Source organism: Rattus norvegicus, chromosome 1 (assembly GCF_036323735.1).
Source record: "Rattus norvegicus strain BN/NHsdMcwi chromosome 1, GRCr8, whole genome shotgun sequence".
NCBI classification, from domain to species: domain Eukaryota; kingdom Metazoa; phylum Chordata; class Mammalia; order Rodentia; family Muridae; genus Rattus; species Rattus norvegicus.
Window position 1 is genome coordinate 124601979 of NC_086019.1, and position 144179 is coordinate 124746157.

Genomic DNA, 144179 nt, shown 5'->3' on the forward strand with positions numbered 1-144179 from the left:
AATGATGTGCATTCGAACATCTGCAGGATTTTGATTTCCAGCTCATGTGCAGTGTCTAATTTCAGTATCAATCACAGTTCCCCAAAAAGGACAGATTGACCCTTGTCTCCTTATTTCTTTACTCATGAAATCCAATCACCTTGCCTGTTTACAACACATTGTAAATCAATTATTTATGAAAATCATGCAGTGAAAATGGTCACTCTTTGTACTGTTTTGATAAAATGGCCACAAACTCATTTTAACTTTACTTGACTTTTTACTTGAAATTTGAAGTTTTTTAACAGTAAAAAGTATTTTATTGAGGTTCATCCTTGCAAAATGTAATTTTATGATTTGAAACAAAACAGACACCTCAATGCTTATCTATAGGTTACAGATTAAAATTGAAGATAATCGTAAACTTTACATATTAATGTAATGATGCTTCAAAATGCATGCACTTGTGTATTTGTGTCTGTTTATGTGTTGGTATGTGTGTATATGTGTTCATATATCCACAAAAAATTTGAGCATAAATATAATTAATGATACAATTATATCTGAAATTTAAAGAGAATACCATAAAATATTTTTATGCTAGTCAGCACCATCTACAGGATTAGTAAATTCATTTTCTAGACTAGATGAATAATTGAATGTTTGGAAATCAAAATACTGCAGTTTGGCATTTATTTTCTTGGGCCCTGGGTGTTCTTTTGTTTCTCATATTAATCTTTTTTGATGTCAACCTCATGTCATCCCTCAGTTTCTCCTGGCAATTTTTACAGTACAAGAGGCTGCATTTCAGAAGCCAGATATTACTTCCTATGTTTCGGTATGCCCTTCTAATTGTCCTTAATTTCTTCTCAGAGAAACACACCAGCAGGTGTTACAGGAGGTAGCAGTGACTGTTCTATTTAATTTGTGATTGGAGTGGGAGGAGTCTAATAGTTTTTTTTTTTTTTATTAACTTGAGTATTTCTTATATACATTTCGAGTGTTATTCCCTTTCCCGAGTCTAATAGTTATTCATCCCGGAGAATAGGAAAGGAACCCTTAAAGGATATATTTCTGGGTTCTAGTCGGGCCTGTGAAAAAACAAATAGATATCTTCTATTGAGTTCTTTCAGAATTACATCACAGGCTTTTTTTTCCATTCCAAATTTCTCCAAGAATGTCTCTTTATTGGAATTGATAATCTTTTCATTATAAATCTTTTATATTGATAATACTAGAAAAATGAAGAGATATTGAGTTTTAGAGTATTTCTCCCCAGGCGTACCAGGGCATAGTACATCAAATATGTTTGGGAACAATGTTATATGGATTTTACAAATAGAAATTTCTTTGTCTGTGCCAGTACAGATAAATGAAAAATACCTCTAAATACTGTTAGTGAAACAAATTTTCAAGTGGTGGAATATTTGCACATTCAGTGTTGGATATGTATTGGTTTTGTTTTATTTTTTGGAAAAGACCATTTTATCTGTTAAGAGTGATACAGCGATGTACACCTTATACGACAGACATATCTAAGGCTAACCTTGACACTAATAAATCTTCCGTCACCCATTAGCTACTATTACTATTGATTAAAAACTACTTAATTCCTCTCCGTAATATTTACAGGTCCTATTTGTTCAAACCATGAACTTTTAAACCAAGGTCTATGAAATATAATGTAAGAGGGAGGGTAGATATTAATCACCAGTTCATGTTTAAAAAGTGAGTCGCTTATTGAACAAAATCATTGCATGTATTTCAAAACCATATTCACCTTTATCGAATTTTCCTAGATGTCTTATATAAACTTTGTCCCTCTTTAAAAATTCCTATAGTACTATGAGCACAATTAGCACAGAATTAACATTCTTTCACCTTTTTTCTTAGAAAACATTACTGAGCACAAATCTTGCTTCAGTTTCTCTGCTTCCACAAATTTCAGACTGGACATTTCTTTCCCCATGTTCCATAAAATAAAGGGCCAGTCGCTGAGAGATTATTTTTTGCTATGGTAAAAGTTTTCCATAATTCCAGAAATTAGAGTGTTTAATTGTATTCTGATTATATTTACCTCTCCATATTAACCATAATCAAGATTGATATCTACATTGATATTCCTTTATGTGTGTAAACTTGAGTATCAATGAGTATTTACCTTGTCTAGGTCATTCACTCCCCTACTAATATACAACATCTCAATAGTAGAGTACTAAGATTCAAGAATTGGGAAACAAAGCTGAGATTTTTATCATTTATCAAATTTGATCTGTGTTGTATTTTTGTTTTTCTTGAATAAAAAAATCAGAAAAAAACCTAAGTTTATCCTTCCTCTGTAATTACTGTGCTGTACTCAACTATCCCACAATTACTAACATAGAAAGAAGTACTATCCCCTGGCTTTCTACTTATCCAGAAAATGATCTCCTAGTACATACAGCAGGAGCCATAGTGACTCTGTAGATTATCAGTGATACTTCTATATTAATATATATGATGCCCTGGACTGATGGTAAACATCGCTCAATAAGAAAAGGCAGTGAATACTACAAGAAAAAAAAAAATAAAACTGTCTTGGGACTTTTCCTAGAGATGACCAGTGTCTCACATTATTGGCAGGTATCACAACCCAACACACTTAGCATTAACATAAACTCACTCTCAAAAGAATAGAGACAAAGAACAATATAAAAATGTCCTTGCCAAATCACCTCCACATTCAACATTTCTTCAGCTGCATGACACATTTCCTACCTCAAGGACAATATCAATTCTCTTCTCACACTCATTATCAAGTTTGTCATTCCCTACCAGTTACTGTAAGTGCTCCTAAAATTCCACTTTCTTTGTGTGAAATATAAATAGTGTCTAAATTCACGTTATAGCACCTGCAGGCAAGAATGTGGAGAAAGAGGAACACTCCTCTATAGGGAGTGGGATTATACACTGGTACAACCACTCTGCAAATCAATCTGCCTGTACTGCAGAAAATAAGAAATAGCTCAAACTGAAGACCCAGTTGTAGTACTTCTATGCATATACCCCAAAAAAGAGTCCATCATCCAAAAAGGAAACAAGCTCCACTCTGTCCATAGCAGTCTATTATTAAGGAGAAGCTTGAAGCAACCTAGATGTCTCTCAGCCAAAGAATGGATCCAGAAAATGTGGCTCATTTATGCAATAAAATAATATTCAGCTATTAAAAACAAGGACATGATGCATTTTTGGCAAATAGGTGGGGCTAAAAATTATCAATCTGAGAGAAGTAATCCAGACCCAAAATTACAGGCATGGTTTGCAATCCCTGGTAAATGTATATTACCCAAAATGTCAGAATACCCATGATAAAACCCACCGACCAGAAGATGTTTAACAAGAATTAAGACCCAAGCAACTATTCTTCAATGTCACTCAGAAGCAGGGAAATAATCATGGATGCCAGAGGAAGGGAGGGACTTGACTGGGAGAATGTAGAGGAGGGGAAAGGGACAGGATTGGGTAGGGGTTGGGGAGACAGGAGAAGGAATGGAAATATTCAGCTGGCAATGTTGGGAATTGGGAGAACCTCTAGTATGCCCCAGAGACCTGGGATGTGAAAGGCTTCCAGGACTCAGGACAATGCCCAACAGTGGGAAAAACAGAAACTGAAGAAACAACGTCCAGTGGACAGAGGCCCCAATAGAGGGATGGAGTCATTAACCTATCTTCAACATTTTTGAGCAAGAATTGTTTCTTATAAAAAAAAATAAGGAAAAAAAATGGAGCAAAGACTGAAGAAAGAGCCATCCAGTGACTGACCCAACTGGGGATTTATTCCATTGGCAGACAACAAACCCTGACACTATTAATGATGCTATGTTGTGCTCGCAGACAGGAGCCTAGCATGACTATCCTCTGTTAGGATGCACCAACAACATACTGAGTCAGACGCAGATATTTATAGTTAAGCATAGGACTGAGATTGGGGACCCTTATGGAAGAGTTAGGGGAAGGCTTGAAGGAAGTGAAGGGGATGACAACGCCATAGAAATAACAACAGCGTAAACTAAGCTGGAATTCTGGGAGCTCCCAGAGACTAAACTACCAACCAAAGAACATACATGGGCTGGCCCATGCCCCCCCCCAGCACTTATGTAGCAGAGGACTGCCTTGTCTGGCCACAGTTGAAGGGGATTCACCTAATCCTGTAGAGATTTGATGCCCCAGGGAAGGGGATGCCTGGAGGGGCACCTTCTTAGAGGCAAATGGATATGAGAATGAAGTAAAGAACTCTAAAAGGAGATGTAGGGGCAACAGTTTAAGTGTAAATAAATATAAATAGTATTTTTAAAAGAAAATGAATTGGCTATTAACATCTGCTACTCTTATTATATTTCTGTACAGAATCATCAGATGAAGTATTTGAGTTTTGATAAAGTAGTCCCTCAAACGATATAGTCACAGAGAGGGTAAAAATTCAAATAGGATACTTCTTCTAAAGTCATACTGGGATGGTGTATATAAATTTGGGATAGATGTAATAAACGCAAGAATCATGTGGAATGAAGAATCCATGGCATATGTGCATATCTGTAAGGATACTGCTTAGCCTTATGATACTATGATTTCTTAATGCATGAGAAGCCCAAGTTATAAAAACATGACAAGATTTTTTTTTTTTTTTGTTGAAATCAATGAAAAGACCCGAGGATCCTGGCCCGCAGCAGCTCTCTGCTCCCAAACCCCGTGGGGGAGAGACCTCACCGCCTGATCAGGTGGGCACTCCTGAGGCTGCAGAGCGGAGGAGACCACCAACACTGCCCACCCATGCCCACATCCCTGGCCCAAGAGGCAACTGTATAAGGCCTCTGGGTTCCCGTAGGGGAGGGCTCAGGAGCGGCAGGACCCCTGCGCCGAGACACCGCCGGAACCTGAAGGAAACAGACCGGATAAACAGTTCTCTGCACCCAAATCCCGTGGGAGGGAGAGCTAAACCTTCAGAGAGGCGGACACGCCTGGGAAACCAGAAGAGACTGCACTCTGTCCACATCCAGACGCCAGAGGAAAACACCAAACGCCATCTGGAACCCTGGTGCACAGAGGCTCCCAGAAAGAGCGGCGCAGATCTTCCAGGTTGCTGCCACCTCGGAGAGGACTTAGGCAGTACCCCACGAGCAAACTTGAGCCTTGGAACCGCAGGTAGGACCAACTTTTCCCCTGCAAGAAACCTGCCTGGTGAACTCAGGACACACAGAGGCAAAATTCCTCTAGGACCGGGCACTTCCTGTGTTTACCTGGAAGTCCCACACGCCCATAGAGAGGAGACACAAAAATCCCTGAAAGAATTCCAGGAAGACACAATCAAACAGTTGAAGGAATTAAAAATGGAAATAGAAGCAATCAAGAAAGAACACATGGAAACAACCCTGGACATAGAAAATCAAAAGAAGAGACAAGGAGCTGTAGATACAAGCTTCACCAACAGAATACAAGAGATGGAAGAGAGAATCTCGGGAGCAGAAGATTCCATAGAAATCATTGACTCACCTGTCAAAGACAATGTAAAGCGGAAAAAGCTACTGGTCCAAAACATACAGGAAATCCAGGACTCAATGAGAAGATCAAACCTAAGGATAATAGGTATAGAAGAGAGTGAAGACTCCCAGCTCAAAGGACCAGTAAATATCTTCAACAAAATCATAGAAGAAAACTTCCCTAACCTAAAAAAAGAGATACCCATAGGCATACAAGAAGCCTACAGAACTCCAAATAGATTGGACCAGAAAAGAAACACCTCCCGTCACATAATTGTCAAAACACCAAACGCACAAAATAAAGAAAGAATATTAAAAGCAGTAAGGGAAAAAGGTCAAGTAACATATAAAGGCAGACCTATCAGAATCACACCAGACTTTTCACCAGAAACTATGAAGGCCAGAAGATCCTGGACAGATGTCATACAGACCCTAAGAGAACACAAATGCCAGCCCAGGTTACTGTATCCTGCAAAACTCTCAATTAACATAGATGGAGAAACCAAGATATTCCATGCCAACCCAAATTTACACAATATCTTTCTACAAATCCAGCACTACAAAGGATAATAAAGGGTAAAGCCCAACATAAGGAGGCAAGCTATACCCTAGAAGAAGCAAGAAACTAATCGTCTTGTCAACAAAACAAAGAGAATGAAAGCACACAAACATAACCTCACATCCAAATATGAATATAACAGGAAGCAATAATCACTATTCCTTAATATCTCTCAACATCAATGGCCTCAACTCCCCAATAAAAAGACATAGATTAACAAACTGGATACGCAATGAGGACCCTGCATTCTGCTGCCTACAGGAAACACATCTCAGAGACAAAGACAGACACTACCTCAGAGTGAAAGGCTGGAAAACAACTTTCCAAGCAAATGGTCAGAAGAAGCAAGCTGGAGTAGCCATTCTAATATCAAATAAAATCAATTTTCAATTAAAAGTCATCAAAAAAGATAAGGAAGGACACTTCATATTCATCAAAGGAAAAATCAACCAAGATGAACTCTCAATCCTCATCTTCGGTTGGTTTATATACAAGTGTGCAATTTCTAGGCTTGAAAGTAAAATGATGCTATCTGGTGCTGGATAGAGGAGCCTTATTTTTATTATGGCAGCTTGCTATTTTTGTAACATGGTGATTTCGTTGAACACAATAAAGTACAGTAGTAACTGATCTCCCCCTCTTCCTGGATGAGTGAGGAGATGATTAAATGTTGATGTCAGCATCCATGAGCATATTCAGATGAGCTTCTGCTTCTGTTGAAAAGGATGCTGTGTTTGATTGTGGTCTGAAGCTTTGAAGCACTACTTGGCATCTCCTTCCTTGGAGGTCTCACTGTTTAAACATAACAGATTTGATAGCTTGTTGGTAAGGTGAGGTCCAGCTTGTCTCCACTAGGTCATCTTCATGTGAATCCGGTGGTTATATGGTTTTGTTCTAGGGATATTTCATTTTTTTAATAACGGTTTTAGCTGACATTCATGGAGAGAATGAATCCTTAGAACTGTGCCACTAGTGAAAGGAAATCCTGTCTAGAGTGTGTTTCTTTACAAAGCTGTGTCACACCATCCTTTGGGCCCTCTGCTGGAAAAGTAGAATCAAGTCTCAAATAATGCCTTTTAAATTGTATCCTCTAGTATTATAGATGTAGGACAGTACTGTATCATACCTCTGTGGATGTAAAATAGCTTGTACCTGCTTTATGATACGTAGTAGTGACCGTGCTTTATCAGAGCTGTTTTTAATGATGTTGCTCAGAATGTTTTCTTTCCAGATGATGATTGAGAAGCTAATTTAAAAAAAAATGGTGCCAGGTACCACAAGAGTAACAGAACTGTGCTGTTTTCTCGGGTTTTGTTTTTTTTTTACTTTTTTTTTTTAATGGAGTATGCTGGATGTCTCTACAGTTTTGTTCAGATGACTGCAGAACCTGGAAAAGCTGTTGCTGCTGTTGATGCATAACACTGCTATTATTGGTCTTTTTATATAAATATAAATATATATACAGATATATAATTTGAATTTTTTGAAACTTTACCTGTGCTGTCAACTTTGGAAAAAAGTATCCCCGTTTACTGTGTTGAGTTGGCACTGTACAGAAATTAACAGCCATATTGGTCTAGAAATGTTGAACTTAAGTTTTTTCCATTTGTACAGGGGTAACACACTGTATTAAATATGTAAGGTATTATATACGTGGGTTGATTACAAAAACTAATAAAGTATTCTCTAAATTAAAAAAAAACATGACAAGAGATATTCTCACCAATGGTATCATGGGTAAAAACACACTGTGTGAAAAAGGAAGAAAGTGAGGTTAGACACTAGGTCTCATTCATTAACTTGGTGTAGCAAGAATTTAGGAGAAACCCAAGAACTCAGAACTAAGCAGTCTGATTTCAGTTCTCAGTAAATTAACCCATTCCTGTTCTTTTCCCCCTGTAGACTGCGTGACTAGACCTAGATCTATTCATTTCTCTGTTGAATTTCTTGGACGCCTTAAAAATTATTTCTGATTCTTATGCCAATAACATTTAAAAAAACGTAATATTTTCTTGCCTGTGTAAGATGAACTATGAAAACATATACAATATGTTTTCATTTTGATGCTTTTTTCCTCAAACTTATAATTTGTAAGCAAGCAAATAATGGATGGTTCAATCAATAATTTATATCATATACCTATATTGCCTTGATGAATAAGTGCTCGGCTTTTCGCTGCACTCACTTGGAAAATGTATCTTCAATAGCAGGGATGATTTGAAATCAAAGAGGCAGCACGGAGAAAAAAGAGTATTCCATCTCAGAGTTTTTAAAAATGGGAAAAAAGAGAAAATAGTCTGAGACAAGCCATCTCAGGGATAACTCCATCCTCTTGGCAGGGTGAAACTGAGTCCATGGAACCAACTTTCACTTGATGTGTCTTGTTTGTCTGTTAATCATAAATTACACGTGAATATAATGCAAGAAGATGTCTGTTATCTAAACTAAGGTAGGTAATTTGTAAAGGCATTAACTATACTACTGTAATTACCTATGTGAAACTAGATCACTCCTTTGCTCCCATACTATTTTGATTTATGTTCAAAATGTTTAAGCCTGATCCAAGGCTCTGATTCGAAGTTCTGAAACCTGAAAACCTAGGTGATACCCACTCCCCTGCATTTAATTCATCACTCCACCATTGTGTCAATAAGAATGGACAATATTACAACCCAACTTGTTTTGCGTTCTTGTCTTTAAAAAGGCTGTGTAATTTCTCTTCAGGGTCACAGTTCACCTTCTGATTCTGTTCTGTTTCTCTACTTTATAGCAGTGGCCTGAGTAACTCATCTTAAATATGTATTAAAATGAACTTTCAAAGATATAGTTAGCTCCCTCCAGAGTCTATGCTGTTGTTCCCGAGGGACAGGTTTTGTTGCCAAACTGAAATAGAGATATTGCTTTGTGGGACTCTTGTGTCTGCTGGGGTTATTCTGATATTTTGGTCCCCAACATGTGGAGTGGTTGATATTGCTATAGAGAGAAAGTTAGTATTAATGTTCAATGAAGGTGTAGCTTTTCCAACAGCCCACTCAGGCTATCAGATTCTCTTTATTTTTGGTCATTACTGGTAGCACGTATCTACCACTTAGTCCTGAGCTATTGCAAATTCACTGAGCTTTGGAATTTTGGTCAAATTAGTATTAGAGTCACAAGCCTGGAAAAACTGGTAAGTCTCCACTAGCCAAAGTAAATTTATGTTCCCTCAATACTGACTGAATACTGAAGAGAAAAGCCAGGGTTTCATGTGTGCAGTAGAGCAGTCTACCACTGAGCCAAATAGTCACTACAGGTATTTTTCTTAACATATTGTTGTCTTATTCCCTAGTATCAGGTGAGCCTAGTAACATTGGCAAGGCTAGGAGAGGTATTTTCCTTTATTATGGGACAGACAAAGACTACAACACAGAAGGATCACATGTATAGACAAGCAATCTAGAAAACACAGCTATTACCGGCCAAACAGGCAAGCTGATTAGAACCTGATTTTAACCCCTGCTCCATACATCTTATATGATGCTACACAGGATAGCAAGTCAGAGATATCCAACAATGAAGCAGAATATCACTTCTCTCTTAACCTTTACAGAGGTGGAATACAGAGGTAGAAACTCACAAGGGGTTTCACTGTATTAGTCATGGTGCTATCTCTCTGCTCACTCAGAAAAAGTCCTCATGGCCGTCATGATTGCATGACAGTCATAACCACATCCATGTCTTTCTGCATAATTGTCACTAAGGAGTAGTAACATGAATATAAATTCTCTAATATTATTGATATGAATTGCTACATATAGTAACTCATGGGGTGTTGGTTAATTAGATATTTGCTGAGGTCATTTCTTGGGAAGTCCAGATTATTAATCTTGGAGAAATCAAAATTAACAAGTCTTTTTGAGTGTTAGTAAAAGATAAAATTGCTATGAATCCTTAAATCTGCTGAGTGACCATTGGTGAGATGTTTCAATACTTACTTTGGCCCACCCATATTCAATAATATCCCTGTTCAGAAACTTCCTGATAGACCTTCTCTTAATTCTGCCCAGAAATATCTTCCAGGAAAAGCAATACTCAGTATCAGAATGTTAACATCAGAACATTTGACAATTTCAAGGTCTCTACCTACTCCAAATACATCAAAGTGATTCAGGCACTGAACCCATGGCCTTTTAACACAGTGTTCAGCTCACAACAGAAATTAGATTCAACCTTTGACTTGTTCTGGTTAACCTTGTCTCTCATACATATTAAAAATGGGCATAGTGATTTCTTTATTGAAAGCTATTATATAACAAAAGCCTTTGAGTAAGGCTGTGCTGAATAATAAAGATATTGCTCCTTCTTATTTTTTTCTTTTTTATTTCTATTTTTCTTATATCCATCTCTATATCTACCTCCATAGCAACATAGAGTAAACTTTACCAAAATTGGCTATCAATGTATCACTCTGTGAGTCAAGTAAATATCTTCCTCTGATACTTCTATGTGTGTAATACTTGCAGATTTTTTCTATTATATCTCAGTTGACCGTCAGGTAAAATCCTCAATTCTTTCCTTCTCAAGTGGTCCATGGGAATGGTAATATGGAGAGGATGAAACTGCATAGGACATACAAACATCCAAATAATGTATAATATATGAAACTGAAAAAGTTTGTGATTGCAAGGAACTACTTTAAACAAACGGTATAACTGCATAAACGTACCAGAAGTATCATAGTGATGTGATTGGTGAGAGGAGAGTGGTCATGAAGAGATAATGGTCACACAGTGGAGATTCACTGCAAAGATTGACAAGAATATCTGGTAGATAATTTTGTTTTGAGGGAAATAAAAAATACTAATTTGATACCACAGGCAATTGTGTAATACTTTGACATCATAGAAAGAAATGGACACCTGGAAAAGCAAGAACAAACTCTACTATTATCTGGAAAACATCACGACAATATAATCCCTACTGTACTACACGAGTGGAACTCTGAACCTCTAAGATCTTAAAGGCAGTGAGATGATATAATATATATCTAATATTATGTATCTTTTCCAAGAAGGCTTTGAAAGACAGGTAAGGTAGTGGTCTTGAAATGTTAAAGGTTGGTCTCTCAGGCTACATAGTGGGCCCAGTAAGAACTATCCTTCTGAGAGCAGTTCTTCATAGCTGGTCCTCCAACGGAATGTAGGAACAGAACATACCCAGTATCTTATCAAAGACTGACTAGCAAAGTTTATAATCCTCCTTGCAGGTGATGAAGGACTCCAAGAGTGAAAAAAAGTTGAAAATTTTAAAGGAGAAAAGGTAGCTTCACTGGGAGAAACATATGATCTGGATAAGAAACAGGAGCCAGTAAGTCAGAGCAGGAGAGGAGGAATCTCAGGAAGTCCCTGCTTATGCTACATCTCCACTGTCTGAGTCTCCTGCAGGAGCAGTCTTCCTCTCTGGAGCAGGTTATAGTCAGGCTTTGGCCAGATCAGGTACCAGAAAATTAGTGGACTCTAGCCAGAAGCCTAACAGGAAAAAAAGCCCTGCAGCCAGAGGGTGGGGGTGAATTTATTACTCCCTTTGCTTCTGTTTACAGGAGTGTGTACATGCAAATACAGAATGGATTAAGAACCAATCAGGAGAGAGATTTGAAGTGTGAGAATACAAAGCAGAGCCTGCAGTAACCTTGGAGATCTCCATTAGAGCTGCTGATTCATTTATCTCTGCCTCCTCCCTCTGTGTTGCTGCAGAAGCAAGGAAAGTGAAAAAGGAAGTCAGGAAAACAAAACAAAACAAAAAAGCATAATTTACCCCAAGCTCTTGCTCCAATTAACAATACACAATACTGGCTAATGATGATGGGGGCTTATAATGCCAGGAGGTACTTAGGAATATAGTGTGCCTAACTAGAAAAAAAAGAAAACCTCTGTTTCCTTTTGAACTGTTTTGATTATGACTCTAGGGTATGAAGTGTAGCTGGCTGCTATCGCTGTGATTGTACATTAGGTTTGAATGCAGTTGTCTTTCTTTCATTTTTTCCTTCTTAGATGCAGATAACAGTCAAAATTTTTTATTTGATATTGATATATGAAATTGTATATTGAAAAAGCACTCCATTTCCCTACACTATATTTCATTTCCAATCACAGCTATTCCTACTGCATCAGAAGTTAATATGTGTACTGTCTCTTTAATAAATCTGAGTTCATTTAAGGCACTTGCCTGTAAATGGATATGGCACCATCTACTGGGAAATTTGTAGTCTCTCAAGTAAGGATCCCTGAGAAAAATCTGACTGTTTTCCTCCATCATCTTATTAAATAACAAAAGGCAGACATACCAGTGGGGACTCGTGATTTCTGCATCTAGCATACTGGGATTTTGCCTGGCTGTGCATAATAGAGGAATTATGCATACAGTCTCAGATGATGGAAATTCATGCTTGCTACTGATTATACATATTCACCATATACTGATACAATGTCAGTGTGCATTATTTTTAGATAATATTTAACCAAGAAATGGATTTTGCCAAACAATCTAACATAGCTGGTCCTCAAAACTCAAAGATTTTTGTGTCTCTAGCTCATGATATGTAATTACATGCTACTATGTTTTATGCTTGTTTTTAATATGAATATTCTAGAAATAAATCTCATGTGTCTGCTGCACCATTGGACACGAACACCTGCTGGCCGATGTGGGACTCAGGACTTCTACCACTTGAGTTCCTGCTGAGCTAGTGCACATGCAGACTCCTGCATTAGCCACTGCCCTCTGTGTTTCACCACGTGTTACCTGCTCTTGCCACCTGCATCACTTAGAAAAGCCCTCATCAACCACTCAGTCCCTCTTCTCCTGCTACCAGACTGTAGCTACAATTCCTGCACAAAAACCAGCACTTTGGTAAATGTATTACAGTTGACATAGAGAACCCAAAATTTCCAAAATAGGCATTGGCCAGCCCTTCTGGGGAAAAGGAAAACCCCTTAGCTAAAATACAAGATAGGACTTCAATCATTGGGTGGAGATTCCCCTGAAAGTGGTTCCTTGCTTCCCTCCTACTCCAGACTTTCACAGAGGATCATAAAATACCAGGCCTGGGTAGGAATGGTTTCTGGTGGGTTTGGGACCTATCGTTTATGGCCTATAGGAGTCTAAGTGATGACTCAGATGCCTGGCCTCAAGTAGTGCTACTGTTACCACCAGTAAATCCTCCTGGGAGGCCAGTCAGGATTACTCAGTAACTTTCCCTAGTGAGCTATTCATTGTCTTTGAACATCCCTTCAACATTTTGTTTTCTAGAGAATTTCAAAACTCTAAAACTAATGCCTCTCCTGAGGACATCAAAATACTAGAATGATCTAAAATTCATTAGGTAATGGTTCATATTGCTGCATAATAGCATGCTAATTCCTCAATTTTAGGGGATCTTCACAATTACTGCTAGCAGTCTGGTAAATGAAAGGTTCCTTATGCCGAAACATTCATATACATTTGGTCTAACCCCTCCTTGATTTTCACTTACTGTGGCATCCCTCTGAGTTAACCTGTGCCCCGGGTACTTAGCTGGTCAGTCCAGCAGGCCTCCCCATCACTGTGATACCCTGCATGCAACTTCCTGCCAAGGAAAGCACCTTCTTCAAGCACGGGCTGGTGAGTGGTGACTAACTTGACCTCTATGTGCTTTCTTTATCTGAGAGCTTGACTTTCCAGGATGTACATATGATCTCAGGGGAGTGTTCTTGAGCTTTGAGCTACCTGTGCTGACCCTGGGAATGGATTCTTTCACTGACTCTCATTATAACACCTTTTCTCTTTTGTGAGATTATTCCTCCATTTTTTAAGACAATTTCTCTCTGAAGAAAATGCCAGGCTGGGCCTGGATAAACTGCTTTCTGGCTCAAGAGTACCAGCTCTGAGTGTAGCCCCAGCACTATCATGGGAAATTAATAATACTAGTCTTATTCACAGGTCTACTGATCTTTGTTTCCCCGTGAAAAGCAGATGTGGCCCCATCCTTTGTGTCTGGCAGGGACTTTGTCTGTGAGACCTCCTTCCCCACACATGTGCAACCCCTACACTTTGCACACTTGCTTCTGTGCTCTGTCTGCTACAGACCCTGGTTCACAGCAGTAGGATAAGCAAGTCTGATCCTGTCCCTTGCATCTGATAAGGATTCTTCTTGCTAATACCTTTGTTCAAGCGAGCTCTCTGTCTGTCAAGGAAGTTGCTCCTGTGCTTAATCTGCCACAGCCTCAAGAAAAACAGCTTTCACATTGTCTTTTCCAGCATGATCACACCACCACCCAATTGGATCTGAGGTAGTACCTGCCCATGATCCCCAAAGGAATTATACTTCTATAGGCAGATTCATATCATTTCTCCTGTACAGTCTTTAAAGTACAGTCTTAAAACCAGTGTATTTTTAAAAACTGCAAGAGGTCATCTAAGAAAAACACTAAAACCCATCCCAATTTTTAGAATGACTTATAAAGGCTTTATTACAATACACTTATTTGGACCCTGACAACTCAGAAGGTAAGCAACTTCTGATAACCTTTCTCCTCCCAGAGCTACCCCAACAAAAAGACAAACTTAAAAAAGCTAGAGTGGAGGCTTCTAACTCTACAGAAGTTTTTATGTTGGCCTTTTGGGTGTACCATGGGAGAGATAAAAAGGGTTGCACACTAATACCATATGCTGGAAAATCTGTCTGAACAGCCTCAACTATTGCTGTGGGACTCCTGCTCTTCTAAGACTAAGAGAACACAAGGCTTCCGATACAAATATGGTCAACAAAGTAACTGGGCAAAGGTTTTCCCTAACTTCTGCAAGCCAAGGGGCTACGTTTTAGGTGCCATCAAGATGGACATTGAGCTGTCAATTACCCTCAGGTTGTGAAGGACACGGGGACATCATATGCAAATAACCCTCCAGTGGATCTCCTAGGCTTGGCTATGGACAACAGAAGGGGCCTGAGTTCCCTGGACCTGACCACTGCCATCAACATCAAGGAGCCCTGGGTAAGTATCATGGTATGTGGGCAGCCTAACTCCTTCCTTTTGGACACAGGGGCCATTTACTTTTTCCTAATGGAGTTTTGTAGATCCATGTCTCTCTCATGTTCCCCTATTGTCAGGGTAGGAGGCAACCTTACCTTCCTCACCAAACCCCACTTGTTAGTTTCATTTTCAGGAATGTACCTCTCAACTGTTTTGTAGCGCCAACATGCCCTGTCTCCTAATTGGGAAGGGATCTTCTAGCTAAGTTGGGAGTCTTTATTACCTTTGTTCCACACATTTGCCTAAACCCAAGCTTGTCAGAAGCTCTTCTGCTCCTTAAAGTCAGCTAACCTACTAACATCAACAAGTTGCTTGCTTTACCAGATTCTCAAGTAGACCCCCAAATCTCGGGCAATCCAGAACCCTTTGTTGCTAAACAGTCTTTCCAAACAGGACTTGGAAACAGCTTTCTCTGTCTTTTTTTCATGACTGTTTTAAGACATCCAGGACGTGTTCTGTAGGACAAATTGTTCCTTCTTCTCCACAGAAAGCTTATCTTAAAGACTATTTATGTTGTTAACTTATATTATCTCTTTTGTAAAGTTATAAGCTACAGGAAACCCACTCAGACCTACCTCTCACATACCAAATGAGTACATCTGACTCACATTCCCATTTATCACCTATTCCAAAGGGTGGGATTCCTCTGGGTTTCAACTGTACATGTATGAAAAAAATTCTTTTCTTCCAAACACACTTAATTTTATCCTTCACCTATAATAAATATATATGTGTGTTCCAGCATCTCGTTAAGTCCAGGTGTTTACTACACCCAGGATATCTCCAGAGAAGCCACCTTCAAAAGTTCCAATCTCCTCTCATAGACACAAACACCCCTATTAGTCCTGTTCCTTCTGATCTAACCTCAGATCATTCCACAGATGCTTGCCAACAAGGAAACAGCCAACTCTTAAGATTGGACAAACATCCCATAGCCATGTTTCTATCAGGAAATAGAGATCACAACTACCCTATTCCTGCTCCACCACTGTCTTTCTAATTTTTCGTTTTAAAAAAACAAAACAGGGGAATGTTGGTATTCTTTCTAAGGTCCATCCCCACTGCTACCTGGCAACAGCCATGTATGCTCCACTCCAGAGTTGCCTGGCAACAGCCAGCTGTCCCAGGCTATAAATGGGGTGGCATGACCCCTCCTCTTCCTCTTGGTCTTGATCTATCCTACTCTTGCTCTTGCTTTTCTGTGCTCATGTGCCCCTCTTTGTCCCTGTTCTTTATCTCCCCATCTCCCCCCTCCCTCTACATTCTCTTACTTGTCCCCTCTTTAATTCTCCTTGTCTCATCAAACATCTACACATGGAACCATGTTGTTTTGGTGTGTTCTGTATGGACATGGGCCAAGATTTTCACTCCCAGCACACATTGCTGTCCATGTTATGGGACAATATATTATTCTTCTTTCCTAGTTCTGATTCTGTCATTTGTACTCCACAGTTTAACTTATTTCTAAATACTGGATGGAAATTTTATGTAACAGGCAAGTGACTGTGCTGTTTCCCTTTGATCCCCACACATATGATGGTACAAGAGTAGCACACTGTGTTCTCCTGTATATTCCATCTCAGACTTATTCAAAATCCTCACATTTTTAATTGTATTTTCCTACAAATTCTATTTAAGTATATTTTATAATTTTATGGTCTTTAAGACTGATTGCTATATCACTCATACTGTAACCTTTATACTCCAGACCACCATGGTATATTAAAATAAACATTACCAAAAAAAGTACTTCAAAATTTCAGAGCAAACTTCATATTTTTACCTATGTTATCAAGTTTTAAAATTTCTCAAATCTGAGTTCTTGCAAGAGTATTAGTGGCTTAGTGCTCAAAGAAAATATCAATTTTTCATTAGATCTTTGGTGAGTAATGCAGACCTATATTATGGCCAGGAAGAAAATTGTTTTTCCCCATGCAGCAAATCTAGCTATTACACATGGCTTTTAATATGAGAATTCTTTAAATAAACTCTTCTACTGCTAATTTTCCAGATACAGCATAATATTAAATATGTTTTAAATATCTAGCCTTATACTCACAAACAAGCCTTGTTATCTACCTTAGCAAAATCTTCAGTTTGAATCACATAAATACCATTACAGTATTGCATAACTTGTAGAGTTTCAAGGACCAACTGATAGTGCTGTTTGTAAACCGATTCATGAATTCAGAAAACTCACGATTATTTCAAGAATGTGACAGCAGTTCAGAAAAAGCATACATAGATTATAAGACCAGAGTAAAAAGATATCTGATATGAAAAAAGGGTTTCTATATACTAAAAGAAAGCTACAAAATAGATACTAGCAGAAAAAGTACAGAATACCCATGATACAATACATATAACTCAAAAAAGTTTAACAGCTGAAGAACCCAAGTGAAGATGCCTCAATTCTACATGAGAGGTAGAATAAAGAAATCCCAGGACAGGGAGGGAGGGATATTGGTGGGAAAGAGGAAAGGGAGGGGAATAGGGGAACATGATCAGGTACTGGGTGGGAAGAACAGGACTGAAGTCCTGAATTCCACTAGAAAGAATAGAAACAGGCAACCTCAGAAGGTTGGGGTGTGGTCCTAGAATTCCAAACATCTGTGAGGTGATAGACTCTAAGGACTCAAAGCGAGTCACCTTAGGTAAAATATCCTACAGTTGGGAAACAGAACTAGTAGAGCCCACCTCCAGTAGAAATACTGGGCCTCATGGGAAGGATGGGATTGCCATCCTACAGTTAAAACCGTGACCCAGAATTGTTCCTCTCTGAAAACACTTCAGGAAAAAAATGGAGAACAGCTTTAGGAAAAGGGGGTCCAGGAACAGGCCCAAATTAGGACTCAGGTCAAAGAGAGGCATCAAGGCCTGAAATTATATCTGAGGATATGATATGCTCACAAAAATGAGCCTATCATGACAGCCCTCCCAAAGACACAACAAGCAGCTCAAAGAGTCAAAAGCAAATGTTTAGACCCAACAAATGGACAGAAGCTGCTGAAGCCTGTGGTTAAATTAGGGAAAAGCTGGAAGAAGCTGATTTTTTAAGATCAATTTCTGATAAATCAGTTTTCTAAAACTTATGGAAACATTGCTCAAGGGCTCACATTTAGCTGAAAATCTAATGCCAAATGATATATGCTAAAAGAGAGTGAATTCTTCTTTTCCAAGGATATGATATCTGATAGGCTATTCATTGCCAATAAATCTGCATTATACATAGCAGTGATCACCACATATTTTACACAGCTTAAAGTTGTTTTAGGTACAATTATATCTTTAAGAAACATAGTCATTGGGTTGGGAATTTGGCTCAGTGGCAGAGCGTTTGCCAAGGAAGCACAAGGCCCTGGCTTCGGTCCCCAGCTCCGAAAAAAAGAACCAAAAAAAAAAAAAAAAAGAAACATAGTCATTAAGAAGTGGAAATTTTTTGCTAATAGGTGGAAAAGAAATATAATGGGCAGATGTTAGGAGAAGGAAAGGAGGGAATAAAGTGCACAGTATTCCTGTATAAAACTCAAACATAAATCAAAGAAGCACCTCCTCTCTCTCTGTCTCTGTCTCTCTATCTCTCTGTCTCTGTCTCTGTCTCTCTCTCTGTCTCTCTCTCTGTCTCTCCCTGTCTCTCTGTCTCTGTCTCTGTCCCTGTCTCCGTCTCTCTCTCTCTCTCCGTGTGTGTGTGTGTGTGTATGTGTGTGTGTGTGTGTGTGTGTGTGTGTGTAAATTAATGGAAATGCCCTATATTTGGAAAGATATAGTTACACAAATATGTGTCATATAACATGAAGTGAAATCTCCAGTGAAAGCAACTAATTGTTTTGATGAATTGTTGACCAAATGGGTTTCATCATTTGCCAACCAAGCATCACCCAGCACTGTCAAAACTACGGTTAATTCTCCACATTGTAAGGCTCTATTGTATAAGATACTACTATCTTTATCACGGAAAAGAAGAAATATATACAGTACTAGATTTGAAGCTTCACTGCTACTGACTCCATTTAATATGGATGAAAGGTAAGCTGTATGTTACTAGAGGAGAAAACAAATCAATATCACCTACAAAGTCTTCAATATGCACTAGTAAGAAGTATTCAAGATACATTGTTGCCATACTTACTTGTTATCAGAGAAATCTGTTGATCAAGTAGACCCTGACACCAGACAAAAGAACTGGGAAGGTTGAAGTAGATTAAAAAAACTCAAGGAACCATATAATTGAGAATGGCAAGTTTTGTAATCAGCACCTGGCCAAGCCTTACCTATTCTGGAACATATAAACATGACTATTAATGAGATGATCATGATATCTGATAATATAGCAAAAAAAACCTAGAATTCTACATTCTAAATAGGAATCTAGATAGACCACAAATGATCATTCAATGAACTTCCCTTCCTGGGCCTCCACTCCTGTAAAATGTTTTTAATCCCCAATTCACCCTAAGTAAGGCATATGTATTCACACTTGCCATAAATAAGGCAGATTGGATGAGCAAGACTATCTCCTTCATCAAGGATGACTGGGGAGGAGTGGGGGTGAGAGGGTGTGGGGAGGCCTGTCCTCAGAAACAGCCACACCTAATTCTCCCTGAGAAGACTGTATCTCTTTCAGCCCATCTTTATTCACTCGCTGGGAACCAGACACAATTCGGCCCTGACCTAGAGTCAGCAATCTCCTTACTGCCTGCTTATGGGATGAGAGATACCTTGACCACAGTTCTCAACTCCTTTGTTCCCCAGCAGCGTTTGGGTGCACAGGATTTTGAGAATCAGAGCACCACTCCCTGAACAATCTGTTTCTCTCCCATGGAGAAACAGGCTGGGACCCCCTATCTTGGACTTTGTTCTACCTTGTCTGAGTCGCATGGCTGCACTCTGGCATACCAGCAGAGAGGCAGACATGCAGTCTGACTTAATTTACTACTTTTGATTCTTAAAAATGCAATACATGCAATCCATTTTCCCCTCTCTCCATCACTGTTAGGACTACTCCCTCTATCTGCTACCGAGAAAGGAGTTGGCTTCCATTTCCATGAGATAGAAGCTATACCTCACAGTGCAAATATGGACAAGAGCCTGAGTCTAATAGGTAAAATACCTAGGTAAAAACAAAACAGAACAAAACAAAAACAAAAAAAAATCAAAACGTCTTATTCTGATAAAAAGTAAAACTTAATAATCCTAATTACATATTATTTTATCCATAAATCAGTGCATAACTTGAACCTCATCAGAGGTATTCTGCTTGCACTAGATGGGAAATAGGGAAAGAGATGTTCCGGTGGACTGTGTGTAGAAAATGAGAGTCTGTAAAGCACTAGGTCCTAAGTGTGATATAATCATCCAACCTTTCCATTAAACCTCATATATCTATATTACAAAGGAGGTAGAAAGATTTTAAAGGGCCTGAAGTGGTCAATATGTCCAATGACAAATATTTATCAAATATAACTTCCTTTCAGTATAGGTACTCACAGAGTCTGTGGCAACAAACATGAGATCTAAAGAAAGTGGTTCAAAATAGACAGAAATACCAGCACTGAGGAGGGAAATTAGATAAATTTGTCATCCCTAAGAAGAAGTTATATACAGTTGATATCTGCCGAATGTCACTGGATATAACAACCACACACAAATCAGTACATATTTGCAGAGACAAAAGTCCATACATTTTCTTTCATGTTTTGTGTATATGTGTGAGTGGTTAGAACTTTATTTTATTTTGGAGTTCATAAAAACGGATTTATTGTTAAGTAAAGTAGTTGCTGTTGTGGTGGTGGTAGTGGTGGTGGTGGTAGGACTTTTCCTCCTTCTCTCTTTCTTTATTTCCTTTTTTCTTTATCTCTTTTCTTCTTTCTTTTTTTTTTAACTGTTCAGGGAAGGTATACTGACAGCGAGTGGTAGAAAGGGACTTTGCGGAAAAGTGGAAGTATTATCGTGACTTAGGCTGAAAAAGGAAAAAAAAAAAGATCTGATGACAATATACATTTGAAATATGAGATAAAACTATTTACATAGAGTGATTTTACATTATGATAAAGCAAATATTACCTTTATATGTAGTATTAGTTCAATTTTAACATATATAAAGAGTCCATGGAGTGAACTACATGAATACAAGGAATGACAAATCTACAACATCGTCTCCTATTTTAGTGAAAATAGGTCCTTCTATCATACAATTCCTCTAAACCATGTTCTCCTCCCTCCACTCCTGTTAGCTCCATGTGCCAATTCCCTTCTCCTCCAGTTTCAATACCCGTCAATTTCCTGTTCAGAAAGGGGCAGGCCACCAAAGACCAAAGACCAACATGATACATGATCATCTCAAAGTACAAAGGAAAAATCTCTAAGAATTTAACCATTTTTGTTTGAGAAAAATTATTCAAGTATTTTTCTAAAACAATGAATTTCCATAATGTTAAGTGGAAATATTGCATATATGGTTTTTAAATGATTCCCCATGCTTGTAATAAAAAATTTAAAGGGTATCTGTTGTTGGTTTGAATGTTTGTTTGTTTGTTTGTTTGTTTTTCTTTTCTTTGTACATTGTCCTAGCAGGCATCCTCTGGGCATTCATTAAAGAAAGTGAATAAGTGGAATTTTTATTTCTTTTTATTTTATACATAGTGTCAATTTACTTTTCAATTAATTGTATCATATATATATTGAAAAAACTACAATGTAGAGATGGTGGGCAAATGTGTGAATACCTTTCTGCTTTGTTTGAAATGTGTGAAGCCACTTCTAATCTGAACTATTGAGGTATGGATACAGACATTTGATCTGGATCTTGAGGTAGGAAGACATATGTCTTTAATTCAGATATGGAAGTAGGAAGTTACAAACCATTACTCTGGATCTAGAGTTGAGAAGAGATGCCCTTAATCTAAATCATGCATTCTGCTGGAAGCTTATGTGGTAACACAGAAGAAGGAAGCACTTTGCCTACTTGGAATCACTTGATCATGGCTTGAATATGCTTTACTCAGGGAGTGGTACGATTTAGAGCTGTGGCCTTGTTGGGATAAGTGTGACACTGTGAGCACAGGCTTTAAGACCTGATCCTATCTCCCTGGAAGTCAGATTCTGCTAGCAGTATTCATATGACAATGTAGAACTCTCAGATCCTCCTTCAACCATGAGTGCCTGGACACTGCCAATCTCCCACCATGAAGATGATGGACTGAACCTCTGAACCTGTCAGCCAGCCCCAATTAAATGTTTTCCTTTCAAGAATTCCCTTGGTCATGGCATCTGTTCACAGCAGTAAAACACTAACTAAGACAGGTTACTAGGACATCCAGTCCTTAACTCTCATTAGATCCTGTTTGGGAATACAGCATATACAGAAGAACAGTTGACACACACAGACTTATGGTACTGAGCAATCACTAGATAACTGAACTTTCCATTCACAGTCAGCCTTTTTTGGATTAATAGGAATTAGTAGCAGTTTATAAGAAATTCCAATAAATTCCATTTATCCACACACATAAACACAAACATATATTTGTGTATATACACCCATACACATACATAATATGCATATTCACATGCACAGACACACACATATACATATACGTACTATGCATATATACATATATATTAGATATTAATATGTAAATTCAGGAAATATATTGGAAAGGATAATATCTGCAAGGCAAACATTTGATGTATAATCTAACTCATCCAGCCTTTCTAAATGTAACCTTAAAAATAAACATGATAAAGTTTAATATACCATGAGGGTAATACTTCTGTATACTGTATGGATTCATCTATACTTGCTCGCTCAATGCTGTCCTAAGTGTTTCTCCCATTTCCACTATTGTTTCTTGACTTAAATATTAGAAAATGCACAAGTGTCTGTGCTATTCCTCTGTCATCTCTAAACTTGTAGTGGAATAGTACATTCATAGAAGTGTCTTGCTGAAGGACAGATACATGGCTGCATCATATCTTATAAACACTCCCATTCTCACTTTCTGATAGCTTTATTAGAAAATGGATGGTCTATAGCAAATGTAGGAAGAAGGTATGACATCCAGGCAGAAAGGGGGGATGGAGGGAGGCATAGGAGATTAGCCTGAGATGCAGAAGTCAGATGTGGCAGGCAAAGAAAATATAAATGGGTTGACTTATAGGCTACACCAGTAAGAAACCTAGTTTAAGACCTAGGCAGTAATTCATAAATAAATAAGCATGTCATTATTCTGGAAATGAGGTAGATATAGAAATGTTGGTTACATGCAACACTTTTTCTATTTTGTTTATATTGATATCGAACTAGCACCAGGATTTGTCATACATTTTCTCATAATTTTGAGCATGTATGTCCTACTAACTCCTACTTGTTGCAGACATATTCTCATTCTTTTTCTCATCTACTTATGGTTCATTTCTGACATTCTACCTAACCATGCTTTATTGTGAAGTATCTAATGTAAGAACTCATTCAGGTTGTATGGTATAGTAAGCCTCATAAGAATTTTTAAGAGGTTAATGGAATCATGTACTTCTTATAGAGTTTAACATACATATACACAGAGTAGAATTAACTTGTTCCTTTATATTACCTAGATCCTTTCCTTCACCTGTGTAGAACACCCTTCCAATTATCATCTTCATATTCATAATCGGGGGTTGAATTGTTTGTTTGTTTGTTTGTTTGTTTGATTGTTTTATGTGCTAACCAATAGCTACCTAACTTCCTATGTTAGTGGCCTTTTCTTTTGCCATTTTAAAGGTATAAAACTTACTCTCAACATTTCCTTTTGTATACTTTTTAACTAGCTATAGAAATATATCTGCCTGGGAGTAACACAGAGTAAATAGCTGCAATAAGGGCTTAGTACAGTCCCTATAATATTTCATATTTACAAGTTAATTAATGATGATAGATTGAGCTACAGCTATGACTGAAATTTAAAAGCAAAATATGCACATGTCACACTAATGCATAAAGGTCACATAAGTTACCTACTGTGGATATTGTCAATAATGGAAGTATAGTTCTGAAAATTGTCTGTTGAATTTGTACTAAAATACAAGGATGGTTTTCTGAATTTTTTAAAATTAACTTTGGACTTTAATGCCATTAAAATAGCAATGTATTCCTGCATGTATTTCCAGCTATATTGACACCATTATAAACAAAGGAAATATGTTCTACATGCCAGCTTGATCACTAATATTTACATCACCACAGTTCTGTGGTCCCTAGAACGTAGGCTATTCATGAATGCTAGGAATAACGTGTGTGGAATGTATCCAGTGATTTGACATCATCCAAACAACGGTACTAGCTCTGTAGATAGTAGTGGTCCACACAGTGAAAACTCATGGATTTAAAACTTTCTCTGTTAACATAGTTCCTGGCCATGTACTGCCCAACAGACAGCACTGACTGCAAACAGAACCTATATGATTACAGTGACAGGTCCACATAATTGCTGTTTCCTTTTATCATCAAGTTTATGTAAGCCAATCCTTTAGTTACTCTGTGGTTAGTTCTTTCAGTTCTTTCTCTATAAATGGGGTTGGTTGATGTCTGTGTCCTTATTTCTTTCCTCATTAAAGGATCTCTTCATACACCAATGGATTCTAAATCATTATATTCATTAATTTATGACATCCATAGTATCTAAATGTTTATACACCATAGTGTTACTGATATATGATATGAGCATGATTACATGTTAAGCTACTAAGTATTATTTTTTCAGGAAAATCATCTAGCTTTTCATCAAAGAAATATACTTTTCACACAGGATTAATATTGAAAAATATAGCAGAAGGATTTATAATATGGTACAAAGAGTTTATGCCTGAGTCTATATTAAAATAGTTACTTGTAGCATAATTCTTTTTAAAAGTCAATTAAAATCTGATACCTTAATACATGTGTGTGAATTTGTGCCTCTATCACTGTGCATGTGTTTGTTTTAATATGTATACAATGTATTTTGTATATATGTATGATTAGAGTTGAAATTCTCAAAGCATGTCAAAGATTCTGCAGTTTTATCTGATATTAAAAGCACATAGTACGACCTCTTATACTAGATATGCTCACCTACAGGATCACTGAGTTTATTCCCTGCCATGAACAAAAATTGAACATATGCTCATGTGAAGACTGAAATTCAGAGATTATTTCTGGGGCCATGTATCCTTCTGTTCCCCTTATTATTAGAGTTTTGATGCCAGCCTCAAGCCTAGTATTTTCTCCTTGCAAACCATTTTAGTGACATCTTCAGAAGTCAGATATTATTTGCCTCATTTAACTGTGTGGCCTTCTATTTGTCTTAATTTCTTCTCAGAGACCCAAAAATAAACAGAATACCCAGGATAAAATCAGAGAACTCAAGAAAGTTAACAAGCAGAAGGGCCCAAGTGAGAATGCTTCAATCCCACTTGAGAGGGAGAAGTAAGCAATCATGGGGTGCTGAGGGAGGAAATGATCTGGGAAGGAGAGGGGAGGAGCAGGGTAAAAGGGGAACATGACCAGGTAGTGGCAGGGATCAGGACAGAAGCACTGAAGACCAGCAGAATTAATGGAGACAGGCAACCTCGGGATGTAGGAGGTGGGAGACTCTGTAGAGTGTACTAGAGTCTGGGGAGGTGAAAGGCTCTCAGGAATCAAAGAGTGGGACATTAGAAGTAATGCCCAACAATGGGGAGAGGGAATTTGTAGAAAATCTACCTACAGTAGAAAGACAGAGCATCAAGTAGAGGGGTGGTGTTGCCATTCCACAGTCAAAAACGTTGACCCATAATTCTTCCTGTCTAAACAAACTACAGATACAAACATGGAGAAGAGACCAAAGGAAAGAAGACCCACTGACTGGCCTATCTTGGGATCCATCTCAAGGGGAGGGTCCAAGTCCTTATTCTATAACTATGCTTAGAGACAGGTGACAAGCATGGTTGTCCTCCAAGAGGCTGAGCAAGCAGCTGATTGAGACAGAAGCAATACTAGGATACTAAAGTGGACCCAAAAATCTAAGGGTCCCTTAAACCCTATAGAATATTTCAAGTACTCAAGGAAGGGTAAAAGCACAAGTTATGTCCTACACAAGGAAGAACATGCCATTTCATTTTGAACACACAAATGTCTACCTCCAAACCATACATATATATTATTATATTGACTAAAACGTTATATTTATGTCTTAGAATAAACATGGTAAACATGCATATATATTATATATATGTATGAAAAGATGAAAGAAATTTTAAAAACAAGCAAGAATGGAATAAGGAAGATATGGAGGGAGAAAAGAATATGTGAAATATAATTTTATTTATTCTAAAATATAAACACAATGTGTACAATATGTATGATATGCATACATACATGAATTTTGTTCTCCAATTAAATGGAGATGAAGTAGTGTCCAGCAACCACATAACATTCTAACAACATACTGAGAGAATTCCAACAATGTCCTTTCTAGGGAACTGTTAAGTTTATTAGATTAACTTACAAAGCTTTGGTGATTGTCTGCTTACACCTGTGTTTCAGTTCTGACCCAAAATATACGACAAAATGTTTGTACTATGTAAGAATGATGGCTTTTTCAGGGATCCACTGATAGCATCACAATCAGGACTTCTTGCCCACATTCAGTCACAGTAGATTTCAGTACAAAAAGTTGTAGGAGCATATGTTACTCAATTAAGTACCCTATCCTTCCTGATATTTGAAGAGGGAATGTAAAAAGTCCAAATACAATCAAAGGTATTTATTTGTGATGTTTCATGGGGAAGATTGCCTGAAAATGTCAAAAATTTTGCTTGGAGACTGGAACTATACAAAACATTTGAGAGCACTTCCATTTTTTCCAGCACGTTTTTTCCCTCAAGAGCCGGATGTAGATCACTCCTGAGAGACACAGCCAGAATACAGCAAATACAGAGGCGAATACCAGCAGCATACCACTGAACTGAGAATAGAACCCCCGTTGAAGGAATCAGAGAAAGAACTGGAAGAGCTTGAAGGGGCTCGAGACCCCATATGTACAACAATGCCAAGCAACCAGAGCTTCCAGGGACTAAGCCAATAACTAAAGACTATACATGGACTGACCCTGGACTCTGACCTCATAGGTAGCAATGAATATCCTAGTAAGAGCACCAGTGGAAGGGGAAGCCCTGGGTCCTGCTAAGACTGAACCCCCAGTGAACTAGACTATGGGGGAGGGCGGCAATGGGGGGAGGGTTGGGAGGGGAACACCCATAAGGAAGGAGAGGTGGGAGGGGGATGTTTGCCCGGATACCGGGAAAGGGAATAACACTCGAAATGTATATAAGAAATACTCAAGTTAATAAAAAAAAAAAGAACTGAAAAAAAAAAGAGTAGGATGGTCTCACATGTCTGTTTGACAATTCTTAAGTTCCAGCAGGTTGAGGAACTCTACAGAATTTTTCGATTAATTTTCTCTGTAGAAGAGGACTATTGAGGTGTCTTGAGAATTATTTCCTCCTAAGAATTACAAGTGAGAGAAATGATGAAAATTAAGAAATGGACACCTAGTATAGTAATAACCTGTGATACCAATCATATTTTTAATGGAAACATTTTACCTAGTGCTTCATTTAAATAATCAATGGCTATTGGTTCTTTAGAGGTTGCCATGGCTTCCCCTGCCTCAAATATATGTTTATGTTACCCATATTACATGTGACTTTTTCCTTCCTGGAATTGTCATTGAATCCAACAGGAACTTTGAATTTATGTATATAATGCATGCCATTATTAAACTAGGTACTACATCTTGATTCTCAAATTTATTAATAAACATGCAAAATCCACAACTGAGCATGGTCTTCAGGTAAACTTCTCTAAAGTATCATTAATGCTACTATGGAGGAGTTAGGTTATATAAAGTAGATTTTTTGTTCCAGTACTGTTTAATTACCCAAATACCATATCCAATCAACCTTCTTACCAATAGGAACTTTTCATTTTCTTCTAAAAAGCAACAAACAAATATGAAAAATCTCCTGTTGTATATGTGAGCACAGGTAAATTGGATGTCTTAGGGAAAGTTTTAAATAGACAGTTGTAGAAGTACCTCATATACGGGGTATATGTTCATGTCACCCTGTCTGGTTCTGAGCCTCATCACCTTACCATCTCATTGGCAAATGTCATTCTAGCAAAGTCCCTAATTTGTGTTATAACACCCATTTGAAAGTCTAAGCCTCACTTTCAAAGTGCATACCTTATATAATTTGCTATTTTATACATAGTGGAGCATGTGTCTTTGTTGCATGTTGGAGCATCTTTTGGGTATATGCCCAAAAGAGGTATAGCTGGGTCCTCAAGTAGTGCAATGTCCAATTTTCTGAAGAACCTCAAGACTGATTTCCAGAATGGTTGTTACAGTCTGCAATCCCACCAACAACGGAGGAGTGTTCCTCTTTCTACACATCCTCTTCAGTATCTGCTGTCACCGGATTTTTTGATTTTAGCCATTCCGTCTGGTGTGAGGTGGAATCTCAGGGTTGTTTCAATTTGCATTTCCCTTATAACTAAAGATGTTGAACATTTCTTTAGGTGCTTCTCAGCCGTATGGCATTCTTCAGCTGTGAATTAAAAGATGGCTTTAAAATTACCGTACATGTATATGGAATTGATCCTGGAAATTGTAAGTGTTCTTAGTTGCTGAGCCACATCTCCAACAATTGTCTTTGTCTGTTTGTTTGTTTCATCTTTTACTTCTATTTATTTTTAATTTTTTAATTAAAAGTATTTATGAATTTATTTACTTACATCTTACAGTATTTCCTACATCCTAAATTTTCCCAGTCCGGTTCATCCCCTTACAGAGTCCATCCCCCATTCAACAGATGAGAAACACAGAGGGCCAGTGAAATAAGTGGCAATCTATAGCAGCCAGGATGATGGTTTGTGGATAATCTCTAGGAAGTCCAAGAGACCTGGGATGGGTAAAGCTCCCAGGAGTTAATGCAGTGACCTTACACAAAATGCCCAATAGTGGGGATATGAAACCTGAAGTGGCAACCTTTTATAACCAGGCAGGAACTCCAGTAGAGAGGTAAGGACACTAACCCATCCATAAATGATTGGACACAAAGGTTTTTTCTGTCTAAAAGAAATGCAGAGACAAAAATGGAACAAAGACTGAGGGAATGTTGAACCAATAACCAGCCCAACTTCAAACACATGGCATGGGTAAACACTAATCCCTAACCTTATCAGTGATATCCTGTTAAGCTTACAGAACAGAGTCTAGCATAACTATCCTCTGAGAGGCTGTACCTAGCAGCTGACTTAACCAGATGCAAATACTCACAGACAAACATTTAAATGGTCCAGAAACCTTTATGGTAGAGTTGGGGGAAGGATTGAAAGCCCTGTAAAGGAAGAGAACACAGGAGGAAGAACAATATAGTCATCTAACCTGTTTCCCTAGAAGTGAAAAGTTTTTATAGTAGATTAAAACTCTGTTTTAAGATCAGTCAGTTTCTTTTTTTTTTCTTTCATCTTTATTAACTTGAGTATTTCTTATTTACATTTCAATTATTATTCCCTTTCCAGGTTTCCAAGCCAACATCCCTCTAACCCCTCCTGCTCCCCTTCTCTATGGGTGTTCCCTTCCCTATCCTCCCCAAATTACCAAACTCCACCCCAAAGTCATGTTCACAGGGGGTTCAGTATTTTCAGGACCAAGGGCTTCCCCTTCCACTGTTGCTCTTACTAGGCTATTCGTTGCTACCTATGCAGTTGGAGCCCAGGGTCAGTCAATGTATAGTCTTTGGGTAGTGTCTTAGTCCCTGGAAGCTCTGGTTGGTTGGCATTGTTGTTGATATGGGGTCTTGAGCCCCTTCAAGCTCTTTCAGTCCTTTCTCTGAATCCTTCAATGGGGGGTCCCATTTTCAGTTCAGTGGTTTGCTGCTGGCATTTGCCTATGTATTTGCCATATTCTGCCTGTGTCTTTCAGGAGAGATCTACATCCAGTTCCTGTCAGCCTGCCCTTATTTGCTTCATCCTTCTTATCTAGTTTGGTGGATATATATATATGGGCCACATGTGGTGTGTGGGGCAGGTTCTGAATGAGTGTTCCTTCTGCCTCTGTTCTAAATTTTGCCTCCCTATTCCCTCTCAAGTGTATTATTTTTCCCCTTTTAAGAAAGAATGAAGCATTCACATTTTGGTCATCCTTCTTGAGTTTCATGTGTTCTGTGCATTTAGTGTAATTCGAGCATTTGGGCTAATATCCACTTATCAATGAGTGCATACCATATGTGTTTTTCTGTGATTGGGTTACCTCACACATGATGATATTTTCCAGTTCCCTCCATTTGCCTATGAATTTCATAAAGTCATTTTTGTTAGCTGAGTAATATTCCATTGTGTAGATGTAGGACATTTTCTGTTTCCATTCCTCTGTTGAAGGGCATCTGTGTTCTTTCCAGCTTCAAGCTATTATAAATAAGGCTGCTATGAACATAGTGGAGCACGTGCCTTTTTTATATGTTGGGGCATCTTTTGGGTATATGCCCAAGATAGGTATAGCTGGTTCCTCAGTTAGTTCAATGTTCAATTTTCTGAGGAACCTCCAGACTGATTTCCAGAATGGTTGTACTAGTCTATAATCCCACCAACAATGGAGGAGTGTTTCTCTTTCTCCACATCCTCGCCAGCATTTGCTGTCACCTGAGTTTTTTATTTTAGCCATTCTCTGTGGTGTGAGGTGAAATCTCTGGGTTCTTTTGATTTGCATTTCTCTTATGACTAAAGATGTTGAACATTTCTTTAGGTGTTTCTCAGTCATTCGGCATTCCTCAGCTGTGAATTCTTTGTTTAGCTCTGAACCCCATTTTTGATAGGGTTATTTATCTCCCTTCAGTCTAACCTCTTGAGTTCATCAATCAGTTTCTTAGGCAACCTTTTTTTCAAACATTTCTATTTTGGAAGGTGTAACTGTTTTCAGACACAATTTTCCTATTATCTCCCTTTTTACAGTAACCCTTCTTCTATATTACAGAAATGATACAGACACAAAAAGAAGATTTTTCAAAAACTATAGTACAGGTCAAAACCAAGAATTCTCAATTAGAAAACATCAAAATTTGATAAACATTTAAAGAAATGTTTAATACACTTTGAATCAGGTAAAGCAAAAGAAAACTTGTTTGTGGTTTCATTTTCCATGTTGAGAATGGCTAAGAACAACAAAACATGTGAAAACACATGCTACCTGTGATGTAGAGTAAGAAAATTTCTCATATACTGTTTGTGGGAATGCAAACTTGCATTGCTACTATGAAAACCAGTGTGGCAGTTCATCAGGAAGAAGACAAAACTCAGTCTTTATGCTCCAGGTTAAACCAGCTTAGCAAGAAACCCAAATTGTGATTCATCCCACCACATAGACAACTTGATCAACTATGTCCATTGTTTCTCTCTTCCAAAGAGACATAAATTAGAGGCAATCAAGATGATCCTCATTTGAAAATTGATAAATTCAGTACACTAACACAACTGCATATTACTCAGCCATTAAAACCAATAGAATCATAAAATTTGCAGGCAAAGTTATTGATCTGGGAAAATATTCTAATACAGGTAACTCAGACTCTGACAAAAATATGGTATGCAACTTCTAATATGTGATTCTTAGATTGCAGTCCATGTTAACCAAGCCACAATCAAGAGAACCATTGAGGATTAATGCTTTTTGTAACCATCATCAAAGAAGTTTCCAGCTGCCACAGATAAGAATAAATAAAGAGACCCACTGGCAGACAAGACACAAAAAGCAAAAGACAGAAACACTAAGGTCTAAATAGGATGTGTCCATTAAAATCTACTGCGAAAGCCCAGAGTAAAGGAAGCTCCAAGAATCACAGAGATGGGGGTTGGGGATTTAGCTCAGTGGTAGAGTGCTTGCCTAGCAAGCGCAAGGCCCTGGTTTCGGTCCCCAGCTCGAAAAAAAGAAAAAAGAAAAAAAAGAATCACAGAGATGGAGATGGAGGACACTCTGAAATCAGAATCAACAAGAGCAACGTTCATAGGAACTCACAGACCCACTGAAGTCACATGAACTGGGCTTGTTCCTGCATGCACTAGGTTCTCTGTGCTTATATTTTGACTTACTCTAGGTATCCCCATAGCCACATATCAAGTTTGTGCAAGATTATGTGCATCCTCTCCCACTGACCCAGTCAAGGCAGTCCTCAGATTCATATATATGCGGATGGGAGTGGGGATAGGGGTAGGGGATAGGCTGCTCATTGGCCATTTAGTCTCTGCTCCATATTTTTCTGTACATTTCTTTTAGAAAGGAACAATTTTGCGTCCAAGTTTTATAGGTAGGTTGGTGTCCCCATACTTCCAATGGAGGCAGCCTCTGGTTGCTGGAGGGGATTCCTTCAGTTTCCCTGTCCCCATTTTGACTACAGCTGTGCACATCAACCCTGATATTTCATCCCACACCAATCAGAATGGCAAAGGTAAAAATTACAAACAACAATACAAGCATGTAGAAAAAGAGCAACACCCTTCTACTGCTGGTGCAGCCTCAAACTTGTACAACCATTATGGAAATCAATCTGGCAGTTTATCAGAAAATTGGGAAATGTGCTCCCTGAAGACCTAGCTATACTACTTCTGAGCATATACCCAAAAGATGTTCCACTATTACACAAGGGTGTATGATCCACTATGTTCATTGCAGCTTTATTACTAATACCTGAAAATAAAAGCGATCCAAACACCCACCAACTGAAAAATGGATACAGAAGATACTGTTCATTTGCACTATGGTGTACCATTCACATGTTAAAAGCAAGGGAATCATTAATTTTGCTGGCAATTTGATTGAACTGAAAAATATCATCCTGCATGAGGTAACCCAGACCCAAAGGGAGAAGCATTGTGTGTATTCAGTGATAATTAGATATTAGCCAAAAGTACAGAATATCCATAATACACCTCACAATACCAAAAGAGGTAAAGAAGAGGGAAAGTCGAAGTAAGGATTCTTAAATTGTAATTAGAAGGGGAATAAAATTGTCTTGGGTGTCATAAAGAATTAGGACGCTGGGTTGGAGAAGAGAGTAGAAGGGGTCTAGAAGGCAGGGTAAGCTGTGTGGAGGGACAGGAGTGTGGCTCAAAGCACAAGGAGAATGATGGAAATATGCACCTGCTAGTGTTGGTGATGGACGGTTGAGAATGTTTAGGAATTCACAGAGACCTGGGATATGGGAGGTCCCCAGAGTCACATTGATTTTTTGATTTGATCCATTTGTCCTAGTACCTTAATTCCATGAAACACATAGCAATTCCAAGTTATGTGTCATGAGAATTGGATTTGTGTCTTCCCTGCACAAAGCTATTAGGAAACAGTCTTTGAATAAGGCAATGTATAATAATAAAGATGATCTTTCTCCCCTCCCTGTTTTCCTCTATTATCTGTTCCTATCTATCTCATTTTGATCTCAATGTCCACACATATCTCAACACAGCTAGAATTTTGTCACATTTTTCTTGAAACATATCATTCTTTTAGGTATGCAAACTTCTTCCTCTGATGATTCTCAGTGATTTAATACCTGTATGACTGCTTGTGCTTTCTTTCTTTCTTTCTTTCTTTCTTTCTTTCTTTCTTTCTTTCTTTCTTTTTTTGACTCTATGGAATCTATTCTTATTATCACTTCTGACCCTAAGTTGTTTGGCTCTCAGATTTACACAAAAAGGGAAACTTCAAAAGAATATAACTTCATAGGACATGGAAGTCTTCCAGATAATAAGTGATATATACAATTGAGGAAGGATTTGTGCTGCTGCTTCAGTCTCTCTGAGCACATATTATCCCTGCTTGCATGATTCAGTGGGCCTCCCTGGGTCTTCTCCAGGTCCTCAGTGTATATATTATGGTTGTTAGTCTGTTTTTGTGGGATTCCTGAGCATGACCAGGTGTGTCTCTTACTCTTTTGGCTGATCTTGGAAATCATTTCCTCCTATTTGATTGTCGTGTTTAGCATATACCTGAAGGCATTTTTCTTTTGTTTTTTCATGATATATCTTGTTTGTTGTGCTTGGCTGTTGTCTTTGTAGGTTTTCTCTTTTTTGAAGTGAAATGAAAAGGTGGTGGATGAGTGGGAAAAGGTGGAGCTGTGAGTAGAGAAAGAAGATAAATCTATTATCAGGTTTATTATGTGAAAGAATTTATTTTCAATTAAGAATGGCAAGAAAACATTTTGTGGTTAAAAGGAGCAACTCAGACAGTACATCTGTATAAAAAGATATGACATGACATAGAGAAGTGAGTGGTAGGAACAAAATGATGAAGAATAAGAGGGTCAGGCAGTATAGGAAACGTTGTCAAAGCATGTTACAAAAATGTAGTGGCGGAAAGAAACAGACCGGATAAACAGTTCTCTGCACCCAAATCCCGTGGGAGGGAGAGCTAAACCTTCAGAGAGGCAGACAAGCCTGGGAAACCAGAAGAGACTGCTCCCTGCACACACATCTCGGACGCCAGAGGAAAAAGCCAAAGACCATCTGGAACCCTGGTGCACTGAAGCTCCCGGAAGGGGCGGCACAGGTCTCCCTGGTTGCTGCCGCTGCAGAGAGCCCCTGGGCAGCACCCCACGAGCGAACCTGAGCCTCGGGACCACAGGTAAGACCAAATTTTCTGCTGCAAGAAAGCTGCCTGGTGAGCTTGGGACACGGAAGCAGAATTTCTCTAGGAGGCACGGTCTGTGTTTACCGGAAGTCCCACACCCGCGGATCCCGGCCCGCAGCAGCTCTCTGCTCCCAGACCCGGTGAGAGAGAGACCCAACCGCCTGGTCAGGTGGGCACTCCTGAGGCTGCAGAGCGGAAGAGACCACCAACACTGCTCACCCCTGCCCACATCCCTGGCCCAAGAGGAAACTGTATAAGGCCTCTGGGCTCCCGTGGGGGAGGGCCCAGGAGCGGCAGGACTTCTGCGCCTGAGACACCGCCGGAACCTGAAAGAAACAGACCGGATAAACAGTTCTCTGCACCCAAATCCCGTGGGAGGGAGAGCTAAACCTTCAGAGAGGCAGACAAGCCTGGGAAACCAGAAGAGACTGCTCCCTGCACACACATCTCGGACACCAGAGGAAAAAGCCAAAGACCATCTGGAACCCTGGTGCACTGAAGCTCCTGGAAGGGGCGGCACAGGTCTTCCTGGTTGCTGCCGCTGCAGAGAGCCCCTGGGCAGCACCCCACGAGCGAACCTGAGCCTCGGGACCACAGGTAAGACCAAATTTTCTGCTGCAAGAAAGCTGCCTGGTGAACTCAAGACACAGGCCCACAGGAACAGCTGAAGACCTGTAGAGAGGAAAAACTACACGCCCGAAAGCAGAACACACTGTCCCCATAACTGACTGAAAGAGAGGAAAACAGGTCTACAGCACTCCTGACACACAGGCTTATAGGTCAGTCTAGCCACTGTCAGAAATAGCAGAACAAAGTAACACTAGAGATAATCTGATGGCGAGAGGCAAGCGCAGGAACCCAAGCAACAGAAACCAAGACTGCATGCCATCATCGGAGCCCAATTCTCCCACCAAAACAAACATGGAATATCCAAACACACCAGAAAAGCAAGATCTAGTTTCAAAATCATATTTGATCATGATGCTGGAGGACTTCAAGAAAGACATGAACACACTTAGGGAAACACAGGAAATCATTAATAAACAAGTAGAGGCCTACAGAGAGGAATGGCAAAAATCCCTGAAAGAATTCCAGGAAAACACAATCAAACAGATGAAGGAATTAAAAATGGAAATAGAAGCAATCAAGAAAGAACACATGGAAACAACCCTGGATATAGAAAACCAAAAGAAGAGACAAGGAGCTGTAGATACAAGCTTCACCAACAGAATACAAGAGATGGAAGAGAGAATCTCAGGAGCAGAAGATTCCATAGAAATCATTGACTCAACTGTCAAAGATAATGTAAAGCGGAAAAAGCTATTGGTCCAAAACATACAGGAAATCCAGGACTCAATGAGAAGATCAAACCTAAGGATAATAGGTATAGAAGAGAGTGAAGACTCCCAGCTCAAAGGACCAGTAAATATCTTCAACAAAATCATAGAAGAAAACTTCCCTAACCTAAAAAAAGAGATACCCATAGGCATACAAGAAGCCTACATAACTCCAAATAGGTTGGACCAGAAAAGAAACACCTCCCGTCACATAATTGTCAAAACACCAAATGCACAAAATAAAGAAAGAATATTAAAAGCAGTAAGGGAAAAAGGTCAAGTAACATATAAAGGGAGACCCATCAGAATCACACCAGACTTCTCGCCAGAAACTATGAAGGCCAGAAGATCCTGGACTGATGTCATACAGACCCTAAGAGAACACAAATGCCAGCCCAGGTTACTGTATCCAGCAAAACTCTCAATTAACATTGATGGAGAAACCAAGATATTCCATGACAAAACCAAATTTACACAATATCTTTCTACAAATCCAGCACTACAAAGGATAATAAATGGTAAAGCCCAACATAAGGAGGCAAGCTATACCCTAGAAGAAGCAAGAAACTAATCGTCTTGGCAACAAAACAAAGAGAATGAAAGCACACAAACATAACCTCACATCCAAATATGAATATAAAGGGAAACAATAATCACTATTCCTTAATATCTCTCAATATCAATGGCCTCAACTCCCAAATAAAAAGACATAGATTAACAAACTGGATACGCCACGAGGACCCTGCATTCTGCTGCCTACAGGAAACACACCTCAGAGACAAAGACAGACACTACCTCAGAGTGAAAGGCTGGAAAACAACTTTCCAGGCAAATGGTCAGAAGAAGCAAGCTGGAGTAGCCATTCTAATATCAAATAAAATCAATTTCCAACTAAAAGTCATCAAAAAAGATAAGGAAGGACACTTCATATTCATCAAAGGAAAAATCCACCAAGATGAACTCTCAATCCTAAATATCTATGCCCCAAATACAAGGGCACCTACATACGTAAAAGAAACCTTACTAAAGCTCAAAACACACATTGCACCTCACACAATAATAGTGGGAGATTTCAACACCCCACTCTCATCAATGGACAGATCATGGAAACAGAAATTAAACAGTGATGTCGACAGACTAAGAGAAGTCATGAGCCAAATGGACTTAACGGATATTTATAGAACATTCTATCCTAAAGCAAAAGGATATACCTTCTTCTCAGCTCCTCATGGTACTTTCTCCAAAATTGACCATATAATTGGTCAAAAAACGGGCCTCAACAGGTACAGAAAGATAGAAATAATCCCATGCGTGCTATCGGACCACCACGGCCTAAAACTGGTCTTCAATAACAATAAGGGAAGAATGCCCACATATACGTGGAAATTGAACAATGCTCTACTCAATGATAACCTGGTCAAGGAAGAAATAAAGAAAGAAATTAAAAACTTTTTAGAATTTAATGAAAATGAAGATACAACATACTCAAATTTATGGGACACAATGAAAGCTGTGCTAAGAGGAAAACTCATAGCGCTGAGTGCCTGCAGAAAGAAACAGGAAAGAGCATATGTCAGCAGCTTGACAGCACACCTAAAAGCTCTAGAACAAAAAGAAGCAAATACACCCAGGAGGAGTAGAAGGCAGGAAATAATCAAACTCAGAGCTGAAATCAACCAAGTAGAAACAAAAAGGACCATAGAAAGAATCAACAGAACCAAAAGTTGGTTCTTTGAGAAAATCAACAAGATAGATAAACCCTTAGCCAGACTAATGAGAGGACACAGAGAGTGAGTCCAAATTAACAAAATGAGAAATGAAAAGGGAGACATAACTACAGATTCAGAGGAAATTCAAAAAATCATCAGATCTTACTATAAAAACCTATATTCAACAAAATTTGAAAATCTTCAGGAAATGGACAATTTCCTAGACAGATACCAGGTATCAAAGTTAAATCAGGAACAGATAAACCAGTTAAACAACCCCATAACTCCTAAGGAAATAGAAGCAGTCATTAAAGGTCTCCCAACCAAAAAGAGCCCAGGTCCAGATGGGTTTAGTGCAGAATTCTATCAAACCTTCATAGAAGACCTCATACCAATATTATCCAAACTATTCCACAAAATTGAAACAGATGGAGCCCTACCGAATTCCTTCTACGAATCTACAATTACTCTTATACCTAAACCACACAAAGACACAACAAAGAAAGAGAACTTCAGACCAATTTCCCTTATGAATATCGACGCAAAAATACTCAATAAAATTCTGGCAAACCGAATTCAAGAGCACATCAAAACAATCATCCACCATGATCAAGTAGGCTTCATCCCAGGCATGCAGGGATGGTTTAATATACGGAAAACCATCAACGTGATCCATTATATAAACAAACTGAAAGAACAGAACCACATGATCATTTCATTAGATGCTGAGAAAGCATTTGACAAAATTCAACACCCCTTCATGATAAAAGTCCTGGAAAGAATAGGAATTCAAGGCCCATACCTAAACATAGTAAAAGCCATATACAGCAAACCAGTTGCTAACATTAAACTAAATGGAGAGAAACTTGAAGCACTCCCACTAAAATCAGGGACTAGACAAGGCTGCCCACTCTCTCCCTACTTATTCAATATAGTTCTTGAAGTTCTAGCCAGAGCAATCAGACAACAAAAGGAGATCAAAGGGATACAGATCGGAAAAGAAGAGGTCAAAATATCACTATTTGCAGATGATATGATAGTATATTTAAGTGATCCCAAAAGTTCCACCAGAGAACTACTAAAGCTGATAAACAACTTCAGCAAAGTGGCTGGGTATAAAATTAACTCAAATAAATCAGTTGCCTTCCTCTATACAAAAGAGAAACAAGCCGAGAAAGAAATTAGGGAAACGACACCCTTCATAATAGACCCAAATAATATAAAGTACCTCGGTGTGACTTTAACCAAGCAAGTAAAAGATCTGTACAATAAGAACTTCAAGACACTGAAGAAAGAAATTGAAGAAGACCTCAGAAGATGGAAAGATCTCCCATGCTCATGGATTGGCAGGATTAATATAGTAAAAATGGCCATTTTACCAAAAGCAATCTACAGATTCAATGCAATCCCCATCAAAATACCAATCCAATTCTTCAAAGAGTTAGACAGAACAATTTGCAAATTCATCTGGAATAACAAAAAACCCAGGATAGCTAAAGCTATCCTCAACAATAAAAGGACTTCAGGGGGAATCACTATCCCTGAACTCAAGCAGTATTACAGAGCAATAGTGATAAAAACTGCATGGTATTGGTACAGAGACAGACAGATAGACCAATGGAATAGAATTGAAGACCCAGAAATGAACCCACACACCTATGGTCACTTGATTTTTGACAAAGGAGCCAAAACCATCCAATGGAAAAAAGATAGCATTTTCAGCAAATGGTGCTGGTTCAACTGGAGGGCAACATGTAGAAGAATGCAGATCGATCCATGCTTATCACCCTGTACAAAGCTTAAGTCGAAGTGGATCAAGGACCTCCACATCAAACCAGACACACTCAAACTAATAGAAGAAAAACTAGGGAAGCATCTGGAACACATGGGCACTGGAAAAAATTTCCTGAACAAAACACCAATGGCTTATGCTCTAAGATCAAGAATTGACAAATGGGATCTCATAAAACTGCAAAGCTTCTGTAAGGCAAAGGACACTGTGGTTAGGACAAAACGGCAACCAACAGATTGGGAAAAGATCTTTACCAACCCTACAACAGATAGAGGCCTTATATCCAAAATATACAAAGAACTCAAGAAGTTAGACCGCAGGGAAACAAATAACCCTATTAAAAAATGGGGTTCAGAGCTAAACAAAGAATTCACAGCTGAGGAATGCGGAATGGCTGAGAAACACCTAAAGAAATGTTCAACATCTTTAGTCATAAGGGAAATGCAAATCAAAACAACCCTGAGATTTCACCTCACACCAGTGCGATTGGCTAAGATCAAAAACTCAGGTGACAGCAGATGCTGGCGAGGATGTGGAGAAAGAGGAACACTCCTCCATTGTTGGTGGGATTGCAGACTGGTAAAACCATTCTGGAAATCAGTCTGGAGGTTCCTCAGAAAATTGGACATTGAACTGCCTGAGGATCCAGCTATACCTCTCTTGGGCATATACCCAAAAGATGCCTCAACATATAAAAGAGACACGTGCTCCACTATGTTCATCGCAGCCTTATTTATAATAGCCAGAAAATGGAAAGAACCCAGATGCCCTTCAACAGAGGAATGGATACAGAAAATGTGGTACATCTACACAATGGAATACTACTCAGCTATCAAAAACAACGAGTTTATGAAATTCGTAGGCAAATGGTTGGAACTGGAAAATATCATCCTGAGTGAACTAACCCAATCACAGAAAGACATACATGGTATGCACTCATTGATAAGTGGCTATTAGCCCAAATGCTTGAATTATCCTAGATCCCTAGAACAAACGAAACTCAAGACGGATGATCAAAATGTGAATGCTTCACTCCTTCTTTAAATGAGGAAAAAGAATACCCTTGGCAGGGAAGGGAGAGGCAAAGATTAAAACAGAGACTGAAGGAACACCCATTCAGAGCCTGTCCCACATTTGGCCCATACATATACAGCCACCCAATTGGACTAGATGGATGAAGCAAAGAAGTGCAGACCGACAGGAGCCGGATGTAGATCGCTCCTGAGACACACAGCCAGAATACAGCAAATACAGAGGAGAATGCCAGCAGCAAACCACTGAACTGAGAATAGGTCCCCTATTGAAGGAATCAGAGAAAGAACTGGAAGAGCTTGAAGGGGCTCGAGACCCCAAAAGTACAACAATGCCAAGCAACCAGAGCTTCCAGGGACTAAGCCACTACCTAAAGACTATACATGGACTGACCCTGGACTCTGACCCCATAGGTAGCAATGAATATCCTAGTAAGAGCACCAGTGGAAGGGGAAGCCCTGGGTCCTGCTAAGACTGAACCCCCAGTGAACTAGTCTATGGGGGGAGGGCGGCAATGGTGGGAGGGTTGGGAGGGGAACACCCCTAAGGAAGGGGAGGGGGGAGGGGGATGTTTGCCCGGAAACCGGGAAAGGGAATAACACTCGAAATGTATATAAGAAATACTCAAGTTAATAAAAAAAAATGTAGTGGCTAAATTTCTTGCAATAGTGAGATAAAATATTAGTCCAACACTACAGTTAAACAATTAGTGTTCCAAGACTCTCATCACTCGCCTGACCTCATAGACTGGAACTGCCATGCATGGAAGATAGAACACACCATATGAACTATTATTTCCCAAGGCAAGACGACTATACAATATGGATTGGAAAGTTAGCATTTGAAACCCTTGATGGCAGTACTATGATAACAAGGAAGACAGTCAATTTTAGACTTCATTGATACAGATTCCCAAATCAAATTATATTCCTTGTATCTAAATCTACAAGATGTATAGGATCTAAAACTGAGGCAGGGCTGAAGATTTTAAATCAGAAGCAGTATTTTAGAAGCAGGAAAATATTACTTGCACAGGAAATACGAGGGATCTCAGAGAAGGAGTGTAGGGGATACCTACAAGTACCTGCCCATGCTGGGATTTCATTAGCTTTGTTTCCTGCAGGATTCAAGAGCAGTCCTTCTCTGGAGCATCTCATACTCAGGCTTTGGCTAGATCCACTTGAGAGCTGGACTCTAGTCAGGAGACTGGTTATTAAAATACTGGCTTCAGAGACCTTTATTAGCTCGGGTTGCCTCTGATTTGACATTTATGTGCATTCCAATAGGGAATGGACAAAGAATCATTCAAAAACAGCAATCTCGCACTTAGACATTAAAAACAAAAGTCGGTGGTAAGTTTGGAGATCTCTGAGGGAGCTATTGATACATATGTCACTCCATCAACCCCATGTATTGCAGGAAAGGCAGAAGAAAGTTTGAAAGGGGAAGACAGAAGGAAATGTAATTTACTCTAGACATAGATATCAACTGATAGTAAACAAAGCCGGCCAGTGGTGCCTCGGGGCTCACCAGCATCTACACGTTTGACACTAGATCCTGGCTACATAGAAAAATGCCTTCATTTCTGCATGCACTTATGACTGTGACTCTGGGCTTCAAAATTAAGCAATCTGCTATTTTGCTGTTATCTGTCTGTGACATGGTTCTTTAGTGCTATTTATAGATGCCTGAATTATAGTACATAATAATAATGTCTACTAGACTATTGTAACTTTGATTTAACATAGAAATGTTACCTTTAAACTCTGGTCCAAATACACAAAATTAATATAGGGTATGTAATAGGGTAATAATAATAAATAATTTAAGAAATATTTATTTTAGAAAATAAATATTTAATACATTTGTACATTTTAAATAATTCTGTCCATGCATATTTATTATTTTATGGGTTGTTGGACACATGTTTCCATGCCAATGACATTCATTTTTGTTTCAAGATACAACTAATAGTCAGGTACAATTAATCATAATACATAAAATATTTTCTTCAATATTAATATATTAATAGTTTGGAAACATTCAGAAAATTCTGCACTAGAATTCCTTCCCCTATCACTAGTATCACTATATAATTTGAAGACAGTAATTTTCCTCTGTTTTAATAACACCTGAGTTCACTTAAGGCACTTGCATGTACATGTATATGGAGTGATCTCCTGGAAGATGGGGCAGCTCCTAAGTCAAGCCTTCATGAAAAATACCAGACTATCCACTTTCATCAGCTCAATAAATACAATAGCTATTCTGATAAGTATTGTTCTTTATGAATCCTGCCTATAGGCATATGAGGATTTTGGATTTCTGTATATAATACTGCATTATGCATGCAATTCTAGCTTTGGAGAATATATGAGTGCAGATGTGCTTAAATACTTACATTGGTATGGTGCAGATGTATACTACAACTAGTAAATTTGATATATTTATTCTTCCACGACTGGAATTTGCCAGTCAAGCCAAGCTGTCCAGTAAAACTCAGACATCCTTCTGTCACCACTCCTCCTCATAAACTGGGATTGCAGACTACTACTTGTATGCCGTATTCTAATACCTTATGCTTTTTTCCATTTTCCCTTCTACCTCCACACCCTAAAATAATTCTACACTAGTGCATCGAGCCTTGATAGGACCAATGGCCTCTCCTCCACTGATACCTGTCAAGACCATCCTCTGTTACGTGTGGGTTTGGAGCAATAGGTGAATACATGTGTACTCTTGGAATGCTGGTCCCAAATTGTAGATGAGATCTTCCCATGTTCTCAGGCCAATCCAATAGAAACTGTCAGAAACTGACCCATCCAAAAACTGTATTTAAGAGTTGTGTTCAGAGTTAAAGCTGTGCAGGCATTACTCTATCAGCTGAGAGCTGTAACACTGCTGCTTAGGGAAGAGATCTGCTTTCCTGAAACTACTCTCACCATCTAGTCAGTCTCTTCCTGGTTCAACCCGGCAGAGCAACCAAAGAGGCAGCAGCGGAAAGGAGGACCAGCAGCAGGATCTGCAAAAGCTATTTCCCCTCCCTGCCTGAGTTCTCTCCCAGTCACCTGAACCCACACATCTAGCTGGCTGAGAGATTGCTGCGAAGAGCCCCTCGGTGCCATCTCAATTTTTTTTTTTTGAAATTCCCTCTCCTGGCCAATATTGGTAGCTGTTCCCATTGATATCTTGCTTCATGAACCCTGTGGGTCTTTACCCACAAGTAAGTTGCAAAACATTCCCCTCTTCAATCTATCCTTCCCCTTTTACCTCATAGGGTCCTCTTTAAGATCACTTAATACCAGATGTAGATTTCTCCTGAGAGACACAGCCAGAATACAGCAAATACAGAGGCGAATGCCAGCAGCAAACCACTGAACTGAGAATAGGACCCCCGTTGAAGGAATCAGAGAAAGAACTGGAAGAGCTTGAAGGGGCTCGAGACCCCATATGAACAACAATGCCAAGCAACCAGAGATTCCAGGGACTAAGCCACTACCTAAAGACTATACATGGACTGACCCTGGACTCTGACCCCATAGGTAGCAATGAATATCCTAGTAAGAGCACCAGTGGAAGGGGAAGCCCTGGGTCCTGCTAAGACTGAACCCCCAGTGAACGTGATTGTTGGGGGGAGGGCGGCAATGGGGGGAGGATGGGGAGGGGAACACCCATAAAGAAGGGGAGGGGGAGGGATTAGGGGGATGTTTGCCTGGAAACCGGGAAAGGGAATAACACTCGAAATGTAAATAAGAAATACTCAAGTTAATAAAAAAATAAATAAAATAAAAATCATTTTCAACAACAACAACAACAACAACAACAACAAAAGATCACTTAATACATGTTCCTGTATCATCCCTGTCACCACACCAATGTCTTCATATCCTTCCCCATCCATCATTTTCTGGTGCATTAATATAAGCACTTCCTACATTAAAATAATTTTTGAAGGTTTCTGTACTTCTGTAAAGTGTTTAATCAGTATGAGGCAGAAAACCTCCCTCATGTGGAGATTACCAAAAGGAAAGGGGTCTTCATTTGCTGTTCAGAGGACTGGGTCTCTCCATCATGCTTGGTGCCAGGTAAGCCTCTGAAGCAGTCCTGTTCCAACCACACCATGTGGCCAGTGACTTCCAGTGCAAGGTAGAGCAAGCCATGGCTTCCTTTATAGTCTCCAGGCATGCCAGGTACAGACCATCTCCAGAGATTGGATGGTTCTACAAAATCAGAGATTTACTTACTGCTGATGAATTTGCATTGTATTGGGGAAGGAATGCTTTCTGACAATGAATATAGGCTGATGATACAAATCATATGGATTCCCAAAGATATCCAGTGAGATATCTGAATAACCCAGGTGCCCACCACCCCTACCCTATAGTACACAAACTCTCTGGTAGATTCAATTCTTCCCCTTCTTGGCCACACACTGGCATGGGAGCCCTACAGTAGCTCCTCATGCCCTGCTTCACACAATTTCCAAAATGGAAGATAAGTAGCATTACAAATATCATTACCAATCAGCTTCTGGTTCAACACCAAACTGTTTGCACGATAAGGGATAATGATTATGATGACATTTCTTTTTTACAAAAAAAAAAAAAGGAATATCTGGGACCAGAAATCCATGAGACAGGGAGATCTATTCTAGAGCAAGAGTGTGGTTGAGATGTATCCAAACACTGAAAATATCCTCATGAGACTGGCAGGAGTTCAGACTGCTTCCTCCTTGCTCTGGCCCTGAATTTACCAGAACACATAAGACTTGCAACCCTCACTTGTACCACCCTTGAGGTAGTTTCATATCTTGGTGGCCAAATTATGGGTTAAACTTCTGCTTTCCCTATAAGGCTGTCTATAAAGCACCTAAAATTCTTCTTCATGCATATAAAGCATTCTTAGCATTTTGGCCTCTGTTAATGGTGTACACTCACCCTAAAAGCACCTACCCACACCCCAAGGCTTATATGTACTTTAGGCACTATTAATAAAGAGAAGTGTTTAACTGAAACCACTTCTAAAATGGCTATTTCTCCCTCACTCACAATGACTTTCTCCTATCTAACCCAACTGCCCAGCTAAGGTTCCCTCCTTCCAGTCCAGTGCCTTGATATGGCAGGGGCCAGAAGGAGATCTGGGCTTGGAAAAATATTTTGATATGAAAGTGACAGGAAATGAAATCTCCTGCTACTAAAATAAAATTTTAGATGCAGGTCCAATCAGAGTTAAAAGTAATCCACACAGGAAAATTTAGTATTTATACAAAAGGAGTTCATTCTTCTATAGAAGTGAATACAGCCTATTTCTTTCCAAAGGAAAGTTAAAGTTGATAGAGTTACAACTGTAGGATTACAGGCAATTGCCTTCCTTACTATCAGAAAAAAAAAAAAAAAATATATATATATATATATATATATATATATATATATAGTGTGTGTGTGTGTGTGTGTGTGAGAGAGAGAGAGAGAGAGAGAGAGAGAGAGAGAGAGAGAGAGAGAGAGAGAGAGAGAGAGAGTATAAAACTGTGCACTGGGAATTTAATTCTGTGCAAAAATCTCGGTCATAGTAATGCATGATTGTAAACATCATGAGACTGAGTACACAAATCTCAAAGGCATATTGTTAAGTAGAGAAGTCATTCTACTTAACACAACATTACATGTACATTGTACTGAGTGTTATTTATTGGTTACTAGACAATTTCCTATGGGAAGTTATTTTTTGTGTTACTTCATGGTTTGACATTAGGTGTGTGCAAAGTGAGCTGTGTGATAGGGGTAGGGGATCTCATGACCAGGTCTCATGTCTCAGGTTACTGACAGGAGTAAGGAATGCTTGCTCCTTGTTTTGGGCCTTTATGCCATGGTACACATAACCATGGAACCCTCATTTCCACCATGCTTTTGGTAGTCACATAGAGTCATGGCCAAAATACAGGTTTAATTGTTAAAAACCATCTCAATTGAGATTTATTTCTCTCTCCTGGCACCCTAGACAACCTAGGTCTTGTAAAACCATTTGCCACCTGGACAAGCATAAGTACTTTTATTCCAGCCTGGCTTGAAATTGTGCCTGAATACTGCAGTGTTACAAGCTCTCCTTCATGGGGGAAATCAGCACTGTATAGACCTGGGTGAGTGAGTAGGGTTTTTTGTTTGTTTGTTTGTTTGTTTGCTTGCTTGTTTGTTTGTTTTTTTGAGATTTTGTTTGTACATTATTGACTGGGGCTGAGGTACTAGCCATGCTTTATTGATATGAAGAGAAACTCTGGATACTTAAATAGGTAATTTGACCATGAGGCTATGTGTCAAGCAGGGCAAAGGTAGGGAGTCACATGGATATGTGCACTATGGCATGCAGACCCACAATAGGGATTGAACAATCCTTACTCCTTTCAGTCTTGAGATGAGATTTTGGGGGTTTGGACAATTCTCAAATTCATTCTTGTTTTTGGCCTACTCCCCTGGTCACAATGCTCACTTTACCACACAATTAGATTTTATTTTATTTTATTTTTTGACTTTTGTTTGTTTATTTGTCTGTTTTCTTGCCCATCTCCACAGTAAATTAACATAAGGGACATAGCATTATTCTTGGAGAAGCAGTCAAGGCAACACGTTTATAGTTTAGGAACAGAGGGGGTCAGAACATCTTTATTAGGCAAGGGTGGAAACACCCAGCCACCTATTTAGTCACAGCTTACCCCAAATCCAGAGGTGACCCACAAAGCATCATGGGTCAGCTTCCTGATGTGTGCTGTGCCTTGCCTTGTTTTCAAAGCACCAAAGTTCAATTCGAAGGGCCTCTTCAGGGACCACTGGGTCAGAGGCCTCTGGGAAGAAATGTGCCTGCAGTTAGGCAATGTGATGTGAGAGGAAGTCCAGTTACCTGGAGGGGAGTGAGTCTGTTCCTTGGAGCATGGTGAAGTTTTAGTGTTTTGTCTAAGTGGTTCAGGACTTTTTGATCTGGGAAAACCTTGGATGCTTGTGAGGAGGGACTGGGCGCTGTTTTTGCTCAAGGGACACTCATTATCTATTTAGGGATGGTGCTAAAAGGTGACCAGATTTCAGAACACTGTGACAGCATACACACCTACACACAGAGATACACAGACACAGACACAGACACACATACACACACACACACACACACACACACACACATATAGAGGGGGAGAGAGAGCCTGTAGACAGGAATCAATGATCTATTTCCAGTTTAAAAAAGTACAAAAAAATTAAAAATTCCTTCTGTTCTGACCAGGTCAATCAGGAAGTGTAAAGGTCGCTTCTATGATCATCTTGGGGTCCCCAAACCCTAAACTTTAGAACACAAACTGAAAACTGTCCCAGGTGGGAGGCAGTTTTCCCCTACCCTGTAAACAAGAGCAGCATTCTGTGTACTCACAAATCCTTCCAGGTAATCCACATACCCCATACTGAAAAGGAACCTGATATATTAGGGACAATGTTCACTCTAGAAATGTTGCCTTGGAAGATTGTCGGCTAAAATACCTGAGTACACAGAGGCCAAGAAGTGCTTAAATCCTCTTGCCTAGCGGTTGACCCAGTAAAACTTCCCTTTCCTAGTAAATGTATTTTTAAAAAGTGTTAGGGATTTCACACTGACAAAACAACAAAACAGAAACAAAACCCACAATTCACCTGTACTTAGCTGATACCTATCAAAACGCAGAATATATATATATATATATATATATATATATATATATATATATATATATATATTATTAACTTGAGTATTTCTTATATACATTTCAAGTGTTATTCCCTTTCCCGGTTTGGGTTAGCTCACTCAGGATGATATTTTCCAGTTCCAACCATTTGCCTACGAATTTCATAAACTCGTTGTTTTTGATAGCTGAGTAATATTCCATTGTGTAGATGTACCACATTTTCTGTATCCATTCCTCTGCTGAAGGGCATCTGGGTTCTTTCCATTTTCTGGCTATTATAAATAAGGCTGCGATGAACATAGTGGAGCACGTGTCTCTTTTATATGTTGAGGCATCTTTTGGGTATATGCCCAAGAGTGGTATAGCTGGATCCTCAGGCAGTTCAATGTCCAATTTTCTGAGGAACCTCCAGACTGATTTCCAGAATGGTTTTACCAGTCTGCAATCCCACCAACAATGGAGGAGTGTTCCTCTTTCTCCACATCCTCGCCAGCATCTGCTGTCACCTGAGTTTTTGATCTTAGCCATTCTCACTGGTGTGAGGTGAAATCTCAGGGTTGTTTTGATTTGCATTTCCCTTATGACTAAAGATGTTGAACATTTCTTTAGGTGTTTCTCAGCCATTCGGCATTCCTCAGCTGTGAATTCTTTGTTTATCTCTGAACCCAATTTTTTTTTTTTTTTTTGCAATCAGCAAGAGGATTTGGTTTATTGTCGGGATACACAGGCACAGGCACCTGCGGGCGCTTCAGTCACTCGGGGGACTGGCACGCCCCACGGAACCAAGGATGGGCTTTTTATAGGATTCTGGGGAGCAGAAGCAAGCATACAGAAGCAGATGTATGGTTACAGGGATATAATTGGTGGATTCTAATGTGGCAAGGGTTCAGCCCGGGGGCAAGTTTCCTAGCTACCTTCCTGAAACATAACGGCTGACTTGGCCCCCCAAGGGTTCAGCCCGGGGGCAAGTGTAGGGCATTGGCTCCCTCTCATGGAGTGGGCTTCAAGTTAAACTAGACATTGCCTGGCCACTCCCAAAACTTCTGCACCACCATTGCCCCAACACATCTTTCGGGCAGTACAGATTAGAGGTTGAGGGTTTTATGGCTGGGTTGGTGTCTAGGTTTCTCTTTTTGTAATTCTCTTTCTTGAGTCAAAGAGGCTATAAAATGGAGATGAAGGCTCCATGCTGGCACCTCTATGTTTAAATGAGCTGTGTGGATATTGTCCTTGACAGTGGTGCCCCAGTATCAGTTTTTAGAGAGCCACCTTCTGTTCTAGTATCAGCCTGGGTTGTGTAGGGATTTCTATTGGATTCCACCCACCTCCCAGGCAAGAATTCAACCCAAGGGACCCAGTCCTACCACTAGAAGCTTTGTCTGGCCACAAAACATGGCCAGTTAAGACTTCATATGCTCCATTACTGTGAGTCCTCTCTAGGTCATCTTCAGAGATCCCAGGAAGTTTCCACTGTACTAGGTCAGCTCCCATGCTCCCCAATTCTAGCTTTCTCTCCCCCCACTTTCTCCCAATCCCTCTATCTTATCCTCTATCCTCACTTTTTTTTTTATTAACTTGAGTATTTCTTATATATATTTCGAGTGTTATTCCCTTTCCCGGTTTCCGGGCAAACATCCCCCTCCCCCCTCCCCTTCCTTATGGGTGTTCCCCTTCCAACCCTCCCCCCATTGCCGCCCTCCCCCCATAGACTAGTTCACTGGGGGTTCAATCTTAGCAGGACCCAGGGCTTCCCCTTCCACTGGTGCTCTTACTAGGATATTCATTGCTACCTATGGGGTCAGAGTCCAGGGTCAGTCCATGTATAGTCTTTAGGTAGTGGCTTAGTCCCTGGAAGCTCTGGTTGCTTGGCATTGTTGTACTTTTGGGGTCTCGAGCCCCTTCAAGCTCTTCCAGTTCTTTCTCTGATTCCTTCAATAGGGGACCTATTCTCAGTTCAGTGGTTTGCTGCTGGCATTCGCCTCTATATTTGCTGTATTCTGGCTGTGTCTCTCAGGAGCGATCTACATCCAGCTCCTGTCAGTCTGCACTTCTTTGCTTTATCCATCTTGTCTAATTGGGTGGCTGTATATGTATGGGCCACATGTGGGGCAGGCTCTGAATGGGTGTTCCTTCAGTCTCTGTTTTAATCTTTGCCTCTCCCTTCCCTGCCAAGGGAATTCTTTTTCCTCATTTAAAGAAGGAGTGAAGCATTCACATTTTGATCATCCGTCTTGAGTTTCGTTTTTTCTAGGGATCTAGAGTAATTCAAGCATTTGGGCTAATAGCCACTTATCAATGAGTGCATACCATGTATGTCTTTCTGTGATTGGGTTAGCTCACTCAGGATGATATTTTCCAGTTCCAACCATTTGCCTACGAATTTCATAAACTCGTTGTTTTTGATAGCTGAGTAGTATTCCATTGTGTAGATGTACCACATTTTCTGTATCCATTCCTCTGTTGAAGGGCATCTGGGTTCTTTCCATTTTCTGGCTATTATAAATAAGGCTGCGATGAACATAGTGGAGCACGTGTCTCTTTTATATGTTGAGGCATCTTTTGGGTATATGCCCAAGAGAGGTATAGCTGGATCCTCAGGCAGTTCAATGTCCAATTTTCTGAGGAACCTCCAGACTGATTTCCAGAATGGTTTTACCAGTCTGCAATCCCACCAACAATGGAGGAGTGTTCCTCTTTCTCCACATCCTCGCCAGCATCTGCTGTCACCTGAGTTTTTGATCTTAGCCAATCGCACTGGTGTGAGGTGAAATCTCAGGGTTGTTTTGATTTGCATTTCCCTTATGACTAAAGATGTTGAACATTTCTTTAGGTGTTTCTCAGCCATTCGGCATTCCTCAGCTGTGAATTCTTTGTTTAGCTCTGAACCCCATTTTTTAATAGGGTTATTTGTTTCCCTGCGGTCTAACTTCTTGAGTTCTTTGTATATTTTGGATATAAGGCCTCTATCTGTTGTAGGATTGGTAAAGATCTTTTCCCAATCTGTTGGTTGCCGTTTTGTCCTAACCACAGTGTCCTTTGCCTTACAGAAGCTTTGCAGTTTTATGAGATCCCATTTGTCGATTCTTGATCTTAGAGCTGAACCCAATTTTTTAATAGGGTTATTTGTTTCCCTGCGGTCTAACTTCTTGAGTTCTTTGTATATTTTGGATATAAGGCCTCTATCTGTTGTAGGATTGGTAAAGATCTTTTCCCAATCTGTTGGTTGCCGTTTTGTCCTAACCACAGTGTCCTTTGCCTTACAGAAGCTTTGCAGTTTTATGAGATCCCATTTGTCAATTCTTGATCTTAGAGCATAAGCCATTGGTGTTTTGTTCAGGAAATTTTTTCCAGTGCCCATGTGTTCCAGATGCTTCCCTAGTTTTTCTTCTATTAGTTTGAGTGTGTCTGGTTTGATGTGGAGGTCCTTGATCCACTTGGACTTAAGCTTTGTACAGGGTGATAAGGATGGATCGATCTGCATTCTTCTACATGTTGCCCTCCAGTTGAACCAGCACCATTTGCTGAAAACGCAGAATATATTAAGTAATGTCTTCAAAAGCTTTTTGTCAAATATCCTGGGGTTCCTTCTTTTAAAATGGCCCTGCTCCCAAGTAGACCTCCGCACACTCCACTTGCACTATGAATAAGAGTTGAAAGCATTCACTCACATTTTAAAGGCAAAACAAATCATTGATTAGTGTATTTCTTAAATTTTCTCTGATCTTTCACACACACACACACACACTCACACACACACACACACACACACACACACACACACACACACCTTATCTACTCCATCTTTGGAAATGAATGCCACTGTTTATATGCAGATACACAAAACCCATCCTGTCCCTCAGAAGATTTTAAATGTAAGGACTATAGAGCTTATAATAATAACAGCCTTTATTTCATAAAATATTTTTTCTGTGTGGCTATAAATGAAGACTGCAACAACCACACAAAACTGACTAATGAAAAACAGAATGCTAAGAAGGAAATACTGTTCAGTCAATAGAGATCCTTATAAAAGTGTATCAAGAATATCTGGTGGGCAAATTTCCATCAGTGGAAGTGTTGAATACTACCGTGAAACCATACAAAGAAAATTGGTTTCCAACTATTTCAATCTCTGCCCTATTTCATAGAAAGAAATGGGCAGACATGAAAGGACAAACATCAATCAGAACTCTTATTTGCTGAAGTGCAATAATAGTTTAAACATTGCTGTAGAAACCAGATTGAAAAGTTAAAAGTCTGTCCCTTGAAGACAGCAGGATGAGTTTTACAAACAATATTGTCGCAGTTTTATACTTAAACCACAAAGGGTTTTAGGTGACAGAGAATCTACAAATGATAAATGCCCAGGCTCTCAGAGAATATCATCTGGCTATGTGGGAACTACCTCTGCAAGAGCAGCCCTACACAGTGAATCCCTAAAGGAAGTGCAAGGAACAGCACATATCTATGGTCTCTGTCCTAAACTGATGCAAAACTGCAACACATTCAATGAAGAGGATACAAGACTGTACGATTGTGATATGGATGACTGATATTGAAACAAAAGCAGTGGCTTCAGAAGCTGGAGCTTCTATACAAAAAGCAGGAGCCTGTGACTCAGCAGGAGTGTGGGGGATATCAGTAAAACCCTGCATATGCTGGGTTTTCACTGGCTCTGACACTTACAGGGTTTAGGAGCAGTCTTCCTTTGTTTTTACAGCTTACAGTCAGGCTTTGGCTAGATCAGGTACCAGTTGGTACCTGGAATCTAGCCAGGAGCCTGACTGGTAAAAACCCTGGCTGCAGAGATTTTTATTACCTCTGCTTGCCTCTAATTGGAGGAGTGCGTACATTCAAATGGAGAGTGGATTAAGAACCAATGAAGAGAGAGATCTCAAACCTAGCCATGAAACGCAAAAGCCTGCAGTAACCTTGGTGATGTGCACCAGAGCTGCTGATTCATCTATCTCCCCCTCCCCCCTGTGTGTTGCTGCAGAAGCAGGGAAAGTGGAAGAGGAAGACAGGAGAGAAATGTAATTTACACAGATCTTTTTCTACAATTAATAATAGACAAGACCAGACAGCAGAGTCAGAGTGCTGATCACATATCTAGCAGCTTGGGGAAAGAGCCTGAATACTTAAATGAAAGCCTCCATTTCTGTATGCATCTTTCTGATTGTGAGTCTGTGATGCCAAGTATAGCATGATGCTAACTCTTTATGATCTGCCTGTTTCACATTCTCCAATGCTGTGATAATATGTTTGAAACGTAACACTGTATAATATGCTTATGTCTATTAAAGTACCCTACAGAAAGCGGCTTGAATGGTAAAAGGAAATGATTTTTCTAGCCCTGTTTCAAATATGGCAAATCATAGAGAATCTTGCAGAGTCATAATGATAAAAATAATTTAAGAGGTATTTACTTTAGAAAAGCATATATATATATATATATATATATATATATATATATATGCTAGCAAGTAGAAATCATTTTTTTGCTTTCCAGGTACAATTGATATTCACAAAGATTGTGTTTAATATTAATATATAAAATTGTGTACCTGGAAAATTCCCTGCCATTCCCTACATAAGGATTCTTTCCAAATGACCACAATCATTATTCAATTCAAATTACATATATGTTCTCTCTCTTTAATAATAAATTAATTCATTTAAGGCATCTGAATGTACTTGAGTATGGGACCATCTAGTGGAAAATGGGAGCATCTCACAGTAAGCATACCTGAGAAACTCTGAGTCTTTAGCCCTACTAAGACTTTGGCTGGCTTGATATAATTCAAAATGTATATGCAATTGCAAATCTGGGTAAGTCATGGGGGCTGCTGTGCTTAAATATACATCAAATATGATAAAGATGTAGATTACAAATGGACTTTTCAAAATGGATTTGCCAAAGAACATAGCATGGGCAGTAAAACTCAAAGATTTTTCTATAACTACCCTCCTTCTTATCCTTGAATTGCATGCTAATGCCAATGTGAATAGTGTTTAATATCTTATTCTAGGAGCAAATTACAGGTGCTCACATATCAAGCAAGCATGCTATTGGCTGAGCCATCTACCTGGCTGTGCAGTTAGATATTATAATCTCTCTTGTTCTTTCTCATGTATTTATGAGAATATAACATATATTCTCTCATATATATTAATTCAAAACCACTCTGCTGGTTATTCTGTAAAACCATCTACTATTTTTCCTCTCTTGCTTTGATGTCTTCTGTATTGTACCCATATTAAGTTTAGCTTTTCTAAATATACCTAAATTGTTACCCATGTGAATTTCCTCCAGGATTCCACATGTATACTGGAAGAGGAGAAACATAGAGGATTCTCCTATGCTGGATTTCATCTCACATGCTAATCAAATTTCTCAACACTGTCCCTTATGCTTTCCAATAAGTTTCACTTAATAATTCCTTAGGGGTGTTAAGCCTTAGAAGCAGTCCCTAGGTCATTCAGATTTGTATTGTTTCTATTACTCATCGATGTGTTATATAAATATAAACATTACAGTTATAATATTTAACGAACTATAGAAATGATCCCTGAAAGTATAGTCTTCAGTTATAATATTTAAAAACTCCACCCTTCCACCCTTTTCAAACTATATTCTTTCCCAAATCAAATTATTATTTGATTTAAACAAAACAAATTATTATGTTGTTCATGGCTTGGTATCAATAAAGCAATGCTTAGGCTGCTTATGGTATCTTTGCTGAGAATTTCAGAATTATACAGTGATTAATGTTTGAATTTATAACTAATACTGTAAATCTAACCAGCCACCAGTACTCTAGATATGGATCTACCTGTGTGGGACTGTAAAAGGTACCCTGGTTCCCGATTGAGAAGGTTTGAGACCCTGGTGATACTGAAGAGATGGTTGGCACTTCCCCTAACTCCCAGGAAACCAGGCCAGTCACTAGTTGCAGTCCTCCATAGATTTGTAGCCATCAGTCACATAAAGGCAACACCCCAAGCCCCTCCACAGGTAAAGGACATGACCACACCACGGGTCATATAGGCTCAAGACAGATCTCCATTATAAAGGCCTGAAGGCTTAGCCAATCACCTTTCCTTCCCAGAAACTACTCCATGCAAAAGGTATTTAAAGGTGGTATTTATGCCCACTCTGAGAAGTGGGGTACAGTTTTACTCATCTACTTTCCACTATGGCAATAAACACTTAAAAACCACGGACTGTCTCTTTTCATTAGGACCCTCTATGGGGAGCCACAGAGAAGGACTTCACCTAAATAGTCTAGTCTTTCTGTGCTCCCAGCAGCAGCAGCAGCAGCAGCAGCAGCAGCAGCAGCAGCAGCAGCAGCAGCAGCAGCAGCAGCAGCAGCAGCAGCTACCAAGCTCAAGCCCAGCGCTGCCCAAACAGACAATGCTTCCCCACCCCTGGAATGGTGTCCCACAGCTTTCCACAGGCCATTACCACCAAGTGGTGGCATGAGGTAAGCGTAGCCAAGCTTCCTGAGTCCTAGTTTGTGAGTGGTTGAGCCCTGTGGTGGAGCAGATGCAGGACCACAATAATCCTACATGCCAATTTCCTGAAACAGTATCATTTCTAACTCTGTTCTCCATATCTATCCTTATACCCAAAGACAAGTTTACATCTTACCCTCAGCAGTAATCTTCATTTTGCCACAGACAGAGACCAATAGAGAAATCTGCAAATGACCAAAATGCAAAAATAACTGGTAATGGTGTGTTCAACCCCTATTGAACACTCTTAAAAACAAAAACAAGAAGAAAATGCCATTGAGGCAAGATTCAGGTAACTTTCAAGAAGTATAGCAGAACAAATATAAGATTCAGAGTAACAGGACTTTTTCTGTAAGGAAAATGTTTTCTATGCAGAATAGAGAAACTGTAAATCCTATATATCAAGCATACCTAAAGATTAGCATAATACAACCACAAGTTAACATGATAATTCAAGTGGGTAAATCCCACATGTCCCATACTCCATTGAAAACCATCAGGGAATTACCTGATGATCAGCAAGGCAGAATCAGGATTCTCCTTGTATAATCACCATGATAGGGTATTTGATACTAAGAAGTTAGCCTAAACACAGATACATGTGTTAGACTCCTAATATACACAACAGTGATTAGTTATATACATATATGTGGACATAAATAAGAAAATGGCTGAGGGAAGATATAGAAGAAGGAAGCATAGAAAGAACACAAATGTAGAGCTCATCTATCACTTTATCAAATAAACTAAAGAAGCTTACATATGTGAAAGGAATTAAAATGGAGTCATCATATATTTGGAAAGACACTGTCCCAGATAGAAGGATAATGCCATCAAGTAAAATCTCCCCATTTAAGGAATGGGTTAAATCTCTTTCAGCAATTGATAAAAGAAGTGGTGTGGTGTGTGTGTGTGTGTGTGTGTGTGTGTGTGTGTGTGTGTGTGTTCGCAATTGTGCATGTGTGCATGTGTTTCTTCAACCAGAGTTGCATTTTTTGGGCATTGATCATCTATGTAAATTTCTGAATTATTGAGAGGAGAAATCAGTTTAATTTCCTCTACTAACTTTATTCATAAAGCAGAGACTTATTTGTCTTTCTCTACTGTAAATCTAGATTTTAGTTCTGACAATATTATGCCTAAGCAATTAATATTTCAAACCAGAATATTTAAAGTACTTGGATTGTTAGCAGAAAGAAATGGTGCAATATTAATAATTAATTCAAACATACATAGCAGCCAATTATTTAAAATAAGGGAAACCTGTTACATTTCATATGTAAGAATGCAGATGTATATGTACTTGTTCAGGAGTGCATGTGTGTAACCTGTGTACAAAGGCATTGTAGTACAGGAGGTCAATTTCATATAGAATCCTCATCCAAGTACCAACTAATATTTGGAGACAGAGCCCTTTATTTATCTCAAAGTTTAGCAGTGTTTAAAGATTATGTGTTTCATACTGATTATGACAGACAATATTTATATGTAAAATGAGGGGGTGTGAACTCATATCCTTCTGCTCAACTGCATGTATTATAGAGTATGTGAGTAAGTATTGAACAATTATATATAATGTAAAATAATTTAATATAAGGTAAATTTTAAATATTATTAATATTTGAAGAAGGGCAGAAGTATTAATGGTCAACAATACAGGTTAATTTTTAATAATACAATATTTTGATTCTGAGCACCTATATAGAAATTTGAAATGTGGATGCCTTCAGGGCAAGGGATCCTACAACCTTTTCTGTCCACTAAAAGGCCCAAAATAGATATTAAAATATCCATTAAAGCAAAGCACTCACATAAATAAAATTAAAATAAAAATTTAAAAAAGAATAAAAAATAAACTTCTTCCCAATATATAGTTGAAACAAAGAGGAGAAATTTTTAAAAACAGGCATTGGTTACAAGAGTCACAAACACTCTTGTGACATTAAATTAAAAAGTTAATTTGTTGCAAAACACATAGAAAATTATAACAAATGTTATTATCCAAATGGAGGGAAAGCAGCTTTTTCAGAAATCCACAATTTATTTACAATAGAACTATCGGCCATTTAGGTAGAGAAGCAAATTACTCAAAAAAATAAATGGCTTCAGAGAAAAATTCTAATGAGAATTTTATCTTCATCGTATCAGTTTTCTATATTAAAGACCAAAACAGAGGTGTATTTCTTATACATCTTCATTTTTGTACCAATGTTATTTTTGTCTGTTGGGTAATGAAATATATGAAAATATATTGTTCATATATTTAAAAATAAAATAAAATCCTGTTAAACTCTAAAGAAAGTTTATCATTCATTCAATTCACACAAAATAAATGACTACATGGATTTCTATACAAATGATACTCCACATGGTAACTCAAACAAGAAAGACATGGTGACTCAAACAACAAAGAAGTGAATGTCAGGTTTTTGTCTCTGTGGACATATCTCATGAGAGTATGAAGCAGAAGAACCATAAGACTGTAATAATTGAAGACTTCCTGAGAAATCAGAGTGAAGATTGGAAGATTCTAAATATAAAGATCAAATGGGTAAACCACAGAGAAAGTATTTTCATCAGTGGCATCAGCGAAATCAAAGTCAGCAGTAACCATCCTCACTAACATCTATAAATGGACAGCAGGATAACAGTCAGAATGAAGGCTTGACTATTGATCTGAACAGTTTTAGGAAATCAAGGCAGCCATCTTTTTGCAGGTAATTGTCCCCATGATATCATGGAGGGGAACATGCAGAAGCCTTGTCAGATACATGGGAAATCAGATGAAGGCTACTTCTTGCTAAGCACATTTCTTCCGCTTAGGTATTGGAGCCCATGCTCCAGTTAGATTATAAAGAGAGACTTCCAAAAACGTTAGCTATAGAAAAACAGGAATTGCTAATGCTATTCTGTCATATTAACAGAACAGTGCCCAACCACGTTTATTATCAGAGATGCTTCCTCCAGCAGTGGATCAAAGCAGCCACATGGACCCAGGGCCGAACATTAGATGGAGCTTAAGGAACTCTGCAGAAGTGGATGGTGTGGAAATCTAAAGGATAGAGTAAACAGGAGAACATAGCCCACAGAATCAACTAGGCAGTCCTCATAGGGGCTCAGGGAGACTGAAACAACAACCATGGAGCCTGCATGACTCTGCACCAGGTAATCTACATACGGGTTGTGGCTGCTTAGCTTGGTGTTTTTGTTGGACTTCTACCAGTGGGATTGTTGGTGTTTCTGACACTATTCCTCCATCTGGTTTGTCACTTCCAGGCTTCACAACATTCCAAATATGAGGGTCTATGCCTAGTTTTAATACATATTGTTATTTAGGGTTCAATTACTATCACTGGAAGGCCTACTCTTTTCTGAAGGGAAATGGAGGAACCATAGATCTGAGGCAGAGTGGACTTGGAGGGGGAGTGGGTATGGGGAGAATGGGAAGGCTTCAGTCTGGATGCATTGTATAGAAGAAAAATAAAGAAAAATAAAATAAAATGATTCGGTTCGCACAATAAATAGTGAAACATGAGAGGTATTTCCACGTCAGCCAAAATGATAAAATTGTCATCTCCATCCATTTTGCATGAAATTTCAGAAGGAAATCAACTTGAAACCAGAGGATGGCTTCTGACTTTCTTGAAAACCCTTTGCAATAACCCCTAGGTTGCCACGCTCTATTTGAAAGTACTTAGATTATTGACTTGGAAAGGGAGCAAATAGGGACATAAGGGCAATAGGTTTAAAAGGAAAGAAAGTGTACCAACTACAGAGATGTATGAGGATGTGTGTGGAAAACTGAAGAGGCAAAGCAGAGAACAGAATAAATGGGGAGGATAACACTGTGAACAATAGTAAGTATACAGATGATGAAATGTTAGAAGTTAAGAATAAAAGAACCCTTTCAGTTCAATAAAAGTGATGGCTTTGGAGGTAAAAATTACTAAAAGTGCCATTAAACTAGATGTTGTGTTAGTGAGTTGCACTGGAAGAACTCCACAATTCTTGGCAAAATCCAGGAAAATATGTAGTTAATAAATCACTAGTTTTTTTTCTATTTGTTGTTTCAGTCAGGTTGTGTAGTATTTGAATTTTCTGTTTACTTTTATGCAGATTTTATCATTGGTATATGAGACTATTTTAAGAAAACAAACATCAAAACAAACAAATATCAGAAACAACAATAAAATTGCCAGCAATTTCACAAGGAGTAAGAGCAGCTGCTCAGATTTGTATACCCTGGCTTACTGTGCATGAGTATAGGAGATGAAAAAAAAATCCGTGGTGACAACAATAAGAAATATTGTGGTATTAGCTGAAAGAATTCAAAAACACCTTCCCTGATGCTAGAGAAAAAGAAATACAGATGGGTCAAATAGCTAAGGAAGGTCCCATAGGCATAAATAATAGGGCACATTTCCCCTTTATCTTATGTCAACACATGTTCCAGCTGCTACAATACCTGCCACTATGGTACCAGATGGAATCTGGGCATTGATCTCCCCAGTCCTCCGCAACCAAATGTTTTGGACAAGATCCTACAATGGAAGGAATTGGAGCAATGGATATAATTGCTACATTCAATCATATACCTTTTGGACCTGAAATTCTTCCACATAAACACCATCTATAATAAGTAAAGCTGCAGTGTTTAATTTTGTGCAGTCCTTAATGAAGGGCTCTTTGTAGACTAGCCAGTATTCTACAGTTAAAAACTGCTATGGATTCTTCCCAATAGGCCTTTGCTGCTCTAATGCTGTAGGGGTCATGCTTGGAAGAAGAGAACAAGGAAAGTTTGGTATTAACAAATCAATGTCTATAGCATATGACTTTATCAATATGCCTGGTGCATTCCTGAAGTGTGTTGATGATAGCCAGCAGAACCATTGCAAAGGGACTTAAAGCTCCATTAATATTGACCACCTCCTTTCTTCCTTCCTTTCTTCCTTCCTTTCTTTCTTTCCCTCAGCCATGTAGATACAGGCATTTATACCATAAAACATAAACATCCTTCAATGTCTTTTCCCAATTCCTCTATTTACTCCCAGATGACAATTCAGACAAATGTTCCTAGAGGTTATAGGATATTTACTGCTTTATCTCATATATAACCCCTCTGTGTCCTAAAAAACATTTTCTCTTAGAAGATTTCATTCCACTGGATTTCTCAAAAATTTTATGTTGGAATGATAAGGTGTAGGAGGATGGAGAGATAGAAAACAGAGACCACTGAGATTGGGGAACATATTGGTGATAAGGTAGAATCTGCAATGGAAACTACCAAGAATCTACAAGGTTAACTCTAACTTCCAGTAATGAGGATAAGGTATCTGAACCAGCCATTTTCTCTAACTAGTTGAGGCTTTGAGTGGAAATATTGGAGCACCATTCCAGCCACATATCTTGTGAACATCATGCTGACAAGATGTTCTGAAATAAATGTAAAACACAATTTATAGCAGTGTTCAACAAATGACAAGGTCAACTCGAGGCCATTATCATGAGAAAGGGACTACCCCTGACAATGCATGGAGGGACAGAAACCAGATGCTGTATAGCCCAAAGTCCAAGGATAGAGACAACACAATTGCCCCAAAATATCAATAAAATAATTCAGAATGATATACTTGTAGATTGGAGCCTACCATAATCATCATCAGAGAGGAATCATCTAGCAACTGATTGAAGAAGCCAGACATTAGCTGGAGTATGGGGAATTCTGAGGAAGAGTGAAAGAAAAGATTGTAGAGACAAGAGGAGTCAAGAACACCAAAGGAAATCCAAAGAAGCAATTAACCTGGACTCATATGGACGCACAGAGACTGAACTAACAATCACAAAGGCTGTAAGGCTGCATATATCTGACTTAGTTTCTCTCTCTCTCTCTCTCTCTCTCTCTCTCTCTCTCTCTCTCTCGCTCTCTCTCTCTCTTTCTCTTTATATGTATATATATACATATATATATATATATATATATGTTATAGTTATATAGCTTACTCTTGGTATTCCTGTGGGAGTAATAACTGTGGGAGCCGGAGCTGTTTCTGACTCTTTCTATTATTCTTCATACTGGGATATCACAACTAGCATTAATAAGAGAGAAGATGTCTCTTCTTTGGGAAATTAATATTCTATGATTGGTTGATATCTCTGAAAGATCTAACCTTTTCTGAAGAGAAATGTAGGAGAACTAAATCTTGGAGGGGAGATAAGATAGGGTGGGGGAATGGAAGGAGAAAGGGGAGGGAAAACATGATAACTAATGTTATATATGAGAGAAGAATAAATAATTAATAAAAAACCTTGTGTTAATTTGACCCCCTTGTTTTTTATAGGTAAGGACTTCTTTTTTTTATTTTTCGGAGCTGGGGACCGAACCCAGGGCCTTCCGCTTGCTAGGCAAGTGCTCTACCACTGAGCTAAATCCCCAAGCCCTAGGTAAGGACTTCTTAAGAGTACGTGACCATTTGTGTCTAGAATGTTGCTATTCACAGATTTTCTTGATAAGCCTAGTACAATCTACTGTGTATTAAAATACAAACAACTGTTATCTTTGATTATCTTGTAGTTAAAATGTACATTTTTATTGTTGCACTATGTTCAATTTGTTCTTGGTACACTCAATTTTAATTTTTTTCTGTGAAATAGAATAGTAATACAGCATCACCATCTTAAGATAAATTTTAAGCCTTAAACAACATAAAAAAAGATTTATCAACTAGGTCTGGAGTTCTTTCTTTCTGTGTACTTTTAATTCAAGAAACAATGAACAGTTTATTTGGACCACATAGTATGTAGAAGACAGGTCAAATATTAAAAAGATCCAAAAATGGTGAGCCAATTAATAGGGTCAATGCAGAACTATGAGTGTTCTGACACAAATGCAGCTATATTACCCAAAAGACCAAAAACAATGTTGCAGAGAGGTCCTAAAAGCTGAAGTCCTTCAGTTATCTAAACAGTGTGAAGGCAATTCCAATAGTAATTTTGATTCTTTCTTTTTAATCTTTTGTTTTAACACTCCAGATTTATACCCCTCCCAGACCACCCTCTCACTGTTCTACATCCCATACCTCCTTTCCCTGTCTCCATGAGGATGTCTCCACACCCCACACCCCACACCCCACCTCCCACCAGACCCCCTCACTCCCTGGGTCTTCCAGTCTCTTGAGGGTTAGAGGCATCTTCTCTGACTGAGTCCACACCCAATAGTGCTCTGCTGTATATGTGTTGGAGGCCTCATACTGACTTGTGTTTGCTGCTGGGTTGAGGCCCAGCATCTGAGAGATCTTGGGGTTCCAAGTTAGAGGAGACTGTGGGTCCTCCTACAGGGTTTTTCTATTCCTTAGCTTCTTCCAGCTTTTCGCCAATTCAACCACAGGGTCATTAGCTTCTGTCCATTTGTTGGGTGAAAATATCTATATCTGACGCTTTCAGAGGGCAGTCATGATAGGACCTTTGTGTGATTACTTAATAGCCTCAGATGTAGTATCAGGCCTTGGGTCCTCCCCTTAAGCTAGATCCCACTTTGAGCCTGTCGCTGGACTTATTTCATGTAAATATTGCACTATGTAACTTCTCTTGACTGCTATTTTACTATTAAACCTAGAAGATCCACATGAACTAGAAATTTACAACTTAATTCTCCCTATTAAAGATGCATTCAGGGACTACAGGAGATAGCCCACATAGAGGGATTATATCAGGTTAGTCTGAGTTTATTTATCCAAGTCCCACACCAAAAGCAATCAAACTCAACAATAAGACCGTTTTACTGAATCCTAGAAAGGAGCTAACAAATGGAACAGGACAATGGGCCTCTGGACAAATACTACTAGGGAAGTAACCCTCTCTTCACTATGAATTAACAAATGACAATGTTAAGGCCTCCACAATCATCTGTTTTTGTCCTTGTTGTCCTTTTAAAGTTTATTATAAACTCTCCTAATGACTTAGTAAGTATCACTTATGCCTACTCAATGAAAAAGCTCCCAAGGATTCTATAATACTCCCTAAACATTGCTTGTTTTGCGAACAAATTTATTAACCATGTATTGTTCAAGTACATATTGATATCTCTTAGAAGATTCTCCAAGTATGCAAACCACACAAAGATTAGAATTATGCTATCTATGTAGTAAACTGAAAAACCTTATATAGAGGATGGGCAAAGCAAATAGGCAAATCCCTGAGCCACCATCATATAATTAACACTGTGATTGTCAATATGATGTACTTGAGGCATTTTGAAAGTACACTGTTAGGTGTACTGAGGAAATGTCAGAAAATTTATAGATAATAAGCTCCTATCATCATTTATAAGACAGATCTACTAGAGGATGAGTAGATTTGATCTATAAGCATCGACAGTCTCTTCCCTACATCAATGTTGATTAAAATACAATGAATATAATGCACTAACTTGGTTAGTTATAAGAAAAATCAAAAAAGTATATTCATCATCCCTGAGCCATTATACTTCTCTCCTGTAGAGCTCTTCAGTGTAGCTTTCCATTTTCCCACCTAAGAGTGAATTATTATACCTGGATCCTATTGTCCTTCTACTCCTTATACCAGCTTTACATCATAGGGACCATTCACTTCTGCCTACATCTGGCAAGGTCTATATAGTTTATATTACTAGGGTTGCAGAATGATTGTTATTCTAAGGTAGACTGTGTCTTTACAATGCAATACATCATGCCATGGTTTGTTATACCCAGATATCCCTTGGAAGTACTACTATTTTCTCCACCAATTAAATACCCCTCAAGTACTATGGATGGACCTCTTCAAATGAAAGACTTATATGTCTTTATATAGACATTACACAAACAAACCTTGAGCCCACAGTCTCATGGATGTGCAGTATAAAATAATTTGGAAGGTATATATTAATGAGTTGGTCATGTTGACAAAATTGGCTATTGGTAAACAAATAGCAATGAATAGTTGTTCACCCAATGGTTAGAGTTTTATTCCTTAGCCTTTCTTTATCATGGATAAAATTTCCTGAATATATTTTTGATCCGTAGAGCCTCCTGCAATATCATTAGAAGAAAATTTGGCTTTCGTTCATTTATCATTGCCACATTGATTTTCTACCTTATGTTCACTCTTTACTTGCTGGTCATAATCTATTATTTATTTATAATATAAAATACAATGAAAAGTCTAAATAAAGCATAAAGTTATGGCTGAATCAATTTCTTTAATAATTTTCCACTGTAGAATGTAATATTAATATCAGTGATCTAGGTATCATACACCGTTTTTTCTCAATCTAGTTCTTTCAAGTGTGTCTGTCCCATGTCTTTTGTTTTCTAGCCTGTGACCTCCAAGCACCAATGTCATGCCTAAGTTTCTCTAATGGATGATATGAAACAGTTCATCAGGAATATATTCCTCTTGAATTTCCTCAATGTATACAACATTTGTCTCCAATTGCGTCAAGTTATATAATGAAATATGTTTATACAGCTCAGTTTACATGCTTCCACAGCTTTCAAACTAGGCATTCTTTTACAAGTTTCCAACAGACAAAGGAGAAAATGTGTAAAAGAGTCTTTGTTTTATTAAAGTGTTTACTTTCTAGCAAATTAAGTGTTTTAATATCATTGATTATAACTGTTTCTGGAATCTGAACAAAATTAAAGCTACTATAGGCATGGAGACTCTGATTTTCCAGTTCTATGTGTCACAGTGGATGTAAGTTATCTACTTTTCTATGTCTCTCTCTTAATCATTGATGCATGACTTTTCAATGGAATCCATATTGGGGGAACAAAAGTGCCCTCTTTATTATTGATCTAATATGAAATCTCTTATAGTTTTTTTACCAGGAGATTAAAAAAAATCATCAAATATCTACATTACACCTCTTTTATCCTATTCCTCAACATATCTGTTCAAATACTAAAGATTTCAGTTGAATATTCCTTGTTCCACAATTTATAACTTATGCCAGCAGTCTCTTTCACCAGGGATGTGAGCTTACCCAGGCACAGGTTGCTTACTTAGTACACATAGCAGGAGGCCAGATGCTTCTTTCTCTACACAATACTTTTTCAATATCATTTTATTCTCAAAGCAGAGGGCAAACAGTTACCCATGAATCATAATATCTACTATATAGCACATGAATAAAGATTGCTGCCCTGTGAATTACACTAGAGGAATTATCTAGGAGAGTGGCCTCCCATTATTTACTCATTACCATAGCAATATACTAGCCATGCTATAACCACTAAACCCACCAAACTGAATGGGAAGAAATAAGCATGCAGAAGTTCTCTACAAACTCTATTCCCTCAACCATGCCTCAGGTGTCCCTCTTATTTTATACCTCAAGAAGAGTATCTATTCTTATTCAAACTCATACTTAGTTTTTCATTAGGTCCAATCTACCTCACATGCTACTAAAATCCTATCCTTTAATGAGAATTGTAAATAATGTCTAATATTTTCCTAGTGTACCAAGGGTGAAAAAAATGCACAATACTACTTACATTTGCTCTTAGGAGCAACTGGGGTTCTTAGCCTTATTTGCAAAGTATAGTAGAAGAAAGTACTTTTCAAGCAAGGAGGATGGATTTCTCATTGATATATATCATTCTCTAACTAGTTTTCCCTGGCATTATACCCTAAGGAGCCAATGCACTTTTAGTGAAAATTTTGGCATGAGATTTGAGGTGGAGAGGCTGAATAGACAGGGAAGGATCTCTTATAATGATTATTTTTCTATATGTGAATGGAAATAGTCATCAAGGTAGTTTTTAAACAAGCTTGCACAGCTCAACTCTCCAAGCATCAGTTGTAAGGCTTAACATCTTAGTTCTGTGTAAGACAGAAGCTTGCAGAAATCGCAGAGAAACAACTCAATAATCAGACAAAGCTAAGAGCCTGGGTAAAGGCTCCGTCACAGGTTTGAACTTGGTGTTCATCACATTCCTGTCTGCTCCCCAGAGAGCCGTTTGAAAGACTTGAGGAGTAAGCGGGCCTACATCTTTTCACTGAGTGTGGGAGCAGACAATAGAATCTACTTCCATGCCGTTCACGTGCCTTTAAATTAACATGGTAGAGTTTCATAGGAACGGTAGGTCACAGCTATCTGACTCTGTTCAGTTTTGAAAGAATTGCGCCTCCCTTCCTTATTATGTTTTACTATGCTAAGGTGTGAAATCACCTCAGATAGAAAAGTTGTGTGAAGAAGAGGACAGGAATGAAGCTAGATACTACACATCTCTTATAAAAAGGGCAGCAAAAATTTAGAAGGGGAACTACCCCAAGTATTCAGCACAGAGAAGGCTGCTTTCAGATATCCAGTGGTAAAGTTGTTCTTCTTGTACTCCTGGCAGTGAACGACGGAGTTCATCTACCCAAGAACCACCCATCGGTTGCTTGTAGTAGATCCTCTGAAAAAGCTTCTTTTATCAAATTCTAGTACACTTAAATAATTCTTAATAAGTCCAGGACGGTATATATACCCAGCAATCCAAAAATCACCTGAAGTAAGTTTAACCTTTGATATCGTTTTCTCTAATTCATAAGATGTAAGCAAGAAAGTAAGGGATGAGTCAATAATTTACCATATGTACCTATATTATTTATATAATAGAGAGCTCAGCTTACTTCTATACACGCAAGTAGAAAGGAAAAGAAAACATTAAATTCCATGTGCATGATACAGCAGAAACAAAAGCATCATGGATAAAATTCCATCTCATACAGATTTTAAAGGTGGTAGCCTAATCAGTCTTGTTAGGCAAGAAGAGTAAGTTGTAAGACCCACTGGGACACTTACTTGTCCAATTTTACACCAAAGCTACCATAGCCTGTTTGCTTTTAGTTGTTACATGCAGCTACTTACCTAGCACCTGGGTCTGAAAATGTTGCAAATTAGCAGGGACTTTGAAGTTTTAGCCATTTTAGAGTTAGACTCATTAAACTGGGGAAACAGTTACGTTTACTTTAGAGAAAGGAAACTTATTTTCCTCTTATGCTGACTATTATAGAGTTTCAGGGAAAACCCATTGTTTCATGTATGTAGGCAACCTTTCTTTGTACAGGATATTTGATTGCACTGTGAACAGGGAGATTGTGTTATTTAGTGAAAAAAGCCGTTTTATTCCTTAGCACACATCTATATTCCCTCAGATTGGAATACAGACTTGCCCTTAGTAACATACTTATTCCCATATAATCAAGTTAATATCATCATATCTCCATGGGTAGGTCTTCCTGTGACTTACTCTATTCCAGATTATTTTTCATCTCCCAGATGTCTCACTTTCTATTTCCTCCCTAAGCTATAGGACACATGCTTTTTAATTGACAGATGATGCTTCCACATAATAAACAATATATTCCCACTACAATAAGTAAAATATGAGCATATGTTTTTATTTAAAAATCAGTGGCCCTAGAGAAATTTAGATTTTCTCACAATTTCTTTTAATGGGACTTTATTTCTTTGTGAGGAAAAGACTGAATGTTCTTTTCATAAATCTAACAGTTTTATCAGACCATACAAGTCATTGTTACTGGCAACAAGTAAACTGGGGATGGTGAAAAGACTTCCCAGTGTGTTTAAGATACCTGTTTCAAGATCAGCAATTTGCTAAGCACTCTTTTTTCAGACTGCTTTTCTTTGAAAGCACATTTTCATACATACCTTTCCCACCACCCCCATTACATAGTGAACATTCATCTATATTACAGAAAAGAATCAAATCCAGAGACCTGACCAAAAAGGGGGCACAGATGTAAACTCACTGTTCTCAAAACAGGAATATCAAAAGCTTACAGACACTTAAAGAAATATTCAACAAACTTAGCCATCAGGGAAATGAAGATGAAAAATCAATTACTATTTCATCTTATACCAGTAAGAATGGTTTTGAACAACAAAAAAGAGAGAGCTAATACTGAAAATGATATAGAATAAGAGGAATTCTCAAGCATTGCTTATGGCAATGCAACCTCATAGATCCACTGTGAAAATTCTGAGTTACCTCACTCAGGACGATATTTTCTATTTCCCTTCTTTTGCCTAAGAGTTTCATGATGTCATTGATTTTAATAACTGAGTCATACTAAAATAGTAAATAGGAAATAGTAGTTATAAAAATGTATCTTTTTGTCTGTATCCATTCTCCTTTTTAAGGTCATCTGGGTTCTTTCCAGCTTCTGGCTATTATAAATAAGGCTGCTATGAACATAGTGGATCACGTGTCTTTGTTATATGTTGGGGCATCTTTTGGGTATATGCCCAAGAGTGGTATAGTTGGGTCTGCAGGTAGTACTATGTCCAATTTTCTGAGGAACCACCAGAATGATTTCCAGAGTAGTTGTATCACCTTGAAATACCACCAACTAGATAATATTATCCTGAGTGAGGTAACCCAATCGCAAAAGAATACACATGGCATGCATTCCCTGATAAGTGGATATTAGCCCCAAATCTGAATACCCAAGATACAATTCACAAACAAGATGAAGCTCAAGAAGAAGGAAAACCAAAATTTGGATGCTTCAGTCCTTCTTTGAAAGGGGAACAAAATACTCAAGGGAAATATATGGTAGTAGGAACTTGGGAGGGAGAGAAGAGGGGGAGGGGGGAAATGAGGCAGGATCTGGTATGGGAGGAGGCAAGGATAATATATAGATGATCAGGAATTTGAACAGATTTTTTTTATTTTTTTTGGTTCTTTTTTTCAGAGCTGGGGACTGAACCCAGGGCCCTGCACTTCCTAGGCAAGCGCTCTACCACTGAGCTAAATCCCCAACTTGAACAGATTTTTATAGCAACAGGAGAAGGGTAACTAGGGCTAGCCACCAGCAAGTCCCAGATGCTAGGAAAGCAAGTGGCTTCCAGGACCCAAAGGGGATGAGATTAGCTGAAATGCCCAACAAAAGAGAGGGAGAACCTCTAGAAACCATATCTAGAGGCTGGCCAAGGTCCCTGTTTGGGACATGGGATCACCTACTTATCTAGAATATTTTAACTCACAATGCCTCCTGTCTAAAGGGAATATGGGGGCAAACTGTGGGACAGAGCCTGGAGGAAAGGCCACCTGGGATCCAATACCATATACAGACAACAGATCCAGACACTATTGTGAATGTCAAGAGATGCCTGCTGAAAAGATTCCTGTTATAAGTGTCTCCTGAGATGCTCTGCCAGAGCCTGACAAATACAGAAGTATATTCTCACTGGCAACCATTGGACCAAGCAAAGGGACCCCAATGGAGGAATTAGGAAAAAGGACTTAAGGAGCTGAAGGGGTTTGCAACCCCATAGGAAGAAAAACAATATCAACTAACCAGACCTCCCACCCAGAGCTCCTGTGATCTAAACCACCAACCAAAATGTACACAAGGCAAGACCCATAGCTCCAGCCACATATGCAGCAGAGAATGACATTGTCTAGCATCAATAGGAGGAGAGGCCCTTGGTTCTGTGAAGGCTCGATGCCCTAGTGTAGAAGAATGCTATGGCAGTGATATAAGAAGATATGGGTGGGAGGTGGAGTACATTCACAGAAGCAGTGGGAAGGGGGAATGGTTTAGGGGTATTCTGGAGGTGAAACTGGGAAAGGGGATAACATTGAAATGTAAATACTTAACATATTCAATGAAAATATAAATAAATAAAATAACCAATAAAAATCCAAACACAACAAAATTCTGCAGGAGTGACTCAGGAAGATAGAAAGCCATTTAACACAAGATTGATCTATACCACTCTTGAATATATGGTTTTTAGCTTTATGTCAATGACAGCCAAGCTATAATCCTTAGAACAAGAAATGATAAGTCCCTTCTTTTACCTTCATCAGAGACACTTCAGTAGATGGAAAGGAATATAGAAACAAGCAGCCAGATATTATTAAGCACAGAGTGAGAAACCTGAAATTCTCAGACCTCAATGAGGTGTCATCATCAAGCCCTTTGCCTCTAAGATCAAGGACCCCTACCATTGAGGAAGCAAAACATGGTTTCAGAGCCATGGGCCTGGGGGACACGAAGAAAACAAAGCACACTAAATCATGATAAACAAAGCTAATAGGAACCACATAGGGAGAAGTACTATTAGGAGATGTGGCCTTGGAGTAGATTTGTCACTCTGGATGTGGGCTTAACACCTTCATCCTTCCTTTGCCTGCACCATGCCTGACTAGATGCTGCTATGCTCTCACCTTGACAATGGACTGAACCTCTAAACCTCCAAGCTATCCCCAAATGTATGTTGTCCTTTATAAGAATTTCTTTGGTCTTGGTGTATGTTCAGAGCAGTAAAACCCTAAGACAATGTATAACAAAAAGAAAGACCTAGAAGGTTTTGGCAGACACAAGTCATATGCATTGATTTACTTATGCTATGTTTTCACTATGTTAATATAATGCAATTTTATTAATAAAATATATTAATATACTTTGTGATCATATTATTGTTGATTAATCAATCTCAATAGCAGGTTAGTAATTTATTTTCATTAGAATAATATATTTTTAAATAAATAAACATAATTGGTTAATAAAATACAAGTGAACTTGATGCATGAAGGGAGTAATTTGGAGGGTATTACCATTACTAATTGGGGTTACATGCATAGTTTCATGTAGGAGTGTTGGCCTTGCATGTATTAGACAAGAGGTGCTATCTCATCATGAAAATATGATCTTGTGTTAATATTTTGATGAGATCTGGTCATGATACACAATGTACAATTCATCAACTTTTTAAGAATTCAGAATATTATAAAAGGCAGGGTCAAATTGAAATGTATACCTGTACCATAGGGTTTCTATTTCTGGCTACAGACACTATATAACCAATTGTGTCAGCCTGATTCCTACCCCATCTATATCTGTACTAAGTCCATACCTGTCCTTCCATTATGGAATATATCATTAGAGTTTGTCTTCTCATTTTTGAGGAAATAATATGTGATTGTTATGCACATAGTGACCTTGCAAAATTCTTACATTTCATTCAATGGATCTTTCAACCCAAATTTTTCTCAGAGCTACTACTAATTTCTCTACTTATTAGATACCATAGTGATGGTTTTATGACTCTCCCTGGTGAAATTCCACCTGTTTTCTACAAAGGAACTACTATGCAAACTGTGAACTTTTGTTGATGATGAAGGTATCCACTATCAATAAGCAATTCATGTTGAAATATGACAACATATTTCAGAGAAATATCATTTTATAAAGAGAGAATTACCTTTATCTATATTGCTTTATCATAGATGCCTTCTAAGAAAATATCGTCAGTTTTCAAAGACTCTGCAAATAGCACTAGTATAGAATATGGTTTCCCTCTTCTCTTTAATTTTTTCTTCTTCCCCCTCTCTCTCTTTCTTTATTTCTAGAACTTTGGTTCCATGAAGATCTTGCTACCTTTGTAAGCTGTTATACCATGGAAAACTCTTACTTTCCTTTCCTTTCTCTTATTTTCTCCAGGTTACATTCCTACTTTACAAATACAAATTACATGCTAGATTTAATAAATTACTTCTATAAAGTTATTTCCTACTTTACAAACATACTAAATCATGAAAAATCTCAACAAAGACAATAAATCTTGATGCCAATGTAGACATTCTGTCTGATTCTAGTTCTTATTAAGTTCTTGCTTCAAATTATGCTAATGGCACAATTTACCTAGGTTATCAAACATAATTTTACTAATAGCTGGTTCACTGACACATATATTCCTCCTCTCTCTGTTTCAGCTTTGACTTATAAGACATCTTTTGTTTTTCTTTAGGTTACTGTGTTCCTCAATGATATATGTGTAGATTTGAGGATTTAGGATACCACGGTTTGGTCATTATTATTGGTATAAGTAGGGTCTCCTATTCATTTTTTTTCTTTTTACTTTTTGTTTATTGGGAATTATCTTTATTTACATTTCAAATGTTATCCCATTTCCTCTTTTCCCCTCCCTCTGTAAACCCCCCTATCCCGTCTCCCTCACCCTGCTTCTGTGAAGGTGCTCCTTTACCCACCCACTCCCTCCTGCCTCCTCACCCTGTCATTTTCCCAGAACCAAGCTCTTCTATCATTGATGATAGACAAGGCCATCCTCCTTGTGTGGCCTTGTCATATACAGGTGGCTCCATGTGTACTCGTTGGTTGATGGTTTAGTCACTGGGAGCTCTGGTAGGTTGGTATTGTTCTTATGGGGTTGCCAGCCCCTTCAGATCCTTCAGTCCTTTTTCTAGCTCCTCCATCAGGGTTTCCTTGCTCAGCTCAGTGATTGGCCGCAAACATTCACTTCACTATTTGTCAGGCTCTGACTGAGTCTCTGAGGATACAGCTATATAAGACTCCTATCAGCATGCACTTCTTGGAATCTAAAATAGTCTTTGGGTTTGGTGACTGTATGTGGGATGTATCCCCAGATGGGGCAGTCTCTGGATGGCCTTACCTCCAGTCTCTGCTCTATACTTTGTCTCTGTCAATCAATTCAACATCTCTATTTTTTTCTAGTTCATGCAATTCACACACTATATCAGAAGACAATATCAAAGAGTCAGGCGTCTATCCCATTCTGACACAATTTCCCTGTTACTGACAATTTCAACTGTCTTCCAAACAGTTGTCAGCTTACCCAAAAACAGATCTCTTATAAATAACAGGAAACATGTTGCATCTGTAGCTACTGAGACATAACTTTCCTTAATATGTGAATCCCAGTAAAGTGACATAAATCCACTATCAATAAGAACTGTCACAACATACCACACAGAAAATGATTGAGTGATTGCCATTCTGAATTTTATGCTAGAGACACTCCTGTCCCACTGGGGTCACATTATTGCCATGTTTCCCTGCCCTATGTATTGTACAAACTCCTGTTGCACTGTGCCCCAAAACAGAATATATACAAATGAATATGTACATTTTACTTTTGCTCACTCAACTATCTTATGAATTGCTTCATTTACATGTCTCATTTACTTCCTAAAGTATAGCATCCAGTCTTCTAACAAAATCATCCTTCATTTTGTCATTATCTACTAACTATATCAAGTGATCCTAAAGTCTCTTCCTGTGGTGGTAGATGTAAATATTATCTAAAACTTCTCACAATATGCTAATGACAAAAATATAATTTCATCAAAACTTTTTCTGAGGAAAAAGATGAGGTTCTTGGGCTTATTTGCAAAGCACAGGTGATGGACTACTTAATGAAATGTCAGCCCTCCAACACAAAGGGTGTGTGTGTGTATATATATATATATATATATATATATGTATATATAAAAATCATATATCATATATGACATAGATATGTATATGAGTATTATATATATATGCTATATAAATTTTAAGTTAACAGAGATTTGCATATAACCACTAAGAAGGGGAGGCTGGAAACTAAGTTGTGTCTCTTAATTCTGTTTTCTTTTCTATGTGGGCAGACACAGTAAACAAGATAGGTGAAAAGATTATTCACAAGCTGGCAGAGTTGAAAGCTCCAAGATGTTAGATATAAATGGCTTTGAGATAATTATGTATTTAAAACGTAATTTGCATTAATCTGAAGAAAATATTAAATTCCCCAGTCACTGCTGACAGGAAGTGTTGGCATTCCTGAATAGGTTTGCATTTTGTGTTCATTATACTCCCTTTCTGGTACACAGATGAACAGGCTGAAGTAATCTTATGAAGAAAGGTGCTATTACTTAGGATGCCACACATTCTGGTGCTGAATCAGAACCAGCAAACACAAACTAGTTTAATGCATCTCATCAGAACTTTCAATTATAGTCAGTAAGGTCTCACAAATATAATTGGTTTTGTATAGGTCACTACTACTTACTATAATTATATTGTCTATTAATATTCACCCTTCCAATTATAATTTACTACTCAAACATCAGGCAAAATATCCAAGTTTATATTTAATAGTAACTATGCAAAAAACAGATCCAAAAATGGTAGGGCATGGACAAGGAGAGGATCATCAGTATAAAGGGACCCATAGCATAATATGTTAATATTTACATAAACAATATTTACCATTTTGGTAATAGTGATTTTTCACATATGGACTATCCCTCACTGCTATAGATATAGATCAGTGTACATGTAAGCTAAGTGATGCTGTCTAATTTAGAAAAGTAATATGAGGAAGAGAAGTGACATTATATATTGCACATCATTCATAATCACTAGAAGCAAGAATTCTTTTATGCCAATGAACCTATGATGAACTCCATACCAATAAACATAAGAACAGTACTTGACTTATTGGGTTTTAATTAAATAAATCAATACATGAAAAATGAATGAATGAATGAATAAATGAATGAATGAATAAAAAAGCTTGAATTTGAAGGGAGCAATTCAAATGATGTCTCCATGTTTGTATGCCTGGCTGCAGGTATTGATTTACAGAAAACTTGTAATACAGTATAGTAAAACAACATGTAAATATAAGAAAAATGATTTTGAGAGGACCCTAAATGTGGATCAGATAATGGTACACATTATGTCAATTCCATTCCTCTATATCCCTGAATAATTAAGTGTATGTTTGTGAAAATTGTTGAGGACAGTTTTCCAAACCTACTTGCCAAATCAGTAATATCAATTTTGTAGATAGTTTCAAAAATAATACCAACTAAAATTACTACCATCTTTATAACCTTTTGATTGAAAATAACAAATTAACCATGTGTTACATTTAAAACCACTTATAAACTACTTACAGTCTTTTATTCCTGGAAAATATATATGGAACAGGGTAAGATGCGTTTTGAAAATATGTACCAGCAGACATGTCCCCCTCTCAATTTCAAGTGGTTGCTGCTGCTGCTGCTGCTGCTGCTGTTTTTGCTGTTTTATATTCCTAATCATTGAGAATAAATTTACTGATTAATAAATGAGTTAATCAAAAAATTAATAGAGCTGAGACTTCCATAGGCATATGAATATAATGTAAGCCAAATATAAAGGGTTATGATGATGAATTAAATCATGTGGTTAGTATAAATCTGTATTTGGAGAGACTTAAGACTTCCTTTAGGTGTTATTGCTCAGCATCTCTACACATACTAATTTAGTATATTTCAGTCAGATATTCAGTCACAAAAAATTAATGTGGAGAGCAATATAGGGGAAAGATGATGCAAACTGGTAGAAGTATGCTCATACATATGGACAGTGTGAAATGCAAACAACTTCAGATATAAAAGAACATACAGACTCACATTTATCAAAACTAACAAAGGAAGTACCTTTAAAAATGTGACAAGATTCTTTTGTTGAGATTTCTGTTTACTTCTGTACCCCATTTTTAAAAATTGGGTTATTATGTTTATTAAAGTCTAACTTCTTGAGTTCTTTATATATTTATTATATTAGCCCTCTGTTGGTTTTATATTTAGGAAATACCTTTTCTCAGGCTGTGTGCTGCTGCTTTATCCTACTACTTTGTCTCACAGAAGCTTTTCTAGTTTCACAGACTTCATTTTCTTGTTAAACAGATCTATGTGCTGGGGGTTAGTCTTGGGAACTGTATATTCAGATACTGATTTATATGCCCAGACATCTGTCTAGAGTCTGAATGATGGTTCAGTCAAGCATCTCTGGTCTCAATATTATGCAAAAAATTTCCATCAATTCAGGTTGGTCAATAAAGAGCTTATTCAGCTTAAGACTGGGCAGAGAAGATAAGAAAGTTAAACTTCCAGTCCTGGCTAGGGGTCCCGGGTAGAGATACAGAAAAGTAAGAAAGAGAAAAGGTGGCTATGAGGAAAAAGTTGAATGATGACTCTTTGTGACCAGGTCACCAAAGGATTTCCTATGAGGACACACATGGAGCAGATCAAGTCAAGGTGAAATTCAAGAATACAAGTAGGATGCGGCCTGTGGTTGGTACTTAGACAGCTTACAGGGTTATAATAGATGAATATATGGACACCTTAGGCTTACAGCTTATTAATAAAATTATTAGATCTCTGCATCTTTATATAGAAGCTAAAACAAGTCACAGTAGGTAGAGAGATGTCCTGCAATTATTTGAACACAAATGGGATGGAGAAAAAACCCTGAAATGAATATCATGTTAGGGCATAAACTAAGGCTTAGACAAAAGATACACTTATTAGAAAAAAAGCCTCTGCTGAGCTGAAAAGCCATCTCTTCTAATTATCCTCAGTTTACTTCCCAAGCATGATTCCTTTAACTGGTGTCCAATAAGCTAACAAAACAGAGCTGCACCTCAGTCTCTCTTGAGTACTCCAAAGGCACAGCAGTGGGACTGAGCATCCTGTGCTCAAGAGAAAACAGCATGTACCCAAAAGAAAACCCTGCAAAGGTTCATTGTCAAAATAGGCAGTGGCATGCTAAGATCAGGAGTAAACTTCCTGGAAGTCATGGAACAAACATAAGTCCAAATCAAAAAGTTGCAAGGGTAGCAAGCTAGACAGAGGTGAGGGGACACAGCTTTCTGTCATAGATATATGTTACCCTGAGAAGTATGCAGTCAGAGAAGTGCAAGAGGAAAATATTATCAGAGCTGCTGTGTGACTTAAAAAAATCCCCAAAATTCTCAAGTGCAAATTTATTTGTTTGAAAACAATAGAGGAGAACAAATATTTAGTTTGAAAATAATTAAGTTAAGTATCCAAAGGTAGGAGAGAATTAGAGATATTAAAAATATATTTCCAAGACGTTCCTGCTGACAGGAGCCTGATATAGATGTCTCCTGAGAGACTCTGCCAGAGCCTTACTGATACAGATGAGGATGCTTGCAACTAGCCAACAGACTGAGCCTGGGGATCCCAATGGAGGGGTTAGAGAAAGGACTGAAGGAGCTAAAGCAGTTTGTAACACCATAGGAAGAACAACAGTATCAATCAACCAGATGCCTCAGAGTTCCTGGGGACTAAACCACCAACCAAAGAGTTAACATGGAGTGACCCATGGCTCCAGCTGCATATGTAGCAGAGGAAGGCATCAGTAGGATTTTGGTCATTTGGTCCAGTATTTTCTCACTATGATGTTTGAAACAGTAATAAATATTCTGTGATATTTCAGGTATATGATTTTTAATTTTTATTTTAAGGGGATTACAGGTAGGTGACTGAAAGAATCTCAGAAATGTATGCTATGTTTAGGTATGGCTCGATAGACTCAGGTGTTTCGATAAGCTTATGGGGGTGCAGGGAATAGAATGTGGTGTTTTGAATATATTTTGTCCAGGGAGTGGCACTACTAGGAGGTATGGCCTTGCTGGAATAGGTATTTCACTGTGGGTATGAGCTATGACCCTCATCCTAGTTACCTTGAAATCAATATTCTGCTAGGAGCCTTCAGATGAAGATGCAGAACTCTCAGCACCATTCCTACCTGGATGCTGTAATTGTTCCTGCCTTGATGATAATGGACTGAACCTCTAATCCTGTAAGCCAGCCCCAATTAAATGTTGTCCTTTATAAGACTTGCCTTGGCCATGGTATTTGTTCATAGAAGTAAAACCTAACTAAGGCATGGGGTGCTGGTAGAAAAGACTATGGTTACAACTCTGAGTATAAGCTAGATGATTCCGTGTGTTTTCTTGTGATATCTTGACCCCTCTGAACCTTACTATTTTTCCTCCTCTCTTCTTCAGAATTTCCCAAGGTCTTAACCTAATGTTTGGCTGTGGGTCTCTTTAATTGATTCCATTAGCTACTGGAAGATGACCTTCTGATGATGATTATGCTAGTTTCCTGTCTATGAGTATCACAGAATATCATTAATAATAAATTTATTGTGGCTGGAGAGATGGTTCAGTGGTTAAGAGCATGAACTTCTCTTCCAAAGGTCCTGAGTTCAAATCCCAGCAACCACATGGTGGCTCACAACCATCTGTAATGGGATCTGATGTCCTCCTCCTCTGGTGTGTCTGAAGACAGCTACAGTATACTTATAAAAAAAAGGGCTGGAGAGATGGTTCAGTGGTTAGGAGCACCGACTGCTCTTCCAGAGGTCCTGAGTTCAAATCCCAGCAAGCACATGGTGTCTCATAACCATCTGTAATGAGATCTGATGTCCTCTTCTGGTGTGTCTGAAGACAGCTACAGGGTACTTATACATAATAAATAAATACATCTTTTAAAAAAAGAATAATTTTATTGAGGTTTACAGTAGTCGTGTTTGGTTTATTTCTAGGTCTCTGAGCTTTACAGCCTCTGGTTCCTAGTCCTCCAGGCAGTGCTAAGGGTGGGATACCCTTCATACCATGGGTCTCCAGTTTGACCACTTATTGATTGGTCATGCACACAAGTTCTGTGACATTAACCCAGAATATTTTGTAGACAGGACAAATTTTAAGTTGAACTTTTTGTACCAGAATTGGTATTCTAGTCCTTCCACTGAAACCCTTACCAGGATACCCAAAATGGTGAGTTCATGCTTCTTATCCTCCATTACTAGGAGTCTTAGCTAGGAGTAACCTTGTAAATTCCTGAAAAATTTTAATTCTACTAGGTTTCTACCCTGCCCAATTGTCTAAACTTCTGTGTCTAGGCAAGCATATTGGAATTTTAGCAATAATATATGCCAGTTTCTTTATGGCAAGATCCTAAAAAAGACTTTCCTGATGAATAGACAAACAATACTATATGCAGATGACAATGTTGGGGAATCTGACATAATCACTCCTGTGCTAATAGCATTTTCTTTACACACACACCCAGTAAAATGTGTCTTGTTTACTCCACCATACCTGCCTAAGCCAATGCTGAATAAATGAGAGTACAATAAGTGAATACAAAGGTAATTACTTTAGATATTGTATTTAAAGTGATTTTAATATTTCTTTGATTGTTTTTCTATGTATTTTTTGTTTTTAATGCTAGTGTGGTGAGGTGGAAGCAGGTACATGGGTGGAGAGCATGCTCATAGAAGCAGGGTACAGGGGACAGGATAGTGGGTTTGCAGAGGTGAAACTGGGAGGGGGATAACAATTGAAATGTAAATACAATATCCAATTAAAGTATAGACCATAGCTTTGTAATAAAACAACTACACAAAAAGAAACAATTTTACCTGTATATTATTGATACTGATATTGTTGACCAATATTTTGGCCTCATTAAAGCTGAGATAAATACAGTAATGATAGTATAGACTGAACACACACACACACACACATTTGTATATAAATGCATGTAATAACAGTGTAGAGAAGTGGTTATGAATTTGTAAGTAAATAATTTGAATACAGGAGAAATAAATTGGAAAGTGAAAGTTTAGTATATAGGAGTGTTTGCTTAAAGAAAAGGAAAGGGCAAAATAATATAATTATATAATTATCTGAAAAATAATGTAAAGTTCAAAAGTACTATTGGCACTTTAAAGATTCATATACTAGCTAAAGTAAATAAATGATAAACATATTTTAAACATTTAGTACTAATTATCATAAAATAAACATGTAATATATATTTGTATATTTATATATCTGAAATTAACTTTTGTTTGAATTAATTTTATATCCAGATGCTTTGTTGATGTTGTTCAGCAAGTTTAGGAGTTCTCTGAAGGAAGTTTTAGGTCACTTTAAGTATACTTTCATATCATCCACAAATAGTAATGTTTTGATTTCCTTTCTAACTTGTATCCCTTTGACCCCCTTCTGTTATCAAATTGCTCTGGCTAGGACTTCAAGTAGTACATTGAATAGGTTGCGAGACAGTGGGCAGCCTTGCCTAGTCCCTGATTTTATTGGGATTGCTTCAAGTTTCTCTCCATTTAGTTTGGTGTTGACTACTGGTTTGTTGTATATTGCTTTTACTATGTTTAGTTATGGGCCTTGAATTCCTGATATTTCCAAGACTTTCTTTTTTAATTTATTTATTTATTTTTATACTCCAGATTTTATTCCCTTTCAGGTCCACTGACTGAGAGTTCCACATCCCATACCTTGTTCCCACCACTCTGGATCTACCCCCGACCCTGTCTCCACAAGGATGTCCCCACCCCACACACCCCAACAGACCTCTGAACTTCCTTGGGCCTCCAGTAACTTGAGGATTAGGTGCATCATCTCTGAATGAACCCAGACCCAGGAGTCATCTGCTGTATATATGTTGGAGGCCTCATCACAGCTGTTGTAGTTCCCTGATTGGACTTTCAACATGAATGGGTATTGAATTTTGTCAAATGCTTTCTCAGCATCTAATGTGATGACTACATGGACTTTTTCTTTGAGTTTGTTTATATAGTGGATTATGTTGACAGAATTCCATATTTTGAACCATCCCTGCATCCCTGGAATGAAGCCTACTTGGCCATTGTGAATGATCATTTTGATGTCTTCTTGGATTTGGTTTTTGTGAATTTTATAGAGTATTTTTGCATCGATATTTATGAGGGAAATGAGAAAGAAGTTCTTTTTCATTGTTGGGTCTTTGGTTTAGGTATAAGTGTAGTTGTGGCTTCAAATAATGAATTTGGTAGTATTCCTTCTGTTTATATTTTGAGGAATAGTTTGAAAAGTATTGGTATTAGGCCTTCTTTGAAGGTGATAGAATTCAGCACTAAACCTACCTGGCTCCGTGGTTTGTTTCTTTGGTTGGTTTTTGGGAGACTTTTAATGACTGCTTCTATTTCTTTAGAGTTTCTAGGACTATTTAGATGATTTATCTGATCCTGATTTAACTTTGGTATCTGGTATCTGTCTAGAAAATTGTCCATTTCATCCAGATTTTCCAGTTTTGTTGAGTATAGGTTTTTTTGTAGTAGGATCTGATAATTTTTTTAATTTCCTCAGTTTCTGTTATTATATCTCCATATTTATTTATTATTTTATTAATTTGGATTGTCTCTGTGCTCTCTGGTTAGTCTGAATAAGGATTTATCTATCTTGTTGATTTTCTTAAAGAACCAGCTCCTGGTTTTTTGATGAAAATTATCTTTTAATATCAACAATTATATGATTGTGAGTAAATACATTTTCACTAGGACTGGTAATTTTATCTATTTATTGCACTCACGTGCTAGAAACAGGTATCTTTATCCATAACACTGTCTTCTATATTCCACAGCCAGATTCACATGAATCTGAGGAAGAGAACAAAGGAGGGAGAGAGAGATACAGCAAAGGATTGTCAAAGTCAGAGAGTCAGAAAAGATACAGATGGACCAAAAGGTGTTTATAGAAATGTAATTGAGAAATGATGCAGATATATAAGTGCTTTACATGAATGTTGAGAATGAAGTGATTTTTTTAAAACCACAGAACTTGTTTCATGAAAGAAATTACTTAAATTTTTTCACACGCAGGACCATGAGGGATTGTTTCCTGTGTTAAATACTTAAGCTAATCATTAACATCAAGCAACTATTTCTTTAACTTCATCAACTGAATATAATCATACATACAATATAAGTTAGTCCAGGAACTGTGAATAAACTCAACAGAAAGGTCCTATTAAAGGTGATAGCACATTTTTATAATTGATGCAATATTCCATTTAGACTACTGAATTGACAGGTTGGTGATTTATGGCTTGTATTGTAGTCTCGCTGTTAAGTTTGCAAATGCCTCCCTTCCTAGACTTCTGAGGGGCATACAGCCTCAGAGAAACAATCTCCAGTGGAGAATTTAGCAGGGTTTGTTACATTTTACCTTCTAGTTTCTCATATAATTATGTAAGGGACATGGTCCTGTGTGCCGTGTGTATTTGTATTTTTTACTGATTCATGTCCTCTATTACATCATACACTCTTAGATGCTTGGCATAATTTTCCTAACATAAACCTTCTATTCACATTATATAAGATATTTGTGAAATATTTCAAAATACTTTGTTTACATTAGACTGATTTCTGCTGATGTGATTAAGCACCATGAGTGAAATAAATATTTTGAGGAAAGGGTTTATTTCAACTTACAGTTTATGCTATTCATAAAGGGAAGTAATGGCAGAAACCCATCACAGTTTTCTGTAGGCTTAAATGAAACATAGTTTATGGGAAATAATATTACTTGCTGGCATTCTGACAACTGCTAGATAACTAGATTTTAAAGAAAATGAAGTACCATTTCCATACAGGAGTGATTGCTCAAAATGGGTTGGACAATTACATATTAGCCATAAATAAAGAAAGCAGCCTAAGGAAAAGCCCAGAGGGCAATCTGATGGACCTGATTGCTTAACTGAGGTTCGTGTTGTCACAATATAACTAAGACATATTTAATTGAGTAAAACTAACCCATGTCATATTTTATCATGATAATCATAGGCTTTATGGATGAATTTATAATACATGTCATTTTGGGTTTTACCATAAATATTGAAGTAAAAAGTATTGCTTTTAAGTGAATTGTTGCCAAATAAAATCATACAATTATGTTTCACATGAATGAATTGATAAGGGTTTACAGTCCCTTTGTCCCTTGCCCCAGAGTCAGATATTAGATGATTGGACTTAAAAAGATTCTAAAGCTCCATCTTTGAAAATAATGTCCCCTACATAATATGAGCTACCCCTTTCAGAGAAGTAAAATATGTGGACCAGAGCAGCAATCAATTTCCTCCCAGGATTGAGCTCACAGAAGCTACCTTACTAAATGCATATATGAATATAGTGGGGATGTTTCACAGACATGGATATTAAAGTAGGAGACATGGCAGTGTGGGTGTCATGGTATGAGGGATTGAAAACAATTTGTAGTAACTGGCCACGCCTTAGGGGATATGTTATATCCTGTTTTACTTCATGATTTACAACCAGGAGTTTGTCATGTGAGAACTACAAAGGCTGTAATGCTATAATTACTGGCTTTATCTTAATACAATTCTTTGTCCATCTTTGTGGCCACCAGTGGAGACTGCTACTCCAACTCTATTTGGAGGTGAATTGTGTGATGTAATTCTAGTGTATGAGTGATAAGTGAAGACATTGTTTCAGTGAACTGCTAGAGCCCATAAACTGTTTGCATTTCATTCTCACATGGTTTCTATGAACACTTAAAGAGAAAGAAGTCTTAAAATTTTAAAAATTAAATTCATGTCAGCCATGTCTAAAAAGAAAAAGAGGGAAAATGGTCTCCTCTAAGCAGCAAAATAACATTTGTTCCCTGTCACTGGAACAATAGATTCTTGCAAAAGGAAGATATTCTAACACATGTGAAGTGAGAAGAACATGAATACAAACTGTAAATATTCAAGGGCTTACAATTTCTTTCCTTGTAGAATACGAATATGAGACAGAACTGGGACAAGCAGTATAATCATGTCCACAACTTGATATGTTATGAGGACAGAATGAACTGACCATCCATAGATGTATAGACATATGAAAATATGAAAAAATGAAATATTTTAACATATTAAAAATGTCATCAAAATATTATATGAATTACTAATCAATATGTCAGTTTAGCAAAGAGAAAACTATTCAACCTTGAATATAAATAAATGAGTATTTGTAAATAGGTATGTGCATGTGTGAGAGGAAGCTGCACGTATGTGTATAGGATTTTAGGGTCGAGAAGTAAGCAAGAGGGCCATTCCTCAATTCAGCTCTACTTTATTATTTGAGATGCAGTCTGACACAATCTAGAGCTCAGCAGACTCTTAGATTTGCTCAGTAATGCTGGAGTTACAAAGGAATATCATAGATTTTTTTTTGTCAGTTTGTTCCTTGGGACATCCATGGATACCAACACCAATCCAATCCTTATGTTTAATATTAAACAATTTACTTGTGAGCTATCTCTCATATATATGTATATATGTATATATATATATATATATATATATATATATATATATATATGTATGTATATCGCCAATGAGGTCCATCACCAATTGTCTCTTCTAACATTCTGACATTTCCTATCTTTCACTGTGTCCTAAATTGCATGGATCATAAATCACAAGATGGTGATAACAACCAAAGAGCAACCACATCAGAAAATATAAAACAAATCAGTATAGAGGTCTGAAATCTAGAGATAGAAACCAAAAGCTTGCAATAAACTTGGTGATTTCCATTATTGCTTCCGATGCATATATCTCGCTGTTCTCCATATGTGTTGTAGCAACAAGGGGGAAATTGAAAGGGTAAAATAAAATAAAATGTAATTTATTCTGAGGTCTGGCTCCACTTAATAAAGACATAAACAGCCAGTGGTGTCTAGGAGATAATTATGTATTTGGTTGCTTTGTGTGGCTGTTTTGATCGTGACACTGGATCATATACTACAGAATGTTGCTGATTATGTATGCTCAGCCTTTGTCAAATTCTCCAAGTACTATGCTTGAATTATAATATTACATGATATATTTACGTTTTCAATAGTGATCTGTAAAATCTCCTTGGACTGTAAAGAGAAGTCTAGATGTCAAGCACTGCTTCAAATATTCCTAATTAGGAAGAATATCTCTCAGTATACTAATGATAAAGAAATATTTAAGAAGTATTTCTTTTACAAAAGACATACATACATATATATATATATATATATATATATACATATTCTCAGCAACTTTTGTGTGTAATTTTTTATGTGTGGGTATACAGGTCTCTTCAAGCAGTTGAGTTTAATTCAGATTTCTCAGGTGTAATTCACAACCTGGGGATAGTATCAGGTATTGGAATAGACGGGAGAGAGGTACAGATGGTCAGCAAATCAATTAAAAATATGTAGTAGGAATGGATGAGGAACTGTGAAAGGTCTGGAATGTCCCAAACTGCAGGAAAATGAGAGACTCACAGGACCCAACAGGGAATGATTGCAACCAAAGTGCACAGAGAAGGAGAGATAGATCCAGTACATACTACCTGCAGTAGATAGGCACAGACCCAAGTTGAAGGATGGGCCCCCAACCTATCCATCTCAAAAATTTTAATCCAGAAATGTTTCTGTCCAAAGGAAGAACATGCACAAAATCTGGAGCAAAAACTAAAGGAAGGAAGGGTTAGTAGGGACTTCCCAATCTGGGATCCATCCTGTCTACAGACACCAAACCACAAATGGTTGCCATTGCCAAGAGGTGCTTCCTGACCAGAACTTGTTGTGGCTTCTCTTGGAAGGTTTGGCAAGAAACTGACCAATGCAGATGTGAATTCTTGGTGGCCATCATCAGACTGAGCTCAGGGACCCCAGTTGGGAGGTCTGGAGGAGCAGAGGGGAATTGCAACCCTGTAGAAAGAACAACATCAGCTGGTCGAACCAGCCAGTGCTCCCAGGGACTAGACCACCAACCAAGGAGTGTATAGGGAGGAATCTATGGCTCCAGTTACATATATAAAAGAGGATGGCCTTGACTGAAATCAATGGGAGGGGAGGTCCTTGTTACTGTGGAGGTTTGATGCCCCAGCATAGAGGAATGCTGGAGTAGTGGGGCTGGAGAAGGTGGGTGGGTGGGGGAGCACACTTATAGAGGTAAAAAGGAGATAGGTGAAGGCAGATGTGGGATGGGGTATTTGTGAATCCGTAATTGGGAAGTGAGATATCATTTGAAACATAAAGAAATGGAATGATGAATAAATGAATAAGATAAATAAATATCTTCAATATTAATATATGAATGCTTTGTTTGGAAAAAGCTATACTATAATTCTTCTCCAATCACCAATATTACATCCAGACACCCCAGAGCTCCCAGGTACTAAACCATCAACCGAAGAATCCACATGGAGGGACTCATGGCTACAGCTGCATATGTAGCAGAGGATGGCCCTATCTAGCATCAATGCGAGGCCTGTGATCCTGTAAGGTTTGATGCTCCAGAATAGGAGAATGCTAGAGCAGCAAGGTAGGAGTGGATGGGTGGGTGACAGAGTACTTTCATAGAAGCAGGAGGGTGGGGTAGCCAGTTTGCAGAAAACAAACTGAGAATGAGGATAATATTAGAAACGTAAATAAAATAACCAACAAAAAGCAAAAATGTAATTACAAAAAAGTGCTACAATTTGCCACATCTTAGCACTTAGAAGGGTAATAGTAGCTAGGTGCTCAAAGCCTAATATAAATCTTTCACTGTGTCTTTGCTGAGTAAAGCAGCCTTTTAGCCTGGCTTCAGAGAGAATTAACATCCATAATATAGGAAACCGAGTCTACTACACAAGAAGGTGAGATCATTCAATTGAAGGAATAATCTTTATCTGATAATTTCCTAAAACCACTTTATTTCTAAGTTATGTTCTAAATAACTATTCTAATACCTACAGAAAAATTCAGCTATCACCCTCAGCAAAAAGCTTTTTTGTTTTGTTTGTTTGTTTGTTTGTAGTTTCCTCTTATTGGATATGTTTAATTTACATTACAAATGTTATTCCCTTTCCCGGTTTCCCAGATATAATCTCCCTAACCTCTCCCACACTCCTTCTTCTATAAAAGGTATTCCCTTCACATAAACCTCCCATTCCAATCCCCACGATATTGTCCTACACTGGTGGTCCAACCTTGGCAGGACCAAGGGCGTCTCCTTCCATTGGTGCCCAACAAGGCCATCCTCTGCCACATATGCAGCTGGAGTCATGTGTCAGTTCATGTATAGTCTTTGGGCAGTGGTTTAGTCCCTGGGAGCTCTGGTTGGTTGGCATTGTTGTTCTTATGGGGTTACAAGTCCCTTCAGCTCTTTCAATTCTTTCTCTAATTCTTACAATGTGGGGTCCCATTCTCAGTTCATTGTTTTGCTGCTAGCATTAGCCTCTGAATTTCACATGCTCTGAATTTATTTACAGAATTCCACAGCTGTTCAAATTACAAAGAACCACAGAAAGTGGTATGACCATCATCAAGCAGTAAATCCATAAAATATGTCATTATTCCAACACTCATAAAATATTGCATAAAGCAGGAAAACAGATATAAGTTCTAAAGGAATAGGGTGTCTACTGTGAGTAGTATCTTTTGTAAAGTATAGGGAAACTATGCACATAAAATCTCAGAACCATACACACACACACACACACACACACACACACACACACACACACACACACACAGAGTTCAGCACTTTTAATGCCAAGGAAAATAGGAAACATCTTTCAAGACCCCACAGGAAACTGAAAGTTTCAGGCAAATGATGGATGCAAAGAGAAAAAAAATCAGGGATACAAACACTGATACCAAACAAGGTATTAGCACGTAAGATCATGAACATGAGGTAGTTATATATGTAGGGTTTAATTGTGAATCGATAGTACTGAATAATTCATAAGCATTTGATATTTACAGGGACACAAATGCTATTGGCAGAGAATAGGAGAAAAAAGGAGAAACAGTATAAATACAGTACTCAAAATTTACAGCTAAATCAAAGAAGCTTACATATATTTGTGTACACAAATACATAAATATATGTAAATATTTATACATCTCCCATACACACACACACACACACACACACACACATCTGATTATATGTGTGCATGTAAAGTATTGAATTGAAATTTCATTATATTAGGAGAAATATAACTACCACAACTATATATCTCAAACTATGAAATTATACTTACATATGTCTGGTGACAGCAATTCATTATTTAGTTGAGTCATTAGCTACAGGGTTCTTGTAGTCTGATTACCAAAGTTATGGTTAAATATTTGCCATCTGAAGAAAATATCCAACTGCTGAAGATATTACTTACTTATGTCATCAAAGAGGAGAAATCCATCTGATGCTCAAATAGAAGATTCAGTGCTACTGACTACATTTAATGAGGCTGAAAATTTACCTATATGCTTCAAGAGGAAAAAAAAGAAATCCTTAATATTAGTAATGATGATTCCTGCAAAATAGAATATTTAGGAGTTATCAAGATATACTTTTGCCATACTGTCATAAATATTATCAGAGTAATCAACTACATTTTTCTATATTTATAATCAACTCCATTAGCTTGAGGCTGTACTTCACATTTTAAAAGTGTCCAATAATCTGAGACTAGTTTGGTACAGGCCTGCCTATCCAAAAGCACAATTTTCTTATTTGCCTAAATGGGAAAAAGTAAAATGAGCCTCAATGACATAATTCTATGCACATAGACCTGAGAATTACTTATCATTAGAGATGTTCCTTGCACTAGATGGGAAATAGAAAAGAGCTGCTCAGGGAGGCAATGCATAGAGAAAAACCAATACTGTGATACTATTTCCTAAATAGGATGTCTTCATGAAACCCTCACTCATTCATCCTAGAGCATTTCAACAGAAAATGATTTAGAAAGAATATAGCAGAGACAGAGTTTGTGGATGACTTCAAGGAAACTTTTTCAGATAAAACTATTCTGGCATACATAAGAACTCTGAGAGACTATGGTAGCACATACAAGATCTGAACAGGTTCAAAGCACACAAGGTTCTCAGCACTGTAAACAGAATAAAAGCAAATGCATCACCCTTACCGTAAAACTTTCTTGCAATTGATTTCTGCTAGGTATTAAAGATAACTAGGAAAACTAAGCTTCTGTTTTGTTTTGACAATCTAATGCCACAGGTGGTATTAACCAGTTTCTAGAGGAAGACTGATGGGCAGGTAACACAGATGTAATCCTTGTTGTTGTTGTTGTTTGGTAATTTTTTGCCTCTTCAATTTCTTAATGGTTGTCAGATTTGATTTTTATTTTTATTGTTGTTGTTTTTATTATTGTTTTAGTGAATAAGTGACCAAAATGAAAGAGAGAGTGAGAGAGAATAAGAGGGAGAAAGAGAGAGAGGGCTGACATATAAGCATGAATCATAGTAAAGATAGAAGGAAACTCGGAAGATGATAAAAAAAGATGGAAGAATGTAAACAAATATATTGTTTGAAAAAATTACAGTAAAGTATAAATATATAAAGTAGAATTTCTTTATACTACAATAAAGCAAATATCATCTAAACACATAGGATTAATTTACCATACAAAGTACTACATTAAAACCGGAATTACAACCCTAAACAATCATCTCAATGTACAAAAAATAACAGTGAGAATCCATAGCCACCATCATGATTTAAAGAAAAATATAGATATTAGCTTTTAAATGAAATTCCACAATGTTACATGAAAATACCTCATGTGGAGACCTTATAGACCAGAGTATATCAACCCAAGGATAGTCATTATTGCCACCTCTATTGGGTATTGTCATAGAAGGCTTCTTTGGTAAATCCTTTATGGAATATAAATACCAGACATTCTTGCTTTCTCAACTATCTGATGCCTAATATAAATAATATAATTTGAAAAGTTGGTCAAGGATAGAACCAGGTCTTAAGTATTGAGAAAATACTTGTATTGTTGAAATTTAGACACAAGCAATCAAAACTGAATAGTGAAAGTTGAAAAGAAAGTTGTTTTACAATACCATCAGGTGAATGTGGTGGTCTGCATCTGTACTGTGAACATCTCATGAAGCAGAGAGGAGGCATGGCTTCAGTGATGAGTTTGAGAATCCCGTGAACCACATAGTAAGACTGCAGCAGAAGTACATGAACACATATTAAAAATGTATTGGGATAAATGTAATCTATTTATACTTTAAGCTAAAAAACATAAGTAATATGCATAAATAAATTCCATAATTAAACTAAAGAGTAACTGCTAGAAATTATGTAAAGGAAGCATTGCAAATTGTTGAGATAGCTAGCAAAATGCACACCTGAAAGGACATGTCAATAGCTATAGGAAAATACATTAATTTATTAAATGCTTCATTATAGTTTATATAAAAACATAGTAAAGGTTCAAATGAATATGTAAAACTTGTTATGTGACAAAGATAATAACATCTGACCTATTAATAAAATGTTCATGTTCAAAATGTTTTAAGTTAAATTTCTTCTGTTTTTCGACAAAACATTATGCTAAGAACATGGTTTTCAAATCTTTCCTTCGGATAGAAGTATTTATTTTTAACTAGGCCTGTATCTCTTGAGATAGTTAGAATAAAAAACATTGATTCCAATCAATGCTATTGGCTATTTATCATCTATGTATATTCTGCTATTATTGGAATGGCAAATCATTAAATTTCATGTACTAACCTCATTCACATAGTACTTCCTAGTTTGGAAATCTATGCTGCCCAATATACTTTTCAGTAATAATAGCACTATAGCAATTACAATTTTATACCAGCATCATTAAAGCAGGGGATTTTCATCAGAATGGAACTTAATACAATTCATGTGACTCACTATTTTTTTAATCTTTTCATGGTGTTCTTTCTAAATAAAAATGTCAGAAAGCAAGAGGAGATGAAATAATAGAAAGAGGTTAGAGTGAATGAGGAGAGCTTGTAAAGGTACCTTCAATACTGAGAGATTCTGTTCACTTTGATGTTAATAGGAACATCAGTTACATATTTGTCCCAGGTTTCTATGACACTTAACATTTTCTTCTTCCAAAGCTAGTATGAAATAGAAGTCTTTGAGAAATGCTGTGCACACTAATAAGGGATATCATCATCCATCCATAATTTTCTCTCCTGATGCTTTCCGTTCTCTTACTTTCAGCTATATATCTACCCTTATACTATCAGATCTTCAACTGAACCAGACTTTGTTATCAATACACCATTCTGATAGTTCTAAAGAAATTTTTCTTATATTTCTATGTGATGCAATATTGCATTGCTGCTTGAACTTTGTTGTATTGGCTCTACCCTATTTGAATTACCCTAGAGGTAAGACCTTAATATCTTACACTCGGATGCTCCAAACCAAGGAAAACTTAAAAAGAATTAAATTAACCTAAGACACAAAAAGCTGCCAGAAATTATGTGATATGTGCAGTTGGAATCCATTTTTGTTTTGTTTTGTTTGGTTTGGTTTGGTTTTCAAGGAGCAACTCAAAGTAGTATAATTACTAAATATGCACGAGAGGGAATATTAATGAAGAGAAATTGGTCAGTCGATGTAAATTGAATATTAAAAAGTGGGAAGGAAATCTGAAGTATAAATTTCTTTGGATAAGAGTATGTAATATTGATCAGACACCATTTGATTTTCCAAATGTCTCATATCTCACCTGACCTCACAGAAAGGAATGGAAAGACAGGGAAGACAAACTGTAAGAATTATCCTTTGTCAATGTCTATGATAATTTAAACCTGACAATATATACAGGATTTGAAAGTTTGAATCACTGAGATGATTATGGCAACAGGATAATAATAAGTATAATTGTTCTGTTCTGCTTGTTTTCTCACAGAGGGCTTTGAGTATCAATTGTTTTCTACAAATGATACATCTCAAAATGTCTGAGCATCTCAGGGAGCCAGGAGAGAACTATCCCTGACATAGTTCTTCACAGTGGAGTAGCACAACCCTGGTTTTGTCAGACACTGGTTCCTGAAGTAAATCATTTTCCTTGCAAATGATGCATGATCCAAGACTGTGACAGGGATGGTAGATCTTAAATCAGGAGCAGTGACTTCAGCTGGAGGGACATATTTCCTGTAAAGCAAATAGGAACAGGTGAACCATGAGAAATATGGGATACCTAGCAAGTCCCTGCTATAGATAGCTAGGTTTCATTTGGTTCTGTTTCCTGGAGCTTTTATAAGCATTCCTCCTAGTCTGAGGAATAGCTTATAGTCCTCTCCTTGATAGGGCATGGAACCACTCATAACCCTACCTGGCAATAATTCTGTAGAAAATTGATAGTACCTCTGGTTGTTTCTCATTGCCTGTATATGTACATAAAATTAAAGAGTAGATTAGCGACCAGTCATGAAAAAGATCAAAACTAGGAATGAAAATCAAAACCTGCTCTAAATTGGGAGATTTCAGAACTGAAATAACCGTCAAACAATTTTTTTTTTTGCAAATGTCCATTATCTCTGGCGCCTTTGAGAATGTGCACCTTTACTGACTGGGATAGCTCCAGTAGGCAGAGTCTCTTATATAATTCAAGATTGTATTTATTCAACTCTTTATTACATGGAGATGTTCATGCAAACAGTGGACATAACTGTACTACAAAATGGTACGGCAAACTTTGTGATGTTACTGAGTTTTATATAATAATTGTTTTTAAAAATTGTAATCTATATTTAAAATCCAGTTTTTATCCCCCTGTCAGTCTGTCTTTGACTGTTCCTAATCTCATGTCTCTTCCCTCCATCTCCAAGAGGATGTCCCCACCCCACCACGACCCCCGTTCCCACCCCCACCCTACCAGACCTCCCATTTTCTGGGGTCCCAAGTCTCTTGAGGTTTAGGTACATCTTCTCAAAATGAGTCCAGATCAGGCAGTCCTTGCTGTATATGTGTTGGGGGCCTCACATAAGCTGGTGTATGCTGACTCGTTGATGGCTCAATGTCTGGAGACCTCAGGGGTCCAGGATAGTTGAGATTGCTAGTCTTACCTCAGTTTCTTCCACCTTTTGCTAATTCAACCATGCCAGGGTCACTGGCTTCTGCATCTGATACCTTCAGCTGCTTGTTGGTCTTTGGAGGGCAGTCATGATAGGCTCCTGCTTGGAAGCACACCATAGGAACAGAAGTAATGTCAGGCCTTTGTACCTCCAATTCAGCTGGCTAACAATTTGGGTATGTCACTAGAACTCCTTTTGCTAAGTCTCTTCTCCACTTTTGTTTCTGCCATTCTTTTTGACAGGAACAATTCTGGTTCAGAGTTTTTGACTGTGGGATGGCAACACCATCTCTTCACTAGATGCCCAGTCTTTCTACTGGAGGTGGACTCTCTAAGTTCCCTCTCCCCACTGGAGAGCATTTTATCTAAGGTCCCTTCATTTGAGTCCTGAAAGTCTCTCTCCTCCAAGGTCTCTGGTACAATCTAGAGGATCACCAGATCTACTACTTCCTGAGGTTGCCTGTTTCCATTCTTCCTGCTGGCCCTCAGAGTTTCAGTCCTTTCCCCCCAATACTTGATCATGCTCCTCTTTTCCCCTCCCTGTTCCCCTTACAACCCATGTCCCTCCTTCCCTCTGCCCATCCCCCATGAGTACTTTCTTCTCCCTCCCAGGTGGGGTTAATGTATCCTCCCTTGGTCACCTCCTCTTGTTATCCTTGAGTTCTGTGGATTATATCCAGAATACTCTGTATTTTTCCCTAATATCCAACTATTAGTGAGTAAACACCATGCATGTACTTTTGTGTCTGAGTTACCTGATTTAGGATGATAATTTCTAGTTCCATCCATTTGCCTAGATAACTCATGATGTCCTCACATGATGTCCTCATTCTTAATAGCTTGGTAATATTCCATTGTGTAAATGAACCAAATTTTCTCTGCTCCTTTTTCTGCTGTGGGATAACTGGGTTGTTCCCGACTTCTGGCTAGCATAAATAATGCTGCTATGAACATATTAGAACACATACCACTGTGGCATAGTGGAGTTTCTTTTGGGCATATGCTCAAGAGTGGTATAGCTGGGTCTTCTGGTAGACCTGTTTCCAATTTTCTCAGGAATTTCCAGGTTGATTTCCAGAGTGGTTGTACCTGTTTGCGATCCTCTTTCTCCGCTTCCTCGCTAACATGTGCTGTCAAGTGAGTTTTTGATCTTAGCCATTCTGATTGGTGTAAGGTGGAATATCAGGGTGTTTTATTTGCCTTTCCCTGGTGACTAAGGAACTTGAACATTTCTTTAAGTAATTCTCAACCATTTGAGATTCTTCTATTTTGAATTCTCTGTTTAGTTCTCTTCCCCACTTCTGATTGGGTCACTTGTTTTTTTTTTTTTTCTTAATTAGCTTCTTGAATGCTTTACATATTTTGGATACTAGCCCTCTATCAGATGTGGGGTTGGTGAAGACTTTTTCTCGATATGTAGGTTGCTGATTTGTCTTATTTACTATGTCCTCTGCCTTAAAGAAGGTTTCTTGTTTCATGAGGTCATACTTATCAAATATTATCTTAGAGCCTGAGCCATTGGAGATATGTTTAGGAAATTTCCCCCTGTGCCCATAAGTTTGATGCTCTTTCCCAATGTTCGTTCTACTAAATTCAGTGTGCCTAGCTTTATGTTGAGGTCCTTCGTCCACTTGGACTTGAGCTTCGTGCAGGGTGACAAATATGTATCTATTTTCATTATTCTACATACATATTGCCAGTTAAACCAGAATCATTTATTGAAGATGTTGTTTTCCCATTGTATATCTAGTATCATCATTTCTAAAACCTTTATCTTGATTAGGTTATTAGTGGTTTGTCATCACAAAGGCATGCATAAAGTGTTTGTGATATGTCTAGTGATTTATTGAGAATTATTTCATCAACAAAAAGAGAATGATGTTCAATAATGCAACCCAAGTCACAACCTGTGACTGCAGAGATAATGAACTCTAGAAGAAAACAAAGCTCTGCCAGTTTCCTTTAAAAATACTTTTTAATCAGATCTTTTAAATTTACATTTCAAATGTCATCCACTTTCCAAGTTTCCCATCCATAAACTCCCTATCCAAACCACCCTCCCACTTCTTCATTGATGGTGACCCCCCCACTCATGCAACCACCACTTCCCACCTCCCTGCCCTGACATTCCCCTACACTGGGAGGTCCAGCCATGGTAGGATAAAGGACTTCTCCTCCCATTGATGCCCAATAAGGACATCCTCTGCTAAAAATGCAGCTGAAGACATAGATCTGTCCATGTGTACTCTTTGGATGGTGGTTCAGTCCCTGGGACTTCTGGTTGGTTGGTATTGTTTTTCTTATGGGGTTGCAAAGCCCTTCAGGTCCTTTAATCCTTTCTCTAACTCCTCCAATGGAGACACCATTCTCAGTTCAATCGTGGGCTGCAAGCATTTGCCCCTGTATTTTTCATGCTCTAGAAGAGTCTCTCAGGAGACAGCTATAATAGGCTCCTGTCAGCATGCAGTTCTTGGCATCAGCAACATTGTCTGGGCTTTGGTGGCTGTACATGGGCTGGATCATGCCAGTTGGTACAGACTCTGCATGGCCATTCCTTCTGTCTCTGCTCCAATTTGTCTCCATATCTTGTTATATGAATATTTTTGTTCCCCCTTCTAAGAATAACTGAAGCATCTACAAGTTAGTTGTCCTTCTTGAGCTTCATGGAGTCAGTGGATTGTACCTTTGGTAATCTGAGCTTTTGGGCTAATATTCACTTATCAGGAAGTGCATCATATGTGTGTGTGTGTGTCTCTGTGTGTGTGTGTCTGTGTGTGTGTGTGTGTGTGTGTGTGTGTGTGTGTGTGATTGGGTTACCTCACTTAGGATGATATTTTCTAGTTCAAAGCAATTGCCTATGGATTTCATGAAGTCATTGTTTTTGATATCTGAGTAGTACACCATTTTGTAAATATACCACATATACCACATTTTTTGTATCCATTCCACTGTTGAAAGACATCTGGGTTCTTTCTAGCTTCTGGTTATTATAAATAAGGCTGCTATGAAAATAGTGGAGCATGTCTCCTTGTTATATGTTGGAGCCTCTTTTGGATATATGCCCAGGAGTAGTATAGCTGGATCCTCAGATAGTACTATATCCAATTTTCTGAGGAACCTCCAGATTTATGTCCACAATGGTTGTACGAGGTTGCAATCCCATGAGAAATGGAGGAGGGTTCCTCTTTCACCACATTCTCACCAGTACCTGTTGTCACCTGAGTTTTTGTTCTTAGCCATTCTGACTGGAGTGAGGTAGATTCTCAGATTTGTTTTGATATGGATTTCCCTGATGATGGAGGATGTTCAACATTTCTTTAGGTACTTCTCAGCCATGTGATATTCCGCAGGTGAGAATTCTTTGTTTAGCCTGTATCCCATTTCTTAATGGGGTTACTTGATTCTCTAGAGTCTAACTTCTTGAGTTATTTGCATATATTGGATCTATACTTAGGTGTGCCTCTAACCAAGCAAGTTAAAAATCTGTATGACAAGAATTTCAAGTCTCTGAAGAAAGAAATTGAAGAAAATATTGGAAGATGGAAAGATCTCCAATGCTCATGGATTGGCAGGATTAATATAGTAAAAATGGCCATCTGGCCAAAAGCAATCTAAAGATTCACTGCAATCCTCATCAAAATTCTAACTCAATTCTTCATACACTTAGAATGAGCAATTTGCAAATTCATTTGGAATAACAGAAGTACCAGAAGATTGAAAAATATCCTCAACAATAAAATAACTTCTGGGGGAATCACCATCCCTGACCTCAAGCTGTACTGCAGAGAGCGATAGTAATAAAAAATGTATGGCATCCATAAAGAGACAGGCCGGTAGATCTGTGGAAGAGAAATAAAGATCCAGAAATGAACCCACACACCTATGGTCGCTTGATCTTTAAAAAGGAGCTAAAACCATCCAGTGGAAAAATTATAGCATTTTCAATAAACGGTGTTGGTTTAACTGGCAGTCAGCATGTAGAAGATTGCAAATTGATCCATTCTTATCATCCTACACAAAGCTCAAGTTCAAGTGGATCATGAAGCCCCACATAAAATCAGATACACTCAAACTAATAGAAGAAAAAGTGGGGAAGAGCCTCAAACACATGGGCACTGGGGAAAAATTCCTGAACAAAACACCAATGGCTTATGCTCTAAGATCAAAAATCGACAAATGGGACTTCATAAAATTGCAAAGCTTCTGTAAGGCAAAGGGTACTGTTACTAGGACAAAATGGCAAATAACACATTGGGAAAAGATCTTTACCAATCCTATAACATATATATATATATATATATATATATATATATATATATATCCTTTAATCTATAGAAATTTACTGCTTTCACCCTCAGGAATGTAGCTTCATTCTGCACTAGACAGAGAGCATTATAAGACTGCACAACTATTCAAGATGCAAACAACAACTGACAGCGTTGTGTCCATCACAAATTTATGAATCTAAAAGGATTAACCATTAAGTTAACTTAGAAAGCATTGCAGAAGCACAGTAGAAATGTTAAATGATTCAGAGAAAATGATGTCTGCTGTGAGAAATGTTTGCTTTATGATAAGGGTGTTGCACAATAAAATCTAACAATATGCATAACTAAAGATTATCCCCACCTCATCAGAATTTGGCATGCCAATTCTGATGGGAAATATTATAGGCATAAGCCCTATTTGTAGCTGAAAACAGAAAGGTAATTAAGCTTGCTAACAGAGATGAAATTCACCTTGTCTTGGGATATGCTCCCTGATAGGTTGCTCAATATCAAACATACAGCTTAAATATGTTTGCATATGATCAACATCAATACACACATCAGCAAGTAGTTATGTGTACATACATTTATGTAAATAATAATAATCAGTCAGATGTGGAAATGGCATTGAGAATGAGATAAGCAGACAGGAGTTGAAGTAGAGAGGAAAGGATGAATCATGAAAATATTGTCAATTATAGTAGCCATGTATCAAATTCTCAAAGAAATCATAGAAACATATATATATGTATATATATATATTTAATGTATGTATATAGTATTTGTACATAATATACTATATATACATTATATATGTACATTACAGCTATACATATATACTTCTATATGTGTATATATAAGTATATATTTATATATAAATATTACACATATATATATATATATATGATTACCATATGTTTACAGAGACATTTCCAAAGCAGTATGTATTATATCACCAAGCAATATCTCCAGGGAAAAAGTATAGGTTAATTCTTATGGAGTCACTGGTTAAAGTAGCACTACAGCCCTCCACATGTACCCCACAGATCATTTGCAAGGCTATAGTTTAATCTCCACAACCAGCAACCAGATGGTAATGCCCTATTACTAAAGATATTCTTACAAATGATATTGTATGTTACTGAAAAAGAAAGAATTCTTGAATATCATCAGGCACAAACAGTGCATTGTAAAATACTGAACTGTATTCATGATACTCTGGTATAATATTGAGTCAATATTCGAGTAACCTAGTAGTTTGTGTGGTTTTTTGTTTGTTTGTTTTTGTTTTTTGTTTTGTTTTGCTTATTTGTTTTAGGATTTAGGGTTAAGTCTATTAGATGAAATTCATACCTAAGGTTGCCAAGTGGCTATGAATGAGTTTAGATAGACTTTAGTTATAGGGAAAAAAACCCTACAACTGCTATGGAAGCAATGAACTAAAATAACTCCTACCAACATACACTTATACCTATAAATCAGTTCAGTGCTCAGTTCTCATCACAGCTGCCTGCTCTTGCGCAAGACGGGAAGTAACAAAGTCACCCTCAAGTGCCATGTGTCGAAAAAGTGAGCAAATTTGCAGCACTAGCTGTTAAACTGGTCTTTGTTAAATTTTTGTCCTCAAGACTGTTGGGTCTTTGTGGAAGAAAAAGCAGAAAGGTAAGTGTCAAGGGTCATGAATTACTCCAAGGAAACAAGGCTTTCCATATAAGAGGACAGACAGACCTAGGAACTCAGAGAATGTAGCAGCAGAAACAAGGCTGCAAAGGTTCAATCTAGACAAAATTCCAGTTGTGAGAAGGAAAAGGATATCAAGTGCAAACCCTAACCAAGGACTAATTTGCAATTAATGTCTGTTATTAGGAAAGGGAAAAAAATCAGTCTTTTCAAATAGAGCATCACTGACTACATCAAACACTTTCCAGATCAGGCCCCAGTAACAGGAATAGTTAGAAAATATAAACAGAATTAATTTTCATTTCATGGTTTATTTGTATTTGCCGATATTCATTTTAGTTTGGATATTTTTATTTTAGTGTTATTTGGATTTTTATTTATTTTGTTTTACTATATTTGTGGTAGTAAAGAAAGGGATAGAGAATGGAGGAGTGATTCAAATAGAGTGCTCACAATTAATCTAGAGTATATGAAATTGCTGTGCACTTGAGTTGAAACTGAGAGAAGTTGGAAGAAATTAAATAATGGTACCCTTGGGAAAATTATTAAAGAATATTAATACTAAGCATTATACTTATTAAATATGTAATGCTTAAGGCAAAGAAAATAATTTTGTAAATCTGTAAAGGACATAAGCTTATATAAAGCAAACAAGGAATTATGAATATGATCAAATTTAATCCTAACTCAGGAAACCAATACAGCATTAGAAAAATATAAATTTCTAATTGAGTTTTATACACAAACAATCAAAATCCAAAACTAAAAATCAGAGACCAGGCAGTTTTACAATATCATCAGCAGATAATGGCAGTATGTCTGGTGTGAGCTTCACATGACGCTGGGAAGAAGTATGGCTTCTGTGATGAGTTTGAGAACCCAGTGAGCTGCATAGTGGGATTCTGTATCAAAAGTACATGTTACCCATTAAAAGAACGATATTGAAATAGATGAAACATATATTTACTATAAACACAAGTGTGACATGTATGTTAACATTCAAGGTTAGGATATAACAATAACTTCTCACGAATTTTATAAAGAAAGACATGCAATTCTTCCAAAAAAACCTAAAATAAGTCACAGTAAAGGACAAGTGAATTCTATTGCCAATGCAAAAAATACTAGATTATGAAGTATCTGCAAGAGATTCTGCATGAAAACTATGAAATTACAAGTAAGTACCCAACTTTTGAGATAACATAAATTAGTAATACCTCTCCCCTTTAAATTTATATGAACATATTTTTAATTTTGTTTTCTTATATTTTTAGAAAGTCATGTTTTATGCTAAGAGCATATTTTTCAGATGTTTCTTTCTGATTTGTGTGATCCGTACTAGAGTTTTATTGTTATAGTTAAAATTTTAATTATTAAATTTTAAATCTATCCTTGTATTGATCACATATGTAAATCTCTCAATTATTAAGATGGAAAATCAGTTAATTACATGAATTAATTTCATTTAGAGACCAGAGACTCCTTTCTTCAAAAAATATTCTTTAATCTTTTTGTTACAGTCCAGACTTTATCACTCTCCAGGTACACCCTCCACATGTTCCTTATCCCACACCTCCCACCCCCATTTCCAAGACGATGTCCCCACCCCCCTACTCAACCAGACTCCCCACTCACTTGTCTCTTGAGGATTAGGTGCAATTTCTCTGTGTCCCAAGCCAGCAGTCCACTGCCTTATATGTGTTGGGTGCCTCATATCCGCTGGTGTATGCTGCCTGGACCTGGTTGGTGGCTCAGTGTTTGAGAGATCCCAGGGGTACAGGTTAGTGGAGATTGCTGGTCTTCCTCTAGGGTTGCACTCCTCATCAGCTTCTTCCAGCTTTACCCTAATTCATCCACAGGTGTCACCAGCTTCTATCCATTGGTTAGGTATAATAATCTGCATCTGACTTTTTCAGCTGCTTAGCCTCAGTAATAGTAATAGGCCTTGGGGCTTCCCCTTGAGCTGGATTCCAATTTGGGCCTGTCACTGGATTTCCTTTTCCTCAGGCTCTTCTCCATTTTTGTCCCTGTAGTTTTTTTCAGATAGGGATAATTCTGGGTCAGAATTTTTGACAACCCTATCCCTCCACGGGATGCCTTGTCTTTCTACTGGAGGTAGACTCTATAAGTTCCCTCTCCCCACTGTAGGGCATTTCATCTGAGGTTCCTTACTTTGAAAACTGAGAGGCCCTCATGTCCCATGTCCCAGAGAAACATTTCAAATTTTATGCTGTGCTGTGAAAACCAGATTTCAGTACTGACAGAACAACAATAATAAACATTTTGCACTGTTTTTTTTAAAGAAAAATGTTTTATTTATCTTTATTTTTTTTACATTAGCCCCCAGTCATTAGCCCCCTCCAAGTCTGCCCCACAACACTTCCTCATCTTATTCCTCTTCCCTGGTAACCAAGAGGATGTCTCTACCCCACCTCACCCCAACCCAATCAGAACAACACACTCCTTGGGATGTCAAATCTCTCGAATGTAAGGTGCATCATTTCTCACTGAGGCCAGACCAGGCAGTCCTCTGCTGTATAGGGTCTGGGGGCCTCATATCAGCTACTGTAGGCTGCCTGGTTGGTGGCTCAGTATCTGAGAGACCCCTAGTGTCCAGGTTAGTTGGGACTGCTGGTCTTCCCATGGGATCACACTCCTCTTCAGATTCTTCCAGCCTTTACTTAATTCAACCATTGGGTTCCCCAGCTTCTGTCCATTGGTTGGGTGTATATAGGAAGTGTCTATATAGGCAATGTCAGACCATTCTAAAACATATAAGGTTTGCTTTGCTCAAGCAAAGGTAAAATTATTGCATATCATATGTTGGAATATCAGTGCATATTTATTTATTCATATGTACATAAATGTGAAGTGCGTATACGAGAATGTAGGAATGAAAAGTTAACAGGTTCATCTTTTTCATTTCATCTCCAATTTATTTTGGAACATAGTCTGCATTGAATGAACATATATCACAATTCTACATAGCATTTCTATTACATACTTAGATTACAAATAGACAATATTACATTGATTTTATTTTATTGCTTTATTTATTTACATTCCAAAAGTTGTCTCCCATTCAAGCCCCCCCTCCCTGAGCTCTTCACCCCATCTTCCTCTGAGAAGGTGTTCCCCCACCTGCCCATCCATCCCAACAAGCATTCATTTCCCCTGGGGATTCAAGTTTCCAAAGGATTAAGTGCATCCTCCCCCACTATACATAGGAGATTATATTTTGCTACACATGTTCCTTGAACCACAAGTCAGGCCATGTATGCTCCTTGGTTTTCGGCTTAGTTGTTGGGAACACGAAGGGGTCTGAGTTACTTTTAACTCCTATTATTCCTATGGGGTTGCAATCCCCTTCAGCTCCTTTGGCTCTTCCCCTCTTTCATAATGGTCCCGTCCTCAATCCAACTGTTGTCTGTAAGTATCCGCATGTGTCAGTTGCTGGTAGAGACTCTCAGAAGAAAGCCCTGCCAGACTCTGGTCTTCACATACAATTTGGACTCAGTAATAGTGTCAGGATATGGTTGCACACATGGGATGGATCTCGAGTTGGGCCGGTCCATGGATGGACTTTCCTTCAGTCTCTGCTCCATTTTTGTTTTGTTGTTGTTTTTTATTTGTTTTTTGGTTGGGGGTGTTTTTTATTACTTTTATTTTTGTGCAGTCCAGTCATTACCCCTCTCCTATTCTCCCCTTCCACAGTTCCTCATCTGATTCCTCCTCCCTGCTGTCTCCAAGAGTATATCCCCACACCAGAAACCCCACTCCATGCCATGCCTCCCCATTCTCCGGTGCTTCAAGTCTCACTTGACAGGCAGGGCTTCTATCACTGAGACCAGAGTAGGGAGTCCTTTACTGAATATATATCAGGTGGGGGTTAAAATTTTTGAAGATGTTTGGATGAAAATTCAAGGGATCTGAGGCAAGTACTTCTGCTCCACTGCATGCAGATTATGGAAGTCACTCACTTTGTCCTCAATGATTATCTATGAGTTCACCCAAACAGATGAATTGTGCCACTGAAACAGCATTTAAAAAAACTTACACTCAATAAATACTGAACTTAGAACAAGGTAATCATTATTCAAATATAAATTATAGACCAAGGTCTATAGTTCTCAGATATACTGTAGGACTCAAATGACATATAGAGAACCAAACAAGTATATTTGCTAAATACCTTTATTGCTTCCTTTTTATTTTTAATACTTTTTAAAATCCAGACTTTATCACCGTCCCAGTCCACCCACCTTCCATCTGACCCACATTCTACATAAACTCCCACAATCTCCAAGAGGATGTTCCAAACCCATCCCTACCTTACCAATCCTCCCGACTTGCTGGGGCCCCATGTCTCTTGGGGGTTAGGTTTATCTTCTCTGACTGAATCCAGATCCAGCAGTACTTTGCTCTATATGTGTTGGGGGCCTCATATCAGCTGGTGTATGTTTCGTGGTTGGTAGCTCAGTGTCTGAGTGATCCAAGGGTTCCAAGTTAGTTGAGACTACTGGTTTTCCTCTAAGATCACCCTGTTCCTCAGCTTCTTTCAGCTTCTCATTAATTCAACCACAGGGATCCCAAGCTTCTGTCCGTTAGTTAGGTATAAATATATGCATCTGACTCTTTCAACTGCTTGTTGGATCTTTCAGAGGGTAGTCATGATAGGCCCCTGTTTGTAAGCACACCATAGCATCAGTAAGATTGACCATCCTTGGGTCCTCCCCTTGAGCTAAATCCCAATTGGGGGCTGTCAGTAGATCTCGTTTTCCTCAAGCTTGTCTCCATTTTTCTTTCTGAAGTTCTTTCAAGCAGGAACAATTCTGAGATAAGTATTTTTACAATGAGATGGCAACCCCAACTCTCCCCTTGATGCCCTGTCTTTCTACCGGAGGTAGACTCTACAAGTTTCTTCTCCCCAGTGTAGAGCAGTTGGACATATACCCAAAAAATTCTCCATGAAGCCACAGGGACACATGTTCCATTTTGTTCATAGCAGCCTTATTTGTTATAGCCAGAAGCTGGAAACAACCCAGATGTTCCACAACAGAAGAATAGATACAGAAAATGTGGTTCATTTACACAATGTAATACTATTCAGCTATTAAGAACAAGGCATCCTGAGTTCTGCAGGCAAATGATTGGAACTAAACAATATCGTCCTGAGTGAAGTAACTCAGATCCAAAACGATATGCATGGTATGTACTCACTAATAATGGATTTTAGCCAAAAACATACAGAATTACCAGTATATAATCCACAGAACTAAAGAAGGCTAGCAAGACATAGGGTCTAACTAAGGATGCCTCAATCCCACTGAGGAGGGAGAAAAAAGAAATCACAGGAAGGGGAGGGGGAGAGGCCTGGGTGGGAAAAGAAATATGGAGGGAAAGAGGGGTACATGACCAGGTATTAGGGGGATAGGACTCAAGTCCTGAGGGCCGGTAGAAAGAATCAAAGCAGGCAACCTCATGAAATAGGAAATGGGGCAATCATATAGAAAGTAGCAGAGACATGGGAGGTGAGAGAATCTCAGGATTCAAAAGGAGGGACCTTAGTTAAATACCTTTCAAAAGAGCCATGGATAAAAATGTCAGGAATGCCAAGTTACTAAACAATGTACACTAAACCCTGTTTTAGCAGAATCCTGAATTTTTTCTGATGTGTTACTTAGTTCACAACAGTTTCTGTTATGAGTACTGTATTTGTTTCATTTCTACTACTCTCTCTAACCAGCTTCAACTCCTTTTTCTCCCACTCTCACTAAAATGCATGATATATGATTCAGGGTATTTTTAAGAATGAATATATTTAATATAAATATCAGATCACAAGCATTTAACTCACTTGTTTCTCTGCTAAGGATTCTAGTTTGATATCCATAAAGGGTGATTTCATTGAGTCTCCACTTGATTTAAACTCATTCAGCACAATGTTAAGCATTTGTGGACTAAGTCCATATTGAAAAGAGGTTAATTATATTTAGAGAAAAAAATAACTTTCCTTATCAAGTTCTTTAGTAAAAGAATGAATAGAACAAAGATTAAAAGGTTTCAAACAAGTGACACAATAATTCAGACAATTTGAGAAATAAATGATTTAAAAATATAGCACACCTATGGCCACTTGATCTTTGACAAGGGTCTAAAACCATCTAGTGGAAAACAGATGGCTTTTTCAACAAATAGTGCTGTTTCAACTGGCAGTCAACATGTAGAAAGGCAAATTGATCCATTCTTTTCTCCTTGTACAAAGATCAAGTCCAAGTGGATCAAGGACCTCCACATAAAACCAGACTCATTGAAACAAATAGAAGAGAAAGTGAGGAAGAGCCTCAAACACATGAACATGGGGGAAGTTTTCGTGAACAGAACACCAATGGCTTATGCTCTAAGATTAAAATTTGACCTCATAAAATTACACAGCTTCTGTAAGGCGAAAAACACTGTCAAGAGGACAACACAGCAGCCAACTGATAGGGGAGAGACTTTTAACAATCCTACATCTGGTAGAGTGCTAATATACAATATTTACAAAAAACCCAAGGAGTTAGACTTGAGGGAATCAAATAACCCTTTTAAAAATGGGGTACAGATCTAAGCAAAGAATTCTCAACTGAGGGATATCGAATGGCCATGAAACACCTAAAGAAATGTTCCACACCCTTTTTCATCAGGGAAGTTCAAATCAAAACAGCACTGAGATTCCACCTCTTACCAGTCAGAATGGCTAAGATCAAAAACTCAGGGGACAGTAGATGCTGGCAAGGATGTGGCTAAATAGGAACACTCCTCCATTGTTGGTGGGATTGCAAATTGCTACAGCCAGTCTAGAAATCAGTCTGGAGGTTCCTCAGAAAACTGGACATAGTACTACCTGAGAACCCAGCTACACCACTCCTGGGCATATAAACAAAAGAGGATTCAACATATTACAAGGACACGTGCTCCACTATGTTCATAGCAGCCTTCTTTATAATAGTCAGAATCTGGAAAGACCTCAGATGTCCTTCAACAAAGGAATGGATACAGAAAATATGGTACATTTACACAATGGAGTACAACTCAGCCATTAAAAACAATGACTTCATGCAATTTTTAGGCAAACTAGATCATATTATCCTGAGTGAGGTAACCCAATCAAAAAAGAATACACATGATATGCACTCACTGATAAGTGGATATGGGCCCAAAAGTTTGGAATACCCAAGATATAATTTACAGACCTCATGAACCTCAAGAAGGGGAAAAAACAAATTGTTGCTGGGGAACAAAATACTCATAGAAGAAAATATGAAAGACAAAGTTTGGGACAGGACTGAATAAAAGGCCCTGCAGAGGCCTTTATAAATGGGGATTCATCCCACATACAGTCAGCAAACCTAGTTACTAATGAAGATGCCAAGAGGTACATGCTGACAGGAACCTGATGTAGCTTTCTCCTGAGAGGGTCTGCCAGAGCCTGACAAATACAGAGGTGGATGCTCATAGGCAACCATTGGACTGAGAATGGGGTCCCTGATAGAGGAATTAAAGAAAGTACTGAGGTAGCTGAAGGGATTTGCAACCCCATAGAAATAACGACAAAATCAACCTACCAGACACCTCAGAGTTTCCAGTGAATAAACCACCAACCAAAGAGTACATATGGACCAGCGCATGGCTCCAGCCACATATGTAGCAGAGGAAGGACCTATGACTCCAGCTACATATGTAGTAGAGGATGGCCTTGTTGGGCATCAGTGGAATGAGACACCCTTGGTCCTGTGAAGCCTTGATGCCCCAGTGTAGGGGACTTCCAGGGTGTGGAGGAGGAGGGGAATGTGTCCTGGATAGGGGAGCACCCTCATGGAAGCAAGGGTTGGGGTAATGGGATAGGGGTTTTCCAAAAAAGGAAATCAGAAAGGGGAATAACATTTGAAATGTAGATAAAGAAAATATCAAATTAAAAAAATGAAGAAAGAAAATGAAAAGCAAACAAAAACATAGCAAAGGTTAGTTGACTCTGTTGGTCTTCCTGTAAAGCTCCTTTCTCCTCAGTGTTCCTCAATTCTCCCCATTCCCACAGTTCTACAAGACTTCCCAATCTCATTCTAGCGTTTGGTTGTGGGAATCTGCATCTGTGTTGGTTAACAATTGGGCAGAGACTCTCAGAGGAAAGTTTTCTTGTGCTCCTGTCTGTGAATCTAGGATACAAAAAAGAAACATAGCCTGAGGCTAGAAGCTATCTTCTTTGTCATTCTGGTGATGGGGAAAGAAAGGCCAGCAACACGTTCCTGTTGATCCTCTAAAGACAGCTTGGCACATGCCCCTTCCCCAAAATTTGCAGGGGTTGCTAGTCTTTTCGTGCATGTCTGTCTCTCACAGTGCACCTGTGGATCGAGTCCAGCACTGTATCTGTAGCAGACGTGCAGTTTGTTCTTCATGCAGATACCCGAACATAGAACAGGTCCTTACCCTGATTCTGTTGCCTGCCTGTGGAACCTGTTCCCCTAACTGAGCTGCCATGTTTGGCTTCAGCAGCAAAGGATGTGCCTAGTCTTCCAGTATCTTGACATGCTAGAGTGGCTTGGTATACAGGAAACAAAACTCCCCTTCTCAGAGGTGAAGGGAGTAAGAGGAAGAGATTTGTGGGGAGCACTGAGAGGAAAATACAAACTGATCTGGATGTAAATTGAGTAAACTTGTAAGTCAGTGAAAAATGTAAAAAAAAAAAAATACAGGAACACTGACTGTTCTTCCAGAGTATAGAAATTTGACTCCCAACACCTACACAGCAACACACAAATGTATATAACTCCAAATCCTGGGATCCTACAACATCCTCTGGACATGAAAAATACAAGAGAGGCAAGGATTGAAAGACGTTTATGAACCAAAACACTAACATAACTAAAATTAAAGAAATAATTTAATAAAATAATATAAAATAACAAAATTACTCTTGAATAAAAGACAATGTAAGACTGCCAAAACTAAATAAGGAAGCAGTGCGCATATTAGTAAGTCACAAGCATTTGTTTAAGATTAAAAGAAAATAGATCAATATTTTGCACTACATACATAGAAAATAATAAAAACAAAAGTCAATATTTGAATAAAGGGACAGACAATATTTCAGAAATCAATTTTGATTCATAAAAAATCAAAGGAAATAAATTTGATACCAAAATGCAACTTGATATTAAAGTGTTTAATTTCTTTTACAGTTGATAGTCCTACCTTAAGGGAAATTATTGCAGAATCTCATGGCAGGAACCTAGAAGCAGACACTGGGTCATAGGTTAGGGGATACAATGTCTTGTGTACTACGGATAAGAGCTGCATATAACTTTTTAAAATAAAGTTCACAATGAATTTCTCAGGGGACCAATCACTCAAAATGAGTTAGATCCTCCTATGTAATGTATCAATGAAGAAACTTACCTATAGATCCAGATGTAAGGCAATCTGATGTACAATATATCTCAATTGATATCCAGTTTTTTAAAGTATGTCTATGTTATGTCTCATGGAGGAAAACTATACTTGGCATTAATAATAGGTAATGCTTTTAAGTACAGGTTGTGGCACACCAATTTAAATAAAAAAGCAGTGACATGAAATGTATTTTTGCCAATTTAAACAAAAAAGTGGGTGGGCAGGTTGCAGAGCACCCTCATGGAGGCAGAGGGTGGGGGAATGGGATAGGTGATTTCCTGAGGGGGAACTGGGAAAGGGAATAACATTTGAAATGTAAATAAAGAAAATATCCAATAAAAGAAAAGAAAAAAGAAAAAATGCCAACAATCAGCATAAAAAAGGTAGATTAAAGGGAATGAGTTACTATAAATGTCCAGTCAGTTTTGTCCATGGCCCAAGGCTCAGTTATGAGATGTAGGGAGTGCAAAAGATTTTGAAACTCATCCTGTACAAATAAAAAGCTTTGTGTATTGGCATAATCTTAAAATGAGGAATGAGTGGGGGAGGAATAGAACTGGTATTTTCCTGCCATCCTCCAAACAACAGGACTTAGTTGGCTTAATGAATATATGTATAGGGTAGAGATGTACCATAGATATGGGCTTTAAAGTAACAGCCCTGGTTGGGTGGATATTATGATGCTTCATGTACACTAACATGTAATGGGATGGTTTACATTGTACCTGGATATTTCCCTGAGAGATATGCAGTATCCTGTGTTATTTTTTACTTTAGCATGAGGTTTTGCCATACAGGACAACAGAGACTGTTTTTCTGTCTTTCTCTTGATCCAAATCTTTGTCTTACTGTGAAGCCACCATTGGAGATGGCAACTCAACTGTATTATATTTGACAGTGTATCATGTGATGGAATTCTGGTACATGAGTGGTAACAGAAGTCACTATCACAATGAATTGCCAGGGTTCACAAAGTATTAGAAAATTCATTATCACATGTTTTCTATGAATACTTAAAGAAAAAACTACTTTAAATTTAACAGAAGTAATTTATATCAGAAGAAACCCTTTTATCTATACAAAAGAATGACTTCTGTCCCCAGTCTCTGGCATACAAGATTGATGTGCAAGGGAAATATGTTAACATATGTAAAGTCAAGACATGCAGAGCAGAATCAAGGACTTTCAATTCCTCTCATCCTAAAACTCTATTAACATTCAAAATCTGGCCTAAGGAGCAGACTCACGTCAATTAGTGACATTTTATGAGTAATAAGTCAATTAACCATCCATAAATATGTAGACTCATCATCATATTTGCAAACCATGAAGTATTTTCTTATAATTTATATTTTATCACAACATGTCATATCCATTAATATTTCAGTTTATACAAAAATGAAAATAACTATTCCATATTATAATATAAATTTCTATCCATATGAATTTTTTAAATGCTTACAAAATTTTCTATATAAATAAGTATTTTATGTGAGCATTTGTGTGTGTAAAGATGCTGCATATATAAGGACAGGCTTGTGGAGGACAAACGTCAACATGTAACCTCTTCCTAAATCTAGCCTCACCACAATTTTTGGCACTGAACACAGAGAGCAGCAGTTTGTGAGGGAACACAATCACATATGGCTTCATTGTTTGTTTGATTTATTGATTGATTGTTTGATTGATTGATCTCTATGCAGAATCTGGGGATACTAACACAGATCTTTATATTTATCAAATAACTCAATTTCATAAAACTTATAATTCCTAACTTCATTATAAATACTTCTTCTTACTGCCACAACTATATATATATATATATATATATATATATATATACATATATATAATATATACATATAGATTAAGATTAAATGGACAAGTAGATTGTACTTAAATACATATACATAAAAATAAAAGGTATTTATATAATAATTAGCCATAAAATTAAGAGAGCAAGGAGGTATATTACCCAGTGTTTAGATGGAGTAGAGAAAAATTTGTAATTAAATAATCTAAGAAATTCAAAGAGTTAACTAAATATATTATATACTAAAATGATTATATAATTAAAAAGATCAAAGGTCATGTATCTTTGAAATTAATCTATGCTGCATTATGTCATTAAGAGTTTCAAAGCTATGCAGACAAAGTAGCTAAAGAATATAGACATAAATGTTCTCAAGGTACACTGTGATACTTGGGATCACCATGAGGTTTTTCCACAGGCTCCTGTCCTGTGGTATGAATCTGGAGGAAAACAATTTTCTAATGATCCAGAAGGAACAGGAAGGAAAATAGAAGGCCTCTGAAAATAATGAAAGTATTCTATTAACACATGAGAGATGGCAGGATTTGCCTTAAATTAATAGTAAATGTGGAAGCTCTTCAGTGATTGTGAAGATGCAACTCATATACAAAGCTAACAAAAAGAATATTCTACCTGGGTTTGTTGTACCTTCTTACTGTTTTTTTTTCTATTTCCAGGGAGACATAAGGATATATCTATTCATCCAGGATACATATTCTCCAATTATCATTTACTCTTTATATAAATGAGACAAATGGAAAAATTTTCAACCTAGCAAGTTTATGAGATTCCTATAACATGTACTTTAATGAAGAATCTGAAATTTAGAATAATCTTTTAAATTAGGAGCAAATGTCACAAAAGATCCATAAACAAAGAAAGATATACAGACAGTTATTGTGATGAAAGACCATGAAGCAGTACTTGTCAATCTGTGCGTCATGACCCCCTTGGTGGTCACACAGCACTCATTCTGTATATCAGATATGTATAATTCATAAAAATAGCATAATTATAGTCATGAGATAGCACCAAAATGATTTTATGAGTGGAGGACACCAAAACCATGAGGAAATATATTAAACGTTTGCAGCATTAGGAAGGTTGATAACAACTGCCAAAGTGACTGAATATGCACCCTCAAAGTTCATTTCTTCACTTATTACATGACACCATCTCACCCTGGTCATTAATTGAGAAAGTGATGTTTACTTTTTGGCTGAAAGTGAGCACTGAAGAAAGCAATCAGGTTTAATCCAGTACACCTGTTCCCGGGACGGCAAAGCACTCCTAGTGTTTCCTAACAGTAACTGCTTTGTCAAAAACACAGTACTTGGTTTATTCATCAACTTCATTATAATAGAAATGAAAAAATGCTATGAAATATGATGTAATAATTTGTGCCACTTAAGTTCTTATGTAATTACTCACATGTACTCATATGAGTAACAAATAAAGTAAATTCTTTTTTCTTTTTTAATTTTTTTATTTTTTCTTTAATCATTCCATTCGTTTACATCTCAAATATTATCACCCTTTCCAGTTACCCCAACACAAAGCCTCATCCCACATCTGCCCCCTTTCCCCTACCATTTTCCTCTTTGAGGGTTCTCCCCCATCCACCCATTCCTGCCCCACTTCTCCAGCCTCCCCTACTCTGCGGCATCACACCTGTTGTACTTATTGTTTACAAATACAATAAAAAAAATTGTCAATTCAAATTCAAGTTTGCAAACAGATTTTTCTATCTCCTATCCAACATTCCATATACTGTCATCTTCTGTGTTCATCTTCTGACATGATGAGGCAGTATTTCTCTAGAAATTCCACACGACTCCTTGGGTTATTGTAGACCTGCATACCAGCGGCTCCAGATCACTGGAGCATGAGCAGGGAAGGAGAATTGCCTCTGCCACTTCTTCTTCTTCTTCTTCTTCTTCTTCTTCTTCTTCTTCTTCTTCTTCTTCTTCTTCTTCTTCTTCTTCTTCTTCTTCTTCTTCTTCTTCTTCTTCTTCTTTTGCTGCTGCTGCTGCTGCTGCTGCTGCTGCTGCTGCTGCTGTGGTTGCTGTGGTTGCTGTGGTTGCTGTGGCTGCTGTTGCTCTAAGATGCCCACGTACACTGCTTGCGCTGAGCCAAGCCAGGCTGAGCCAGCTCGCTAAAAGCTAGCTAGCCAGTCAGGGTAGTACAGGATTGCTTCTGGTGGCTAAAGGTTTCAGGAGAGCCATTCTCTTCTCTGGCAGTGTTACCGCTCTTATAACAAAAGCTCTCATACAACGGAGTAATTCTCACACACCTTTATTCCTTCTGGATAGGGTTTTACATACAGTTTTGCAGTGGCTTGGGGTCTGACAGTAGGTGGTTCCTATTGGCTTGGTTTGAGATGTTAGGGATGCTCCATCTACATGTGGAAGAGCTTGGGGAATTGCCCCTACATGACTAATAGGCACAAATCTCTCTATGAGGGTTTGCAGCTATGTGACAGGGGACAGGGGCCTGGAGCAGGCAATGCTCCTACTGTTGCTTTAGTGTCTCCAGAGCTTCTAGCCTTAGCTTGACCTTACCAGGATTCTTCTCATGCTGCACAAGCCTGCAGTGTATGGTTGTAGGTGCAGGCCCACTCTGCCACAAGACACAGCCTCTTGTCTGCACTTATCCCACACTGGGTTGTTTGCCAGACTGTAGGGAAGTGGTGAGACTCCACTCTGGGGGTGAGAAAGCACAGTGTGAGATGTGGAAAAGCCAAAGCCGGCTTAGGGGGGGTGTCCCTGGGCCTGGGACAAGACCAGATTGTATGGTTCTCAGGGTCATGGACACCCAGGCACTGCTGGGAGTTGCAGAAGAGCAAAGAATGAAGTTGGGGGCTGTGGACTGGGGGTTGTAGCAGTTGTTGTTGGAGGAGTGTAGGGCTCCAGCTAGTCCCAGCAGTGCTAGTCCTTGGCTTGACAATGGTGGCGGGCTTGGTGGTGGTTGTGGCTGATAGTGCAGAGAGGCCGTCTGTGGGAGACAAGACTATGGCTCTGTAGGTGAAGGTCTTCTCCATGTCTTGCCATGGTATATCTCGATGAAAAGAGCCAGTTCTTGGTTTCGAATAATTTATTATCATGGAGGATCATTGATGCATAAAATCATACCCCAATTTTGGGGGTTGACCTGAGATTAAATACCTCTTGCAGGGAGGAATGTCTGGGAAGGGAAGATTATTGCCATATCCGCTGGGGCCTCTAAGTACCTCATTAGCATGGAGAACTCTGTTTTGAGCCTACTTGTTTCTGGTCATGTCTCTTTTCCTATTGTGTTGGTCTGAGATGGTATGGATGCCTCATCTACATATGAAAGGGCTTGGTGAATTGCCCTTACCTGATTGATTGCTGTGGATACTGACAGGGGCCTGGTGCTGAGAGCAGGCAAAGCTTCTACCACCTTTTCAGGGTCTTTGGGACTTCAAACCTTTAGCTAGACCGTAGTAGGCTTCCTCCCATGTTCCACAGCCCTACATTGCCAGTAATTACTTTTTCTAAGGAGTAACAGCCAAGCTTCATACTGTCATATTAGAAGTGGTCACTGTAAAGATATGGGATTTTTAAAGTAAACATATCTGTAGTTAAATAAGAATAGTCACACTACGTCTAATATTTGTCTAATGTGCTGATAGTAACAACAACAACAACAACAAAAACACAAGGAGATGCAGACTAGAATGTTTTTGTGTTAGTATTTATTGTTCCTTTAAACTTATGAAGGCTCAGGTATTATATAATATAATAAACATGGTCCATAAAAGCATTCTCAATTAACAAAATCATATTTTAGCTACTCAGGTTTAGAACTATGACAGTCAGCATTTCTTTTCTTTTCTTTTTTTTATTAACTTGAGTATTTCTTATATACATTTCGAGTGTTATTCCCTTTCCCAGTTTCTGGGCAAACATCACCCTCCCCCCTCCCCTTCATTATGGGTGTTCCCCTCCCAACCCTCCCCCCATTGCCGCCCTCCCCCCAACAGTCTAGTTCACTGGGGGTTCAGTCTTAGCAGGACCCAGGGCTTCCCCTTCCACTGGTGCTCTTACTAGGATATTCATTGCTACCTATGAGGTCAGAGTCCAGGGTCAGCATTTCTGTTAGCAGCAGGAATCCAGCTGCTGGCTGGCAGTCGATGAGGCCTCTATGGAAGTGAACTCAATGGGAATCTGAGCCATCTGAGCTGCCATCATGACTGTGGGCAAGAGCAACAATATGCTGCAGCACATTAGCTACTGGATGAGCAGCATCCTGAAAAATGGCTGGTTCTTTATTGGACCTTCAAGACATTTGACAAGCATATGAATTTGATCCTCTGTGGTCGTGATGAGTTCAGGGAGATCAGGCTAAAGAACTCCAAACAATCAGAAAGAGAAGAGAAGCTAGTCCTTGTTCTTTTGTTCCTTTAAGGGAGAATTCTGGTCTTCAAGAAAGTAGAAGGATCTCCTCCTCTTAAAGATACTGGCATTGCCTGAGTGCAACTTGCTGGAGATACCAAATGGCCAGGTATTCACGAGTATGCTGGCAGAGGAATCCCAGCTAGTGTTCCTATGCTCCCAGGCTCCTGTAGAACTTTCTGGGCTAGTATGAAATGTTGGAGGGTCATTTCAGCAGATAATGACCCCACAAGGAAGAGGTACCGTTGGCAGCTGCTAGAGCTGCAGCCACAGCCATTGTTGTAGGAGCACCATCTCAGTACTCCTCTGGTCATGGGTTTCCTCCTATGATGGGTCCACCTGGCAAGAAACAGCCCATGGGTGCCCCAATCAGATCAATCTTGGCCAAGGAACTCCAATGGGCATGACCCTTGCTGAGATCCAAACTCCTTCTCCAGGCAGGCAGGTCTGCCTTGATCTTCACACAGCATTATGTCAGAAGCTGCACAAAGGTGTGGACCCTATTCTGCAGAGCCAGGTTATCAGAGATCTGTTTATTTATTATACTGTGAGTGGAGTCTCACTGTATTATGTGGTTTTCCTTCTAGGGCCCCTTCCTGGGAAATGTACCTTCCAAGACTCATCTTGTTCCTCCTCAGCTCTTTATCCGTTGCTCAAAGGGCTGAATGTAGTCCTTTTTGCCATTGTGGCCTAGAAAGCTGATTTATAATAAACTAAGATAGTGTTAGAAAATATTATAGTCTTTATTAGACTTGACATTATCATTGTTTGAATGATCAGGAGACTTCAGCATTAGAACAATGTTAAAACTCAACAATTTCCAGTCTCTGCCTCTCCCAACTTCCTCAAAATAAACTACACAGACAACCTCTTCCCTGGGATGCTCTAGTATAGCCCCTAATTCAAATAAGATCTAATAATGAAGTTGCACAAGTGAACAAGTACATAGAATACCCTGTTTACATAAACCTCCTGGATGCATGCATTGACTGTTCAGAGCTATTATAAAATAAAAGCTTTTAATTAAGTCTGTGAACACTCATGAGGGTTCTTGTTCCCCTCCCTACTTCCCTCCCTTGTCTTTTTCTATATCTTGCATGTTCATCTCTATAGCTATCTCTATATCCATATATAGTATTCACATTTACCAGCATTTGCTATCATTGTATCATTCTAGGATGAATCATCTAGAGATGAATCCCATATTCTTGTGCCTTGCTGGAGTTCATTGAATGGTACAGGCAGACAGAGAAGAGAAAATAAAATATAAGAACATTTGCTTGCAAAAGCAAAATGACAGTTAAACCTTACTACAAAACACAGATCTTACTACAATTTTGTTAGGCCAAAAACAATATGCCACTGTTGAGACCTGCTCTTTTCTGAAGGGAAATGGAAGAGAAGTGGGGAAGGTAGTTGAGGGGTTCAGAGCAAGAAGTAAGAACAGAGGCTGTGACTGGAAAGAGAGAATGAATAAATAGAAAAAAAAGCAGTTTTACCTGTGAAACCCTGGAAGGCAGCATAATTAATACTAGCAAATGAGATTGCCAGTGTTTTATTTCTTGATCGTAGAGGAATTTGGGTGAAAGGAAAGATAGTGTCTGAGACTGTTAATGGTCAAATCACACAGAGAGTCTCAGAGAACCATGAGAGTAATGTCCTTGCCATAGCAGTTTTTCACAGTATTGTCCCCCAAGGAAATGTGAGGAACAGCACTTCCATAATCTCTCTCAGAAATGGATTTCAAACTCTATCACATTCCTTGTATTTAATGCAGGGCTACAGGACTGAGACAGGGATGCTGGATATCAAAGCAGAAGCAATGGCTTCAGAAGCAGATTCACATTTCCTACACAGGAAGCAGGAGCCTGTGACTAAAGCAGGAGACTGGGGATCCCAGAAGAATCTGCCCATGCTGTTTCATTGGCTCTGTCTCCTGCAATGTTCAGGAGCAGTCCTCCTTTTCTTTTGCAGCTTACGGTCAGGCTTTGGCTAGATCAGGTACCAGTTGGTACCTGGAATCTAGCCAGGAGCCTGACTGGTAAAAACTCTGGCTGCAGAGATTTTTATTACCTCTGCTTGCCTCTGATTGGAGGAGTGCGTGCATTCAAATAGAGGATGGACTCAGAGCCAATCAGGAGAGAGATCTCAAACCTAGGCTTGAAACGCAAAAGCCTGCAAGCCTGCGGTAACCTTGGAGATCTCCACAAGAGCTGCTGATTCATTTACCCACCCCTCCACCCCCTGCCTTTGTCTTGTAGCAGAAGCAGGGAAAATGAAAGAAAAAGGCAGCAAAAAAATGAAATTTAACCCTGAGCACTGGCTCTAATTAACAATACACAAAAACTGCCAGTTGTACTTAGAACTAATAATGTATCTGGATGCCGGGGAATGGATGCTGGCTATCTGCTGAAAGCCTCCATTTCTGTCTGCAGCTTTCTAATTGTGAGTCTAGGATGCTAAGTGCAGCTTGCTACTGACTCGTTGTGGTCTGCCTGTGTCAGTTTCCCCAATTGCTATGCTTATATGCTCGAATTATCACAGTACATGATATATTTGTGTCTATTAGAGTATCCTACCAAAAGCTGCTTTGATTTGAAAAAGAATTCTTGCCTTTAATCCCTACTTAAAACATATTCAGTTAGGGTATTTTCACAAAGACATAATGATAAATAATAGGTATTTATTTTAGAAAAGATTGAAATATATGCATATTCCCAACAATTCTAAGTGTAGGGAAGGGTTGTTTTTTGTTTTTGTTTTTGTTTTTTAATGTGTGGTTGCACATGTATCTGCAGGCAAGTGGCAATCATTATTTCTCACAAATGATTGATAGCCTTAACATTTTATTCAATATTAATATATGAAATAATGTATTTGAAAAAGGGACTTTCTCTCTTTAATAACAACTGAATTAATTTGAGACATCTGTGCGTGCATGAATATGATATCACCTATTGGCACATGGATGTCCTCTCAATGCAAGCATCCCTGAGAAAATCTATTTTCCATTAGATCATCAAAAGCCAATAGCCAGTCTGATAGGGGTTGGGATTCACATGTCCTGCCTCTATCCATAGTGCAATTTAGACTGACAGAATATAGTATAAGAATTATGCATACAGTCACAGGGGATGGCAACTCATGAATGATAATATGTTTAAATATCAAACAACTAATAATCCAGTGCATTAGCACGTGCTGATTTAAGATAGTGTTTTTTCCAGCAAGTGGAATTTGCCAAATAGTTTTACCTAATTGGCTAATAAAACTTTGAGATGTTCCTGTCACCATTCCTCTTTGATATGCTGTGATTACCTGCATGCCTGCTTTTCAGTATGTGCAGTCTAGAAACAAACCACAGAAGATCCTATTTTCTCACACATATGTTTCTGACTGAGACATGTACCTAGCTGTGCATATTATAATGATTCTGACTATGTCCTCTTTATTACTCAGGTATCACCTTTTGTGTTGTGAACACTGAACTGAAATCTTAGGATATGGGCAGGTATCTATAAAGTTCCTCTTTGATTTCCCACACATAAAATGGAACTCTCCCATACTTTTCATGTTGGTAGAAATCCTCACCTTTATTTGCTGTAGTCCACAGTAAGTTTCATTTAAGAATTTATTACAATGTGAAGTCCTTAGAGACAGTCCCTATGTCATTCAGACTGCTTGCTTTTTATTTACTCTTTACAACCATGCTGTGTTAATGTAACCACTGCAGCTAAAAGTACTACAAAATTTCAAAGTAAGCTTCCAAACCTTACCACCTTTTTCAGGTGTTATAATTTGCTAAATCTTCCCCATAGAAGGTTATTAGTGTCCCAATGCTCAAAAACACATCTGAATTTTTAGGTATATCTTTATTCAGAGTATAGCCCTTAATCATTTTAAGGAGGAAATTTTATGTCTAATACAGTGCATATGGCCTGCTACATATAGCTGTAGTATCAGGAATACTTAAGACATTTTTTTGCTGATAATTTTCCTGAAATATTACAATTTCTAAATGGGATATATATATATATATATATATCCTTAGACCCATAAACACTCTCATGTTCAGGGAAACCTAGAGGAGAAAAGAAATCATCAGTATCACAATCTGTAACCTTTCACCAGATGCTAATGAAAAGTATTAAAGATATGTTGTTACTATGCTCACATAAACATTATCAGATTGATCAACTGCTTTGATTTAACTCCAACATCATGATACAGAAAACACACCTCAGAAGGCTAATGTTGTCAAGAACCTGAGTATAAATATGTCATAGGCCTATGACAAAAGCTATTTATATATAGAATATATAGGAATATAGAAATAAAATGAGTTTAATGACATTTTGCTTTATCCTTAGATCGGCGTATCACTTGACTTTCATCAAATAACATAGACATGTTCAGGTAGGCTATATGTATAAAATGAGAGGTTTGGTAGTAGTAGGTCCTAAATGGGATGCCTTCATCACAACCCCTCGCCATGCCACAGAGATCTGTGCTGAAAACAATTTCAAAAAACTGTAACATGGCCAGAGGTGATGGCTGAGTTAAAAATATAACCCAAACATCATCATCATCAACAACAACAACAACAAGAAAAACTATACCAGAATGTTAGAAAATTCAATCAATCAATGTTTAAAATAAAACACCTTTACTGCCAGACATAGGAAGTCACTGAGACTGTGGCAGCCAACACCCGGTCGGAACAAGCTCAAATCTGACAAAAATACCAACATGGGAAGGGACAGTAGACAGAAAGAAGAGCCCTTACCCAAGAAGGTATTTGCAATTGCTATCTGTGGAGAAGAAAACAAGTCAGGTTTATTTTTTGTATCTTTTTCTGTTTTGTTTTGTTTTGTTTTTAAACAATTGAATATCAGCATTTAAATTGTTATATCCACCACATTTCTGAGCAGCCTCAAGAACAGGGACAGCAAAAAAATGATCTTGTCTTATTTCATTTTTATTTTGTGGGTTTTTGCTTCTCTTTTTATTACTATCTCAATGTTTTATGATGTTGAGATGGTTCACTCTTTGGTTTTTCTTCCTTCCTTATTTCCTTTCTCTCTTTTCTTCATTTTTAATAATTGTTTTTGGGGAAGAGACAGACAGACATAGGAATGGGGCTTACGTATGAACAGGGATTCATAAAATTATGTTGGTAAGGAGGTAAGGAATATCTGAGAGAAGTTTGATAATGTGGAAGAATGTGATCAAAATATATTATTTGAAAATATTATATGAAAAATATATTAATTAATGCAACCCAAACACTTAAAACATAGTAAGATTTTTTATGATGATGAAATTTAATCTAAATATATAGGTTTTAAGATATGCAAAGATTTAAATTAACAAGCTACAATAATAAAGGAATAAAATCTACATGATCATCTTAAAATACAAAACAAAAAAATCTTTGCGAGTTCCTAGCTACATTCATGATTAGGTAAATGTTCAAATATTAGTTACAAAAACATTACCTTACGGGGAAATAACCCATTACCTGGTCTCAAATGCCTCAATATATTTTTAAAATATTCAATGATGCCAATTGCTGACACCTCTATTTTACATTGTTCTAGAAGGCTTCCTGAGGCCATATTTTGGAAAGTAAATACTTGGAATTTTCACTAACTAAATATTCAATGCTTAAGCAAAGAAAGCCATTTATAAGTTTTGCCAAGGACTCGTGTATGAAAAATATTAAGCCTTAAAATCTATTAAATATAAACATATTTTCAGCAATGTTTGATTTAACTGGAAAATACACATCCTACCTATTTTTTTACACCAGCACTCAAATCTTAAAATCAGATGTTGGAAAGCAGGTGCTTTACAATACCGTCAGCTGAGTATTGTGGTTTGCATCTTCTCCATGAGCTTCTCACGATGCTGAGAGATGAGTTTGAGATGACAGTGAGCAGCCCAGCAACAGCCTGTTAAAAAAACACAAAACCTACATCAAAAACCTATCATTGTATTAAATGTAATCTGTTTATATTCTGAGCAACAAACACAAAGAAATATGAATATAAATATTCCAGAATTAAACTAAACAGTAACTTCTCAGAAATGATGTAAAGAAAGCAGTTCAATTCAGAAATTAAGGTTCAAATAAGCCTCTTGAGAGTATATGTTAATGCTATCATCTATAGAAAATTACATCAGACTATTAAATATTCCCTTTTAGAACATACAAAAACATAATAAAATTTCAAGTAAAACCTTAAGAATCAATATTAGTTAATAACTAAAATATTTGTCTATTAACAAATTTTGCATGTTTTAAAATATGTAACTTAACATTAACATTTCAGAAAACATTGGTTTATGCACAAAGAGCAAAACTTTTCAAGTGCCTTTTCATTATATCCTTTCTTTTTCTATGAGAATAATCTTGCCTTACATTGAATACAACATAAATTTTATAAGTTGCACTAATCCTTGTAAGTATTCATCATTTATGTAAATAAAATTGTTGTTGAATTTACAAACCAGTTTAATTTCATGTGCTAATCTCATTCATATAGCAGAGATTATCTTGAGATTCTACGATGTGAAAACTAGTTTTCAGTATTGAGAGCACAATTATTAAGTAACATTTTATATCAGCATGTTTATAGCAGGGAGATTATCAGCTGACAGGAACTTGGTATAACATTAGTCATTACTTTTCAATATTTTCATTATAAAATCATTTCATCTGTAAGAAATTATTAACAGGATACATTATAACAAAGAATCAATACATTTTTAAAACTATGAATAATACCTAAAAGCATTTAAATGTTCATATTAATTGATTATAATCTTACTATTGTGAAAAATCACAAATTCACCATTTAGAAATATTCCTTTGTAAAACAAATGTTGAGATATAGAATTTAATACACACTTTCTGTATTTAAAGTAATTATTACCAAAATATTCTCTGTTTAATGGTTAAAGTATACACTGTTGAAATAAAACTTAGTGCTAAAAATGAGAACTTAATTCAGACTTAGTGTTTCATGCCTTTAATCACATCAGAAGAAGGGTAGACTAAGGTAAACTTCTCTTGGACTAAAACAAACATAAAAAGGTGCCACCCAATTAGAGAAGATGGATGAAGCAAAGAAGTGCAGGCTGACAGGAGCCAGATGTAGATCACTCCTGAGAGACACAGCCAGAATACAGCAAATACAGAGGCGAATGCCAGCAGCAAACCACTGAACTGAGAATGGGACCCCCATTGAAGGAATCAGAGAAAGGACTGGAAGAGCTTGAAGGGGCTGGAGACCCCTTATGAACAACAATCCCAAACAACCAGAGCTTCCAGGGACTAAGCCACTACCCAAAGACTATACATGGACTGACCCTGGGCTCCAACCTCATAGGTAGCAATGAATAGCCTAGGAAGAGCACCAGTGGAAGGGGAAGCCCTTGGTCCTGCTAAGACAGAACCCCCAGTGAAAGTGATTGTTGTGGGGAGGGCGGTAATGGGGGGAGGATGGGGAGGGGAACACCCATAGAGAAGGGGAGGGGGAGGGGTTAGGGGAAGGTTGGCCAGGAAACCAGGAAAGGGAATAACAATTGAAATGTAAATAAATACTCAAGTTAATAAAGAAAAAAAAAGGTTGAGAGAAATTTCACATATCTTCCTCAGCCAAGAACAAGCAATATATATATATACATATATATATATATATATATATATATATATATATTCTGTCTCTTTTGTTTGCTCTGCAATAAGTTGTATTAGTATTACCATTGTGATATCTAGACCAATAGAAAATTGAGGAATATAGATTAAATAATTATTAACATATATAAACCACCATTAAGGGATATCAAAATTGAAACTCAAGGCACATACTAAGACGGAGGAAACAAATCAAAGACCATATCATGTTTCCCTTAGCTTGCCTTCATAAAACCTGTGACAGAGAAGACATTTTGGAATTGATCTCCAACATCAATCATCAACCAAATAAATGCCTTGCAGACTAAACCACAAGTTAATGTGATGTAAAAAAAATCTTTTTATTAACCAGCTCTTTACTCCATTTAGTCTAGGTTGTATTAGGTTAAGAAAAACCTAACCATCATGCCATCCCATTCCTTCCATCCCTTTTTCTCCTTCTATGCATTGTTTTTTGCCTCCCATTCTCCTAATATCTCCCAAATCTGCATTGCACATACAGACACACACACACACACACACACACACACAAACACACACACACACACACACACACACACACACACACACCCTTCACTCACTTATTAGCAGGTGATTATATGCATTTCCATGGTCATGTCCTTCTGCCAACTCTTTATCCCCTAACCATATCATGTTTGCTGCCAAAATTACTCTGCTATCTCTGTGTGATACAGTGTTTAATATGCTGATTCTTTGTTGAGATGATCATTTTCTTCACACATAACCAACATATTAGTCCTACATTCCTTCTCTCTCCATGCTCTCCTTGATAATCAAAATTGTTGAGAATGATACATGGGAGTAATAAATTACAGGTCTGTCAATACAATCTCAAACAGCAATAAAGCATCATGACATTCACCAACACAAGAAAAAATATCTCACAAGTAACCTTAGGAGACTGGGTGTTGTGTTGCTACTCTGGCAATGATACAGACAAAATTAAAGGGTAAAAATTCTACAGATATCTCATGTCACAAAGCTATATTTCAAAAAGTCTAAATTCAGCAAATAATTATGGGTATGCACAATTTGAATTTCATCATAAAACTGAAGAAAAATATTATTATCATTTTCTATTGGCCATTCATGTTCTCAGTTTTTTTTTATCTCCATAACTATATAACTTGGTCTATGTATGCTACGGAAGTGTGAGAAGATCATGCCATAAGTTGTGGTATCACTTTGTATGACTCCAATATTTTATATCTTTGAATTTTTTAATCCAGTTAATACCAGTAAAATCACACAGGTGTTTTACTAGAGAGCATCAAATAAATAACTCTATGTACTCAGTAAAAAGACTGAATGAGAACGTGATAGCATTCAGTCTTTTTCTGCCCATGGTATCATAATAATGAAAGTACATGCCATCTCTATTCTTTTTATATTGAGCATGATTTGTCTCTCAAAAAACCCTGAGATTCTCATTCCTTGGTCTCATATGTATGTGGGCCATTTTTGACATTCCACTCAAGTATGCTTCCTTGTAAAGGGTTTAACTGAAGAATAGTTTCAGATTATATAACAATATAATACACATAGGAGTATTAATGAATAATAGTAAGAAAACAATATAGTAACACACTTATAAGAACTCATATAAAAGATTAATGGAATAACATACATATTACAAGATCTCACATATTTTTACATAGCATGATCCTCTTTTTCATCTATATTCACAGATATTTCTCCTTCTATGTAAAAATGTTCCCAAATATTAGTTGACTTCATATGTTAAAAATCTGAGATCTAAATGGTGATCTGCATGTATGTGTATTTGTTTATGTACATACATAATGTTGATTAAATATACAAAATTGCTGTTGAAATAATAAAAATATTGTAAAGAATTTGTAATTATGTATGAAATTTAAATAGGGTGCTATATATTTGTATAATAGATTGTCTTTTCTATGTCACAAAGTTTTTCCCCTCTTTGGACAATTTAATATTTGGTAAAGAGAGAAAAATATAATTTAGAGCTAATTTTCTTGGTCCCTGTGTGTACTTCTGCTCCCCTAATTGATTATGTTTAATGTCAGCCCCATGCATTTTTTACTTTCTCCTTGAAAAATATTCCAGTACAAAAGGTCCCATTTTCAAAACCCAGGTATTAATTCCCCTTTTTAGGTTTGTGCCTATCTATGAGTCCTTCATTTCTTCTTAGATATTAGCAAAAAGAACTGTTAAGGTGAGGAATAACATTTGTTCTGCATAAATGGTGATTATAGTGGGCAGAGTCTAGAAGTTATCTATGCACGAGAATAGATGCCTTTGTGTGATATGCTGCTCGTGTCATTTAAGGGGGTTCAGAAATAGAAACTAGGGGTCTTAAACTATGTCCATTCAGTGTCAGAGCATAAACTGTGCATTTCTCATCTAATGCAACCTCAAGTTTCACAATTCATGATTAGCATTGTTATGGATCTCAATAGAAATCTTTTCTTTTGTTACTAGTAAAAAGAAAAAACAAAATGAGAAGACTGAATTCCCTTAGACAATCTGTCCTCAGTGCTCTAGGGCATAATAGATCATACATGTGTTAAAACTCATTTGATTGAGGGTTTTTACCAATACAAGGTATTGGGCTACCTGAATTGAAATAAATGAAGATTACATCTAATTCAATAGGGTAAAACCTTCCAGGGACTTGTTTGACCTTAAATCAAGGATTTGTTTGCTTTATTTTTTTGTTTTGTTTTGTTCTGTTTTGTTTTGTATTTTAAGTAAGGTCATTTATGTTCTTGGGAGAACTATACCCATGATTTCTATTTGGCATATTTGAAAATTGTGTTGGCTAGAAGCACAATTAATATCTCCCTAGGTGGTATCTATTAAAGAAGTAAAAGAAGACTTTTAACCAGTATTTAATATTTAGAGTAAAACAATATTGCCGTTGCCTACTTTGACTTAAAGTACTGAATTTGGTATTGTATTGACCCACTGTGATAATGTCCAATATATGGTCTGTATGTGAGGCATTCTACATCCAAAATAGAAATGCCACATGCTATCTCTGTTCTTATATCCTAGAACCAAATTTTAGACAGAAGTACATAATCTGAATTATCCACAAGAAGCAGAATTTTTAAAAGAATAATGAACTATTGGAAAAGACTTAGAGAGTATGATTGGAGGAACCCAAGTCTAAAGACGGAATTGTGAAATATGAGGAATTTTCTGGATAAAAATTCAATAGTGAGGACATAGGGGAGAGAGGGGAAACAAGGAACATATAGTATGGGGTACTAGCCCATGGGAAGAAGCCTGTTAAGGTTGAGCTAAGGCTGGAAGCCCCAAAGACACTGTAGAAGCTTTGCCTGCTCTTGGCACCAGGTCCCTGTGATGTAGCTACAGCCCCCACCCCAACCCATAGAGAGATTTGTGATCATCATTCACATAGGGCAACACCACCAATCCCTTCCACATACAGATAAAACATCCATAACATCTCACACCAAACCATTAGAAAACACCTACTGACAGACCCCAACCAATCCAAAACCTATGTATAAGATCTTATCCAGAAGGAATAAAGGTAAGTGAGAACTACTCTGTCATCATCTAAGAGCATCTGTCATGAGAGCTGTAGCACCACCATGGTGTTAGAGCTGTGCTGTATCCAAAAGCGACTGCAGAGGCTGCTGCAGAGGAGCAGAAGCCGCAGCAGAAGCAGAGGAGGGGAAGCAATCCCCCCTCCCTGCACGTGCCCTCTCCCCTTCACTTGAAGTCTCCCACCTTATCTGGACAGAAATCTCCACAGATAGCCTCCTGTACACAGACCCACAATACAGAATTATAGAAAAGGAGGTGAAAACAGGTAAATACAGAATGATGAAGGCAAAGTTATGGTAAGGTGTGATGGTTTGTATATGTTTGACACAGGGAGTAGCAGGATTAAAAGGTGTAGCTCTGTTGGAGTAGGGGTGTCACACTGGGTGTGGGTTATAAGATCCTAATTTTAGCTGCCCAGAAGTCATGCTTCCACTAGCAGCCTTCAGATGAGAATGTAGAACTCTCAGCTCTGCTTGAACCATGCCTGCCTAGATGCTACCATGCTCCCACCTTGATATACATGCACTGAACATCTTTTTTTTTCTTTTTTTTCCAGAGCTGAGGACCGAACCCAGGGCCTTGCGATTGCTAGGCAAACACTCTACCCCTGAGCAAAATCCCCAACCGGCTGCACTGAACATCTTAACCTATAATCCAGCCGCAATTAAAAGTTGTTCTTTATAAGTCTTGCCCTGGTTATGGTGTCTGTTCCCAATAGTAAAAAGCAAACTAATGCATAAGGATATCTGAAAACATCTGAAATGATCATATTAATCATCTATCTAAATACCTATGATAAATACACATCATCATATAGATCAACATATATTTCAAATGAAACTTTCTCATATAGGCTAAAAACATTCCTTTAAGCAGCCAATATTTATCTGATCAAAACTTCAGAAAACCATATCTAATCAAAACATAAGGTGAAACCCAGTAAGAAAATATTTCTACAAGGAATCACTATACAGGGACTGATTGATGACACTAAGTGAATCTACACAGAGTCACTATAAATGAGGAATAAGGAACATAAAAGTCAAGTAATCAAGCCTCTTACTGTAATTCCAGAACTCCTGCCCACACTACCTTACCAAAATGATTCCCAAATATATGCTGAAAAAGACAACAATATACATACTAAAGCTGTCCTAAACTTCCAAGGAAGCCTCAAACTCTACATAATATTTCATTTAGCTAAGCCAATCCCAGAACTAGAAATGCAGTCTCCACAGAGAAGAACATGCCTTCATTTTCCCAAGAAAAATTGTCATTCCTTATATACATTATAATATAAAAGACTAAAGAGATTGTATTTATGTCTTTTTAACAAACATATATATATATATAAATGTATTTATGTAATAATACTAAGGTATTAACTGGTCATAAATTTGAAAAAGTACAAGGAAAGTCATAATGGAGCAATGGAGGGATGAAGGGGAAGGAGAAAATTAAATTTATTAAAATTATATTATTATTGATTATAAAATTAATTATATTTAAATATTAAAATCTAAAGAATTAAAACTACATATTTATATTAAGTAGAGGTGGAAGTACCTGATGTCCTAAAGTAAACCATCATAGAATCCTACCAAGGTTATCTTTAAAATCCTCTGCCTTTATTTCCTAACTTACAGAGCACTAGTGATTGGCTACTTACAGTGGTATATTCACTATGATCCAAATACTGCACCAGACTAGAATGTCTTTCCAAAGCTGGGCTCCATTAATGGAGACAATCCTCCACACCAAACTACCATGGCCTGTATATTACAGACTCTCATGTGTTCACATTGAGTTAGGTTAAACCTGCATAGTAGTTATAGAGCACATGAATCCTCAAGAGAGGGTCTCCTGACCTGTCCTGTCATTTAGGGAGGGGTGTACATAATCAACAAGCCTAGCTAGCATATCTGTTTCCAAGCTTTCCCAGACAATTGCTCTAAGATTTTTAACTATTGTTCTTTGAGGACTGGACTATTTAGTAAGTTCATCTGTTCCTTCAGATGCCCCATTCTTTCTCCTTTCCTCTTCCTCAGGAGTGCTTTGGAAGGTATTGCGCTCCACCAGTTTTCTGAACCATGAAGCATTGTTATCAAAACTCTGTTTCTGAAGCAGGGCTTTTGAAAATCCTAAGAATTTCATTGGTAATGAAAAGTACAAGGAAAGAAATTGATGAAAATTCAGAAATGGAAGGCTGTATAAATAAACATGGAATATAATGGTGGCCTGAGATGAAAAACAAATGTGGGAAGGACTTCAGGTATCTTTATTCAACCAATAGCTGATGCTTCATCGCTGGAGTTCATAACTTTTTGGTAACAGGTATTTTAACACAATATGTGATTTTTGTCCTACTGGAGTGGACATTTAATCCAATAATAACTTTGACTTTAGCATTTTTGCACTAGTTAACAAATATACATAGACTCCCAGTTGTATTGTTAGATATGGAAGATCCACAAGTAAGTGATTCTTTGGGACTTAACTTTCTACAATATCCTTAGTGGGACTTATGGGTGTGATAGAAACTAGCTCACAGAGAGAAGATAATTCAGGCCAGTCCTAAGATTACTTATTTACGTCTCAGGGCCTAAGGAATTCGTCAGCAATGGGAACACTTCATTCCATCCTGGTGTGCAACCAACAAAATATGTTAATAGCCTTATTCATTTAGAAACATCAATATATGGCTAACAACAACATAATTGTAACTCAGTTATACCAATGCCACTAAACATTTACAATATTAGGGACAAGGATCTGCATTTATCTTTTACATACTTTAATGAAAGTTGTACCCTTTCACATCACCTTAATGCATGCCACATGTGCCTTAGGCAACAATAAAGCTCCCACGCATACTAAAGCAACACCTCGCTTTTGCACCCTTCATTAACTAACTGTCAGGGTCTGATTCTTTACATATACATGCTTGTATCTTAAATGAGTACTCCAGTATGAGAACAGTCAAAGATTAGCACTATGGGATCTACAAAGAAAAGAGAATCTTTATAGTGTAGATGGGCAGAACAATGAGGAAAATACCTAAGCCACCATCCTATAATTTACAGTAGAACTGCAGATATGATATACATGGGGAAACATTTTGAAGTTCCATTATTATGTGTTCTGAGAAAATGTCAGAAAATTCAGAATGAGATACTAACCTCAACTATAAGCCACACGTTCTGGGGCATTGGCAGATTTAAAATATCACTTTAAATTGTTTATTTCATATATTTGTGGCATATGCTACAGAATGCACTTGAAACACTAGAATGGTAATATGTTAGATGGTACAACCATGCAAAAAGTTTGGTAGAATAGAGCATATCAAGACCTGAAGGCTTGGTGGGCATACAACTGAGGCTTACAGGACTCCCAGCTCCCTACGAGACTCGAGGCCTGGAACATGTGCCACACTTCTCACATAAAGAAATGTATCCTATGGTTATGTAGGCCCAAAACAGTGTTCTCCATGCTAATGAGGTACCTAGAGGCCTGGAGGACTTAGCCAATAAGATTCCCTTCCCAGAAATTCCTCCCTGCAAAAGGCACTTAGTCTCAGACCTACCCTGAGAAGTGGGTATGCTATGTTATGTATCCATTTTCCACCATGAACAACTTTCATCAAGATCTGCAATGGGGAGCCATGTTGAAGGCATTTGCCAACAGTGTTGAAGCTTAATTCTCCTGTAGAAGGCCTCTCTGCACTCTCAGCCACAACAGCCACCAAGCCTGCCTCTACTAAGCTAAGGACATTCACTAGTGAGACAAGTTGGATATCTTCTTTGCCCCAAGCACTTGGAAAGATGCTGTTGCCAGCCAACAGGCCCCTGACTCCATTCTCATTCTCTATTCTTCTGTGACTCCCAGGGGACCTGGTTGTCCAAGAGACTGACCAGCCCACAGCCTGGCCTCATAGTAGACCTGGAGACCCCTAAACCAGCTCTGGCTTCCTCATATCTCTAACTGCACTTCCCAACCCCTGGAGCAGTGTCTCAGTGCTTCCTATAGCCAAGCACCTTCCCCAGGGCTAAGTGCTGCCAAACTCCCAGTGTTCCACCTCCCCAAAATAGCATGCCCTGTGAGGAGCAGACACTTACCAACTTACCAAGATACATATACATATATATATATATATATATATATATATATATATATATATATATATATGTATATATCTCCACCGAAACTAAATAAGATTGATGAAGTTAAAAAATGCATGCTGAAAAGGACTGGATATAGATCTCTCCTGAGAGACACATCCAAAGCATGTCCAATACAGAGGTCAATGCCAGCAGCAAACCACTGAACTGAGAACAGGACCCCCTTGGGGGTAATTAGAGGAAAAATTGAAAGAGTTGAAGGAGTTTGCAACCCCATAAGAACAACAATGTCAACCAACCATAGTTTCCCGGGACTAAACCACTACTGAAAGACTATGCATGGACTGGCCCAGGGCTCCAACATCATATGTAGCAGAGAATAGACTTGTTGGGGCACCAGTGAAAGGGGAAGCCCTTGGTCCTGCCACGGTTGACTCCCAGTGCAGGGGAATATGGGAGGCAGAAAGAGGGATGTATGGGGGTCTACCCATATGGGTGAAGGGGAGTGGAAGGGATGGGGGCTTATGAACAGGAAACAACTGGGAAAGGGAACAACATTTGAAATGTAAGTAAAGAAATATATCTAATAAAAAATTTAAAAAGGTTAAAAAAAAAGAAATTTCAGTCCTTGTCCCTGAGCTAATTCTCTTTCATCTTCCTGAAACTTCCTGAAAACTTTCATAGATCTCTCCTTAATTTCCTCACCAATGACCAAATTTATGGATGGTTTCTTTTCATACACTGCATTCATGTAATATCTTCAGATTTGACTGTACAATTTGGCATTTTTTTGAATTGAGATTCAATATTATTCTAATGCAGAGAGATTCCGCAAAAACATGTTTCATATACCTGTCTGGATGATTTTTAAACTGCTAATAATTTCTGTCTAAACCAGATACCTGGCCTCACTAAAGTGGCTTTAAGCCTGTCCTTGTTGAACATCCACCTACCCTCTCTGTGGTTGCACATTGTGCAAACATTGAACCCTTGGTATAGTAAATGTGACAGGATAGATATGGATGAATAGGTTGTTTATGTGAAAATATTGCAGAATATTAAGCAAATAACAATATTTGCTCCTATATTGTGTATGCCTTTTATGAAATTTTTTTAGTCTTTAAAACCTTCCATGATAGCATTAGCCAACAATTGAGCTTTGAATTTTTTGCCCTAGGAGCTCATATTCAACATTAATCTTGCCATTTTTTACCTTCAGCTCCCCAAAGTTCACCTCTGTTCGTCTTTTATCTTACCTTCTCCATATTTTATTTCCTCTATGGAAATACACTTAGCATTCTGGTCTCAGTTAATTATATATCTCAATGTATTTCAAAATTTACAAATATACTCTCCCACAAAGAGTGTCCAAAAACCTATCAAATCTCCATGATAGTCAAGAAATCCTGGATGAATTTTCTTCTTTCTTCAAACTCTACTGCAGACTATACTTCAGCTACAGGGACCTAAGATATCATACATTCCTTCCCTGATACCTGGTTTCCTTAGTCATAATAGGACAATCTCTATTGTTCTCCAGTCTGTGAAATCTAGGGAACCCTTCTCTGTTCCCAAGTATCTCTAATTGGGAATATGAAGCTGCCTTTAGGGGTTGATTCCCCTGGACTACCTTAGGTTGTACAGCTTCTACCTCAAGGTTAATAGATTTTTAGTAGAATTGGATTTTTCTGTTTCTGAGACTTTCAGACATGTCTCTTCTTGAAAATTTCTCTCTGCCAAAAGAGCCAGCATGTGAGAGATAATTGCTTTGCTTAAAGTTCATTTTTATTTATAGGAATTATTGTGTTAATATTTAAATAATTCTTTCCATATTCTACTTAATGTCATTAATTACAAGGTCATAGCTACTATGCTGTGTAGTGAGAAACATTAATGTGACCCTACCAGGGTCTTTCTGGGAAACCATTGTTTCCCAGAAACAATGAGAGAGAGAGAGAGAGAGAGAGAGAGAGAGAGAGATCATTTTCAAGACAATTTTAAATTTCGTTTAGGACAGACATGCATTTAATAAGTTTGAGAGAGTCTGGACACCCAAGAAACTGTCCTATTACACTCTTCCATATGGACAGGGAAATCATGAGCAATCCAAGCTTAGGTGATTTTTCATAAGTTGATACAATTAAACTCCACAAGATGTTGTATAGCTTACAGGGTAGTCCTGTGTAAGACTGTCATTTGTAGAAATCCAAGCAAAACTATTTGAATTATCAGTCATAGCTAACTGGTAGAGTTGTTTGTTCCTCTCTCATTAATTTCCATTCGGTGCTCATTACATTCCTGTCTGGTCCCTAGATGAGATTGTTGCTTGTTTTCTGGGACAGAGCTGCTAACATTTTGAGCTTCACAACTGTATCCGTGGACTGAGTATCAAACAAGGCAACAGAAACTAGCTACAAGCACCTCTTTATTCCTTTCATAATTAATCACCAAATTTCATACACATTTGGCTGGCTGTCAGACAACTGATATTTGTTTACAAATTCCAAAGTTTCAAAACAAAATTCCTATTAAAAACCATATTACCTAACATATTTTATTATAAAAACACAAGTAAAATTGTTCAAGATTGGATAGAGGAGCACCTGTACAGAAAGCAATCACTGTTAAGTGGAGCTGTAACAATGAGATGTATGCAGCTATACTGAGAGGGTGTATCATAATGTATACTTATGTGGAGGAGGTGACAATCCTAAGGATTCTTAGCGATGCATGGCATGGACTGTAGATATTTGCAAGGATTCTATATACAATTAATATAACAGTGATTACTCACAACTTGAGAAACTATACAGATAAGAATAGGGGCAATCTTATGGATACCAAATATGTTAGAAGAGTTGTGTGAGAACATTAAAGAAATTAGATGTTACATATGATTCTTAGCCATGGGAATCAAAAAATTTGGAAATGAATCAGCCCATGGGCTCAGACCAATACATTTTTGCTTCAGAGACTCAGTTTTTAAACCCTTATGATTTTTCTGATATTTGAGGCTGGAGTGGCTGTATCTACAACTGATGTACTTATTTGGTGCATATAAAACATCTTCTGAAAATGGTTCATTATCCACAATGACATTAAATAATTTTAACTGTTTCTTGCTTGTTTCAGATACACCATGAAAGAAAGAAAGAAAGAAAGAAAGAAAGAAAGAAAGAAAGAAAAAAAGGGAAGAAAGAAAGAAAGAAATGAAGGAAGGAAGAAAGAAAGAAACAAAGAATGAACAACCCAAAACCAGAAATTATGTGTCAACTTGTGCCATGATTCTCATATATATAACCTGTAAACAAATAAGTGATGACTTGGTAATTTACTTCCCTTACCTAAATTTTACTAATACTAGGATATTCAACTTGTTTATATCAGAAACAGAAAAATAAAAACAAAGGTGCAAATGCTTAGTGTATGATGGGCTAGAATTCAAAGCAAGCAGCATGAAGAAAAGGAATATTACATTATGTTTCTACTTTAAAAATGATCATTGATTGGATGGAGATGTTAGGGAGAAAGAATAAGCATTAAGACAGAGAAGTCCTCATATTCAAGCCTCACCCTCATACCTAAGCGTGCAGAAAATTGTTTTTTTTCCTGTTACTGCCAGCAGATAACCCAGAATCTTTCTCTGAGTTAGTTAAAATCAACATGAGCTTCCAAGATTTAGCCATCTTAGAGATAAAGTAAGATCTGAATTAGCAGAATAAAGTCACCTTCCAAGTCCAAATGATTTTTCTTCAGGTTTTCTTCCTGATCATTAAGTATAATAAATAAATGACATATTTTAATAATTAATACAAATAATAGAGAAAAAGTACATGTAAAACAATATTTTTCAATCTCCCTTAAAGTGGGCACCTCCACCTGTCCAGACAGCAGATAACTCAGAGACCTAGGTAAAAATGAAACACAACTGGTCTAAAAGATAAATAAAATGATTCTTAATAATATTCTGTTATAGATCAATGCCTTGTCCAGTTATCATCAAAAAAGCTTTATCCAGCAACCAATATGAGTGGATGCTGAGACCAACAGCCAGACATTAGGCAGAGAGGGAGTCTACACTGTAGGTCTTCATCAGTTCACTCCCCTTTGAGGACAGGAAATTCCATGGGAGAGAAATCAGAATGATTATAGGAGTCAGAAGGAATGGCTGTTATTAGAAGACACAGCCTAATGAAACAACTAAGCAGTGAGCATAAAGGCTTAGAAAGATGGAAGTGGCAAGTGGGTGAACTGTGTGTGTGTGTGTGTGTGTGTGTGTGTGTGTGTGTGTGTGTGTGTGTGTGTGTGTGTGTGTGTGTGTGTGTGTGTGTGTGTGCGTGCGTGCGTGAGTGCGTGCGTGCGTGTGTGCGTGCGTGCGTGCGTGCGTGCGTGAGTGCGTGCGTGCGTGCGTGCGTGCGTGTGTGCGTGCGTGCGTGCGTGCGTGCGTGCGTGCGTGTGTGCGTGCGTGCGTGCATGTGTGTGTGTGTGTGTGTGTGTGTGTGTGTGTGTGTGTGTGTGTGTGTGTATGCTGTGCCTATTATCTTGGTGTTTTGTAGAACTCCTAACTATGGGGGTGTGTATGACTTTGAACCTTTTTTTCTGTCATTGGAAAACGTATCTCTTCCTTATCCACCCTCAGTGTGAGGACATTTCCCTTGTCTTCTCTTGGTGTATTTTGTTTGATAGTATTTGGTTGTTGTCTCTTGGAAAACTTCTTTTCTCTGAAAAGTGACAGAAGCAGAGTGGAACTGGGATAGAGGGGGAGACAGTGAGTGCTTGACAGAGTAGAAGGAGCAGTAACTGTGGTTTGGATATATTGTATGAGAGAATACATTTACAATAAAAATTTAAAAGTAATATATATATATATATTACATTGCATATTACAATTAATAAAAAAATGAAAAATCAAGCCATTCATATGAAAAAGCAAACACAGTTAAATATGATGGATAGACAGGGAGGGAAGAGTGGGACAGGTATCTTAATTAGAATTTCGTTGCTGTGATTAGACACCATAAAATCATTCCACTGGGGTTGAGTTATAAATTTAGTGAACTATTTTCATATTAGGAAGTATTCCAGAATGCAGGCAAATATGGTAAATATATGGAGAAGTAGTTTAGTGTTTTATAGCTATATTCATATAGCAGTATGAAGAGAGAACTATACTGGGTCTGGCTTAGCATTTGAAACCTCAAATTCCCAATGACAAACTTTATCCAACAAGGTCACACTTCCAATAATGCCACTCCAAGTGAGACAATGGGGGCAATTTTATTTGAACCATCACAATGGGAAAATAATTAAATTATGTTAAATTTCAGAAAATAAAGGAAACAAAAATAATTTTTCATAGAAGAGATGTAGGGAAGGTCTGCCCCACTACTTAATACACCTCAAAGAAGCCTATATTTAATTCCACCAAAGTTATCTCTAGGCACCAATAGTTTCTTGGGTTAACTTATCTAATGCAAGTGATGCACTATACACTATTGTGTGTATGTCTGTGATCTGACAAAAAGGACAAGAAAGTGTTTACTAAGAAAACATAATTGTTCTCCCATAACTCAAATAATAATGCCACTTAACCTGGATTTCCTTGGCCTACATACTCTAGCCTTTTCCCAATGCCTGAAGTTAGAATTGAGCTGCATACAAGCTCTGGGAGCATGTGTTCTCCTAATCCTTCCTTTCATTTCATGGGCTCTTGGAAGTAACCAACAAGTCCAGTTAAGAAAACCTTTTCCCAGGGTACACAAATTATGTCCAAGATTGCAGTAGTTGGGCTTATAGGATAGTAATATACAACACTTTCAGTTATCCCACCAGTTCTTTAATTCCTTCCACATCTCTGATCCTCAAGAATTGCTGAGCTTTAGAGGGCATTACATAGATGTTTGTCAATTCTCCTTTTAGCTTCAGCAGGTTATAGAGTCCTAAAGAACTTTTGACATAGTAAAGATGTCTCTGGAACATTACTGCTAGAAACAGTGGTATTTCTACCATTTTCCCACTGTGAGAAAAGTGATGAATATTAAGAAATAAAAAAAATATACAAATACACATAGAATATTTTAATTCCCTAGATTGAAAACACAAATTATAGCAACGCAAAGAAGTGCAGGCCGACAGGAGCCGGATGTAGATCTCTCCTGAGAGACACAGCCAGAATACAGCAAATACAGAGGCGAATGCCAACAGCAAACCACTGAACTGAGAATAGGACCCCGTTGAAGGAATCAGAGAAAGAACTGGAAGAGCTTGAAGGGGCTCGAGACCCCTTATGAACAACAATGCCAAGCAACTAGAGCTTCCAGGGACTAAGCCACTATCCAAAGACTATACATTTGCTGACCCTGGACTCTGACCTCATAGGTAGCAATGAATATTCTAGTAAGATCACCAGTGGAAGGGGAAGCCCTTGGCCCTGCTAAGACTGAACCCCCAGTGAACGTGATTGTTGGGGGGAGGGCAGCAATGGGGGGAGGGTGGGGAGGGGAACAGCCATAAAGAAGGGGAGGGGGAGGGATAAAAAAATTACAATTTTGAGGTAGCTCATTTGAGTTTAGGTTTCTCTGTTTGTGTTCTTTTTTCATTTAATAAATTTGAAAGCCTAAAAAAAATTATAGCAACGCTTAGGTGGCATTGCTATTAACCAAGAATAACATAAGCTTCTTCACTGGACACTATGCCTTCCCTGATGACAGGTACTTTTTTATATTTTTCCATAGCAGCTCTGATATCTTCACTACTGGAATGAATCTTAAGTCCAATAGAAATGCTGATACCTACTGCTTCCAAAAGCCTACATTTCACCAGCTAATATATCTTGATTGACACTTCTACTGTGAAATAGTTAAGATTCAAAGTTTCTAGGCATATATACCCAAAATATGCTCCAACATATAACAAGGAAACATGTTCCAGTATATTGATAATAGCCTTATTTATAATAGCCAGAACCTGGAAACAACCAAGATGACCCTCAACAGAGAAATGGATACAGAAAATGTGGTACATTTACACAGTGGAGTACTACTCAGCTATTAAAAACAATGACTTCATGAAAATTTCAGGCAAATTGATAGACCTAGAAAAATTCATCCCAATGAGATAACCCAGCCACAAAAGAACACACGTGGTATGTACTCACTGATAAGTGGATTAGACAAAAAACTCAGCATACCCATGATAAAACTTGCACACCATCAAAAGCTCAAGAACATGCAATACCAAAGTGTGGATGTTCTAGTCTAACAAGAAGCGGAAACAATATAATCTTGGGAAATAGAGGGAGAGAGGAACATGGGTGGGAGAGTAAAGTGAGGAGGAAATGGGGGACAGGATAAAGTGTGTGACGAGACAGGGGAGAAGTGCATAGGATCAGGAAATTAAAAAGAAATGTGTAGTAATGGGTCATGGGTCATGTCTAATGGGAACCAGTGGTATCCATTAGAAAGTCTGAGATGGGAAGAAAGCAAGAGGCTCTCAGGCTTAACAGGGATGACTTTAGCTGAAAATCCCAACAAAGAAGTCATACTACCCATAGAGACTATATCCAATGTTTAGGCATGGCCCCTGTTTTAGGGATGGGGCCACCCTCTCATCTCAGAAATATTAATACAGAATTGTTCTTGTCTAAAACAAATGCATGGGCAATGAGTCTAACAGAAACTGAAGGAAAAGCAACCCAGAGACTGCCCCACATATGGATCCACCTCTTCTGCAGACACCCAACCCAGACACTTTTACTGATGCCAAGAACTTGCTGACAGCCTGGTAAAGCTTTCCCTCGAGAGGGTCTCTGAGACTCTGAACAATACAAATGCAGGTGCTCACAGACAAGCATCAGATTGTGCACAGGGACTCCAATGGAGGAGTTAGGGGAAGAACTGGAGGAGCTGAAGGGGTTTTTAAACCCCATAGGAAGAACAACAATATTAAACAACCAGACGCTCCAGAGTTCCCAGGGACTAATCCATCAACCAAATTGTACACATGGAGGGATGTAAGGCTCCCGCTGCTTATATAGCAAAGGATTGCCTTACCTGGCATCAGTGGAAGGAGAGGCCTTTGGTCCTGTGGAGACTGGATGCCCCAATGTAGGGGAATGCTAATGCAGTGAGGAAGGAGTTGGTTGGTGAGTGTGGGAGCTCCCTCAGAGAAGTAAGTGGGGAACGGGCATGGGATAGTGAGATGTGGAGGAAAAGCTAAAACGGAGATACTATTTGGACTGTAAATAAATAATAAAACCAATTAAAAAACAGTGTTCAAGGTCTTAATTCTCAACAGCATTGTTAGTTATACCTGGTGAGACTATAGGAGCTAGCTCCCCAAGGAGAGGCACTTTGGTGCAGTCCTTGCTGTATTTTTCTTCAACATCCAAAGCAACCATCCCCTTCAACACTTTAACCTAATCATTCACCCTTGAAATATAAACAATAGGTGTAGCAACAGTCTCTGTAATTTTAAAATCCTCTAAGGCATATGTGGTCCAAAACTAGTATGCGGGCTAACTCGTTTTTCTCACTATGATTCCAAGTTAACATTTTGGATGCTTCAACAATAAACTCCCTTTTGTACTTTTGAATATTTACAAGCAATGGCTATTTAAACTCCACAAGCATCTTGGTAATTGTCACTTCTGTTTTATGCATCCACAAATCTCCTGTGGGTTATATAACTCTTTCTATATGTATCATCTGTTAACTTTTTTTCCATTTTGATTATTTAAATGTATGTCTCTTAAATTAATCCAGAAGTTTGCAAAACACTCAAATATTAGCATTGTGCTATCTACAAAGAAAAAAGAAAAAAATTTTACAGAGATTAGACATAAAAATTATGCAAATTTCTGAGCCACCAATCTGTAATTAATAGTAGGGCTTTGAGGATAACCACTGAACATCCATTGCCATCTTTTCTATGCAGCTGCATGTGATATGAAAAGTTCACAGCTAATAAAACACTAACATCAAATATAAAAAAGATATACTAGAGCATAGGTAGGTTGCAAACATTAATATCAAGTGTTTCTTTCATGTTTCAATGTTCTATATAATAGAATGCATAAGAAGCCCTAAACTTGGTTTTGTATGCAGAATCATCAGTCATTTCCCATAAACCAATCCACTTCCATTCTCCCATTTGTTTCTATAGAATTTTCCTTCATTTCCCAACCTATGATTGATTTGATAGATTCGTTTGTCATGCAAACACAAAGGGGGGATTAAATCATGCTTTCCCATGCTTTGTTTTCTATTCAGGTATGTTACCTGTGTCAGAGGGGCAATAGGTTTCACAATGGGTTGTGAATGTTGCCACTATAACAACCACATGTGACTACTGGTGGAGGCCTTGAATTGGCTAAGGGAGAGTAAGTCAAACATCTGCAGAAGTGGTAGAGTAAAAATTATTTCCTACACCAGAGCCAGCCTGCATTTTCATTAACTCTTTTGATTTATCATTGGTGGATTCTATGAACTTCTTGCTGGACTTTCAAGACACCACAAAGTTTATTAGCATAGCTTTCTGCCTTCATTTATTTTTCCCATCCACCCTCAAGCTTAATGAAATTAAAGAATTATTTGACCTCTGTAACCAACATAAACTTCTGCCTTTATTCTTTTTTCTTCTGTGTTTTTCAACTTGCTCTATTGTTTACAGGAACACTTTACATGGTGGTCTAAGACAGTTCCATCTCTCAAGGGATATTCAACATTATTAAGAACTGAACTCACCAAATGATTCTCTAAAGGTATAAACTCCCATACCATTCTCAATATTCCTGTTAATTCTAAGTTTTCCTTAATTTACTGGTGAGTATATCACTATCAGTCCCTGTCAACATGGTACCAACATAGATTGATTTCCTTATATCTTATCTCTTTTATACTGTAATATAACCCCTGCGATATATGGACAGCTTCTCTAATGATAGCCAAGTATTTCAATATCTAATGGCACCTTTGCCATACAACAAAGTGCAATCCTTTAATTTTCCCCATAGACAATCCCTGCACCTGTGGGCTCACTTTAATAACATGTCTCATTTCACTTAAAAATTCCCTGCTCTTTCTACTAACCTCTTAAGTCCTGTTAGAGACAAATTCCATGTAAAATGCCTTCTGAAAACTCCACTATCCCATACAATTTTGTTTCAGTTGTGTGTCTCATCATCACATCAAGAACATCACTATTCTTCTTAAATCCATAATTATTTTTTGTATACCCTAAGCATGTACTACCAAAATTCCTTCCCATAGGAAGACATGTAAGCGATGTCTACAATTCCTACTAAGGTCCTCTTGACAAACCAATTTAAAACAAAACAAAAATTATCATTGGGGAATCAAGGAAGCTTTGGTTTTACCTACACAGCATAGGCTACAGGTCATTATGTGGAGTATGAGGGGTACTGCCATTCAAAATATCTACCTGGAAGTTTTTACTCTGCATAGATGATCTATTTCCCATAGCTGTATACATGCATCCTCATATATTTTAATTAGTTTTGGAGACCAGGTGCAACATTGGGTAGTAGAAAAAGATTGCATACCAGTCCAACTAGATATCTTTTATGAAGTGACACAGTTAAATCTCCCAATTTATAATTATATGATATAGAAGACAACTCTGTGCCACACAGTAAATAAAAGATGGCCTAGAGAAACAATTACTATTATGATCCCGCCATCAGCTACAAGCAACAGGTTGGTGATGCCTCACAGGTTTGTATTTGGTACTTGTCACATTCCACAGTGGTTCTTAGCTGAGCAGGATGGAGGTCTTTCCCAGAGACGGCAGCTGACTCTGTGGACTTGATACCTCAAAATGACACGAAATGTGATGCCTGCCAACAAAAACTGGTTATATGCAGGTCTTTTCAGTTTCAGCTATCAAGAATAAAAATGATGGACCTGCATTCATTCTACTGTCATTTGATCACTACTTTGACTCATTTGATGACTACTAATTTTTGAAATACCAACTGCCTATTAATATCACTAAACAATGATGCATCCAAGGATTCTGGGTAGCAATAGTTCATGACTATATAGAAGTAGTTCCAGGGAGACAGAGGTTCTATAACAAGAAATTGTTTACAGCCATTGATGGGGCAGGGATTGTTTTGTGTGCACCTAATTAGAGAAAAGGCGGTTACAGTCTCCAGGATAATCAAGATAAAATAATTTATAGCATTACCTATAAACATTTGCAAGAACTCTCTTTAGAGCCAGCATAACAATAATTTCCAACTTCTGAGTAGTCCTATACCACACTAAGGGGATGGCATCTAAAGTAAACTAATAAAATGAAGACGTGGAGTGAAGTGAAACTACACATACTATTTATCAAACACATAACTATTTATCATGGAAAGCAAGAACCTAGTAGGATAATCTCCTCAGCATCTTAGGAAAGAAAAATCTGACTTTTGAACCCTAGTGTTTTACTTCTTTTGGCTTCCCTGTCTATTTCAGGATGGGTGGTTGCACCAACATTTAGTGCACACATCTGTCACTTATGGGGACTACTCTGAATAATACTTCTTTTATTCTATTACACGCTACATTTTCCTTTGTCCAAACAACTATTGTGTTCCTCTATATAAAGCCTGTGGATCAAAAATACCCAAGCTGGAAAGTACGGAATATACGGGAGTCATTACTAATTACTCCTAATCTGTATGACTGTAGAAGAAATATTGTAATACCTTCCAGATCTTCTTTGTCTTTCTCTACTCCAAGTTCTAAATTTCAATAGTGTGCGCTGAGTAACTACATCATCTGATGTAGGAAATGCTATTTAGATTATTGTCTCTTATGTATGTCACCATTCGATGAAAAATCACCTTGAAAAGGCCTGGCCTTTTCTTGCCTATATTAGATTAACCATTTAAAAATTGTCTGTAGTAAATATTATCTTTATCTATTTTTCTAAAATATATAAACTGTAAACAAACAAAATAAGCAATTAATCAAAAAGTTAACTTCCATACCTAGATTATAGAGAATATGCAATGCTAAAATTGTTTATGAGAAAGTAATTGGAAAATGCAAGGGAAAATGAAAGTTCCTAGTATACAATGATGAAGAAAAGAAAACAGACAGCATGGAGAGATCAAGTATATACTCTCAATTAAAGGAAAAAATGGTGTTGTTGGCAAATGAAAAAGCAGCTATTAAGACTTAGTATGACCTACATCAACACTCTCAGACCCAAGTAGATAAATCCTTTGCTTCTAGCTGGTACTAGAGGCAGATTGTCCAGTCCCTGACCTAGGAATATCCCAGGAGTTTGTCCAGGCAGCAATGAGGGGAACTGTCAGTGATCTTGTGCCAAAGTAAAATTTGCTTACTAATGTGGATTAACACCCAGTGTCTTAAACTATAAAAAATTAGTATACAATTAATTGTTAGAGTTCCTTTCCTTGCCTCTGGCTGACTAGGTGAGAAGAGAGTTTGTAATATTGACTTTTCATGACAGGAAAAGTCTGTCAGGCTCACAGAAGTAAAAACTTTTACACAAGCAAATATACATAGGCATATACACATTCATACACACATTATACCCAGAAAGACATGCCAGGCCAGACCACTTGTCTTATTCATTCCACATGTTGTCATGCATAATTACATATACGCACACCTATATGTATATACATATATGCATATGCAAATGTACATGCATATAGTGAATAGAGCAAAAGCCTCCATAAGCAAGGTCCATAGAGCAAATGCCAGCAGTAAAAAGAACTCACTCATTCTGCTTGAAAAATAAGCTCAAAGCAAGAAAATACTTCGATATTTTTATTTCTGTTAATATTAAATCCTCTAAAGAAAAATATCCTATGTCAAAAGAAGTAGTCTCATGCTAAGGAAAAAAAAAACCCTGTTTTTCTGCTCTACCTTCCCCTTCCCCACCTCTCCCTTCTCTGCTTTGCTGTGCTCTGCTTTTGTCATCAGGCCTAGTTCTTGTACTTTTCTCAGGATATATGATTCCCTGGTATTTTATGAATCTTTTTTCAAAAGTTCAAAAGTCTGCAATATAAATTCAAATCATAATTTGAATAAGAAATTAAAACAGAGAAGTTTACATGTGTTTCCATTAACACCTGTTATCTAATTAAAACAAACTGTCATTAGCTTTACAGGTTCATTAAATTTTTAAAATAATAATTCTTATGCCATTAAGTTAACCTAGTTTTGTCAAAAAGGTAAAATTGTCTGACTACTGTCTCATTAGTATTGAAGTTTTGCATCAATAAATACAATCAATATTTTATATTGTGTCCTTGAACCTACAATAAATTATCCATTCCCAGTTTATGACTCCAGTTATCAGATAGTGGTTTCATAGACCGTCCAGAAGGAATGTTTTCTCTGATGGTAAATCTGTTTTAAACCTGCCTTCTATCTTAGTACACTTACCTGTAACACATGAAAATTTACATATAGCCCTAATTGCATCCTACATACATAGAATCCTCAAAATTACCTGTATAAAATTTAGGAATTACATAGAATCATTATTAGGAATTATGAAATCATTAATTTGTTTACATAGCATTACTATAAGAGAGTAGATCTTTGTTGACCTGCCGAGAACCTTCCCAATGGGGTGGGCTAGTGTCCAGAAATTATTTTATTATTTTAACAATGACAGGGAAGGAATGTGAGGTGCAGGAAGCACTGCTGAGGTGATATCCTTTCGGACATTGCCTCTGAGAGCTTACCCATCACAGACCATACAATACAATTGGCCATCTCCACAAAGGTCACTTATATGCCTTTAGTCTATGCTTCACAGTTCCCAACAGGGCTGCTACAAACTTACATGGGCTTCCAACCTTAGCCATCTTAACTAGAATCACAAATTTGAAGAAACATTTAGGGTTTCTGTAGGAAAATGAATTCTCCTTAGACTTATTTTTCCTAGTTCTTCAGAAAGCACAC

The 144179-nt window shown here is 37.8% G+C and overlaps 1 long non-coding RNA gene, 2 other non-coding genes and 1 pseudogene across 3 annotated transcripts; 2 read left to right on the top strand and 2 right to left on the bottom strand.

Annotated features, from left to right (window-relative positions):
- Positions 1-53043: 53043 nt before the first annotated feature.
- Mir344a-2 (microRNA 344a-2) lies at positions 53044-53150 on the bottom strand. Its single transcript, NR_037352.1, has one exon. It is a non-coding gene; the product is annotated as a microRNA 344a-2 (primary transcript).
- Positions 53151-55515: 2365 nt separating this feature from the next.
- On the top strand, positions 55516-72823 carry LOC134483510 (uncharacterized). Its single transcript, XR_010060340.1, has 2 exons — positions 55516-55830; positions 61498-72823. It is a non-coding gene; the product is annotated as an uncharacterized LOC134483510 (long non-coding RNA).
- Positions 72824-114607: 41784 nt separating this feature from the next.
- Snrpb-ps1 (small nuclear ribonucleoprotein polypeptides B and B1, pseudogene 1) lies at positions 114608-115507 on the top strand (annotated as a pseudogene).
- A 1268-nt stretch (positions 115508-116775) lies between these two features.
- Mir344-1 (microRNA 344-1) lies at positions 116776-116873 on the bottom strand. Its single transcript, NR_031788.1, has one exon. It is a non-coding gene; the product is annotated as a microRNA 344-1 (primary transcript).
- Positions 116874-144179: the final 27306 nt, after the last annotated feature.